The sequence below is a fragment of the Ammodytes marinus genome (genome assembly GCF_949987685.1).
Source record: "Ammodytes marinus genome assembly, chromosome: 20".
In the NCBI taxonomy this organism is placed as follows: Eukaryota; Metazoa; Chordata; class Actinopteri; order Uranoscopiformes; family Ammodytidae; genus Ammodytes; species Ammodytes marinus.
This window is the reverse complement of record NC_137224.1, coordinates 18794626-18938804: the sequence shown is the minus strand read 5'-3', so window position 1 is coordinate 18938804 and position 144179 is coordinate 18794626. Positions and strand designations below refer to the sequence as shown.

The window sequence follows — 144179 nt, the reverse complement described above, 5'->3', positions numbered from 1 at the left end:
CCGGTCCGGGGTCATGTGCTTGATGATGTCAGCCAGGATGGTGTTGACCTCACGTTTCTGGGAGCACCACACAGAGACGCATTAGTAACTTTGAATCCCTCAAGATAAACAGCTGGGCGACTTACCCCCATGCGTGCTCTACTTACCGCAAAGTGTCGACAGGTGAACTCCACCCAGATCTCAGCACAGTTGATGTAATCCTGAAAAAAGCAACAAAAAAATAAAAAACGTAATGTGGTGGTATATTCATGGGATCAATTTATGGAAGAGCAGCAGTTATTGTCACAGCACCTGGGGACTGCGCACTTTGGTGACCACCTTCCAGGCCTCGTTGAGGATGGTCAGCCTCTCAGACTCTGGAGGGTCGGCCAGGGCCAGACTGCGACCCAGAGAGCCAAACAACAGATGCTGGAGAGAGAGGTGGACAAGTCAAGATTACAGTAGAACAAACCTGAGAGTCACTGACTAAAATGGATCTGGTTATTTACTGGAGCGCAGTGTTACAACCGTTCCCGTCCTCTGACCTTTGGGAAGCCGGCCTCGTCGCAGTCTTTGATCATGCCGATGAAGTCCGTGGCTCTGGCAGCGACAAACTCCGGTCTGAACGCCCTCGTCACAGAATTCAGCAGCAAGGCACTGTGGGTAGACAGGACACACCTTTTACCTCTCTGTTAAATACTTTACTGGCAGTGGATTAACAAATGATAGATCCTCAATTTCAGAGAATTTACAGCAGCTACGGAGGCCTTCAAGGAGAAGAAGCTAGTTACTGATGGCATCATCCACCACTTGCCTCAAGTCTTTCCACGATATCAAGTGATGAGGTGAAGATGTATTTCGTTATTTATTCTATAGTACTTCTTCTTTGACTTCCAACAGGTGCATTTCCCCAGGACACACACTTAATATAAAAATGCATTAGCCTGTTAAGTTAGTCCGTTCTGTGCTATTGTAGAAACATGCCGGTGCGGTGCTACATGGTGGCGTGCCCTGCTCTTATGAAGATATAAAAAGATCATTCTAAGGTAAAACAGTTATTATTATTTTCAAGTGACGATACACTAATCTAATTAAAACATACTTATGAATATAATATTCAATTAAATTCCTGAAAAATGCCAATAAATTCTACACACTGAACCTTTAATAAAAGCGCTTCCCAAATCTTTCTGACTCATTTCCGCTTAAACAACGAAGCCATGTCTACAAATGATCTGAATCATAAGACAGAGACAGAGATCAAACGATCATTATATCAGCACTCACTTGTTTCCCAGCTTCTTACATCGCTCCATCATTTCCGTAAGCAGAGGCTGGAATGGAAACAAACAGCTGTTTAAGACCTGAGACGGGCTTTTGACAGCTCACCATACTTTCCCAAATTATTTTTAGCTTTCAACCTTAAAAAGGTTCAGCTACAAAAGTGGTGAGTAAAAGGTGTGTGTGTGTGTGTGTGTGTGTGTGTGTGTGTGTGTGTGTGTGTGTGTGTGTGTGTGTGTGAGCCTCTTGCCTCTGGAGCCCTGTAGGCGATGCACTGTAGGATCCAGTTGATGGCGGGTGAATAAAGGGTCAGGTACTCGGGCACCTCCACCCTCTGCTGCAGCAGCTGCTTCTGGACGCTCTCCCCGCTGATCTGCCTGAAGGCTCCCAGCAGGTCAAAGAAGTTACGGTTCAGACTGTCTTTAAGGTGCGGGGCCACTTCCATGCCCACCTGAGAGGGGGAGAGAGACTACAGTTACCTCTCTACCCCATTTCTTCCCATTAACTACATATAACAATGTGAAGAAGTGAAGGTTTCTATGGATGCATCCAACTGGTAAAAATAGAAATGTGACTTTAATAATATACTATGATATACTGTAAAAACAAATGAGTGTTCCCTAAGGTCCCAGGAAATGTTGTCTTTCTGGTTAACATTTTAGTGGCGAAACAAAAAAAAAGGTTTCACGTAATTCTTGTTGGAAATTGAGTGGTTTGAACAGCTTTAACAATGGGATGACACAATGCTGTTTTCATTTTGTTTCCTGGTCCATTGAAAAAAGGCTGAGAAAAGAAAAGAAGAAGAAGAAAAGTCATGCAGTGTGACTGTTAGAAGGTAGAGGAGCTTTACCCTGCAGAGGTAAGCCCTGGTGTAGGCTGCCACCAGAGGATCTCCTATCCCTCTGATCATGGCCGTCAGCCGAGGCAGCGTCTCTGGAATACCACTGTGGAGAGGGAGAGAGCCAGCTGTGTTAGTGTCTTAGTCCTCTTAGGCAGAAAGAAGTATGCGGCAGATTTGTTGTCTCAAATATATCACAGAGGCTTCAAATGAAACAATAAACCTCATTCTAACTTGGAATAGAAATCTACATGATATGGAACTAACAAAATCTTATATATCGCTCAACGCAAGGCATTGGAACAAGTTACAGAATAGCCTAAAAAAAAAATGGCTTTCAAACATTAAAAGCTATATTTATTATATGTAGACCTGAAAGGAAACAGACAGAATACATACGATTTGTTCAGGAAGCGGTTGCACTTGAGAATGGCGGCCTCCACGTATCTGTTCCCCAGAGGTTAAAGAGTCTTCACGTTTTCAGGTGAGGTCATGGAGATAAACGTAGATTATTACACATATTAGAAATAAGAGAGATAATAAAAAGACTGGGTAAAATGAAAGAGAAACGTTGCAGTGTCCTAATAGACCAGAGGTATAGGATACAGTCTGGGCAGCAACTCTCTGATGGAGGCGATCTTGAAGAACCAGTTGAGACATGTCTCTTTGGCCGTGTCGTTCACGTCTTCTGCAGTGAAAGAGTCTGAGAGAGGAGAGAGGAGAGCAGGCCACAGAGTCAAGGCAAGTTTATTTATACAGCACAATTCAGTCACAAGGCCATTCAAAGTGCTTTACAGGGGCAAGATTAAAATACACAATACACATTAGAAAAGCGAGTGAGTAAAACATTTAAAAGCGAATGAATAGAAATAGAACATTTAAATAAGATAAAAGTAACAGGTTAAAATGGAAACAGAAAAGTCTTCAGACATGATTTAAAAGAGCTGAGAGTTGCAGCAGACCTCAAGTTTTCTGGGAGTTTGAGAGTCATCACTGGCTCAAGTTAAATACAAAAACACACAAAGAAAAAACCATCCCAGCTGTACCTGGTAGGGGCCGTGGTTCTGAACACATGCTCCAGATTCTATCGTACACCAGCCGGCCTGCAAAAAAAACAAAAAACAATTCAACTACAATGAGGAAGTTTGCTACCAATATATATATATTTTTTTACTGAATTGAGAGCATAGAGGCTCTTTGACGAACCAAATGTGTCCAGGATGTCGGTGATGAGGACAAACTTGCTGGGGTAGAACTGGATGACCGAGGTGTCCGACAGGAGCTTGGAGCACTGGAACACAGATCACAGATCAGCGCTAATGTTCTCACACAGGAGACAAAAGGTTTATTTTATTTTGCTCTCAGCTGTTGCTTGATTACCTGGATGACTATCTTCAGGGCTTTGACCTTCTGGTCGGAGGCCCAAGCCTCCTTCAGGGACTGGTTCAGCTCCTCGATGCGGTTGGCATAGTCCTGCTGGGAGAGGTTCAGCAGCTCCTTCTGGGAACCCTGCACACACACACACACACACACACACACACACACACACACACACACACACACACACACACACACACACACACACACACACACACACACACACACACACACACACACACACACACACACACACACACACACACACACACACACACACACACACACACACACACACACACACACACACACACACACACACTTATTATAGCGACAGCTTTCCAATAAAGGCCGCTAAGAGGCTTAAGTGGGCTCCAGGCAGTTACGCGTCAATCAATTTCCAAGTCCGGTGATGAGTATAGTTTGAGAATTTAATAAATGAAGGCAGAATGACAACTGATGAATGAAAACATGACGAGGGTATTGAAAACAAATAAATAAAAGATAAACTGCTGTAATTGACGGTTTCTTGACGATTGCTTGACGGTAAACAGAAAATGTAATCAGGTGCGCCACTAACCCCCTTTGTCTTTTAACTCCCGCCCGCCACGAGTGCCCAGGTATATAGATTAAACCACACCCACACCCACATGTGTCAATCAAACGGAAGTGTGTGTAACTTTTCAAAATAAACAATAAACAAATAGACCAAATGTGCATTTTGGCCCCTACACTTATCTAATGTATACGTACAGTATGTGTAGGGAATACATAATAAACAATAGAGCATTTGATGAGCGCTCAAGTATAGACGCCTACAATGTCTACAGTGTTTCCATTTCTACCTAGAGACAGACACATACCTCTTCCAGATCATCCAGCTCCTCCAGACGAGTACGAACTTTCTCTGAAACAGCCGAGGATCCTGGGTTTGGAGCTTTTCCTACAGGGACGACGGGGAAAAACACAAAAGATTATTTAAAGTATTGTTAGGAGGCAGCACAACAAGCAGTAAACACAACAACAATACATTATATTATGACCTAAATGAAGTTCATATGACGTGTTGGCAAACTGTTACCCCTTTAATCCATATTCCATAGTCACTTGATCTCCTCGTAATATCAACTTTCCCCCAAAGATACAGATGAAGCACAATGTTTTGGATATTTTATAAAAAGATGTTTACATGTTTGTGCCGTTTGGTTTGTTGTTAGAATTAACTCAAACACAAGCAGGTCTTACCTTTATCGGAGCCCATACAAAGATTCTATGGAGACAAAGGAATTGGATTTAGGTTTGTGTCTTAACAAAGATGGACCCCAGTCTGAATGAATAGACTTTCTTTAATGATGGAGGGCCACTCACTATAGAGAGTTTCTCGGTGGTGGTGAACCGGGCCAGGATCTCTCCTCGCTTTGTGGACCAGGGCTCAAAGTCTTCTCCCACTGCCTCTTCCTCCTTCTCCTTCCTCTTCCTCCCCAAGTCCTGGACACACACACACACACACACACACACACACACACACACACACACACACACACACACACACACACACACACACACACACACACACACACACACACACACACACACACACACACACACACACACACACACACACACACACACACACACACACACACACACACACACACACTTGGGTGTTATGTTCTCTTCAAGATTTAAGATGGTGTATTTGTCATATGCACAACTTTCAAAAATGCAATAAAAATAGAAGAATATGTGTAAGAAAAACACAAGTGAAGAGAACAACCTGAGACCTGATTAACACAAAAGTAGCACAAGGACACGGTGTAGATAAAAATGTAAGATGTACCATATTATAAATATCAAGTACAATGCAAAATTTAATTAAACGTAAACAACATAGAATACTGTACATGATTAAAAAAAAAAAAAACGTATGGAAAAAAGAATACTGTTCATGGAATAGAATAATGCAAAATTATAAAAAAAAAAGATGTAGACTCAGTATGTAGTGTACACATTGTGAGTTCTGGACTGACCCCCGTGGAGGCGCTGTGTGACAGGGCGGGGGGCTCAGGGGCCGAGGCAGCGAACATGGAGAGAGGGTCGGTCCCGTCCATCATGGAGCTGAGCGGGTCAGCGGGGGCAGACGAGCAGGACGAGGAGGAGGATGAGGTGCTGCCTTTACGGGCCCCGCGACGGCTCTTTGTGTCTGTCACCTGGGTCACACATCAAAATGCTTTAAATGTACATCCAGTTGACTGCATATTGCACATATTGTAAATATTTTTCATCACATTGCAATTGAACTTACCTTATCTACTTTACTTTCTATTCTATTTTATACATACTGTTTTATATTGTACACAAATTCCTTTGCACTAGTTACTTTAGAATTGATCTGTTGTAAATATTGTTTATGTTATGTCTATCTTATTCTACTCTATATTATTTTTTTTATCATTCCTTTTGCACAGTGGGCCAGTGATACACGCCATTTAGATTCTGATGTATGTCTTACATACAGTCATATGAAAAAGTTTGGGAACCCCTCTCAGCCGGCATTATAATTGACTCTGCTTTCACAAAAAGAACATAAAAGTGATATGTCTTTAATTTACCAGGAACAGCTAAGTACTGGGATGTTTTCCAAACAAAGATTTTTTGAAAAGCAGTATTTGGTTGTATGAAATAAAATAAAATGTGAAAAACTGGCTGTGCAAAAATATGGGAACCCTTGTGGTTTTGTTGATTTTAATGCCTGTAACAGCATGTAAAACTGATGACTTTAAACACAAAGTTGGTTGGATTATGTTGTTAAGCCTTGAACCTCATAGAAATGTCTGTTTAATCACGAGAAAATGTATTTTAGGTGCCTAAATGCAAGTTGCACTTCTCTTTGACTCTCTGCTGAAGTGAGACAGAATGGGATCATCAAAACAGCTCCCAAAAGATCTGAAAAACAAAGATTGTTCATTGTCATGGTTTAGGGGAAGGCTACGAGAAGCTTTCCCAAAGGTTTCAATTGTCAATTTCGACTGTAGGGAACGTTGTCAGGAAATGGAAGGACACAGGCATAGTGGCAGTTAAACCCAGGCATGGAAGACCAAGAAAAAAACAGGAGCGGCATAGGTGGAGGATTGTGAGAATGGTTGCACACAACCCACAGATCACCTCCAAAGACCTGCAAGAACATCTGGCTGCAGATTGTGTATCTGTACATGGTTCAACAATTCAGCGCAATTTGCACCAAAACATCTGCTTTTTATAAAGACCAAATAACTTAATTTTTGTCTCATCAGTCCAAAGCATTTTCTTCCAATATGAATCTGGCTTGTCTAAATGAGCTTTTGCATACTCCATGCAACTGTATCTGTGGCGTGGGCGCAGAAAGGGCTTCCTTCTCATCACCCGGCCATACAGATGTTTTGGTGCAAATTGCACTGAATTGTAGAACCATGTACAGATACACAATCTGCAGCCAGATGTTCTTGCAGGTCTTTGGAGGTGATCTTTGGGTTGTGTGCAACCATTCTCACAATCCGCCACCTATGCCGCTCCTGTTTTTTTCTTGGTCTTCCATGCCTGGGTTTAACTGCCACTATGCCTGTGTCCTTCCATTTCCTGACAACGTTCCTTACAGTAGAAATTGACAATTGAAACCTTTGGGAAAGTTTCTCGTAGCCTTCCCCTAAACCATGACAATGAATAATCTTTGTTTTTCAGATCTTTTGGGAGCTGTTTTGATGATCGCATTCTGTCTCATTTCTGCAGAGAGTCAAAGAGAAGTGGAACTTGCATTTAGGCACCTAAAATACCTTTTATCATGATTAAACAGACCTTTATATGAGGTTCAAGGCTTAACAACATAATCCAACCAATTTTGTGTTTAAAGTCCTCAGTTTTACATGCTGTTACATGCATTAAAATCAGCAAGACCACAAGGGTTCCCATATTTTTGCACAGCCAGTTTTTCACATTTTATTTAATTTCATAAAACTAAATACTGCTTTTCAAAAAATCTTTGTTTAGAAAACATCCCAGTACTTAGCTGTTCCTGGTAAATGAAAGACATACCACTTTTATATTTTTTGTGTGAAAGCAGAGTCAATTATAATGCCGGCTGAGAGGGGTTCCCAAACTTTTTCATATGACTGTATATCAGAACTGACAATAACAACTTTTGACTTTGGGTGGAGGGGAGAGGGGAGAGGGGAGAGGGGAGAGGAGAGAGGACAGAGATGTTCATCAAGGGGACATCAAGTTCACCTTTGAAATGCAGGGAACAACTGAACTTTTTGCAACTTTTACAGTTAATTTTATTTTTTGTCAAATAAGAGGGACAGATGGCATTTAAAAGGTGGAGTCAGTGATTCTGGAGAATGCTTGTTGTCAGAATAACTTCTCGTCAAAATCAGTGAATATCTCCTCACGATCGAATACCTTTCCGAACTGTGTGTGTTCGCTGGAAATAATCCAGTGTTAATACACAGCCGAGGCTCTGTAAACGGGCCCCCTTTGTTAACATATCCTTTGCTTACATACCAGTTTACAGAGCCTATGCTTTGTATTAACACCAGATTGTTCCCCCCCAGTGCACACAGTATGGACATGTAGAAGATTGTGAGGAGATATTGACCGATATTGACAAAAAGTGATTTGACAACAAGCATTATCCAGAATCGCTGACTCCACCGTTAACCATGCTGATGGAGGAACTGGTGCAGAATGCTGTAACAACATCTTTTGTATGCATGTGTGCAGAGCTGATAGTAGAGCAGACAGTGAAAACAGCAAATGGTCTACCATGATAGGTTTGAGGGGGTGGTAGTCTCCAAACTCTATCGGAGCGGCCTCAAGGCGACATGTCTGCAGTTCCACTTCATAGTTGCGCACGCGGGAACGCCTTGTTACACAAAGGAGACAGACAGACAGACAGACAGACAGACAGACAGACAACATCAGACCAGGATTACTGACACACCTCCAGTCACCATGTGGACTCACACTGACAGTCCTCTATCTGTCTATTGACTTACAGCTATCACAGTCGATGCTAGCACTCTTAAAGTTAATTAGCTATTTAAAGCTCATGTGGATTTAAGATAAAGCATGGAAGACAACCAAAGACAGCTCTTTGAGGTGGTCAAAGAGCTGTCATCATGGAAGGCATGTGTCAGCTCATGACTGAACTAATATTAGGATACTCTTAAGGAATAAAGGACTACCAAATTATACAGTAGCCTATTGCTTTTTGTACCAAACAGCATGTGTAAGCTTGAAAAGGGTATGTCAGACAGAGCAACTGTTAAAAACAAAAGTAGGCTGCCTGAGTGTGAGAGTGCTACAAACCCCTTTAGCACTCTCACTAATAACTTTGCAAGAGTAGGACCAACTCATAGTCAGAGTCTATGACCTCTGTCTCGTATACATTCTCTGACTCAGAGAAGGTATTTGATTCAAGGCCATAGCCATAACGACACTTGGTAATGTTATGCTGAACCTGCAACAAAAAAGTAGACACCTTATTTAAGACGCTACATTATAATTAAACCGGCGATACACGCATTTGCATTGCAAACTCGCTCTCAGAAGTCACACGATATCATAGATACATCATTTAGCCAATTTGTGTACGAGAAACTTAGTGTTTTGAGAGAAGAAAATAGCATCTTACCACTGCACCGCTGCCATTTTCCTAGCATCATATGACACCTCGGTACTTCCTGGTCATGGCAAATTCGGGAAACGCGCTGTTTTTGTCTTCAAATAGGTGGTCAGTTAAATGTTAATATTGGTTAATGGCGAGAGCAGTTACTTTGGAAACGTAAAACGTTTTTACTCACTATTTATTACAACGACAGCGTGACTATAGAGAGGTTTTATTCAACCGTTACGGCGAAATAAAACTTCATCTCCCAGGATCCAATGCACGCTCTCAAACGAGCTGACACAAGAAGAGAAAGTAAAAGAAGAGGTACCACTTTGGATTGATTTCTCAGGCTCTTTTGGAAGAAGTTCCTGTGTTCTAATGTAACCTTGCCAAGGTAATGTGGAGCAAGTCAACACAACTGGTTTAGTAGAACAGTAGTTAACCCCCACTTCTTCATTTTATCAAGAAAAGCAACTTTCCTCAGCCGACTGGAAAACGGTTTTTTTGGTTGCTGTTGAGTTGTGTTTAATATACGATCTTTGTGAGCGCCACCGCTGTCGCTCTCCTGTGTGTGCTGAAGCAGCAGTCAGTGAGGACCTGAGGACATCAGCTAGCAGTATAGCCTGGCCATGACCTGACCGTGGTGCCGCAGGCTCGTCCCCCAAGTTCACCTGACCAGGTACGGAATGTCATTGTGCAGGCTGGTCCGAGTCGCTATGTTGTATATTTATTAATGATGACTTGAACAGCACGGGTGATGGATTGAAGGTGGCTGGAGACAGCTAGCAGCTAGCTAACGTTACAGCATGACACATTGTCTAATTGGAGGCAGCCTTTACATCTACTCGTTGACACGTTTAGATATTTAGTGGAATGTAGGATTTGGAGGATAGTTTATTTAGCGAGAACTCTGTTAATTTGGATATAGGTTTCTTTAGCCCTTATTTGAACAAAGGTGATATCGTGTGTGTGTGTGTGTGTTTCTTTCTCTCAGAGCTACATGTATGACAATAATAACAAACCCTACTGACAAAAGCATCATAGGCTACTACATTGAAATACGGTAGCTATGCCTACTATGTAGCCTACTCGAAACTATAGAGGAGAATGATGTCATCAGAAGGGAAATGTGTTTATTTATTTACTTAAATTTAGCTTTTTGGAATGGGGTAATAAATTATTTAGGATAGTTTTTATAAAATATCCAAATCATTATTTTCATTCATTAATTGTGTGCTGATTCTTTTTCTTTCTTCAACACTTAGTCATTTTAGTCAATACAATGTCAAAAAATAGTGAAAAATGTCAATATTGCATCCCCAAAGATCAAGGTAACATTCTCAGTTGTTTGTCATGTCTGAGCAATAGTCCAAACCCCAAAGCTAATGGCTTGACAACAATATTCAAACAGAGGAAAGCAGCAACTAACCACTTACTGGAGAGTGGCTGAAACCGGCTATTGTCTGCCATTTCTGCTTCACAAGTGTGAGTGAAATGATTACTTCCATTTGATTAATTAATTTCCTGTTGCAGGCTACAGTTAATCAATCTGGCTTCTCGTTTCAGTTCTAGACAATTTTCTAATGACCAAAAGCCCATAGTCACTATTTAGTGGCATGCGTTCCACTTATCTTACCATCAGCCTCATATCTCACATTTATATTATAGGCTATAAAATATAAAAGCATGTAGAACTCAGTTGTTTTAGACGTGATGTATGTAAAACTCAGCTCCTCACCAGCTGTATGAATGTTAGCACACTTCTACTGAAAGAAAATAAATCAACACATTGAACCAGATCTAAACAAAGCAGGAAAGTGAAAATGTCTTCCTCCTCTTCGACCCTTCCTGACACTGAGGCAGCCGGACCAAGCAAAGCTTATTACTTTGGCACTAACAGGAAACGATGTCCATTTCCTCTTAAGACCAGATTTAGGGCAAGATGGGTTGCCATGGAGACCACGGTGCCATGCTGTGTGCCACTCTCTCATGTCATTTCTGTCTTATAACATTTAAAAAAAAATTATGTTAAAAGGTCTCTTCTGTATGGAAGCCCATTTCTGCCAACAAAACGGAAAACAAATTATGAATTAATTTTGAATGACAAACATATAATTAATCAGAATGAGGAGAAACTAAGTCTAAATGATGAAAATTAAGTTGTTCTTATAAACATTCACTGCACCATCCAGTCCGACTCTGGTTCGTTTCCCACCTCAATACAATCAATTGTGACCTATCTCATACTCTCATCTTATTTTGTCTTGTTGACAGTGTTATTCATTTATTTGGGTTGTGGACTTTTAGTTATATAAAACTAATAATTTGTCATCTTGGACTAAGACATTATAAAGGGGACATTTAATACAATCTAATAATTACAGTAATTGATTAAGTAATTGATTGCAGCCCGGCCCCTTACCATAACTTTTTCTTAGTTTGGGTCATCATATCTTATACATTTTTCTTCTTCTTAAGAAAATGAACAGGACGTCCTATCTTTGGGATTACATTTATGATATAGAATGAATGTGGCCTTGATCTATTAATGTTGCACCTTTTTAATGAGCAGGTTTTGTGCACATCCTTAGAGTAAAAAAGAAGTGTGAATTTGAGGGCTTTTTCTTAAATACGACTTTGTCAGGTTTAAAAAAAAGTTAATGTTACTTTTAGGAAAACAATTTAACAAAACTACAAAGCCAACATAAGGAGGCCATTCAATCTTAATACTTTTTTTTAACTTTGCATGTCATTCTGGGACCTCCTATTTTTCATATCCTTGAACATTTTTAAATGCCAGTATGGATTTGAAATTCTTAAACTATATTAATAATGGTCTTATAAAGGTATTAAAAAGTCTAAAATTGAAATGGTTAAAACCTGAACAAGACCTATTGCACTTACAGACTTGTTTCAGTGTATGTGCATAACAATAACAGAGTGCTGTTTGCAGCCGGTAGTGAGGAAAGGAGGGATTGTGGTCAGGCCTTGTTACTGTCTACTAAAGATCCTGGATAAACATCACTGTCATTATTAATGCCGGTCTATTTTGGAGAACTTGGAACAAGCCTTATCTGTGTAACTAATACTCACTTTCATTAAAAGATGCCCAGGGATCAGGTAGCCAATTTATTTCCTTCTCACAACACTCACCCCCTTTGCATTTCCCTCTTATAGGGTTACCACTCCAGCTTCTTGGCCCGGAGCTCTGGATTGTGCTGTGAATTATTAACAGGAGAAGTTTATTTTGTAGGAGCTGAAGTGGCGTAGCTCATTACCTGATCCCTCCCGTCTGTTCTTATCACATTGATGGACATATTTCCCTCGGGACATACCAAATTCTAATGAGTAGTGCTCCCTAGCAAAGGGAGCCCTTTGTCGGGGTGGAGGTCTTGTGTATTTCTCTCAGTCTCCTCGTAGGTTGACATTTGGGAAGCTTTCCCCACTAGCGAGGATGGGAACCTCTCCTGTGAGCCATGAGGAGCTGCTGTTTTACACTGCCTGTGTGTGTAACTGCTGGTGTTTGTGTCTGTGTGTCTGTGTGTGTGTTGAGGGCAGAGTGTGTAGGAGAGGAGGAGGAGGTGGTGGTAGTGGCGGCATGCGTTTGGGCAGCGGCTGGAGGTGGCAGCTGTCCCGGACCATGCGTCTGGCTCTGCGTTGGTGCCGGCCGTGTCGCCCGTGGAGAGGGGCCCGAGGCGGGGGGAGCAAAGCCTGGCTGAGCGGCCGCTGTCTGGAGCTGTGGAGCTACAGCAAGCTGCTGCTCCGCTCACTGTACCACAACACCCTCAACAACTCAGACACTCTGCTGGACTGCGCCTTCGAACCCGTCTACTGGATCGTGGACAACGTGACCCGCTGGTTTGGAGTAGTAAGTCTTATTTCTTTTTTCGTTTAACGGTGCACTAAGTAGCTTTGGGTTTGTCAGAGAAGTGACAATATTCAAGGGTATTTTTCTCATAACTGAATAATTTGAACATTTTCCTCATTTGAAAATTGGATCCCTGGAACACTGTTTGAAGTTAGAGAGCTACTGTTACACTGTCGTTGTTTACAGCAGCAGGGCCTACAATATTCTTCACCAACATATTCTAGTCTAAAGTTTGGCTCCAGGTGCCTCAAAATATTTTAGTTTTTGTATTTGATGATACACTTTTGTACTATGTCTAACCACTACACCATGAGTGACCCCAATTAGTCTATTTCTGAATCCTATCTCTTCTCCACACACACACCCCAAACAATGTCCCTCACCATCTCTTGTGTCTCCCTCAGGTGTTCGTGTGTCTTGTGGTGATGCTGACCACCTCGGTTGTGGTGATCATCTACCTGTTTGTCCTCCCCGTGATCCTCAGCACCTACCCTGTGCACTGGATCGCCTGGCACCTCTGCTACGGCCACTGGCTCCTCGTCATGGTGCTCTTCCATTACTACAAGGCCACCACCACCGCCCCAGGACACCCGCCTAAGGTACCAAACTTCTTTACTATAGTGTGTGGGACTATCTCTCTCTACTTCTTCTACCTCCACAGGGTAAAAAAAAAAAACTTCTGTTGTTCCAATAACTCAATAAAATGTCCTCCTTCGTTTTTCTGTTTTATTATAGGATAAAACGAATATTCCCTCAGTGTCCATCTGTAAGAAATGCATCAGCCCCAAACCGCCCAGGACCCACCACTGTAGCATCTGCAACATGTAAGCTAATAAATGAATAATAATAATAATCCTCATGTTGGTTATATTTATCTCTTTCTCTTTATGGTAATTACATTTGAACTGTTTCTGTTGTTATTAAAAGGTGTGTGTTGAAGATGGACCACCACTGTCGTATCCTTTTTATCAAACAAAACATAAAGAAAAAAAAACGTGTCATTAATGTCCCAATTTGTTCACAACTGACCTGAACGTGTCTCCAGCCTGGCTGAACAACTGCGTGGGCCACTTCAACCACCGCTACTTCATCTCCTTCTGCCTTTTCATGACCCTGGGCTGCATCTACTGCAGCATTAGCACCAAGGAGTTGTTTCTGGAGGCCTACAATGCCATAGAGGTGAGGTCTCAAGACTACTGCCAACCCATAAACATCAGCTGTGTTATTGTCCGGTGTTAAAAAGTGGGTTTACATTGTTGAGGTGTTCTCTAATGCTTCGATTAGAGAGGCTGTCCATTTGGATGAAGAGATAGGGGGAGATCTTTCATTATGCAGCACCTGCCATGCGGTGCTCTCAGATGGCAAAGGGAAACGGGAGACATGAAAAAGGATCGTTTGCTTTCTGCTCCCCATACCGCTCGTCCCCTCATGGTCTTATCTCAAGGGTATTTGTCCAGCATCTGGTAAACAAACAACTCTAGGCTTCCAATATAACAATTACGTTGTATGTTCTCTCTGCAGCCTAAGATCACTTATAGGATCCAGCGTGTTTGACTCTTCTACTTGTTACCCAACGGTGTAAGCAAACATTTGACCCTGAGCCAAACTAAACTCACTAAAAGCAGCAAGCTCAAACCTCCTCCTCGGATCACATCTGAAAGTGAAATACCTCCACACCTTACACAACTAGTATGAATATGTAAACGGGAATGTTTTCCTGTCCCCCCCCCTTCAGTTATACTATCTGAGCCCTCCTCCAACCGAAGACTACAAAGAGACCACGGCCCACAAGTGTATCATCTTCCTCTGGGTGCTGACCAGGTAAGTAGCGCTTTATTTTGCCCTGTTTAAATAGTGGGATAAAGGTTGATGTCAGCTTGTATTGTGTTCTCCCTATCCAGCTCTGTGACTGTAGCTCTGGGAGGACTCAGTCTGTGGCATGTCATCCTCATCAGCAGAGGAGAGACCAGTGTGGAGCGCCACATCAACAACAAAGAGATCAGAAGACTCCAGGAGAAGGGCAAGGTACATACACGCATGTACAAAGTCAGTGCTGGGCCACGGTTGGCTTTGGAGTACAACAGTCAGAAACTGTTTATTGGACACATGCACTTGTCCATTTTAAGGCATAAAGCTTAAATATCATTGTTGACTGTGAAAGTTTTAAGTCTGTTAATGTTTCTTCTGTTTCAACCTAGGTGTTCAAAAATCCATACCATCATGGTCCCATGAACAACTGGAAGATAATGCTTGGTGTGGAAAAAAGGAGGTGAGTTCGGTTAACATCTTTCCCGGAATGGCCAATCGTTGTATGCATTAAGAATGTAAATTATAAAACAGGATTTTAAAAAATGATAAAGGTACTGTACATCAAATCAGAAGTCTGTATGTTATGCACCTATGAAAGTGACGTTGTCAATTAGTAAAGTCACATTTGAAAGTTAGTGAAACAGGAGTGAAGCAGGACATATTTCAGGTGTTGTGTTCTTCTGTCCCACAGTCACTGGCTCACGCGGGTTCTCATGCCCTCCAGCCATATTCCCAACCAGGACGGCATCATGTGGGACTGCTGCTTCACCAGAAGAGACCCCATGGCCATCTGACCCCCGCCTCCCCCCCAGGCCTTTTTACTCAAAGACCATTTCCAAAAGAAACTTGCACAAACTTTTACCCTGCATTTCAACGACATGCCACGTGATTCCCGTTTCATCCAGTATCCGTTATGACCAGCTTGGAACTGAAGAAGAAGAAGAGAAGCTCCTACTTCATGATGTTTCATCTGCTGCTACAATCCTTTAACCAGGAAACAGAAGCTTTGTAGTTTTTTTCAAATCAAGAGGTTTATTTTTTGCTGCGTTGGTATTTGTACTGTTGAAAGTAGTGCCCACATGGAAATATCCAACCACTGATTCCTCTTGTGTGGGTCAGTTATCATTTCCAGCTTGTCAACAGTCAACCTAGCACAGTAGGTCTTACCGTAAACCTTGCCACCAGACAACTTTAGCCTGCAACTAATTTCATAAAAAATTAAAAATAAATAAAGAATGCTGCTGGTCAGCATTGTTGTCAAAGCCTAAACCTCTTTCTTCCAACCATTTATAAAGACTCGACAAAGAATATTTGTGTGTTTATTATGGTGGGAAAATCTTTCCCAAGCACCAAAGCCTCATGGGAAGTGTAGTAAGATGGAGGGATGGACTGGAGCTAAGGCAGTGTGTGAGAACATCGTAGCGTTCAGTAGTATCTTAAAGGTGCTATGTGTTGCATCTTCAAAACATCAATTCTAATACTTTAGTATGATTGACAGACTCTGCTATCTTATTCACTGTGCATTTTTAATGCTTTCAAATGAACACTTCATTTCCCATAAACTCTGCTATATAAAAGTGATTTGTTTTCCATTTTGCTTTTACTACTTCAAACTCAAACTCAACTTTCTCCTTTTTAGCTCAATATCTGCTATAAGAGTAGCAAAACACATTTCCCTTTAAAGTAACTTCCTGGTATATAGCTTACCACACCAAATTTTTTTTTTCATTTGCAATGTTTTAATGTGCCAGCTTCATTGATGATCAAATGCGAAACATAGCACCATTAATAACAATGGAAGAGGTTTTTTAGTTTGTAATGTACTGTTTGTCTGTAGAAACTGTGTTTGTGTCTTGGTCTGAGGATGAATCCAAGTGTTTCTTAACGTGGGGGAGGGCATGTCATGAGATAAAAACCTATGTTCAATATTCTTTTTTCACTTTGTCCGATTTAAAGTCCTGTGATTATTGAAATGAATGATCAAATAATGTGTTTAAATGTTTACTATTCTGCATGTGTACACCTGCAGTGTGTTGAAGGGAGTCTGTGCTACTGACTGATGTTGAGCTAAAACCAAGAGCTTAATCCAACTCCATTTGGGACTTGAATTTAAGGTGAAGAAAAAAACAACCCTGCACAGCACTCGTGTAATCATTTCAAAAAAATCATTTTTTCCTTTGATAAAGAAATTGTCGCGTGCCTTGTTTGGTCTCCCTGCCTTTTAAAATGAGGCACTTTACATAAGTCAATCAGGCACTGTGACAACATGGAATTCCAGATTTTTTCACCCCAACATGTTCATATTAAGAATTTAATGACGGATGAGCTGGATCTGTAGTTGCCATAGAAACATGTACAGCTGTGATACCACTTGTAACCAATGGGAGCTGTGCTCCAGTTTGACTTAGTCTTTTTTTAATAAAACACCCATTTGATATTTGAAGTATTTCTCTTGTCAGGTTTATTATTCAACATTAAAAAACAAATGCTTTTTGTATAATTACAAAGAAAAGTTTTAATGACATGTTAAGTTAGACATTTTCAATATTGTCTATTTCCTTGGCATAGGTCGATGTTGTGAGGTCCAAAGTCAACGACTCAACAAGAACTAAATGACACCAGTATCTGTTCAAATATTTAGAGAATACAAGGAAGATGTTTGACATAATGTCCACATAACTTACAATCATAATTCATATACATTTACCTCAACATAGATACTTAATTATGTAAAATGAATCCTAAAATTGAGCTCATGTCACTGGAGGTGTGACACATTTAGAAGTGCTTGACTGATGTCACCCTATGAGCAAACAGGATATTTGGCACATCTACATTTTTACCAGGTCTCAACAACCCCACCCGGCTGGCATACCAGAGTGACACCAACCAAACACCCCAGCTGTTAAGACATTACTGCTCAGTTCCTCAGTGCCTGCTGGGTTCAGTGCTGCTCGCAAGTCCACGTTAATATGAACAAGACATGTTTGATGTCGAAGAAAGGAAATGTTGTGACCACAGTTCACTGCAATCTCTTTCCCTTTGCTTTCTATCATTGTATTAGGAGTTGACACATTCAAGTCACAAACTTAAACATCTTTCAACTTTCTTAATCCATCTACGCAAGTTTGATCATATTTTCAAAAATCTTTGAAAGTATCCATCTTTTGATTACTATACAATCAAAAGCACCGTCCTTCATTAATTATGATTATAAAATCAATCCTGGAGTTATTTTACTGCAGATCTGACGGAATAGCAAACCTAAAAGATAAAACTTTTGGTCGCCTATGACAGGCACCGGACTTGCTGATTTAAAATGCACAACCTTCAAAATACAAACGACCAAAATTCCCACATGGAATCTGATATGACATTTTCTCCAATACACAGCGCGAACGACGATGAGGCGTGTTATATAAGAAACAAACTTTTCAGTCCATAGTCTCTTATTTGTGCGTTAATGACGGTACAGGCATTTGAAAAAAAAAAAAGAGGAGAAGATGAAGGATGGAGGGAGTATTGTTGAAGACATGGGTGTAGTAGGGACAAGGGTATGCTGGGAAATCCAAAGTAATAAGAAGGGTGAGGAGCGGGCACTGCAGAGTTGAACCCAGGACAGAGAGCTGTTTGTTGGGACTGCTTTGATCCTTTGGTACCTGGTCCTGGAGGTTGACTCTCCCACATCTGTGTTCTTCCATGTTCAGGGAGACTTGTTGAGCAGACTCACCTTCCACCAGGACTTCCCAACAGGAACCTAGGAGGAGAGGACATGCCTTACTGTGAGGAAGCATCTAGAAGTACTGAGGGAGTTACATTCAAAAGAGCAAAACCAAACTGGATATTTTCTTGAGACAAAAGAGTACGGACCTTTGATAATAAAACCTGGTCAATTATTAATGTTTCTAGAGGATGAAAATAGTGTCCAATCGCTGAAATAAATAACAGATCAAATGTATCCAGACAAATGTGATACATTGTGGTTTCAGGTGGTTCACGATGGTTCAGAGGGCGCCTTGCATGGCAGCTACTGCCATCGGTGTATGAGTGTGTGTATGAATGGGTGAATGTGGTAAGAATTGTAAAGCACTTTGGGGCTGAGAAAATCATCTAAAAAAAAAGCGCTATATAAAGTCAAGTCCATATCTTTCAGTGTGTATATGGTTCTCTCACCACTCTCCTCGTGCCAGCACCGCCTCTCCCCTCACCAGCCTCTTCCTGTCGTCTAAAGGCCTGGCCAGAGCTCGCAGCACTCGGCTCCGGAACGGCAACACCTGCAAGAAGATTCAGAAATGTTAAAAGACCATTTTAGAATATTCTATGGCACAGGTAATAAATAGTCTGGGTCATTTCATCCACAGGCAGTGACATATGGAATCCACATTCATTAGCAGAAATTGGAAGGAAATGAATAGAGAGTACAACCCGACAAACAGCTCAATCATGGACAATTCTTAAGAGTTTTACCTCATGTGCGGGGAAGCGGGAAACGGCATGGACGCAGCGCAATGAGGAAATCCTCACCAGCTGCAAGAAACAAACAAAATATTGCTGAGAGGTCTGGATACTTAACATGTTCATACTGCGGAATGGAAATGAGCTGGTTAACGTTTTGAGGTACCTTTGATCAAGTACATTTTACAGGTTGGGCACATACATACAACATACATCATTTCAGTCAAAGCAACATATCTCACTCCATTCCGTCATGTTTATGCACCGTTTTGAATTTAATTTTACTGTTGTATTCAGTTCCCAAACACACACACGTCACATCACGACAGAGGGGAAAAAGCCGTCAGACTCACCATGTCTGAACTAGAGACAAGGGCCAGCAGCCTGTTGACCAGAGCCTCTAGCTGCTGGATGAGGGCTGGTGGAGGGTTGGCCAGGACGGGCTCCAGACAGGACAGAGTGGACAGCTGGACTGTACGGTCTGGGCATGACAAGGCCTCCAACAGCAGAGACAGGAGCTGGAGCACATGGAACAATACAACTAAACATTAATCTGACTGTTTGAGGATGAGCTGACAGCGCTAGCGTTTGTTAGCTCTATTACTCACCGCGGGGAGTTCAGTGACTTGGACCTGCTTGGGCAGTTTGTTGACTATGTTACACAGAGCCTTCAGGTAGTTGGCCTTCTTCTCTGTAGGAGAAAGACACAGAAAGTTCAATTCATCTGGGACCGAAAAGCTGCTTGTGGGAGAACTCCATTTGGAGGTTATTTGAGCTCTTTTGGATGTTTCAAATATACTGTAAATATTTCCATGTACTGCACTTGGTGGAAATTAAGACTGATTCGATCAAAAATTAAATACATTTCTCTACATGTCCACACTGCAAATGACAGTCAAATGGAGATGAAGCCTCTTATAAAAGGTTGCATTACCTTCTCTCGTTTTCCTTAACATATTCAAATATCACATCAAATTGCTAAACTTCAAACCACGTGGACTGGTGTGTAATGGATATCAGCGTGCATTTGTGTCAGACATTTTATACTTCTATACACACAGTGGCTTTAACAGGACTAAGTTATTGTTAAGTAGCCGGTTCACTCTGCAGTGCTGTTGCTGTTGTACCTTGCGGTGCAGCGTTGAAGCCCTGGACCAACTTGGCTGAGTTCTCGCTGAAGAAGCGCTGGCGGTACATGATGCGGACGTCTGCGTGGCAGGAGCGGTTCAACACGTCGGGAGAGTCACTCATCAGCATGGAGAAGGCTTCTGCTGCCAGCGGGCCCAGATCAGCATCATCCAGCAGAGAGAAGAGCTGGGAAAATACAGGGGGGAAGAGGAGAGAGATTTAGACCTCGAATTCATAGCCTAAATGTTAAGGCAAGGCACATCAGCTGTACTGACAGGTTCACTGTAAATGGAAAGAAACAATGTATCCAATTGAGTTTAATAAATAGGTGTAAATAAGACCGACAAATTATTGTGTGTGTGTGAGTGAGTGAGTGAGTGAGTGAGTGAGTGAGTGAGTGAGTGAGTGTGTGTGTGTGTGTTTTCACCTTATCAGTCAGCGTTGTGGACAGAGGGTGGTATCTGAGAAGCAGAGCCTTGGCAACCTGGGGACACAAGCTACTTTAATACACTTGATTTAACAGTGAACTGGACTTAATGATCGACAGCCAAACTTTTTTTTACCAATTATTAGACAAGGCCATTTGACAGGAGCCTATGCGAATGAAAGCTTACTATGCAAACAATCATCATCAGCAGAGGGGCTGAGAACAGTGCGACTCTTACCCAGATCATGAGAGTGAAGGCCTGAGTGCGGACAGGTGAAGACGGAGACTCCAGCTCGCTGCTCACTCTCTTCATGGTGCTCTGGATCAGGCTGTCCAGAGAATCACCTGAAGAAGAAACCAGACCAATCACAGAGGGTTATTAGTTGACAAAGTGAGCCCCCCCCCCTCCATTTTGAACATAAACAGGAGTGTAAAGACACAAACTGACCCTGAGGTCTCTTGTTAACCAGGCCGGCAAAGCACTTGGCAGCCGAGGTGTATGACAGCGTGTGGCTACAGCTGCAGCTCAACTCCTCCAGCTCAGACAGCAGCTCATCTATCCGAGGAACCTCCACCTGGACCACATACACAACAACCTCAATACAGCTAACAGACACAACTAGGTTTAAATACAATATAACATTTATGATTTTCAGTAAAAGCATAATTCGGAGTTCAAGTTGAGACTTACACTGCGTGGTAATGAGCACACACATCCCATGAGCAGACACACCATCTGAGACTGGCTCCACGAGTCCCCCTTCTGCTTCTGGGAAAACAAGAAAAAAGTGCTGCAAATACCAAGATAATCAAGCTCTCAAAATATAAATGATAAAGGTTAAATGGTATATAGATTATAATCAACTGTTATTTTTATGAAACCGTCTTCAATTGACTAATAGATATTTCTTTTGATGTAAATTATTAAAAGCAAATGGAGTCAATGATGAAGAATTGACAGTGTTTATATGTAGAGAGGATATTTGGATGAAAGGCCGTGAACAAACGAACCTTGAGCAGCTTGATGTGTGAAGGGAAGGAGTTGTCGGGCAGAAAGGAAACGTCACCGTCCAGGAAGAGAGACGCGGCTCTCGACGCCGTCTGTGCCGCCAACCTGATGACAGGAAACCACACAAACCTCATGAAAAAATGCTTCAAAAGTAGTTTGTAAGAACAAAACTGAAAGACTGCAGAAATAGCAATAGGTGAGAGACGGACAGGAAACCTGTGGCATGCTTAGATTTATTTAAAGATGTTTCAGAAGTGATTTAAAAATACAAAACTGTTACGAAAAGCGGATGCAGAAGGGGATCATCTATTACACCGGTTCTCTTAGCACGCCTTTATAAATAGATAAGTAAAGACTAGTACATACAGATAGTATCATCATAATGTAATGAGACTTTGTACTTACTTGGGCTGTAGCCTGGAGCAGGAAGTACTGATGACAGGGACCATGGCGGAAAGGACCGCCTCGTCCAGGAGAGGACTACAACGACCAGAAGAACCCTCACCTACCAACCAACACATTCAGCATAATGTCACCATTAAACTCACATCAGGAAGATTTCAAAGTCAGTCTATTTGAGTTGGACTGTGGTGGTTATCAGAGTTTGAATTGAGGGACGGCTCACCCTGCAGCGCTGCCTGAAGGGCCAGTGACAGCAGGCGCGGAATGATGACATCATGGAAGCATCGCCCCGTCTCCTCGGTGTCACTGACCCGCTCTGCTATTCTCTGGAGGCTGTGACACGCCAACACCAGCTCCTCCACCGAGAAGCCTACGCTGCCTGAGCAAACAACAACACATTGGCATTCATTACAAACGGGTCTTTTAAAGTTTTCAACCTGCCAAACAAACACACTTCAGTGCGTTCAACAACTGTTGCATGATGTCATCAGGAGAGCAGTGCAGATAGGAGATCTGAAGTGTCAGCTGGCAGTACTGGCACTAACATGTCAGCATTTGATGGCTAATGTTACTGTATCATACCTCGTTTCCAGTCAGCTTTTTGTATTAGGAGACAAACCTATACATAAATGATCTGGACCAGTTCTTATGTGGCCTGGGAGCTCAGAGAGAGTGAGCATCAGGTGTTGTATGTGACCATGTCTGCTTCTAAGATCTAAATAGATGAACAGCTGACTTTTTGACAATTAATGGAGACTTCTGACTCGTGGCCAATCAGCTAAGAAATAATCATCCTTTCCACACAGTTTACCTTTGTGTGCGGAGCGGAGGACCTCCAAGAGGACCGGCGTGCTCTCCTGGACCACACTGGGCTGTGTGGACACCGCGGCCAGAGCAGACAAACACCGCTGCCGCACTGCATGATGGGACTGCTGCTCTGAAGACACTCTGTTGTCGTCTTGATCCATGGGCTCTGAGCAGAGGAGAGAGGGTAAATTGTTGTTAATTAGTGGCAGAAAATACTGAATGAATTCACCGTGGGTCAACAAGGTAAGGAAATAAAACAATAGATGCTTTATATGATAAAATTATAAGTATATGTACAGTGTGTTCACTTATCCTCTTATACTGTAGGTAATATTCTCAGTAGTATGCTTTTCACTCACCGGGAAACATCTCCATCTTTAGTCTTGGGATGAGTTTATTGATAAAGGGCACCGGGTGCAACGCTGCTAAGGCTCCGACACACTCCACCACAGCAAGACTGAAGGCAGGAACAGGAGAACAACACAAAGAGATATGAATTAGACAGAAAGCTCATATACCAATGCATTGTTTATTCATATGAGTGTCAAGGTAAAGGCAATTTTACAAGAATGAATAGATGGAGAGAGAGAGACAGTGTGTTTAACATGAGCTCACACCTGACTGCATTGTCGTCCTCCGTCAGCACCAGTCTGGTCAGGTGATCTACAGCCAGCTCAATATCAGAGTCCAACAGCAGACCTGAGAGACACGGGAGATGTGAACGATTTGATACTTTGCTGCTGACTTTGTCTGTCAAAATGGCGTCTCTGCTGCCAGCTGTGAGCGTGTTTAGCGTCTGACCTGTTTGTTGAGCCAGTGAGGTGAGCACAGAGGTGGCAGTGATCTGCAGACTGGAGTTATTCTCCGCCAGGGCTGAGAACACCATGCCGCACAGGGACGGGCGGAAGGCTACGAACACACTCTCTTCTACTGTGGAGGGAGGAAGACAAAGACACAGGCCAGTTCAAACTACCAAAATAAGGATGTTGAAAAACCACATTACAGTACAGCTATCTGTTTGTTCCTGGCATTGAAGGGGAGAATTTAGCATTCATAAGTTCTAACACAATCACTTTACAGTCTCTCACAGTGACATGAAACAGGTAAGCTATAAAACCCATTGGGTTTAAATATCCTGATTTTACCCAAGTACATACTGCAGCAGTGCAGTACTTTAGCATTTAGTCTTTCCATACGATGGAAATATGTGGAAATAGTCACGTAAGAAAAGGACAAACTGAAACTAATGTATTATTTGTAGTATCAATTATATCAGGTGTAGGTGTTAAAGTGAAACAAGACTATGTAGCAAAAAGAATATCACACAAAGCTGGAGTGAACATGTCATACAGTATGTCAGCATTAATAAACAGAACTTGCCATTCTCTATAGACTTGCTGGTTTGTACCGACTGGATAAACTTCTGCACCACCTCCAGTAATGTTCTTCTGTGGGAACACTGCACAAAGAGAAAAGCTCACATTTTCCAGAATATTTAAAAGTTACTGATATCATCACACACAATACAATACAGACATATTTCATGAAATTGTGGCTGTAACAAAGAGAGAATAACTTCAAAATGTTACACAGCACTTTTCCCATGGTCAGGTAGCGATCAAGCTTCATGTTAAACTAAACAAACATCCAGGTGTGTGTTTTCCTGGCGTACCTGTGCTCTGTTGTTGTACTGCTCAATGAGCAAGGGCATGACGATGGCTGTGATGATGTGGCTGGCCCTGTTGGAGGCACTGCAGGCCGCCTGCAGCAGCTTGGCACTGGGCCACACCAGCTTCAGGTCCGGCTCACACAGGTGATGTTTGCAGTCTGGACACACAGTCAGTCGCACACGTTAACACAGGGTTACACCGATATGTTAGGCTGTTCCTGTGTGAATCCTCATGAGTTTTGAATGTGAAAGATCAAATTCTTCACCAAGCTATAGCAGTCTAAGATATTGATACTGGTATCAATCAACCAATATTAGTCAAACCCTGGTGTCCATATGTTAATTAGTCAATAATGCCTTCTGCAGAATTATATATTTAATATTGAGGCTCATAGAACCATGCACTGTATATATATAGATGACATTATAGAAACCTCTCTTTTGGTTGTTACTGCTCTGATGCAGAAAACTAGCCATGATCTTGGTGGAAACCTGCACACTGTTAAATGTACAGGCCGTGGGTTTAAATTAAACAAGTGAACAGTCACTGTGGTTTCATTTCCTGCCCATCTACTGGAGCAGTGCTACACTGCAGTTAACCCTCCCATTACCACAGCTCTGACACATCTAGTTTAACATCTACACACCCTCCCCTACCGCCTTACTGTCACACTGTCTGCATCAAGGCAATTCACTTCCTTTCAAAACTATTTTCTTATTTTGTTGTTTTTGCATCATCCAAACTGAGTTTTAATAAACACCCAACCTGTATTGAGACCCTTTCTTTCAACATGTTGTATACACTCTTTTAACTTATTCATCCTGCAAATAAAAAGTGCATTCATTTTTCCTGTGCAAGTACAGCTGGAATTTCATAACATGTCACCTTTGAGAAGGAGCTCGAGGAAGCTGCAGAGGGAGTCTTCAGAGTCGGAGTGGAGGACTGAGCGAGACAGACAGGAAGTGATTGCGGTGAGAGCGGCGAGGCCCGCGGTCTCAATCTTCTCACTCGCCGTCTGAAACACCTGCAATCAAACAGCAGGAGGGGGAATGGCTTTTTATTAGGCTGTTGTTCAAATTCTACTAAGGAGGCAATAACACTGACTGTTTACCCTGGTCTAAAATGGGAATGGAAAGGTTTTTATTTTTCTGTAATTGATTCTTAGATTTCAAGATGTGATTCTCAGTGCCTGGAGCATGAGGACTTAGTCATTTCTCTCGCTAAGAACACAATAAAAAATGCTGATGAATATTCGCCACGGTCCAAACTTCAGTTTGTTTTTCTTGGCTCTCCAAACATGGGAACTGCTTTTGTTTCTTTCTTCCCACATAACATGTTTTGGGTCATGTCCTTAAGATGCACTCAATTACATTCTCACTTCTGATGAAACAATGGTTATATTCTTAGAAAAGTGTTACTCAGTTTTACATTATATCTAGAGCAAGAATCTGACATTCAAATGCCATTGCTTGTAACATGACAAACAGCTTAATAGAGCTTTAATAGTATATATTCATTCATTAAAACCAGAAGTACTGTTAATGTATTTCATATACATTCATCTCAAACAAACCTCTCTGCGCAGTGACGTCCACAGTCCCTCCAGGAATTCTGCCAGGTCCTTATGTTCATATTGTCCCACACAAGCCGTCTGAAAAAGATGTGTTGTGGTGAGATAAGAAACCTTGCAACTAGCTTTCCCAGCTACACCCTGCATGCAATCACCTTCACAAGTTATACATCAATCCTGCACTCTGGGCCTAACGAGCTCAACTGTTGCCGTAATGACGGCTGTATCTCCTTTACATTTACAGACGTCTTATAGAAGGACTATGTCACATCTGCGTTCAAATGCCAAAATACCTAATTCAACAGACTACTGATATAGCTCAGACGGACATTTTGGAAAAAAAACAGCAGAGCTTTCTCACCAGAGTCTGCAGCGAGTCCAGCTTGGCACTGAGAACGTCTGAGTCCAGTTTCTCGATGAGGAGGGGTAACATAAACTGGAACAGTGAAGTGACAAAAACGGAACAGAAAACACTCTTTAGGCGCCCATAGAAAAGACATATCATCCAAATACTCACAGATCAACAAACCTCAAATACAAAGGAATGTATTTGTATGTTGACAGTCTTACCTCAGCAAACTGTGCTGTCCCAGTGAGGACGTCCCTCAGCTCCTGGATGAGTTCCTCTTTGGTGATGCCGTGTGGGTCAGTGGGAGGCTGGGGGTCAAGAAGAGAGAGAGACAGGCTTTTTTAAATAAAACACACTGATATCACACCTGCACCAACACATCTTGCAAACACATGCTATTATTATCCTCTGCGGTTATTAAAAGGTTGTTAATGATAAGACAGTGGCTGTGATAGTCTAGGTCCGATTCAAAGACAATGTTAACAATTAGCTGTTACAAAAGACCAATTAGGCACACTTTTGAGCATTTTTACTACGGTAGTACATTGTTTGCATCTTTTTGGTTCGAACATACGAAATTTCAGAACATACAGACATGATAATACCTCATTATACTGTGACAGATCTGCAATATATCACACTTTAGCTACATACTGGAAATGTTTTTTTTTTTGGTCCACATAAGATCACATTTCCTCTGTGACGAACACATGGTAAATGTGTGCTAGCGGATGAAGAGGCAGACAGGTTTTTATTATTGTCTTCGCCACAGTTCCCCCGAGGTCACAGGAAGTCGCTGATGACATTTCTGTCTGCTGCTTTATTTTGCTTTCGTCAGCTCCGGGGGGGCAAAAAAGCAGCTGAGTAAACAGGGACTTACTGGGGAGAAGTCGATGGGGAAATAGCAGGACGTCACTTCGAACAGCTCCTCTGTGAATTTACCTGAGACAGCAAGCAGACAGGGGAATGAATGGGACGCTTAATAAAGAGTTATGGCTGAAGTGGCCCATGGACAGTCACAAAGTTCACAAGAGGTCAGAAACAGACATATGTATGTAGAGATAACAACAATGTCCACTCACCTAGATCATAACCTCGGCGCACGATGTTCTTGGCGATGGTGAAGGCTAGCAGGAGGTTGCGAGGATCCCTCTCTCCGTCCATTGATTGGACAAAACCAAACACAAAGTCTGGCCCCAAACTCTTCAGTTCTGTGGAATCAAACCACTTTTGTTCAAGGTCTATTGAAGAATATGCTCCTCAAATAATGTTTGGACTAGGGAAATAAAGTCCTATGGAGGGGCAAAGCACCATGTTGGAGAAATTACACCACGGCACCTCTACTTCCCGCGGCTGACCTTGTTACCTCTACCTGAAAATCTGAGGTAGTTGTTAGGACGTAGGGTGGACGGAGGCTACAGCCAAGTTTCACATTACTTCATCAAACTGAACCGTTACCACAAAGGATTCATTTTATCAATCAAATTGAGAAAACAAACTAGTAAATCTATGACCAGTAACGAGATTTTCAGTTGCAAAGAACCTCCATTTTTTGACGAAATTGAAACAATAATTTTTCCTTTTATTTCATTTATATACTTAATACATCATTACATAGGTGCTATTATCATGCTTACATCTACTATTGTGTCAAACAGGGTGCCAGAGGTGAGGTCTGCGTAATCCTACATGTTGGGTGTATTCATCAAAACTACTGGCAGCCACAAACAAAACACTTTTGTCAGCATGTTATTGCATCTGATACAGTATGTCTGATGTTATTCAAACCCGTCTGCCTCACTTTCAGAACTCACTCTCAGCTGTTTTGAATCAGTGTTGTTTTGTCTTTCCAGCCGCACTCTGAGTCATTGTGGGGGGGGGGGAACTGTTAAGTGCTTTACTCTAATAAATGAGCTACTGTGAGACAAACCTCACATCTACTGTATCTCTTACCGGCCTCTCTGCTCTCCATGAGGTTGATGAGCATGTTGTAGACGCAGGCTCTCTCTGCCAGCATCAAAGACTAGAGAAAAACACAAACAGACACCATTGGATTTCAACCCACAACGCCCACAATCTGAAGAACCATTTAGATCAGTCGAGGGTGACAACAAAGCTAGTTAATAAAAGAGGATCACACACACACACACGGAGGGAAACAAGATCAACATTGTAACAAACTAAATGAAGTGCGGTCAAGTAATGCATGGGTGAGTGTTTCAATAATATCAGGATTCCATTCACAGCTAGTTAATGATACACTGCAGTTTCATCATCAGGTCTAATGCAGCAAATGATTAATATTGTTGTAGGCTAACTCATTTAGGTATTTTTTTCTGTTCATCAGTTGTCTTTGTTGCTCACAGACAAACTCAACTAAAATATAATTTAGTGCACTGAACTACCCTTGGTAAAACATAAAGCGCTCAGGGTCCTCTTACAATAGAAAACACTTCCTGTAGTGTATGTTAAGATTGCTACTACAACATTAACATCCTAATACTAACAATGTGTGGACTCACCTGAACGTGAACATCCTGGAACAAAGACCTCAGCATGGACACAGCTGAGCCAGGAGGCAACTCTGCACATTTTGTCTGGAAAAAGGAAAAAAAGGCACAAATGCACACAATGTCAGGAAGTAAGTAAGAACATTTTAATGTGCATGTTGGTCGCCGGCAGCCATTGCATTTGCTCTGGAACATCTCCAAGGGATTCTCAAACCTGCCGAGCATCAAACTAACTTGCAAATCCAGCTCCTATTCACTCACCAGCGCTCCGAGCCCCTTTAAAACAGGTGGCGTGATGACGTAATGGTCCTTTAGACGGTTTTCGAAAAAAGCAAGGAGCACCTCCACTGTAGAGAACACAAACAGCAGGCACGTCAATTAAGTACCACTCTCTCTACGCACATATGCTGCATTTGTTACAGCAGATATCTGGAAATGTTATTGTTATTGATGTAATATTCAGGAAAATTGTTGAAAATAGAGGTTTTGCACCAAATACATAATTGTTTATTGATGGTATTGAGAAATGCTCCATTACTAGAACACGTATAAAAGAAGATTGTGTACCTTCTTTTTCTGTAAGACCTCCATAGCACTCCTGTAACACCTCAGAAAGAAGCTGGACTCCTCTGGCTCGAGTGTGAGGCTGAGAGCTGGTCAGACTCAGTCTACAACAGGGAAGGGAATGAGCATGTCAAATTAATATTATTAAAAATGAATATAAGAGTGAACTTTTATAATATATATATATTAAGTTATTAAGCATTCATGAGAAAGACCTCTTAATCATTTAGAAAAGTGACCCTGCTTCTGTGAACACAACTTCCATCAACCCCCTTGTCTACTAAGAACAAATTAATAAGACCACATAAAACATTCAGTTATAGTATGGTGATGCTTTTGTTTTGCTCATGTTATTGATGTAACATTAGAAATAAAAAATGTGACATCTCACCCGAGTGCTTCCACCAGCTGCAGTATTGTAAACTGTCCATCTTTGACACCTGAACACAGAGGCAAGTTTAGTGAATGTTGGTTAGCTAAATGAGTTCAACAAAAAAACACACAGAAAACTAGGCATTTAACAACACACGTGCTAGTCAGTTATCTCCACTGGTACACTACACATGAACTAGCAGCTAGGGTCGTGGTTCAAAGGTCCACAGTTCATTGACAGGATGCTTTTCTTAGGACACAAGTTTTCACAGCAGCTAGCAGGCTGCACGCGGTGATGAAACAACACCGGGCTAGCACCGACATTCACATTACAAGTCAAGTGACAGCACAGTGAAACGCCTTACAAGCTTTCAGAGTGTGCTGGTATTGTGAAAAAATTAGCAGCCCCACAACGTGTGTGTTTCTGTATGAGCTTGTAACACCGCACAGGATGTTGTGGTGCTAAGTTAGCTAGTTCACCATCATGCTGTGTTGCGCATCCTTTAGTTCAGCAGCCTCCACGGAGTTTTCTGTTGCAACAAGCTAATACGGAAAGGTGTTAATAAATACACGATGAAGGCTTATTTACCTGTTGCTGTATCTTTGGCCTTGCTGTCCTGTAGCCCCGAGACATATTCCTCCACCAGAGACAGCAGCAAGGTACTGTCCGCAGCCATGGTGCCCATGTAACTCAACTGAGACCACGCATGCGCGAAAAGTTAGAGTGAAACGTGAAAGTGACAAATTTTACACAAAGTTTTCATAATATGCCCGTTGACGAACAATGCAATGTGGAATTCTGTAAATGTAGGTATCATGCACGTTGTATGAAACTGACGTTTTCTAAATGTTGAAATTAAAACTACAACGTTTAGTTTTTGGTGCTGCCTTCAGGTGCTGTCCGAATTCCAAAACACTGCAAGGAGTGCAACCTAGGAAAGGTGGAATTTTCTTTGACGCACACTTTCACTGAGGCACGGTTTCATTTTTGCACAGTTAAGACATTCCATCACTTACTACCAGTATCATTTAAAAAAACATGCCCCAAACATTTACATTGTAGCTGTACACAATAATTCAATACCCCCGTCGGTCTCGTCTATTCTTAATTGCTTTTCGTCCTGACGTAAGAGAACCCAACACCTGCCTGTGTGCTCACGCGCAGGCGTAAAAAAAAGTTCAGTGGCGCTAGCTGCGCCGCTAGTCACCTTTTACCAGCAGAGAGGGAAGTAACGATTGGGACATTTAAAGAGAGAAAAAAATTGGAGACGCCGTTGAAGAATTGATGTGGTTGACCGAGCGCTTTGGGAAGCTCTAACTATCCATTACATATGGAATAAAACTCGACGTGCAGGGAAATGATCACGAGTGCGCGGAAGTTTGTGTTTACTGATGTTGTGGTAGCTAGCTGGTTGGCCCTGTTAGCCTGTTAGCGAAGAAGGTGCGTGCTGTCTGGACTGCTGGAAGTCCACATTTTACAGCCAGGCCAACTTAACAGGCAAGTCGGACAACTGACGTGTGTCTGTTTGTATCATAACATTTCAAAAACACTTTGGCATGTGTGTCGGCGGCTTGCTGCTTTGGCTATCAAACTCTTGGAACGTTAGTGTGGGCCACGAGCTTTGGATCCGGTGGGGTCTCGTCAAACACCAACAGAGCTGATACACAAAGAGAGAAAGCGCATATTGAGCCGCGATCTTCCAGGTATATATCACCAAACGCCCAGACGTGACTGTCTTTGGCCACCCATCGGGTCTACCAGGCGTGCAGCGTTGGACCTGAAACCCTTGCTTCTCATTGGACACATTTCATCCACGTCTTCGTCCGTGATGGGCCCCCTCCTGATCAGCTAGTAGGACGCGTGGAGACAATCAGCAGCCCTCTAACCATGGGAGGATGTGTGGGGAGATACTGGGAAGGCTGGGAGGACACACAGAGCCGAGGCTCGTCCAGGAACGGTGGACGAGGAGGTATGAATACTGTGTGTGTGTTGTGTGTGTCTGTATATTACTTGTACAATACGCGGCTGTACTTTGTAACCTGTGAGGCATTTACTAGTTCACAACCTGCTGTGATGTAGAATGACATCTGACAACTGCCCACTTCTGCTTAATTACTTGCATATTAAAGGTGGAGTCGGCAATTATGGAGAATGCTTGTTGTCAAAATCAGGGGATATATCCTCAAGTCTGCTACCTGTCTTTAGGCTACTGCAGTATGTGTGGACTGAAAAATAATCTAGTGTTACAAAGCCTAGTCTCTGTTGTTAATGTAATTATGCACTGCAATGTAAAAATGCACAGGTGTTGAGTGGACTCCAGGAGGAATAGCTGTGGCTATGGCCTGGGATCCCAAAAAATAGATTAGAACGGGTATGTAAACAAAGCCGTAAAGGGAGACCTCCAAAGCTAGCAATGTGCCAGTTTACAGAGCCTAGGCTGTAGTGTGTATTGTCACTGGATTTTTCTCTGTGCACACACTGTATGTGTGTCTACACTTAAAGGTGGAGTCAGCCATTGTGGAGCATGTTTGTTGTCAACATCAGTGATTATCTCAGTGAATATCTCCTCATGATGTGCAACCTGCACATCATGAGGAGATATTCACTGATGTTGACAACAAACATGCTCCACAATGGCTGACTCCACCTTTAAGTATAGAAACAGGCACTGCATGTACATTAAAGGTTGAGACAAACTGTATCCAGGTGTATTTCACTGCTCCTGCTACAGAAGGTGCATCTCAAGTGACCATGTCGTTGTGATCGAGTTTCATCTCCCTGCTCACCCTTTTTTTTTCATTGTGGAAGGGGACAGCTTCTGACCAGAGTGTCACAGGACTGTACATCACTAAGTGATTCATATGCACTCACAACTCCCACTACATATCTTCTACACATCTTAACTGTTTATCAACGCGCTTGGACCAATGTTTACACAACGGTTTGGCTCATGTGGGTCAAATTAGATAGCCATCACATTGTACAGATACACATGCTAAAAGAAATGACCCAGAAGCAAATGCAGGCGAAGGACATGGACAGGTACCAGTTTGCAATTTGGTGATTTTGGATAGATGGCCCATGGGATTGCTGGACACTTGCTTAATTGTGACTGTTAATGCAATGTAGTTACAGGACTTGATTGAGCTGACTGTGTGTGTGTGTATGTCCTAGGTGGTCTGCATTTTATTTCTGCTTGGAGAGCGCAAGAGAGAGAGAGATTGTCTTTCTTTAGATTGCCAGGGCAAAGCATGTGGTGAAAGTCCCTTGTGCTGTTTTAGTTGAGCAGCTAGCTAGGCAAACTCTGCCATCCCAGATCCACTCTCACACACCGATTACTGCCAAATCTACCCGCGCTACACCTACGAATGTCTAAAATCCAACCTAATAATAACAAGGCAATTTTTCTCACCCAGCCATTTCAAGCCTTGCACTTAACTCGACAATGGTGAGCTCGTTGGGCAAACTGTCGTCTTAGAACTGGTGCTAAGCGACCCCTGTAAAACATCATATATCACACTGCAGTTCTACTGTGTAGTTGGTGAGTAAGCGGGAGGCTGCAGTTACTGTAAATGGAGGAGGAGTATTCCATTGATTTACAAATGTTGCTGATTTATGCCGATTGTTGACATCAGGGACTGGAGTTGACATCCAGTACATTCTTACCTTCCCGGAAGATAAGATTCCTCTAAAGATAAACACAGGCGGACTGCCACGTTTTTGTCCTTTGACACTTGTCTTTGATAGTGACAGATACCATTTGGAAAGCTGCTTCAGTGCTCAGTGAGAGGAAATGTTGTATTTACAGCCAGACTCAACAGAATGGTGTGCAGGCGCTGCACAGCTGATTTGGCACTTGTGTTGAATTTCTCCATAGTTTCAACCCCAGACAACTATGTCAACAAGACAAAGCACACGCTTTTTCAAATGAATGGTGCGACACATGAAAATGCTTTGTAGACCTGCAGATTTTTTATTTTTTTTTGTATAAACTTACATGGGATGGGGAAATGCTCTTTAGGGCCATTCTTCTTAGTTTTTCCAAGGTTGGTTAGAATTGGTTAATTGTACCGGAAACAGCAGTTTAACAAATCCAGTTCAGCTTGTCGCATTGCCTTCACATGCAGCATAATCTGGAGCAATGACGTTTCCCTTTATAGTAACTCTTAAGGAATTTGAGAGTCTGTTTTTCATTTGGATGCAGGTTCTGTCCCGTTCGTTTCCTCCAGCGGTACCGATGCAAAGTTTTTTCCGTCTTTTTCCAAGAAGGAATTGTCTCCAGTTTACATCAGAGAGACGGACCCTTCTTTTAAAGATTGACTCCAGCTTTGTGCATTTATTATCAGGGGTGTTTTAAAGTAGATGTTTTTGCCCCCCCCGCCCCGCCCCCTGGCCACATGGATGGCTCTGAACCAAAATGAACATCTGATCCAGTTTTGAGAGTATAATATGACCTTCAAAGTCATTTGTCTTTCTTTGATACCTGGCAAAGTGGCTGAAGGACAAACAATTTAAAGTAAAAGCCCTTGCAAGCTGAGATTCGATGGATTTTGGCTGCGGCTCATGGTAGTTTCCCCATCGTGATTGCTATCAACAGACACTCCCTTCCAGGCCAGGCTTTCCATCATAAAAGAACAAGTCCCATCATGTCCACCGCGTCAATGACTGGCTCCTCTAACGGGGACTGAGTCTAACTCTGTGTGACACTCCCTCATAAAGGCAGACAGTCATACTGTCAATGAACAAGTTGGCACCTCATTAAAATACAGAAGTCAGTGTAGTAGTAACAATGTTTTTGTTTCCATTGAGTAAGATAGAGAGGAGGTGAGTTTGTGTGTTCACACTTGGCTCAATAGGGAAATTAGAGGTCTACAGGTGTGTATGTCTGTGTCTGTGTGTATGTGTGTGTCTGTCTGTGTGTATGTGTGTGTCTGTCCAAAGAAATGTACTGCAGTCTTGTCATAAATCAGCCACAGTTTATAAATTCCATTTGCTCCTGGTCTGGCCCTGGGAATCTTTTCAAAAGTACGAGGATGCTACACAGAACTAGAACTTGACTTGTGTGTTTTGTCTGTGTGTCTGTCTGTGTGTGTGTGTCTTTGTGTCCTGAGGAAATCCAGGCGTACTTCGGTTAGGTTTGTGTGTGTGTCTGTCTGGCTTTAAGAATGCACTTCCCGTCCGTCCATTCACTGTTGATCATCAGCTGCGTTGCATGATGTTGTTCGGCGAGGTCTGTTTTGTGAAAAGAGGAACACAGAAAACACCCCACTTTTATTATCGGCCCTCATGACCGGGGAATGTGGGAGGCATTTTGGATGTGTTCACGGAGCCAAGGAGACGTTATGTGTTCCAGTTTGAACTTTTCCTATCCCAGGAGGAGTGGGTCATCCTATAACAGTCCACCTATGTCCCTAAACACAGCACCTTAGAACCCCCCCCCCCCCCCTCCATCAACACTCACATGAATTGGACAGACACACTTGTTTTTTTTCAGGATAACCTCATCACGTGGCGCCTGCCTTTACAAGCCCACAGCTGGATGGAAACACCCTTGTATTACTTCACGTCTTTTTTCTATTTCGTTCGTCTCTGTTAAGGTTTGATACGACAGCAGGGCCTTTTTTTTTAAGTTGAATCACTTCCTCCTCCTGCTGCTGCCTGCTTTCCATGCACACAATCCACCATGACCATTTTTTCCCATAAAATGTCCATAGATATTGCTTGTTTTTTTGTTTTAAACATGGTTTTTGGCAGGTCATTTTTAGTCCGTGTTTTCTTGTGGATTTAGCCCCATCTCTTAGGAACGGGAGTCAATAAAACACTATGGAGCATTTCTTGAGCTGACTTTGGTCAAAAAATGGGACCCGTAAATATGAAGTTCCAACCAGCAGCAAGTTAGCTTAGCTTAGCACAAAGACTGGAAGCAGAGGGAAAGGGCTAGCCTCGCTCTGTGATAACAAAATTCACCTGCTAGCTCCTGTAAATCTCACCGATCAACATGTTCTATCTTGTCACATTAGGCTAAATACTGCCCTTTAAACCCCATGTCTCTTTAAGTTTTCCCCTTATGTACACAGACTCACTTCGAAGCCCATTTGCTTCATTCAAGGATTCACTCCCCTCTAAAGGCTAATCCTGCACCACCCAATATCCTCCAGATTACTCCTCCTAAATTGCCTGCACTATAAATAATTAGGTTGAAAGAAATGCAACCTCTTGGATGTCTGATGTGAAACCCACCTTCATACTCTCTTCATTTTCCCTCCCTCCGCTCATCAGTGATTGACATTTTGAAGAGTAAGGTGCCTTCTATGGGCGGCATAAACAGAAGAGGATGGTAGTTGGCAGCTATTTAGAACAACATCTACCTTTTTGTGGCAAAGATCTTGGTATGGTTAAATGTGTAGTGCATGGAAGGTAACCGTAACCAAGATTTGTTTTAACTGCTATATTGTGGTCAGAAAAAGTTAGTTCCTCATCCTGATACTGGCTTATTGCCTATGTGACCTCTGCGCCTCCACTAATAGAAGTGCTCTCCTGGCCTAGTTGTGCTTTGTGTGTTAATATTGAATGGTGGTAAAGTTACAAGACAGATATAGGCCTATGCAATACGCATGCTTAGTTCATGCATATTGCAAACCCTGAATGACCTGCTAATTTTAGATTCGGGTGACACAGTGGGTTGGGCCGGGATGTTCTAAAGTCTCTGGTGACGGCTGGCATTTCTCTCTCCTCTGCCAGCTCTGTTTATGAGTTCTGAAGAGATGAAAGCTCAGGATATGAATTATATTAATCGATCAATCAACATAACAGACAGTCAAGTCAGAAAAGTGTACATAAAAGCAAGTGGAAAATGTCACAGTGCTACTGTGTATTTAAAGCCGGTCTAAATAATCGGTTTTTGAGTTGAGATTTGAAACCTGATATGAAATTCAGTTTGTGGTCACAACAACTCACTATCTCTCATTATGCAATATAATTTTTTTGTATTCAAACAACTATTTCCATTCATTCTAGCTTACTGTGTTTCCTTCCCATGCGTCCTGGTCCTGGCATGCAAATCGTCATTTTGGATTTTGCTTAGCTCTGCACAGTGTCTCTGTGTGCATCACCACATAGTAAAGAAGCTCATACTTATACAGTTGATGTGTTTTTGTTTATTCAAACTGAATGAGTTCTTAGTAACTTTTAAACACAGTTTTGTGCCTCTAATCACTTAATACTGGAGCGTTTAGGATCACAAAATATTCTTCAAAGTAACACTATACAGTCATATGAAAAAGTTTGGGAACCCCTCTCAGCCGGCATTATAATTGACTCTGCTTTCACAAAAAAAAGATAAAAGTGGTGTGTCTTTAATTTACCAGGAACAGCTAAGTACTGGGATGTTTTCCAAACAAAGATTTTTTGAAAAGCGGTATTTGGTTGTATGAAATAAAATAAAATGTGAAAAACTGGCTGTGCAAAAATATGGGTACCCTTGTGGTTTTGTTGATTTTAATGCCTGTAACAGCATGTAAAACTGATGACTTTAAACACACAGTTGGTTGGATTATGTTGTTAAGCCTTGAACCTCATTTAATTGTCTGTTTAATCATGAGAAAATGTATTTTAGGTGCCTAAATGCAAGTTGCACTTCTCTTTGACTCTCTGCTGAAGTGAAACAGAATGGGATCATCAAAACTGCTCCAAAAAGATCTGAAAAACAAAGATTGTTCATTGTCATGGTTTAGGGGAAGGCTACAAGAAGCTTTCCCAAAGGTTTCAATTGTCAATTTCGACTGTAGGGAACGTTGTCAGGAAATGGAAGGACACAGGCATAGTGGCAGTTAAACCCAGGCATGGCAGACCAAGAAAAAAACAGGAGCGGCATAGGTGGAGGATTGTGAGAATGGTTGCACACAACCCACAGATCACCTCCAAAGACCTGCAAGAACATCTGGCTGCAGATTGTGTATCTGTACATCGTTCAACAATTCAGCGCAATTTGCACCAAAACATCTGCTTTTTATAAAGACCTAATAACTTAATTTTTGTCTCATCAGTCCAAAGCATTTTCTTCCAATATGAAGCTGGCTTGTCTAAATGAGCTTTTGCATACTCCATGCAACTGTATCTGTGGCGTGGGCGCAGAAAGGGCTTCCTTCTCATCACCCGGCCATACAGATGTTTTGGTGCAAATTGCACTGAATTGTAGAACCATGTACAGATACACAATCTGCAGCCAGATGTTCTTGCAGGTCTTTGGAGGTGATCTGTGGGTTGTCTGCACCCATTCTCACAATCCGCCGCATATGCCGCTCTTGTACTTTTCTTGGTCTGCTAGACCTGGGTTTAACTGCAACTGTGCCTGTGTCCTTCCATTCCCTGACAACGTTCCTTACAGTAGAAATTGACAATTGAAACCTTTGGGAAAGCTTCTTGTAGCCTTCCCCTAAACCATGACAATGAATAATCTTTGTTTTTAAGATCTTTTGGGAGCTGTTTTGATGATCCCATTCTGTCTCACTTCAGCAGAGAGTCAAAGAGAAGTGCAACTTGCATTTAGGCACCTAAAATACATTTTCTCATGATTAAACAGACAATTCTATGAGGTTCAAGGCTTAACAACATAATCCAACCAATTTTGCGTTTAAAGTCATCAGTTTTACATGCTGTTACAGGCATTAAAATCAACAAAACCACAAGGGTACCCATATTTTTGCACAGCCAGTTTTTCACATTTTATTTTATTTCATACAACCAAATACTGCTTTTCAAAAAATCTTTGTTTGGAAAACATCCCAGTACTTAGCTGTTCCTGGTAAATTAAAGACATACCACTTTTATCTTTTTTTTGTGAAAGCAGAGTCAATTATAATGCCGGCTGAGAGGGGTTCCCAAACTTTTTCATATGATTGTAATAACTTTAGAAGCAAAACAAAACATAAACTTACTTAATATAACTTTGCCACGCTTGTTGTTGTAGCCTGTTCCAAAATCAAACTGAAATCCCAGGACCTTCATGACATCATTTTGACTTTTTATCTTTTTTGCTTAACATTTACCTTTTTTAATTTAAACAATGTCTTAGAAAACCTTTTAAGTAGAGTACGGCGTACGCCATGTTGGTTGTTTGTTTTTGTTTTGTCTTTTTGTTTGTGTGTTCGCTTTTTCAGTTGTGTGTTTGTGTTCTTAAAAAAAAAAGAGAATCCAAAAATAAAATGTTTTGAAAAAAAATTAAAAAAAAAAAAAAAATCCCAGACCTTTCCACTACCTATCTGAAGACTTTTCTGTTTCCCTTGTAACCTGTAATTATTCTTTTATTTAAATATTTAATTTCTTTAATTTAAATGTTTTATTTCTCATTTGCTTTTCTAATGTGTATTCTATACATGCCCCTGTAAAGCACTTTGAATGGCCTTGTGTCTGAATTGTGCTATATACAGTAAATACATTTGCCGTGCCTACCTGTACTAGATCTCTGTCTATTTGCTGTCACAGGACGTAACGAGCCTCTGAAGAAGGAGCGTCCCAAGTGGAAGAGTGACTACCCCATGACGGAGGGCCAGCTGCGGAGCAAGAGGGACGAGTTCTGGGACACGGCGCCCGCCTTCGAGGGCCGCAAGGAGATCTGGGACGCCCTGAAGGCTGCTGCAGTCGCCCTGGAGACCAACGACCACGAGCTGGCCCAGGCCATAGTGGACGGAGCCAGTATCACACTGCCACACGGTCAGCACGCAAAAAAAAACATAACAGTTCTTACTTAAATGTGCTGTTAGCGGAATGGTTATTTTAGCTAACTTCCTGTCAGTTACTGCAGTTAGCAGTCCCCTCGCTCGTCCCTACGTCACCACATTAATGCGCTGCGGTCTTCAAGCAGCGAGTTATCTAGCACCATCTCAGATCCATAAGTGTGATAAAACATGATAAAAACCATCAAAAGATTTTTACCTGCTCCGCCATTGTAGGCACATTTACATTCACCCATCTGTTGCTCTGGCGTGCACCGGCAGTGAGACCATGAGTGAGACGGGTGTCGGTTTGTAGCGTTCTCTCTTATGATTGGATATAAATTTCGGGATCCTCCAATAAGTTTGTTTGCCGATTACATGCAGAGTAGCTGACTGAGAGATCGGCTTTATGAAACGCACACATTATGTAAGTGATCACTGTATGAATAAAGAGCGATTTTACACTTATATTAACATAAATAAACCGCTTACTTCTCCTTTTTAAGGAATAGTTCAAATTATTATTATTTTTAGCTTTTTGCCTCACTCTCTGGCTGTAGAAAAGGTGACAGAAACCGTTCATGCATTTTTCTTCAAATTTGGAAATAGGCAAAGGTCGCCCATCCGGGTTAGCTTAGCTCAAACACTGGTAGTCAAGGGGAGCAGTTCAAAAGATAAACTTTACAACATCACTAAACACTCCTCTGTGCTTCTTGGGACTTGTTTATTAACCACATTAGGTTGCTTTCTGTATTTGTACATGTTACGTCATTTAAAAAGAAAATACACACTGGAAGGGAACCAGGAAGTGCCTGTGATGGTCACATATGTATTTGATTCTAAAATGACATAACATGGTAAATAAACCGCATCCCAACAAGCACACAGAAAGCATTTAGTGATGTTTCAAAGTTTATCGTATGACCTGCTCCCTTTGTCCACCAGGGTTTGAGCTAAGCTAACCTGGATGAGCGACCTTTGACCATTATCAAAAATGCACACACAGTTACGACAAACGTTTCTTGAACCAGAGTGTGAGGTAAAAGCTAAAAAATAAAAAATGTTGGACTATTCCTTTACATCTAAAATTACCTAAAGTAACATTAAACAAAAAAAAAAGTGTATTTTTTTCAGAGTAAATTTAAATTGTCCTGTTTTTCTTCTCCACACCTGTTCAGGTACCCTCGCTGAGTGTTACGATGAACTGGGTAACCGCTACCAGCTGCCCGTCTACTGTCTGGCCCCACCAGTCAACCTCATCTCAGAGCGCAGCGACGACGACCCCAGCGACAGCCCCGAACCCCCGACAGCACCCAAGAAGGAGTTCCAGCTCAAGGTACTGTGAGAGGCGTAGCTCCTATTAGACTTTAACTGGCAGTTTGGTGTCTCGCATTAGTAATAATCAAGATACAACGCATAAATGCTTTCCCACAAATGGTTCATTAAAGGTGGAGCCAGCGATACTGAAGAAAGCTTTTGGTCAAAATTACTTTTTGGCAAATTCAGTGAATATCTCTTTGCGATCAGTTAGCTGTCTGTACTGTTTGTGTGCTTAAAAAAATCCAGTGTTAATACACAGCCAAGGTTCTGTAAACGGGCATGTTGCAAGCTACGGCGGGCTCCTTTTGTTTCCATGCTCCGTTTACAGAGCCTTGGCTGTTTATTAAACACAGTACGTACAGGTAGCAGATCGTGAGGGGATATTCACTGATTTTGACAAAGTGATTTGGACAACAAGCATCGTCCAGAATCGCTGACTCCATCTTTAACGGTAACTCGCTAACTATTCTCTGTTTTGCTGTCCCTTTGCTGATTTTCAATCATGCTCGCAGCGTGGCTCTAGAGATAGTGTGTCTGTGAATTCTAATAAGTGACACTCATGTCAAAAGTCTCTGTATCATGTCGGAATGTTACTAGCCAGTATGACACGTTATTGTCTCAGTGTTTTTTTCTTTTTGCATGTGTCTGCATTTGTCACTGTTGTTGGCTGGTGTTATTTCTCACTCTCCCATTCTCCCTCCTGTAGGTTCGTCTGTCCACGGGGAAGGACCTGCGTCTCAGTGCCAGCATGTCCGACACCATCGGTCAGCTGAAGAAGCAGCTGCAGGCCCAGGACGACATCGACGCTACCCACCAGCGCTGGTTCTTCTCCGGGAAGCTGCTCACGGACAAGACGCGGCTGCAGGACACCAAGATCCAGAAGGACTTTGTCATCCAGGTCATCGTCAACCCACAGGCCCTCCTCCAAGCCCCCAAGCCGTCACCCACCATCCCCACCACAACCACAACCCTCCCCACCACCACCACCACCACCGCCTCCTCGCCTGCACCCGAATAAGTGAGGACACGAGAGGGGTAGATGAAAGGGTGGGAGACACTAGAGGACCAGAGCTGCCTCCTATCGCTGGATAACCTTTTTTTTTTTTTAAACAGCTACTGTTACTGAAAAATGAAATCAAAACCGCGGAAGTTCGAAACTACTTTTTAGAGCAAAAACATGAGGGAGAAACTCCGAAGTGCTGCTTTCGTTCATCTACAATGTGTCATTTGTTTTTTTGGGTCCGCCGGGTTCTTTACAGTAAATCCAGTCACCACACTAACTCTGGAGATCCTTGTCCCCCCCCCATTGTAAAAGTAGAATTTATCATGCAAATGTGCAGTCTTTCAACCACACAGGAAACATGCACATCATGCAGACTCTGCCTCTGCCCCGTGTGTCTGCACTCATGCTAATAACTAAGTGCCAATGGAAGACATGCAGAGGTGTTGGTTTCTCAAGCACATTTCTTATATGACGACAACCCGTGGACTCAATCCACACTGCAATCTATTCCTCCTCCCAACGGAACGGGGGGGGGGGGGGGGGAGGGCAGAGAGTGAGATACTAAACAGTTTAAATCTCTATTTTATTTCCTTCTTTCTTTTCAGTGAGGAAATAATGTAAACTGAGCTTTTTTGCACATTTGAAGATTATTACTATTATACTTTTGTGGTAGTTTTGTGTGCCTTCTACAAGATGAAACAAACAAAAAAGAAAAAGGGTTACTGTCCTCAAAGACGCTAGTTTCACCGCTAGGCTAAGAATTCTGTTCTTAGATCAATCCAAGCTATAACTGCTGCCTTTAAAAAAAAAAAAAATTATTTCATGAATCTTGACGTGTGGGTGCTGGCGGTTGTGCGTGTGTGTGTGTGTGTGCGTGTGTGTGTGTGTGTTTGGGCTAAAAGGAATACGTATTTAGCCCGTATGATACATTTCAGTTTCACGTAGCTCACAGAGGCAAGACTGTTTCTCTGGTGTATAAGTCATAGCCGTTGCAGTCAATCAATATCTCAACGTCTTGGGAAGGTCAAATTCCCATAACTTAAACAACGGTCCTATAAAATGCATTATTGACCACTTAATGACCCCCGGATCACAAAGGGGGCAGCAACACAGTCCGTTTTGGTTTGTAGGGGGTTGTCAGTTGTCATTTTCACACCACCTGATGAATGTAAATCCAGTATTCACTTTCTTTTTTGTGCTTGATGTGGTCCAGTAACCTAGAAGCAAAAAATCTGTCACATTTTTCCGCTTAATGTTTGACTTTCTATCACCAGCATACAGACGGATTGGTGAGAGCCATTAGGAGTCATTATGGAGCGGTGAACCGAAACAATGCGCCCAGGGGCCCCTAGCAGGAAATGTTGCTTAACTAAAGGCACACTCCACCAATTTTAAGATACGAATATCAGTTCAGTTCACACAATTTTTATGAGATCCTAGCCAGCTGAAAAAAACTGTCTAAATACCAATTCCATTGTAACATACTTTGAGCACCTTACCACTGCTTAAGACAGCACACTTCACCTTTGTTATGTCTGCAGGGCAAAGGGAGTGACACTGTTTTGTAACCACTCTCTCAGAAACAGTTTGTGACTGTCCACGTTTTTTTTCTTGTTTTGAGCGCAAACCTGTAAATGAACAACTTTTATCATTTTCAAATTGCCTCAAGGTTAATTCCTCAGGCAGGAAAGTTGTTCAACACGTGACATTGTCTAAATGAAATGCAAAATAAGATACACTTAAACGTCCTCAGAAGTTAGGACCACTCATTCAATCCTTTGCACAAGCCATTTTAACCCCTTTTTCCTCATTGTGCCACTGAGCAGAAGCAGCCTTTTGCCTCCCTGTATTTAGAAGTAGAGCTCTGGTGACTGATCATTGTTGTGAGGCAAAGATAATTGTTTTGAATGGGAAAAGAGCCCCCAGCTTTGTCATCATCACCAACAACACTGGCTGCCAGAGGAGGACTGAAGTTGGCCACGGCTGAAGTTCCCACGGCTGAATGTTAGAAGGCCATTCAAACACTGGCTACATTCACACTGCAGCTCAAATTGCAACATTTAAATATGCCCCCCCCCATTTTTGAGTGTTTATCAGTGACTGAGTACCTTTTTTTTTTTTATCGAGTAAATTAACCACTGCTGATGGCTTTGGTTAGATACCACTGAATGTATAGTTTCCTTAACTGAATTATTAATATTTGAATTTCCCCGTTTTCAAATTTTGAAATTTCAAGGAAGGTACATTTTTCAGGGGTTCACATCTATCCCTATAGGAGATTCAAGGGTCCAGTGTGTTTCCAGCTGTAAATGAGAATTCTCTTTCTCTGATCACATGACTGACTAATCCTAATGTTTTACTATATTGGACACTTAGTGAACCTGTAAAAGTGTACACCTTTTTAGTGACTTACTTGACATTTCAAAAGAGGGGATTCAAACAACACATTCTATCTCAAAGAAGTGAAACAAAAGCACAACAATCTCTGCTCTTCTACATTGCATATAGCTGTCACTTCCAGGTCAATGTTGGTGTCAGACCTGGGTTATCTATCCCACAATAGATATCCACGTTCAGTTGATAATCAAGACCTGATTTGTGAATGTTCTCTGATAAGTGCTAGTTATGAAATCATATCTCAAAGTTTAGTATGTTCGCCCCGCCCCCCCCCCCCCCCCCACACACACACACACACTATATAGCATAGCCTGATGTGCATTGTTTCCATTCACCGCTCCTGTCACACAATTCTGAAACTGAACCGTCGGTGTGAAACCTAACTGAGCCATGGCTCACCACATCAAGAAATGTCTCATTCTTCTGTCCCTTTTCTATCCAGCTAATCGCAATCACCCTTTGTGGTTACTTCCTGCTTTCCTGTTACCGATGGTGGTTCTGGGAAAATATATCTTAATCATTGTATGCAAACTTGAATAAGCGTTTATTTTTTTCCTCTGTATGTGCAATACAATAGACATAGACCTCATATCATTGTTTTGTTTTTTGATCTCCTGACTCTACAGATTTTTATAGAACACCAGCTATGAGTATGGTTAACGAAATGTCAAACTACGGAGACAAGCTCTTGTCTCCAATCTGATGCCTGTGTCAGATAATCAACTGTTTAAAAAAAAGAAATTCTCATGATCGTCACTTTTGAAATGTATTCCAAGCCGGTCATCTTGACCGCTCACACATGGGCTCTCAGCTTTCACAGAGTAATTATCTAAACATTAAAACAAATATTGCCTACACAACGTTTCTCTCCCAGTGTCCAGTTGGGTGAAGGTCAGGGTGTGTGGGGAAAAAAGCTTCCGTTGACAACTTTATCGATAGTGTCTCCAGTTACAGCGTCACTGCTGGCCTGAGACGTGGGTGTCTCATATTTCCCATGTGCTTGTCCCTGAGACCAACAGTAGCCATTATTCCATGTCAAAAGATACATAATATCAGGACAGCAGTGTTAAAGGGCTTCAGGGACTTTGTTGGCCTCCCTCAAGTTGCAACTTTCAGAGAACTCTAGAAGGAACCTCCTCATTTTCTTCAGCTGTGGTCTTAATCTCGCCTATTAATGTGTCATCCTTGTAAGCTAAGGATACATTGTAGCACAGACATTGAGCTTGCTTAAAGCTGTGAACTTGTATGTTTCGAGCAACTCCCCCCCTCAGTCATTTCTTATTTTTGAAGTTAAGCCCACTGACATCGTATTAGCCAGCCTGCAAGTTCCAACTCTCTTGTTTTGGCAAAGACTAAAAGAAAAATTAATATTCCCAAGGACACCAAAAATTTTCAGGAAGAGTTGCTAGAAGTCGACTTTATTCAAGTTTCAAGTGTTTGGAGGAGACATTTATGTATGAAATAGGAGGCCACGATGAGATTTTGACAAAAAAGAAGAACTAGAGGTCCACTCCCAAGCTTTTTGCAGAGCACATCTTCCTCCATTTAGATGACAGTAAACGTGTATCAAGTCACCTTCATGTCCTCTCACAAGTGTTTTTTTGCAGATGAATTGCATTCAGGTTATGGGTTATGAAGCCGGTTCTAAAAGCCATACGAATGTGACAACTGATACCACTGCGTTACATCACTTCTCTCTTAAGAAATCAAACTAAAGCTCTATAAACTATAAAGCTCTCTAAAGAATAGGAATCTAAAATATGTCTAAAAATTCTCCCTTAAGAATGTGCCCGTATGTTAAGTATATAAAAATGATCGATGATTTAATGACACCCACAATTTATTTTACACTTGGTGTGTGTCATTTATATAGTGATTTCATTTTCAATCATGTTTTTAATCTGTTGAATAAAAATAAGTGTGAACAAAAGTTTTTGTATTTATTTGTCGTCCTCTTTAAAACAAGCCTGTAAGTAACACACATCTGATTCAATAGTTTGAACGTATTCTACAGCAAGAAAAAATATATATATTTAAGTTTACCACAAGATGGTGCTCTGCTCTCATGCATCATTGAACTAGAGGAGCTGGGGAGGAAGGCAGGGAGATGGAAACAACACAGCTTTGTTGTTTTTAGCCTATAACATATTCAGGCATTAATTATATGATTTTTATCATTTATGTTCCTTGATAGCAACGTTGGCCTGAGCGGGGACAAGATATGAACCATGGAAAAACTGGTTTGTCGCTAAGACAAGATTTTTGCATCTTCCACACAGTGTTAACAAGGATATCAATATTTCTTGGATATGTCTATGTGTTATCTTTCATGCTGATGGCTCACGTCACTGCAATGTATAGAGCACTGCATTTCCCATAAAGCACTTGTCAATCTAACAGCATGGATAGGAAGGTAAAGGGACTGCTTTTGTACATTTTGGTCTTGATGAAGTTGGATTTTCTTTATCTGTAGGTGGCACTCTTTCCATCCATAGAACTACAACTTATGTTGAGCTGTGGTGAGCATCAGTGGGTTGTGTTAATTATCATAGTTTGCTTCTGTTTATGACAAACACACCAGAACTTTGAAATCCACCATTTCCTGTCTGGGAGGATGGAACACATCAGACAGCTAAGTGAAGTAAATAGGCAATAATAAGAGGCATTTCCTTACAGTTACTCAAACGTCTGCCCATTGTTGTCTTGTTGCATCTTCTCAGTACACGGAGAGTGAACTTTTGAAGCAATGCAACTCTGTCTCTCTCTCAAGGTCTCTACAAATACAGTCAACACAGGGTCTCAGGAAGGTTTGTGGTGCACCGGCCCTGGAAAAATCCCCTATTGACGGTGGAATTTCACAGGCAGCGCTGTGTTTGTGGTCTCCCGCCAAGTCAGCCTTATACTAAACCCTGCTACCCCCTCTGACAGACCCTGGATGACCCTCCACAGCAGAGAGAGAGAGAGAGAGAGAGCTCAGAGGGGGGTCGGACACAACATGGTTCCATGCTTGGTTGGTTGTTCATTTGACTTTGGATCTCAGTTCATATGTTTCAAGAAACTGAAAAAAGTATTACGTTTTTTCTTTCTCTGCTTTTCTTTTAGACCCAGCAAAAAAAGAAAAAAGTTTAGTCTTAGTCTTAGTCTCAGATGCAAACTGGCACAATAAGGCTATATTCACCCTCCCCCTTTTAATATAGAAATGTAAAGTAGGCCTACATCTAGCCTATAGCCTAATTTCCCTTTGTTGGCTTCTTTTGTGGCTTCAACTGCTTGTTCAAGTTTTGAGACTCAACGTCGATTCAACAGAGGTTGGCTCCCTTTTTGTGAACACGTGGGATGAAAAGCTGTAAAAATAAATAAATAGGCCTTACGTATTTTGTAAGAAGATATAAAAACAAACCGTGCTTATCACGCTGAATCACAAAGCAAAGCCCAAAACCACGCTGTACATTTGCCTGCATGCAGTTCTGTTGTCAGTAGGCTATGTGGTTAGTTTGCCCAACAGGAAGTGGTGAAACAAAAATGACAAAATCATCCAGAAAAAGCTGGAGTCAGTAAATATCCTGGCACTGTGTTCCTTTTAACGGCTCCTTCTGACCGTTAGCTTAAAGTGCAAAAGCAGATGCTATGGCTAATTGTCAGTAGGCCTGTTTGCTAGTTAGCACAAACAGTTTGTAAATGGTTTTCAGTTTATATTTCTCCATTTCGGTCAAGGCGAGAAAATAACATTTGTAACGTTCAAAGCAACACAGAGAATCATGCTGAATAGGGACTTTATCTCTTTAAAATATTGTTGTAACCGTTAGCATTTAACATGATGCTAGCATGAAACATTAGTCAACCAATTTCGTCATTGGTTTATTAACTTCAGGTTTACGCATATATTGTGTTGTAAGTGAAGTAACAGTTTTCTACCATTACCTTCTCAACCTAGGCCGGAAGGAAATTTAAAACAGTAAAAGGAAAGTCATTTTATAAATTTGAATGCAAACATTTTGAAGGCATTATTTGTTCAGGTTTTTAATCATTTAAAAACAAATCTATTTCAGTTACTTTCTCGACGACAAAATATGTTCGAATAGAATATGCGACAAATGGGTCTAAATAATGTTAGCCTCTCTAACAGTCTCACATGACCTGCACTTGACCCAAACAGTTAAGACATATTTTAATTGAGCTATTAGTAGTTGGCCTATTTAGCAAAGGCTGCTTACAGAGCTGTTATGAAGCACTCTTGCTGCTATCGTGTAGCAATACCCTGTTTGCGATGATGCGTTCAAATACTAATTTACTCACTTTCCACCCGTTTCCATCACCAATGATTTTCCATCTTTTATCACTTCAAGGGCTATTTTCTGTTTCCTCTCTTAAGAGTTTTTCTTCAAAGTAAACTCTTGCAACTCTGGTCTAAATCTACATTTCATTTGATAAGGTTGTGTCTGACAGAAGAAGAAGAAGAAATTAGCCGTGGATGACTGTGTTTGGTGGAACTTCAGTTTCCAAATATGCGTTGTTTCATGGCAGCAGTAAACAGATCAGAAGTGGAATATTTTCCTACAAATCTTGGTAATGTTTTCACCTGGAACACACATTTGCCACATTTATTCTGCACTCTGCAGTTCTTGGAACAGTTGTCATTCTGCCTGGCTGCTTATTATTATTTTTTATTATTTTACAGAATCCCACTTTACTTCTGCTGATCCATTTTGATGTACAGTGTGAACTTGATGTTAATGAACCTAAAGTAATGTCCTGCGCTGATTTTATTTTCAGGAACTGGAGGTCAATCATGAGTCATCAGGATGTTTATGAGAGGAGCGCGTGTGCTGTCTGCGTTATAAATAAGGGGGATTGTTACGCAAAGCTGACTTTTGTCCTGAATACAGAATCATTTGACCAAAAATAGATGGAGAAGTACAATCCTCTCAGCACAGGGATGTGTGTGTGTGTGTGTGTGTGTGTGTGTTTTATATGTTTTTGTGGTTGCTTGTACGTGTGTGTTTGCATGTATACGTGTGACCATAGGGTTAGTTATGGGTGGCTTAACAGCTAATCCCTGAAGTCTTGTTCTCACCAGACTCATCCACTTACCTAACTCTCACACGGCGGTGCCCACCTAAACCTCAACTAACATGGTGTGTTTGTGTGTGTGTGTGTGTGTGTGTGTGTGTGTGTGTGTGTGTGTGTGTGTGTGTTTGTGTGTGTGTGTGTGTGTGTGATGTAATATAGCTCTCCACCATTAACACCATGTGTAAACCTGGTCACCTCATGGCCTGACAGACCACGTGACAGTGCCCAGTGGGAGCAGAGCCAATTTAAAGGGTTACAAGATGCATTTCGGGAAGGTGTCTGTAGGGGGACTTTGACAGGATAGAGGTTTGAGGGTTAATTAATGTGAGTCAAGCTGATTATGTTGACAACGAACTGAAAACTCATTGTCTATAACCTGTCAGAAAGTATATATTACTGTACTTGACGTTTAAAACAATGCCAGCTCCATAACACTATCAACTTTGACATCATATTATTGTAATGCAAGTTTGTAATTTATTCATGTTGTTGTCATTTTTTCCTTAGAACTGAACAGTTTCTAGCTTTTATAGGGAGAATCATTGGCTGTGACCCAACTCACAATAAGACAACTGTGGCAAGAAAATCCATTTATACGACAAAATAATTTGTGTTATTTCACCTTTTAACGCTTTACAAAGGCTGTTAATTCCTTCAATATGTCTTAGCCTGATTTTTAAAAATGCAGGGGTGTTCTACATTTCAGGACTGACAAGGCATGTCCCATCGCATAGACACATTTCTCGTTTGGCTTTTTTTGCACAGAATCTCAAATTTACAGTCGACAGTCCTCAAGCAGGTGATTGGGTATAACAAGGGTGGCCATTTTTATTAACAGTGAGACGGAAACCCATTTAACTGTACTGTGTCTTGGATCAACACAGATGGCCTCTTCATTTGACAGAGACAAGACACAGGGTTCAAGTCTGAGCCATATACCTTGGCCATGAACCGAACACACACACACACACACACACACACACACACACACACACACACACACACACACACACACACACACACACACACACACACACACACACACACACACACACACACAGGTAGATGAGGTAGATGAGACACACTGATTAAATCCCCCAGGGACAAAAACAACTATCTCCTCATTTCCAATCCCTGCCCTACAGCCAATCAGGAGGCTCCTATCAGCTCAATTCTGATCAGCAGACTTTACTGTACCAGACTGTAGCTCAGGAGAATCTCCCAATGTTTTACACAGTATTAGACACTGATATGAGTTCAATCAAAGGCAGATTTGCAGAGTAAAAAAGAAATCCTTCTTCCCGATACACTGCATATGACCTGTATTCATTCAATAACTTGAGGTGACATTTAAAAAAAAAAATATACACTAATACACTTAGTTGTTTTGCAACTGCAGCTTTAGTTCCTACGGTACAACCGTTAGGTTTTGTTGGCTAACGTTAGCTAAAGTATATCTGTTTACCTGACATTACAGTTTTGTTAAAATGTCATTCCACTTACTCCTTATGCAACTAATGGTCTTCTGGTGAGGTGTGCTGTGTCCATTATCTTTTATTTTTGGGATTAAACCATTGACATGTCTATTATTGAAGCATAAGCGAGTAAACACATGACACTCCATTACAGGCCGATATCTATTTAAAGTTAGCTGGTATAAGCTGACATACTGTAAGTCAACATAAGCCTCTTGTCATAATGCCAGGTTCAGACTGTTCAATATAAGCCTGATAATAGCCTGACGCCATTGTTGGGTTTACATTCTTGTTCTGGAAGTCGGTCTTTGGCAACTCCTTCCCAATGACTTCATGGAGGTCATGACAGATACCAAGATGATCAGTCAGGCAAAATATGTTTTTTTTAACAGGCACAAATAGTGCGTAGCCTGAATTTGGCATAAGTCCCTCGCATTTTCTAAAATATAGCCTAGCAATAGTTTTGACATATATTTGACTCCCTATTCACAATTTCCAGGAAGCCACTTTTTTTCGGTGTGGTCTAAATACACCATGCAGAGAACAAAAAAAATGCACACAAAAAGCAATCAATCACATTTACCATTGGGTCCGGTTTGTGAAAATATTACATTATAATTGAACAGTAATACAGATGCAAGTATGGAAAGAATTCCATTATGGTTCATTATTGTGTGCTTGAGGGGGTTGAAGCTGTAACTTAGACAGAGGCTTGAGCCATCCGCCAAACAGCAATCATTTTTAATGAAAACATTTCCAAAAATGATGACTTTAATTTTTTGTTGTGTGGGTTGGATATTTCTTCATATCTTCTTTCTTCTTTGTATGCAACAGAATTTGCTGCATTTTTTTGTTTTGGTTTCTGCTTTAAAACTCAATACCGTGAAATAATAAAATTACTTTGACAAATGTAAAACCAAAACATCATTTAGATCCCAATGGGCTCTCAGTCAGACAGAACATAAACACTCCACCAGTAAAACAGCAAAAGAACAAAAAAAAAACAAGTGATTTATGTGTTTACTTTTTCCTCACAAGTGTATTTTGTGCTGTGCTCTTTTATTATCATAAGGAGGCCCTTTGTAATCTTGGCTTGTAAAAATGCCTTATAAAAAGGGTTTATTATTGTGGTGTTACGACCTAAGAGTGATACTCAAGCTATCCTTGCCTCCCCTGTCAGTTAACCAGATAGACTGCAGTTATTTTTCTTCTTCATATAAATCAGTTGGTTGTGACAGAAGGGCGGAAATTACATTCTGGATTGACGCACACATACACACACTCTTAATATAGCATAATTACTGCTGGCCTATACACAATGCTCTAACCAAACAAACCGCATGGCTTGGCAGGATAGTGGAAAAATGACAATTTATGTCACTAGGTTTTGTCCTATCAGTTTGCCTTGCTGTTTGTTTTCTCCCTGTGACTGGAGGAGAAACTCAAGCTCATCAAGTTTGAATTATCTTGTTTTTCAAATCATGCCATGTTGTGATGGCTGCACCAAAAGACTTAGCCGTATCAGTAAAAGGGAGGTTTAATGAGACTAAGGGTTAAGGTCACCCACTGAGTTACTTGTAATTGCTTTTTTGCTCAAATGGACTTATATAGAAACTGTACACGCTTAACCTGTGCATCAGTTTCTTTTATAAACCCTCTGCCAACAAATGTGACTGTTTTACAGCGAATTAGACCCGGCTCCGGTTGCTGACGTGGTGCAGACACAGCAAAGACACACAGCAAGACACAGCAGGTTTAAGTGCATGACTGAGCACCAGCTGTGTACTGACTGCAACAATAAAGGCATAGTTCGAAATTTGGGGAAATATACTTTCTGTCAAGAGTAAGCTGAGTTTGTTTGGTTAATATAAGCTTAAATGGTTCTAAATTAATTTTCTGCTATTGTGAGGTATGTAATGCAGGACTATACAGGTAGTCACTGCAACCAAACAAAGGACTAGTCCAGCACACAACTCCCCATAAAACTAAACGTCACATGTTCACACTTTGATATTTATGCTCATTAAACAGACTAGACATAACAAATTAATATGGAGTTTCTGGTGGTCTTGTGATTGTGTTGCTAGCAGCTGTTTTACCTTGTTTCCAGTACTTATGCTAAGCTAAGCTAACAGGCTGCCACTTGGAGCTTTGTGTTAAACATACAAACAGTACAGGTGTATCAATCTTCTCATCTTACTTTTAGCAAGAAAGCAAAATATCAAATTCTTTATTTAATGATGTGGCAAAAGGCCTGATTGGACAGCCGGGCCTGTATTTATTTCTTAAGAAGGTAGATTTATAAACCACTCGTTGAACATTAGCAGATGATATTTCACCTAACAGCACCAACACTGTCAGATTCAGGTGACTCCACCCAAAAATAATAAGGTATTCATTTAGGCCTAAGTGTTTGACTGCTTAGAGTATTTAGCTTGGTGTGTGTGTTAACGTTTATTTTTGATTTAGCATTACAATGATTGGACATAATTTGCCCCGGGTTATGCTTCAATGTATTTCCCAAGCATTCATACCACATTAACCACACAACCACATGCTGTTCAAGCATATAACTTTGCTGGAAACTTATGTCATTGTCCGAATGTGTATAACCGTTGTTTAAACACGTAAATAAAATGTCTTCTGAACCGCCCAAGAGGTGGTTGCAACCATAATACGGTTACGCTGTTGAAACAATCGTATAAACCTGAGGCTCTTCATCTCATCCACGCTGGATTACAGCAGTTAAACGCCGTATGAAATTTCCTCAGGCGAGGGGTTCTCCTCCATTTACTTTCAATGAGAAATAAATAGGCATGATGATAATGGGATATGGGGATTCACTCAAGCTTCTCCTTCAATATACATGAAGAAAAAAGTTGCACATAAGGACATTTGAGGGATGAGGATCAATCCCAGTGGAGTAAAACCTAGTGCAGACTGTGGGTGTCCTGGCTGCTAGGTTGCCTAATGTGCCCACCATGTGAATGTGAGACTTGTATCCGTTGTGTCCCATGAGTTTGGTCACGTCATGCCCTTCCTGTCTCTGGTTGTGTCTCCGGTGTCTTTATACTTTCAGGCGTCTGCAGTTCTTTCCAAAACCCTTAAAAAGCTTTAAAAAAAAAACCCCACTATGAACATTATGAAATAGTGTTGTTCCCTGTAAGAGTCTGAGAAAAGTCTTAGGGACTGTACGGAAGTTATTAGGGGTCAAAATGTATGTGTGTTTTTTGCTTGGGTAAGAGTTTTGTCAGGTTATGTTTTTCTTTGTGGGTGGTGTGGGGGTCAGGGGAGGGTATTTTGAGATCCATTATAAAAACACTACAACCAACAAAACCATAAGAAAACAAGTTTATTATTGTAATTTGTAAAATGTATGCCATCATTTTAGCAATAACTTATCCTATTGTGCAAGTTGCTGGCCATGTGGAAATGACTGTCGCAATAAATATTCTTGTTGTGCTTTTGGATACAACAGAGGAAAGGCCTTGCTTTTTTTGTAAATATAAAATTGACTATATGTTTCAGCCCCCCTCCCCAGTCTCTGCCGAATCATTTTCAAATTGTCCTCTAACTACTACAATTATTTCAGATTATTGTCCACTTCTGCATCCTATATAATCGCCACAATTCTGAATATGATATATTCTCTATATGTGTGTTATGGTTAGGTCTATGATTGAACGAGTCAAATAAAAAAACAAAACAGAAGAGACCAAGATGAAATAAATCTTACACACTGTGAAATACTCACAAGAAAACGACTTGTGACAGAACAATGTGACTTTGTTTTTTTAATGCTTTGAATGTTCCTTCAGCTTTAACTGCGTGTACTGCTTGTTTTCTAAATCCTCCATTTAAACCAGTCCAGCCATATTTCTCTTGATCCCTGCGAACCAGCTGTGTGTGTGTGTGTGGGAGGCTCAGAACAAACTGTGATGTCTTGTTTATCTTTTCTTGTTCTTCCCACTTCCTGGTCAGGAGGATTACACGGTAATAAAACGTTTTTTAAGGTACAATGATGCTCACTGGAGACAGTCTGGGTCCAAGTAAACTTAAAACCTGGATGGCATTCAGTGTTTCATCACAAAAGAGTTCCGTTGCTAATCATTTTGTAGCACAGATGGTACAAGAAAATTATATTTTAACCAGTTTGGTGCTAAAGAACCAATTCAAAAAGGTCCACAGCATCGGTACTATATGAAGATGATGTGAGCTTTTCTGGCACTAATAGATTGGCCTAAGTAAGATAAGGAGGTATAGGTAAGGAGCTGATTATGTAAGACTCTGGCTTTAGGAGAAGTGAGGGGAGGAGAAGGAGGAGAAGGAGAAGAAGAAGTGGAGGTGGGGAGGGGATTCTGTGCCACACAAGTTGCCCCTAGGGCCTGAGCGGTCGCGTTGGCTTTGGCAGGAAGAGGCAGGAAGCAGAGAGGAGGGGGATGTGTGTGTGTGTGTGTGTGTGTGTGTGTGTGTGTGTGTGAGTGTGTGTGGATGGGGAGGGGGGGGGGGGCTGTTGAGGGGCAGCTCTTGGTGCCACGTTTGCATCACAGAACTGTAATTCCTTTCAGTGCTGAGCAAAGCAGAGCTGGCACTGTGGCTGTCTCTCTTTTTTCAGAAACCTTTTGGACGTTTTCTCCTACATTGAGATAACAGCTGTGTGTGTGTGTGTGTGTGTGTGTGTGTGTGTGTGTGTGTGTGTGTGTGTGTGTGTGTGTGTGTGTGTGTGTGTGTGTGTTGTATTTATTCAGTTTTGTTACTTTTTTCTCTTTTTTCAACAATTAGGCTACATATCCTTTTGTTTGGATGTGATGTACAACGAATGTACCTTTGCTAGGCCCCGCCCTGTTTAGTTACTGTTGCTATGCAGGTATATTCTCCCTACACACATGCAGTTTCATCTTTTCTCAGTGAACAAGTCCATCAGGAATCTTTTATTTTTCAAGTCAAGTCAATGAATGAGGCTAATGTTACTACTAGCCCCACATAACAACCAGGTTAGCCAGCAGTTGTACTACGCTGCTTGGCTTGGGAAGTAACGCTATAATAGTTTACAACTAATAAATATGTCAATAAATAAAAAACATTCAAAACAAAGCAACCGAAGTTGCTGTCTACATCTCTTCCTGGTAAACACACTGTTAGTGCATCCTGGTAAGATTAGGAAATTGCATGTCATCAAGTGTAATTTGATTCATGCAGACACGCTGGACAGTCTGTCTGGGATTGTCACATCTGTGTTGCTAGTTTGAATGTTTCTTTTATATCTTTGTTTTTGTCACACACACACACACACACACACACACACACACACACACACACACACACACACACACACACACACACCCACACACACACACACACACACACACACACACACACACACACACACACACACACACACACACACACACACACACACACACACTCAAACACACAGCACTGTGACTCAGTAATAGTGTTTGAAGATTCGGCCCCTCTGGTGATAAGTGTTGCACAATTACAGAAGAGCAGCAAATGTTTTGGTTCCTGGTTGACAGTCTGTATAAATGATGTGGAAAGAGCCTGTTTGTGCCAACCAGCACTCCTACGTTACCAGTAAGACAAATAATTTGAAATCAGTGACACCCAGATTCGATAACGTCAACATCTCTGTTGCCTAAATGTCAAAATGATCTAAATAAATCACACCCAGCTAGTAAAAGCAACATTTAACTTTAAGCAGAAAGAAGGCCAGCTGCAGTTTGAAGAGTTCTTTTCAATGCTTGAGCCATTTTGGAAAAAGAGCAACACAGAAAAAAGGCATCCTAATCACTTCTTCTTTTACAGCTTTGTCTCTGTTCACCTGATAAATGTAAGTCTAGTATTCACTCTCCTTTTAGCTCTGTTTCTGGCCTCCACCAACTTCTGTAGGAAATATTTGGCTATTTAGTGGCAAAATGCATCACTATGTGCACTAGGTAGCAGCCAACTTTGTCGGTGGTTTGGTGCTGGGCAGGAAGTGCACAGTGGGTTTACTACTTGTGCTGAAAACAGCAGTCTACCTTAACTGCTTTTAGCGATCTTTTACATTACATTAAACATTGCTGGTATAAAAATATTGATTTTTGCAGCTTTAAAATTAAGGAAAGAGATAAAAAGAAACACATTTTGATTCTAGGAATAGATCAGGATGTCGTCTTTAATGTTAAAATTCCATTGAGAGTTGTAAGATAAGACAAACTGCAGGAAAATGAGTCGGTTGCACAATCAACCTTTTATATGTAGGTCAGGTGCGAGATGACAGATTATGCAAAAGAATGTATTTACGCATTGGAGTAAAGCCCCCCCCAATGCAAATAGGCTAACAGGGAGTATTTGGACCCACTTGACCCAGGATTTGCCGTGCAGGCAATCAGGCAAACAACCAACAATGCACCGATTATACAGTTAAATGGATGATTGAAATGGCTTCATAGGACGCAAGTGGCACCTTTACAAGCAGTGTCAAATTAACCCGTAGCTTGGCTTTATTGGATCAAAAAAATCAAAAAATCTCGAGAGCCAGTTGTATAAGCAGAGCCAAGACGGCATTACATACACGTTTTCCCATGTGTAGCAGTGCACAGAGGATCAGAATCTGGCTTATAAACTAAGCTTTAACTGCGAAAAAAAGAAACCCACCTCTGTGCTTACAGGACAGCTTTCCATCTTTCCAGCCTGCTGTTTGCTCTCACACCAGTTACCCTGGATACTAGGGGCACAAAATACAGGCACAATGACAAATACCATCATCTGTGTGTGTGTGTGTGTGTGTGGTGTGTGTGTGTGTGTGTGTGTGTGTGTGTGTGTGTGTGTGTGTTGGGTCAGTGAGGTTCAGTCTGGGCGGTAATGTGAGACCAAGATGAAACACTCAGCCATCAGCACATTCCTATGGGCCTCGGTTTTTCTTCAGCTCGGAATGAGAGAAAAGAAAGAAGGAAAAAATAGAAAGAGAGAAAGAAAGAACGAAAATGGACAGTTCACAATAGAAAGGAAGAGAAGAAGAAGAAGAAGAAGAAGAAGGGATTTTAGAAAGCACAAAGACGAGAATATTACAGAGGTAACAATCATAATCATACAGCGGTAACTCCTCCACCTCTCATCAGAAGTGTGTGGATAAGTTTGTTTATTTTCGCAGTCTTTATATAATGATATGCTTTAAGGAGGCTTTGCACAAACTCTGCCTGCAGCCGCGCCTGCTACATGATGGCGGTTGACGGAGGAATTCACTTGCCACAAATATTGTCTGAATATCTGTGAAGCAGACAAGAAACACAGAGCTGGCTTGTCATGAATGTTGTGATGTGGCTGCAGAAACTTTTAATAACCACTTGTAATCCTGTGTACCCAGACTTTTGTTTGTTAAAATAAACTTGGCCACAGACGACTTTAAAAATACATAGCCTGCCATTCAAGTCGGCTGTCAGCTTGGAAAGACCAGTAAGTCATCTACAGTATACTCAGTTCTTCTGCCCATGTTACCGTATTAACACAGTCATGCATGATGTGCAATCTCCACCCTTTCATACCGAATGTGTCAGATGAAGTTGATATGTTAGCAGTTGAGTGTGTGACACAGCATCCGTCTTTACTGCGCCCAAACCCAGTGTGAGAAGCTCACTTGCCAACATTTTGAAAAAAAGGGATTTTGACAACAAGCATTCTCTCGAATCGCTAACTGCCCCTTTAACAAAAGCTAGGCCAGAGGCACTGCAGTGGCAAATTGATGTCACAAGTGATGTTTGTTGAAAGAATTACCGCACACAATGCCTTTCAACACATTTCCAAAAGCCCCCAGCAACAATGCAATGGGCATCAACGGACTAAAAGTTCTTCAATCTGTGGCCTAAATATACTGGCACTTAGAATTTCTACATTTGGCAAAATAAATGTTATCCAACGACAATGGATGTCATTGTGATGCTGTCTTTCCATGGGTTTTTACCAGTGCAGGATATTTCACTGTGCGTTTTTAATACGTCCTGAAAGTATTTGGAAGTTTTGACCACAAAACTCAAGCTTTTAATCTTTTTGTACCACAACTTGTGACTTAGCGAATCTTAAGCCTATGCCTTTCTAAATAGTGCTTGTTGCATTACCAATGGTAACCATGAAAAATACCCTGACAGACATTCATCTGCTTCATTGCAGGTTTTTATCGGGTCACGGTCAAAGAAGTGCAGTCTCGAACAAACAGGATGTGTGCTTTTATACCACAGTACATAACAGCGTTTGCATGAAAATATTTTGTATGTTACACAGACGTGTTCATCAGGAACAAAACTGCAGCAGGGTAAGAAAATGGGGTAGGAGGAGGTCATGGGAGAGTCCCAGCTGCTGTTATTCTGGCTTTCTTGTGTTGTTGAGCTCTGTTTTGAGGACTGACTGCCCTTCTGCCTCATTTTCTCCATTCTTTCCTCCATTTCTCTGATTCGGCCCAACCTCTTTCAACATCCCACATCCTTCTCTCCTTTGCATGCATAGGGGAAAAAACGCCAGACTCCACAGTAATTATCCAGCTGGTAATGCTCACGGGGGCTATTCTGGCTGTAAGAAATTCATTACAGACCAGAGAAACCGATTTGAATACACCAGGCCATTAATATGACACCGTGAGTGAGTGGCATCCTTGGAGCTGGAAGGAGATGCTCAGATACACTTCAGCACACTTGAATCAAGGCCCAACAGTGACATTTTGACTTTTGACATTTGACATTTCCCCCCCTCCGTGCTGTCTCTTGGCAGTTTGGGAGGTACAGGGGTTGAAAAGGTTATAGCGTTAAGCTTTTGACCGGAAGGATGCCAGTGGCAAACCCCGGCGGTGGAAAGAGATATTTGGGGATATTCACTGGAAAGCACCTCTCCCTCCCTCAGCAGAGAACTTCAGAGGGATTAAAGGAAGAGGAAAAATCTTCTAAAGTGACACCACTTTTCTGTTTCCATGCGAGCTGGGATTACGTGAATGGAACTCATTACAAGTAGATATTTATGTCTCTAGCTAAATTTACATAACTTTTCCCAACTTGGTTATGCAACTTAACTTGATGTTATGGCCACTTGGGAGCAGCAGGAACAAGTTGTGAACCCAAAACAGCATATACTTAGCTTTAAGGTTTAATAATTGTTAGCAAAACAGTTGATAATTTGCACATTAATTATATATACAGTGGGGCAAAAAAGTATTTAGTCAGCAACCAATTGTCCAAGTTCTCCCACTTAAAAAGATGAGAGAGGCCTGTTATTTTCATCATAGGTACACTTCGACTTTGAGAGACAGAATGGGGGAAAGAATCCAGGAAATCACATTGTAGGATTTTTTTATTAATTAATTGGTAAATTCCTCTGTATAATAAGTATTTGGTCACCTACAAACAAGCAAGATTTCTGGCTTTCACAGACCTGTAACTTTTTATTTAAAGAGGACCTATGATGCTTTTTGACTTTTATGACCTATAAACGTTGTTATGATGATTCATAGTCATGCTTAACCATACTAAATTATCAAATAATGACTTACATGCATTTCGACGTATTCCCTGCTGACCGTCTGCACTGTTAGCCCTTGCTGTAAACGCTACAGTTAATTACCAGAAAATGCCCAGTAAAATACTTTTAAAACATTTTACAGTATGAAACTGTAACATGCAATGCACCATGGGAAATGTATAATAAACTACAGTTATTTACTGTATAATTTAAAAATGTGGTAGGATACTGTTTTCCTGCAATGCACCATGGGAAATTTCTAATAAACTACAGTTATTTACTGTATAATTAAAAAATGTGGTAGGATACTGTTTTCCTGTAATGCATTATGGGTACACACATACAGTACAGTAATTTACAACACTATTTACAGTAAGCAACCAATGTATGCATGTTCTAGAACTTTCTTCTACAGATGCTGCATTCAGAAAAAACGGTCAAGTGGAATTGTATTACTTCCCAGTAAAGCAAAAACATTATCTATTATTATATTAGCTGTAGTGTTCTTTTGTAACACACATTCAAACCAGCGTGGTGATGTTAAGAATTAAAAAAAAAGAAGAACAAGAAGGTGTTTGGCTTTAAAACAGCCTTTTGGGCTTCCTTTTGTAGCCTACATAACCCACATTGAGATCAATTTGGATACGTGCTGATTTAAAATGAAAATTAAGTTATCAGTGGTAAAATAGGCTCTTTGGCACTGACATTGTAGCCTACTGGCGGACATTCATTACAAACCATTACAAACACTTGATGTCTCTGTAATGGAAAGAAAGTGTCTCACATTCCCTGTGTCCCTGAACGCAGCATAACCGTTGCGCGAAATAACTAGATGGAGAAGGAGACGAAGAACTTGATCCTCAAAAGCCTCTCAAATGTCTCCAGTGAGATGGCTGGAAGCATACAACAAAACCCACAGTAAGTTTTGAATATTTTATCGGCTGACGAGATTATTCGTATAATTAACGCTCTGTTAATTAACGCTCGGCGCAATGCGCAAATAGGGATTTCAGTGATTGTTTTCCATTGCTAAAGTCACATGTTGCGCTAGCATTAGCAAGGTAACAGTTGGTGTTAGCCAGGTTAACATTGTACTGCTGTTTAAAATGGTTTGTCGATGATAAATTGTGTTAACCATTTTAACTCGCATGTTAACCGCATGCAGTGTTGGAGTTGGGTGCAAACATAGTTAGTAGGCTTTTTAAACTATTATTTCACTGGGGAATTTGAATGAGAAGTAGCATAGCAGGGTTGCTCTCTTTCTATATAGCCTAGCTAACTTTAAATTTGGGAGGGAAAAAGCTAACTTGTACACTCTTATTTCACACTACATTTGTTAAGCTTGTTTGGGTGATTTATGTGACACACTATGTTGAACTTATTGATGAAGCCATTCATTTGATTTCACATTCTTTTTTTCTTCCTTTTTTTGCAGACAATGCCAACCAAACCACAGTTAATGTCAAGAAGAGACTCATTATACTTGGTAAGATAAAAATAGTTGTTGTGTTAGGTTTGTTAGTTAGGTAACCAGTATCGTATGGCATCGTGCAAAGCTATGCAACGTAGCAAAGTCACACTGTGTTTTTATTAAGGTTAAGCAAGTTTTTAAATTAAAATGTAATGTACCTATTTTCCATTTTTCCTCAAAAAACAAGAATATATGTGCCCTTCTCTGGGGAATAGGGACCTTTAGAAATGTGCCCCCTGCTAGTCAGCCAAGCATTGTACTTAGCTGAATAGTACTCCAAAACGCCCCATTTACATATTGTGACTTCCACATACCCTACATTAGGAAAATAATTTTAAATTATTAGATCATTTTTGAGATTATTATTTCATAGTGGGGTAAATGTGCCAGTCATCATGAGTGTGTTTTGGGGTTCTAGGAATGTTAAAATGATGGCTTTTGACGGAGGTAGGCTGTGTATACTAGAGACTACCTTTTATTGTGCTAAGCTTACTGGATGTGTGTTCCTAGATTTCTGCTGAACAGAAATATAAGGGCATCTCTCTTCTCGTCCTACTATTGAAAGGATGTCAAATAGGCGATATTTTCCAAAATATGGCATCTTCCTTAAGATTTTGTATTCCTGTACATAGTAGAGCTGGACTGGCGTTCTACCTTGGTTTACAAGTAAAGGGTACACTTTTGTTTTTACTTAAATTTTTTATGAGTTTAAGTACAACATCTCAGGCCTTTTCTATGCATTCAAAGGGATTATTTCTCTCATTCTGTTACCAAATTATATTGAAAATATGCCACCCTAAAATGATCTTATGCAAAGATAGCAAATCCATGTAGCATGCTGACCACAGGTATGTACACCAGAGAGAGCGCTCCGTCTCGAGAGAAATAAGCCTTTTGTGTTAACAGAAAGTTTTTATTAATTTGTGTTTTATCTTAACTCTTAATGGGAGCAAAGACAAATAAAAAGGGTTGCATTTACATTTTTGTTGAATACATTTATTATAATTTGTGTTTGTTTATTTCAGGTGAAAAGCTCCTGTCCGCTGACCAGTGGATGGTCAGCATCAAGGGAAAGGTGGCATATCAAATCAGTCAGCAACACAACTTTGCTGCTGCCTTGGCTTCCTATGTCGATTGCTTCTATCTCTACAGCAAGGGGGTCGATCTGCACAACATAATTGATACAGAGGTGAGCACCGAAACCTTTTTATTAATACAGAAACTCCTGCCATACTATTTTGTCTAAGTGGCTCAAATGTATGAATTAGGGATGTTAAACGAGTCATTGTTTGCGTGTCGACGTGTCGGAGGCATGAATCGACAAATCGATCGATTCACTGTGCCATTTAAAAAAAATAAATAAAAAAAGGCAGTGTTCCTTTTTTTTGCGGCAGCATCACGTAGTTGTGGTGCTGATAAACTGCGCTTTCCTTTAAAAACACTGCTGCCGCCCGCTGTGTGTGTTCAGACTTCATCTGCATCAAAGCTTTTTGATAATAAAGAGAGGCTTTAATTTTAAAAACGCTGTCCATGCGTCGGAGGTGAATGTAACTTACTCGGCTGAAAACAGAAAGTGCAACATATAAAGCATAACCTTTTAATATTCGTCTACGACCGTGATGTTAATTTAACTTTATGCTGCATATGTTGCACTGCACTGTTGACACACACCGGACCTGCAGCGCACTCGCGACCACACATGAACTCGCATGACGGATGTCTCCCATGTCCCCAAAACATCTAATAAAGTAAAACACCCGATTTATCGATTTCTATTTTTCGAGTCGTCTTAAGCACGTGTCGAAAATCGAGCCGAGAATCGACACATTGTTCACATCCCTAGTATGAATACATTCTTTGTGAACTTGTTTGCTTGCATTTTTCCTTTGTGGAGTACTATGATGCATGTCATGTACTGTATCAGTTCAGAAAAAAGCAAAACCATGAAGTGGGTCAAGAAAATATTTAGATAACTAATTTATTGCTTTTGTGTGTTAAAAATGATTTCTCAGGATAAACCCAGTAGAGGGAACTAAGTGCGCCGCCAAAGTCGGAACCATCAGAAAGACGGCCGCCTGGTTAACAAAAAGCTGTATTCCCAAAACCCTTGGATGACGACTTTCCTCACCAATTGACTAAGTTTCAATGGAAGACCTCAAAGTAGGTAAGTACACACACACACACTGAATGGATGTTGTAAATTGAAAATGTGAATGTACGCCTTTTTAGTTTATTTATTTGATTTTGTTTACTGACATTCTCTTAATTTTACTCTCCCCTCCATGTGCATCAGAAAGACACCCCACGCTGGACAAATCCTTCTTCCATCAGCTACTTCCATTCTTCTTATTGAACCCCACCAAATGCAACTATCAGGGTTCGTACAGATGCTTGTGCTTGGATTTTCTCTGCAGTGTTGTAATTTAACTATTGTTTTTATTTTTTATTCTGTAAATTTAAAAAAAAATCAGAAGTCATGCCAAGGTTAATCAGTTGAGAATTTTTTTTCCGTTTAAACTTATCGGACAATGTCACTCTGACTGTTCATTCATGTTCTCCTTTGTAAATTACACCAAATCCCGAGTTTGTGTTTGTTATTGACTTGTAGATACAAAGAAATAGCATGCTAAATTGACGCTCAACACCGTTAGCAATTAGCTGACCAGCTACTTCTCAATAATTTATTGCTCCAAATTCATGTTGTTAGCTAGTAGTTGAGGTCAAATAGTATATAAATAGTATTTATCTTAATATGAAGATGAATCTGGTAAAAAAGTATGAGGATATCTAAAAAGGAAAAAAAAGTCCCATTCACCACGTAGTGTGATACTAGTGTAACCTGTTGTGGTCATTTTCAGGACTTTCGTCCCCGGTAGAGATTTTGTCACACATCCCATGTTGTTCACTGGGGTCATATTAGTCTATAACAGTTGAGATATTCTCCGCTAAATGAAGCGCATACAAATCTTACCCAGGACCTAGACTATAGATAACGTAAGCTCGGGGGTTACTTCATTGTAACGTGATGTTACACTCAGCTGGGTTAGCTCGATGCAGCTCCATTAAAAAAATGTATAACCTAATCCATTAATCACTGGTAACATTAGTTACAGAACCAAGATCCAAAATTTTAATTTTGTGAAGCTGTCAGAGTCGTTGCGGTGTGCTGCCAAAAAGTTATTTCAGTCCACGGTCCCAGCATGTTAACGCTATGTCGGCACATTTGTACTGATGCTTTATTGGACCAGAGCCCTCTTAGTCCCGTTTACGTTCTGAAATCATGGACGTATATTGGCTTAAATACCTTTTTTATTTGACTGTAAGACCTTTTTGGGAGGATCACTTTTTGGCAACACACCAAGATACACAAACTGTAATCTGGCAACCTAGCAATATTGAAAGTGTCTGGTCATACACAAGCTCAAGAATGTATTTAAATATACAATATCTAGGCATACATTTATACATATTTTTAAAATTCAGCCCGGGAAAAAAAGGAGTGCAAAGGCTGTATTTGCCCTTTGTTATTCTTTAATTTTTCTTACATGTGTGTGTGTGAGAGTGAAATACGTTTCTAATTAGTAACCATTTCCTACATCTAGACCTATTGATTATCGCTATGGCATTTTCGACAGAAGCACTGCAGCGCTGATATAGTGACATTTGTCCCTCTCATGTGATATTGCTTAAGTTTTTTTTTTTTTTTTTTAACCTTTATATATACAGGTATATCCCATTGAGACCGAATACTCTTTTGCAAGGGAGACCTGAAAAGTATAGTCATGTTGTTATTAACCTGATAAATGGTCATTTTGGGCATATGAACTAAACTGATAAAGGTCTCCTTAGGGCCATACTCTCCAATTTGGTGATTGTCCATATACATTATATTATGAACACCCTCCCATTTTACAGATAAGGCAATGTTGTAACGTGACTAAATGTCGAACATTTCAAGGGGTATGAATACTCACACGTACATTTATTTTATTGGGATTTTATGTGATAGACCAACACAAAGTGGCACATAATTGTGAAGTGGAATGAAAATGAAACGTGGTTTTAAAAAAAAATTATAAATAAAAAACTGAAAAACGTGGCGTGCAAAAATATTCAGCCCCCTGAGTCAATGCGTTGTAGAACCACCTATTGCTGCAAATACAGCTGCAAATCTATTTGGGGTATGTCTCTACCAGCTTTGCCCATCTACAGACTGACATGTTTGCCCATTCTTCTTTAAAAAATAGCTTGAGCTTCAGATTCAGCATCAGATTGGATGGAGAGCGTCTGTGAACAGCAATTTTCAAGTCTTTCCAGAGATTCTCAATTGTATTGAGGTCTGGACTTTGACTGGACCATTCTAACACATATGCTTTGATTTAAACCATTCCATAGTAGATCTGGCTGTATTTTTAGGCTTGCTGTCCCTCTGGAAGGTGAACCTCCAACCCAGTCTCAAGTCTTTTGCAGACTCTAACAGGTTTTCTGTCCTGTATTTGGCTCCATCCATCTTCCCATCAACTCTGACCAGCTTCCTTGTCCATGCTGAAGAACAGGACCCCCAAAGCATGATGCTGCCACCACCATGTATCACGGTGAGGATGGTGTGTATAGGGTGATGTGCAGTGTTAGTTTCCGCCACACATTGCATTTTGCATTCAGGCCAAAAACTTCAAGTTTGGTCTCATCTGAATATGCTGTGTCCCCCGCATGGCTTGTGGCAAGTATTGGAGGAAGGTGCTCTGGTCAGATGAGACCAAAAAGGAAATGTTTGGCCTTAACGCAAAGTGCAATGTGTGGTGGAAAACTAACACTGCACATCACCCTATACACACCATCCCCACTGTGAAACAGGGTGGGGGCAGCATCATGCGTTGGGGATTCTTTTCTTCAGCAGGGACAGGGAAGCTGGTCAGAGTTGATGGGAAGCTGGATGGAGCCAAATACAGGGCAGAAAAACCTGTCTGCAAAAGACTTGAGACTGGGTGGAGGTTCACCTTCCAGAAGGTTAAATACCCTAAACATACAGCCAGATCTACTATGGAATGGTTCAAATCAAAGCATAGTCATGTGTTAGAATGGCCCAGTCAAAGTCCAGACCTCAATACAATTGAGAATATCTCGAAAGACTTGAAAATTGCTGTTGACAGATGCTCTCCATCCAATCTGATGCTGAATCTGAAGCTTGAGCTATTTTGCCAAAAAAATGGGCAAAAATATCAGTCTCTAGATGGGCAAAGCTGGCGGAGACATATCCCAATAGACTTGCAGCTGTTATTGCAGCGATAGGTGGTTCTACAACGTATTGACTCAGGGGGGCTGAATACTTATGTACGCCACGCTTTTCAGTTTTTTATTTCTAAAAAATAAATAAAACCATATTTTATTTGCATTCCACTTCACAATGATGCACCACTGTGTGTTGGTCTATCACATGAAATCCCAGTAAAATAAATGTACGTGTGTGGTTTTAATGTGATAAAATGTGAAAAATTCCAAGGGGTATGAATACTTTTGCAAGCCACTGTATATACTGTATATATTTAAAGCGTTGGCTTCCTTGAAAAAGTTGACATTTTATCTTGAAAGTGCTGGAAAAGTTATTGCATTTTACTCTTAAAAAGCTGTCCGAACCCTGAACTATGTTCCTGGTATTGGTGGTAATTTTAAATCTATCTTGTCCAATCTTCTTAAGATGTGTGAGTATTTGTATTGTGACTTGGTGAATTAATTAATAAAAGAAAATGTATTTACTGCATATCATTGTAGATGTTTTTTCTTCTTCTACAGTTTTCTACAAGCCACTGCACTACAGTTTTGCACAACAATCATTTCAGTAACCTTTTCCTATTGTTAAACAGTAAGGGCACTGTTAAGACTTTGTTATATGGTAAGATACTAGCAGCACGGTTGCCTGCAAAATACTGTAAAGGTTAATTGACAGAATGTTACTGTAAAATGAATGTACACTACTGTAAATTATTTACAGTAAATAACTAGAGCTTTACAATAAGATACTGGCAGCACAGTTGCCAGCATATTACTGTAATATGTTTTTACAATAAGATACTGGCAGCACGGTTGCCAGCTTATTACTGTAATATGTTTCTACAGTAATAAGCTGGCAGCACGGTTGCCAGCTTATTACTGTAATATGTTTTTACAGTAATAAGCTGGCAGCACGGTTGCCAGCTTATTACTGTAATATGTTTTTACAGTAATAAGCTGGCAGCACGGTTGCCAGCTTAATACTGTAATATGTTTCTACAGTAATAAGCTGGCAGCACGGTTGCCAGCTTAATACTGTAATATGTTTTACAGTATTAAGCTGGCAACCGTGCTGCCAGCTTATTACTGTAAAATAGCAAGGAAAAGTCTAACAGTGTGGGGTGTCTGTGCCGAGCACTAAACACTATTCTAGCCAGTCGAGAAGTCACGTGTTCAAAGCGGTCTACCCTTTGTAACTTTGTGACGTCGCATGTAACTTTGTGAAGTCACCACGCAGATGTTTCCATGTATGGTAATGCTGTCACTTCCCTGTTCGCGTCTGCCTCGCGTCTGCCTCGCGCCCTTATAGGTCCATGCTCGCGCTTCCCGCCACTGAAAGTGTTCCGGAAGGAAGGTAACCAATCACAACGGAGTGGGGTTTGCAGGAGGGGGGGGAGGGTAGCGGAGATGGCCGATGCACAGGCGGAGGGAGCGGAGATTGCCGAAGCACACACACTCAAGTGTTGACAGGACGTGCTGGATCGCCAAAATAAGAGAAAGAGCTTCCCGAAAATCTACATAGTTTTTTGTGATGTGATTCGTGTCAGGTTGCTCTATAGCAGTGTAAAACAAGAAATTAAGACCAGAAAAGTAGTATAATAGGATCTCTTTAAGAGGCTCCTCTGTCCTCCACTTGTTACCTGTATTAATGGCACCTGTTTGGACCTGTTATCAGTATAAAAGACACCTGTCCACAACTTCAAACAGTCACACTCCAAACTCCACTATGGCCAAGACCAAAGAGCTGTCAAAGGACACCAGAAACAAAATTGTAGACCTGCACCAGGCTGGGAAGACTGAATCTGTAATAGGTAAGCAGCTTGTTTTGAATAAATCAACTGTGGGAGCAATTATTAGAAAATGGAAGACATACAAGACCACTGATAATCTCCCTCGATCTGGGGATCCACGCAAGATCTCACCCCATGGGGTCAACATTAACACAAGAACGGTGAGCAAACATCCCAGAACCACACGGGGGACCTAGTGAATGACCTGCAGAGAGCTGGGACCAAAGTAACAAAGGCTACCATCAGTAACACACTACACCGCCAGGGACTCAAATCCTGCAGTGCCAGACGTGTCCCCCTGCTTAAGCCAGTACATGTCCAGGTCTGAAGTTTGCTAGAGAGCATTTGGATGATCCAGAAGAGGATTGGGAGAATGTCATATGGTTAGATGAAACCAAAATAGAACTTTTTGTTAAAAACTCAACTTGTCGTGTTTGGAGGAGAAATAAAGCTGCGTTGCATCCTAAGAACACCATACCTACTGTGAAGCATGGGGGTGGAAACATCAGGCTTTGGGGCTGTTTTTCTGCAAAGGAACCAGGACGACTGATCCGTGTAAAGGAAAGAATGAATGGGGCCATGTATCGTGAGATTTTGAGTGAAAACCTCCTTCCATCAGCAAGAGCATTGAAGATGCGTGGCTAGGTCTTCCAGCATGACAATGATCCCAAACACACCGCCGGGCAATGAAGGAGTGGCTTCGTAAGACGCATTTCAAGGTCCTGGAGTGGCCTAGCCAGTCTCCAGATCTCAACCCCATAGAAAATCTTTGGAGGGAGTTGAAAGTCCGTGTTGCCCAACGACAGCCCCAAAACATCACTGCTCTAGAGGAGATGGAGGAATGGGCCAAAATACCAGCAACAGTGTGTGAAAACCTTGTGAAGACTTACAGAAAACGTTTGACCTATGTCATTGCAAACAAAGGGTGTATAACAAAGTATTGAGATGAACTTCTGTTATTGACCAAATACTAATTTTCCACCATAATTTGCAAAGAAATCTTTAAAAATCAGACAATGTGATTTTCTGGATTTTTTTTCTCATTTTGTCTCTCATAGTTGAGGTATACCTATGATGAAAATAACAGGCCTCTCTCACCTTTTTAAGTGGGAGAACTTGCACAATTGGTGGCTGACTAAATACTTTTTTGCCCCACTGTATATATTAAGCGACATTAGCATTAATTTGGATTGGTGTTGGAGAATGTAAGTACAACATTCCCTCTTCTTCTTTTAGTTTTGTTTTCAACTATCTCCTGAGGGAATTATCTTGTTCTTTAGATGCCAAATGCTACGTCACAAGTTCGCTGCTTACTTTGTCTGTCTGGCCTTTGCTGCTGGATGCTGCTAATGTACAGTGTTTTTTTTTAGAGATTTTGTTTGCTGCGTCTAAAAATGGCACTGACGAGAATGGTGAGAGTGAACCAAAACAGTATAAGTTGTGGGCCAACGACCAAAACAAAGTTAACTACTCTATAAAGAGTAGTTAACCTTTTAAAAAGAGTAACTACTCTTTTTTGGAAGGGTAACTACTCTTTTTAAAAGGTTAACTACTCTTTTTAAAAGGTTAACTACTCTTTTTAAAAGGTTAACTACTCTTTTTAAAAGGTTAACTACTCTTTTTAAAAGGTTAACTACTCTTTTTAAAAGGGTAACTACTCTTTTTAAAAGGTTAACTACTCTTTTTAAAAGGGTAACTACTCTTTTTAAAAGCGTAACTAATCTTTTTTAAAGAGTAATACTCTTTTTAAAAGAGTAACTACTCTTTTTAAAAGGGTAACTAATCTTTTTAAAAGCGTAACTAATCTTTTTTAAAGAGTAACTACTCTTTTTAAAAGGTTAACTACTCTTTTTAAAAGAGTAATACTCTTTTTAAAAGAGTAACTACTCTTTTTTGGAAGAGTAACTACTCTTTTTTGTGTATCTTATTGTAAAGTGTTACCCATTTACATTTTGGATTGACCGAGAGCACTGTAGTTGTTCAATAATAAAATAAATCCTCAAAAATACAACTTGCCTAATAATTGTGCAGACAGTGTATAACAGTAAGCGGCATGTCCTTGTGCCATCATGAACAGTACAAGGACCGTGACACTGAAGCAGCTAATTGGAATCCAGCCTGAAACAACTCCCAATATAATGTCTTCTGTAAAAAGAAGACTTCATTGACATCATTTCTAAGATTTGCACCATGTGTGGGTTTTATACAGGGCTTACTTAACTTAACGGTTCAGTTATCTAATGTCTATATTTGCTAAAACCTTCAAGTCTTGAGCTGCAGAAGGGAAATAAGACAGACCAGGCAGAGATCACACACAGAAACTATCTGGTAGAAGCTTGGAAGTCAACCTTTATTGATACTGGTCAAAAAAAAAGAAAAAAAAAGTCATGTCAACCAACAAGAGAAAATCATATACGTCTTTCATATTTGCTTCAGTACTGCTGTTTATACGGGTAAGAAACACTGATTAACATAATGTATCTCATCTGGATTAGGAGTGAGATTGAGCTCTGACTGTAGCAACTGACTTGTCATCAAAATTAGTTCAAACTCATCTGAACTATATTGGGATTTCTAAGTCAAATAAAGGCATTTCCAGTTAAAAGAAATGGTTGGACACAACGTAAGGCACATTACTTTTAGCTCAGCTTTAAGGCACTGAGGCCATTTATGAATGCATGTAGTAAAACACAACGGTACACGACATAACTGAATGACGTACAACAAAATGAAAGTATAAAAAAATCAAACATGAAGAAAATTCCAGAAGACACTGGATATAGAAGGAATACCAGCACTTGTCAACCTCTTTTCTACACCCTGAAGGCAAAATCTCACAGCTGTTGTTCATTCCGTTTTTTTTAACATGGGAGGTGTTTTCATTTCCATCCCTAATTTAGCATGTTATCACTGCTAACATATAAATGTCGCTAGTGGTATCGTTTCAACTGCTAGCGAGATGCAATGGAGTCCAAAATTCACACCAAGATTAGTTTTAGATTTAATGAGCATAAAATGTAGTCCAGTGTAGCTGAGGGGTAGAGAAACGCTGGTAAGCCTAATATGACTTTGAACTGGCTAGCTGTTGTGTTTCTAAATTCTGCGCACAGTGTCCGTCTTGGCGGTTGGACACCTTGTCGATATTCAAGTACTCTCCTTTATTTCTTTAGGGGAGTCAAAATAAATTAGATGCTCTTTGAACTGCCCTGCAGTTGCAATGTGACCTGTGATGATAAAAGTGAAGACATTAAGACACACATGTTGGTATAAAAGAAACCGTCTCAGGATTGTGTATAAAAAATGTGAGAAGAGACGTTAACCTGATTCCTGGTTTGCTTGATTTCACGAGTGTCAATGTCCAAATGCTAACAAAAACACATACATACTGTACTTGCCCAGCAGTCTTTGTGCGCCGATATCAAGAAAAAACAAAACATATATGTTGCTATATTCTAAATTCAACTGCATGAAAGGGTAGTTAAGGGCAAAATCCAAAGCCTCAAAGATATCAACCAATGTAACATTCAAAAACGCATCTCAGACACATATTGTAAAAACATACCTTCCACATAACATCTGTATACTTCCCTGTCAATGAATGACACACAAACTGGATGACAAAATCCTGTAAGTGTCTCATCTCTATTAAAGGGCTGGGATCTGTTGGATTAGCATGTTGTTGGATAAAAAAAATCACAAAATTACTTTGGCACAGAGAAAAAGTAACAAAGTCCAAAATGAAATTTTTTAGCAAATCAGATCCATTTTTTTTTATAGCAGTTACTAAATGCCATTGACAACATGACCAATTGAAATGGCTTTGGAATCTAAATGATCAAAACCTCTGACTCACCATCACCAACAACAACAGAGAAATGAGCCAATGTGTTCTGTCGCAATTTTCAACTCAGATTTTCATTAACAACTTACTTTTCATCTAACCTCTCTCCAACAATGGCCTAACTCAGTAGTTGATAAAGACAACAAAGAAATTTCATCCATTGCAGTATACTCCTGAGGACTTCCTGTCCGTACATGCTTTGCTGTCCAGCAACAATCCTCCCTGATCTCACAAACGCCGTTTCTAATAAAATGTTTCCCTCTGTATGGGAAGTCAAGTCAAACTGCTTTGTCAAAATCATTTTTCTTTCTTATAAGTCAATACCCTTTAGAAATGGCCCTTTTCCAATATGCCCTGAAGTCAGTTAAATTTCAGTTTTCATAATGAGCCTCCCTTGTATTCCTACAGTTACCCCCACCCTCCAATATTTATCATGCCATGTGGTGGCATGTTTGAAACAACTTAGAATGCCGACTTACAGTTTGACTTGACTCTTCCCCATTGGAGAAAATGAACGCAAAGCGACTGGGTTTTAAAAATGCTGCTGATTGTTGGATTAGAGCAGGAGTATCTTTGGCAGCAAGGACCACAACCTTCAAACTGAAGGAACTGGTCAACAGAGCGGGTAAGTCTGTGTTATGAAAGCGGGTGGGTTTGGGGGCTGGGAGGGGCTTTCTGTGTTTGCTTCAGGGTCGAAGGGTTGGCGGGGGACGTGATGGAGGAGCACAGGGAGGCCCCGGGGGTGTGCGGGCTGGTGGTGGTCCTGGGGGTGCTTGGCCTGAAGGGGGGGATCTGGCAGGAGGGCTGCTGCTGGTGGGAGAAGAGGATGGGCTACGGCTCACGGGGTTGTAGTCCGGTGGCGGGGGCATGGGTGTGTGGATTGGGGTGCGTGGTTGGGCCTTAGCAGCCGCCGCCGCAGCCGCTGACTCATCTTTCACTCTGGTGAAGTTAATGCATCGACCCTAAAGAGAAGGAAAGAGCGACGTCTAATTAGAAACAAGTTCAAATCTGACATTGATATTAGGATTTAGGTCAAACCGACAGACTCACAGATGCTAGCATGTCCGTAGTGGTTAAGAGTGGTAGTGTTTCATGATATGATAATATGGAAAAAAGCATGAAAATGTTGGACTCAGTGAAGGACAAAAAAAAGGAAAGGGCAAAAGGAGAATAGATAGTATATCATTATTATCACTGTGTGAATGCACTACAGGTATAAAAGCTGGGTTTGATTTACGTAACGCATTTGTGCTTAGAAAGTCGTGACATCAGTCAAGAAAAGGGTAATTGTTCAGTGTCTGCTCATTGTATTTTTTTGTTTCTGTATTTTTTTGTGTATGACTGCGTCACAGTGTGTGTGTGTGTGTGTGTGTGTGTGTGTGTGTGTGTATGTACATGTGTATGTGTATGTGTGTGGACAGCTGGTGCTCCAGATTACTCTTAAATCCCAGATTTGACGCCCCCACTCCAAATAATCCCGTTTTGTCCAATGTCCTGTGCCAAGAACTGTGACTCACTGACCAAAGTCTCCTCATACTCATGATTAGATTAATACAGAGAAAAGAAAGGGATGGGGATGGATTGTGGTTAGAGGCTGGGGCCAATGTGAGAGTGTGTGGGTGGGTAGGGTGGATGATGTGTGTGTGGGGGGGATTGTTAAAAGTTGAGTAGGGACATTTTAACCATGTAGAGTTGATTTATCAGACTGTAAAATAAACCAAATTGTTCTGGCAGAAATCGCATTTCACCCCTGAGCTTCCCCTAATATATTAAAACTATCTACAAGCTTCACCCCAAGGTCACATGGGTCGCTGTTACCATAGTAACTCTAACCGCTCCATAGTTGCATGTGTCTGGCAGCCAGAGGGGGGTGAAGTAATGTTAATCTGCTAAAAACCAGGATCAGTCATTGGACCCGCAGGACCATGGTTTCACTTAGTGGAAAATTAGGGAACGGGGATTTATGCCACACACAATGCTGTGTGGAGTAGAAAGTGTGTCATACATGTGCCTTAAAAAGTTCTTAATTAGTTTATATGGAGAAAATCCCACTGATTTAGGAGAAAGGGACATTTTAGACACCTTCTGTTGATGTAGAGTTACCTTGCCGCGGATTAAGCACAACAGAATAAATCAAAAGTGAAGGAAAGTAAGACAGACGGAGAAAAGACATTTGGAGATAAAGAAAGAAAACTAATAGGCCAGAAAGAAGTACATCATAATAATGGAATAGGGACAATTTTCCACTATCCCACACTAAACTTTTGCCCTCTAGTCAGGCAAACCCCCCTTGTGCTCTTACATTAAGCTGAACATCTCTATATCTAACGCAGAGGCCCCTATGAACACATTCATATTGTCACATAGAGGCAAAATATGGCACCAATTCAATCACTCATTCCATAAATTAGCTGCTGTGAGCAAAAACTTAAGCATTGAATAAACAGAGCAGAGAATACAAAGAATGTAGCAGCGACCACCAGTTTCAGGTCTGTCACCGCTTATCCGGTCTGGCATTCCCTAGATGTTGATTAATCAAATGAAGAAGAAAAAAAGCCTGAATGAGGATTTTGACGCTTTCCTTGCCTCATGGAAATACCCACAAAGAGGAGATCTGTAGATTTCTGTCTTAGGCAACTTGTGCCAATTCTCTCGCACGTAATTGCACTAATGCCCCTTTGCTCCGCCCCCAAATAGGATTTATAATTGCTAAATATGTTAAGTTAAGTTGGATAAGCACAAAGACTATAAACAAAGGGAAACAGCTAGCCTGCCAGTCAGGACCTCTCAAGCTCACTGATGAACTGTTATAGTGTGTTTGTTTAATTAGGTTTTGTAATTTCAAAATGTACTCATCTGGAACTAAACCGACCTTAAAGGTTAGCTGTTTCCAGTCCCTGTGGTAAACTAAGCTAAAAGGCTGTGTGTGGTTTAGCATACATTAGAGCCGTATCTAATCAAACTCTTAGAACAATTTAATTGAGTTTACCTTAAAGTTTGTTAGCTACATTTCTTGCAGTGTGTATATTAGCTCTTTGACATTGAGAAGGTGTAATGTGACTCTTAGTTCATAGCAGCAACAACAATTATATACAGAGAGGAAGACAGAAAATGTTTTTAAGTTAAGAAGTAATGAATTTTATATGGAGCGTTAGTTTCTTTTTTAACAAAACTTCACTTCATGTACATCGCTCTGTTAGCGCCCTGCTGTGAATCTATGAAACTTTATCCGGATTAAGGAAAAACCACACTCGCTAGCTATTTCTCCCTGACCTCCTCCACTGTCTACAGTCTTACCAAGGTTATTAAATTGTCTTGGCCTGGCCCAATGTGTGTGTGTGTGTGTGTGTGTGTGTGTGTGTGTGTGTGTGTGTGTGTGTGTGTGTGTGTGTGTGTGTGTGTGTGTGAGTGTGTGTGTGTGTGTGTGTGTGTGTGTGTGTGTGTGTGTGTGTGTGTGTGTGTGTGTGTGTGTGTGTGTGAGTGTAAGTGAGACATGATGGGTCAGTAGGTGGAGACAGCCCTGGCAGTCGTCTGCCTTAGGAATTACCTCATGTCCTTTAGCCAGCTGAATGCTCCCCTGGGGAGGCTTGTGTTAATGTGAATGAGAGAGAGAGAGAGAGAGAGAGAGAGAGAGAGAGAGAGAGAGAGAGAGAGAGAGAGAGAGTGTTAAGCATGGACCAGCTCTGCCTCACAGTGTACACTCTGACGTCAGTGTTATGGATGTGGTTTGATGACACACACACACACACACACACACACACACACACACACACACACACACACACACACACACACACACACACACACACACACACACACACACTCATAATGGCTAACTCCTGTCTCAAATGTTAGATAACTTCATCCCAGTGAGCCAAACTGCGGTTTATCACTGCTGAATTATGTGGTTATGAATGTACTTATACACAGCAACACACACACACACACACACACACACACACACACACACACACACACACACACACACACACACACACACACACACACACACACACACACACACACACACACACACACACACACACACACACACACACACACACACACACACACAAACGCTGCTCTACATCAGACTGTACAGAGCCTATGCTACACAAACATGCCAAGGAGGGTTACTGGGTTCAATGAAGGCAGAGAGGAAAAGTCTAGGATAAATGTACTTTCCCTATAAGATTTCTCTTTACACCGAGGCTCATGACTACACTTTACAGGACCAGTTCATAGCCAAGCCGGTCTCTAGAGGGACATTTGGTTCAGCGCAGTGATGAAAAAAGCGCCATGGTAACAGAATGACCAATGGAGAATCCAGGAGTCGATCATGTAAAGAGCAAGGGTTCTTATAACAGTCATTTGAAAGTCTGCCAGCTCCAGAGAGAAAGACTTTGCTCTTTTTTATCTATCATGGCTGTTTCTGCTGCAGCAAATGTAACACCAAATAGCTTTTAAAGTAACACTTAAAGCAAGAAAAGAGGTGTCCCGCACTTGTTTCCACTCTTTTTTCTCTCAGAAATAGAACATTACACTACCTGGAAATGAGCCTGCCCGCCAGCCTGGGAGATGCATATTGCCGCTTCGTTACAAACCACAAATGGCTTGAGGAGGCGACATCATTTGAGTGGAAAGATAGACAGGATTTCGTCTAGAAATTGAAGCTTTGCGTCATGCAGAGCTTACATAAGAAGCCCTCACTTAAAGCGTCTCTGAGTAGGAAAAATCGGCTGATTAAGTAAATCAAATCCAAAATCTTTTCTTTTATCTGACTGCGAGGTTGCTCTGGTGAAGATGTCATCGTAAGCTGATGGTCATTTTTACTTTGTTGTTGTCTTATTTCGCTAAAAGCAAATCCGGTCTCTGTGTAATGTTTGTGGAGCCAATAAAACACTCTTAAATGTGGAATTCCCGTTAAAAAAAGGATTTTTAATTAGAGCTCGGGACTGGGCCTGATCGGTGGGAGAGTGAGCTGTGGAGAGTAGGAAGAATAAAGGGGAGGAATCAACTGATAATAAAAGAAAGGGTGGAGAGAAAATGGAGGCAGGGCAGGAGAAAATGAATAACGGGGTGATGATTAGGAAGAAGAAAAAGACCAAGGTTACAGTTGTATTTGATAGTCATGTTGTTGACTGTAGACTACAGTATTGAGCGTTACTAAGCCACTGAAGCATTTGCTAATGAATATAACAACACACCGCTTAAATAGCTAAAATTACTTTGGAAGTGCCCTTTAACAAGTTGGAAAAAGTATCACCAACACATTCTAACATCAAAACTGACTTTTCTCAATGTGTCAGGGGGATTGGAAAAACATCCCTAGAGAGCTTTCCGTACTCAGTGAACTCACATTTTCTCTCCACATTCAAACCAAATTCTTAACTGGGGCTTTCTGATACAAAGGCTCTGGGCATTAAAACTAAACCATGTGGCTGGTCTGAGATGAAGAGAGGATTTTTACACACACGAACAACTCCTCTCGAAGCTACATGGATGTGTCCGGGAGCGAGCTGCGGTTCTGCTTTCTATCCCATTTATTGCGTCTAATGTGAAGCAGGTGTGAGTGCGAGGCTATGGCTTAACGGGAGACGGGCCAACGGAGGTGTTAGCCAGCGCAGCAACACCAGGACTGAATAAGATAGAGAGACAGGGATGGAGGTGGGGAAATGGGGATGACTAATGGGTACAGATGACTAAGCATTTTCAAAAGACTTTTAAAATCCGGCCAGTTTGTCATTTCACTGAAAAATCTGCAGCCGTCACCTAAAAATGATGAGCCTTCTTCGGTCTTTGGCCTCTGCCTAAGTCCTTGATAAAAAAAATTACTACAGTCATAGATCTGTCGGCAATTATTAGTGAACCCTCTTGGAAAGCTACTTTACGTTACGTCTAGGCCTAATCCAAATTGCCTGCTGAACTCAACACAATCTCAAAAAGACAGAAAGCTAATTCAAAAAATATGGGAAAACCATGACGGACTAATGAGGATGGAGGGGAAGGGTGAAAGGAGAAAGGAAAAAAGGAGTGGGTGATGCGGCTATGGGTCACCACAGGTATAAAACACTGCAGGAGGGACGGACTGGTGCCAGAAGATGTAGTGCAGGGGAAGTGAGTGCGAGTGGGTGTGGGTGAAACTTTTGATGAAAGGCAATATTTCAATGGTGCACCGCTGAGGTACTCACATGATCCCCGGGTTGGGGTCGCATCAGGGAGACCTGGTCATACCCGCGGCGAAACAGAGCCAAGATCGCATCCAGTTTACCCTGAGCAGGAGAGGAGAGAGGGAGAGTTTTAACAGCTGGACACATCTGGACACCGGACCATTTCAAACTGCAATTCACAATCTAATAAAATCCTATTAATACTGATTCTACTGTATCAGTGAACCCTTCTGGGTCTGTGGTCCTCAGCCATGTTCCTCAAAAGCTCCCAAAAGTGTGGTTATGTGGTTATGAATGAATTTGCGTTTCAACTACAAACTGTTTTCAAAGTATGAATGTTTTCTCATATTTGGAGAGTTTCTAGTCACACCGGGGACCCATATTAATGTTGGAAAAACATGAAAAAATGCACAGTGGGTGACCTTTAGGTAAAAAGAAGGAAATTATCCTTCCTGACATACGTTGTAAGATGATGCTGTCTAAAAATGTGCAGTGTCCTGAGCCTCGATGGCTCGTACTCAAGAGGAAGGAAGTCGATATCTTAAAGTAACCACAACCAATTATAGGATCTTCAGGTGTAGAAGTACAGAACTGCATGTGTACAATTTCACTCTGAATCACTGCAGTGCTGTTTTTAGACCTGAGTCATTTAGAAAATACAGCTTTTAAGGCAATAAGGTAGCAGTGTACACAGTGTCTACAGATAACAGTTAGTACTGCTACTGTATGAAAGGCCAGTGTTGCTGCACAGAGCGGTATTGTAGTGAGTGATTAAAGCAAAAACAGCACCGACGCCAAGTCTCATAATGTCTCTCTGTCTGGAGAATATCTTACTTAGGCCTTGTGGGCACATTGGAAGTTGGGGGATTTTAAAGCCTTTGCATCTAATGATACATACGTTTGGCCAGAACAGGCTTATTTTTCCCTTCTGTCTCGTTAAAAATTCTCTGCTTCAGTCATAGTGTTAATGACTGCTCTCTAAACAAGGCAGGTATTTCACGTTCCTGGACAGCAAGATGCACACGTCTGCGTTTTGTTGCTTCTCTGCATAATATAAGTCTACTTGATGCTGACATCGTTGAGCCACATTTGCTCGGTGGTCCTGAGGGAAACTGAGTCAGTGTTTACCTGGATGGGCGTGTACCACTTCCGGTCCTGGGGCGCCTTCTTGTTGTTGGCTTTCTTAGGTTTGGGCTCGAAGGGTTCGTACTCCTGCTCCGGCATTTTCACCACGGCGTTCTTCGGCTTCTCCAGCTTGGCCCCCTCCTCGGTCGAGCCCTTGCCTCCCCAACGCACCTACAGACATTACACAGTACATGAATACAACACGGTAGAAATCGTCTAAAGCTGTATTTATTCCATCCTGGTATAGCATTATGGATGTTTTTTTTCCCCTCGTCTAGTCACCTCCATCCGCTTGATCCCTCCGATGCCTCTGCCTCCGTAATATGAGGCATCCACAGTGGGCCACTTCTTCTTGGGCAGGCCGTCTTCGTCATCCGACTCCTGAAACACAAATCATTACAGATAGCTGAATTTCATCTTATATACAGTACACTTTCTAAGCCACAGAAACAGAAGCTGTTGGCATGAACTTTGAGATACTGACTACAAGTGCTAGGTTTCAGTAGATACTATCAACTAAGCTGTGATCTGTACATAAGGGACGAGTACATTAGTGTAATGGAAACAGATTTGGCGAATATACTGTATCATGATGGACATGGAGCAAAACTTAAACAACAGACCATTTCAGTTAAAATTGGCACTACATGATAATGGAAATCCGGCCTATCATGCAAATCAATCAACTATTCTATATTTGTATTATTCACTGAGATTGTTGTGTGTTTAGCTCATTGTGACTGTTCTATGAGTATCAGACACACATTCTCCAACAGACTTGGTTTGTACTGTGTGTGTGTGTGTGTGTGTGTGTGTGTGTGTGTGTGTGTGTGTGTGTGTGTGTGTGTGTGTGTGTGTGTGTGTGTGTGTGTGTGTGTTGACTCACAGGCTCAGGGGGAGGTGGTGGAAGTGGCTCTTTGATCACCTGTCGGAAGAATACGAGAGTTTTACAAAAACACACTAATCCCATCAGTCTCAGAGGACCCCTTAATCTTTCTTTTACGGGTCTTTTTCGGCAGGACCCCTTAGGGTGCTTATTGTGCCCTTTGGAGTTCAGACCAAAACCCCCCTTGAAGCTCTGGATAATTGTTGCTTTTTAAAAAGGCCCACTTCCTGAATGTAGTGTGAGTTTCTTACCACAGTGCAGCAGAGAGGCCAGAACCACCACATGAAGAGCATGGCAAACAAGAGGAACAACACCAGCAGGGTGATCAGGAGAATGGTGCCGTCAAACTGGGGAGCAGACGCACACAAGACCAGCACATTACTACCACATGGAACTGTGACTGTACAAGCACTCACTTCCTCCCAAATGTATACCCGTCTGGATGGAGATGTAATTCATAACAATAGCAGAAATAATGGCGGTGAAGCATAGGCATGCTTCTATGATGGATTCCTAAAGAAGCCTTCACACTTGTTTTCTTTCTGTGTCATCTCTGCCACTGTAAATATTCATGTTTTTGTTTTTCTGGATGACAGTGGTTGGTTAGGGTAATGCGTAACGTGTGATCCCTGACTGTTGCTTTGCTCACTTTGAGCCAGGCAGGCGTCGGTGAGCCAAACATGGTTCCAATTACAGACCGCAGATGAGGATCACATGTGGCCAGACTTTCCTCTATCTATCTTGGGGCAAAGACGTATGGTGGGGGGGGGGGGGGGGCGGGGGGGGGGTTAACTGAACTCAGCAGTGGGGTCCCTCTGAGAGAGAACATCACTGGAACCTAATGGCTATTTCTTAGAACTCGCCTGATCCGACGGTTTTCTATAATTTTGAACAGCTGACAAGCAGCATTTGTGAAGTAATGGTTCATATTTCCAGTGACCACATCTGCATCTTGTCACTCTTGCGCATGCAATGCGTGTGTTTTCCCCGTGCCGAATGGGCATATTTTGTGGAGTGACTACAAAGGCTGCTCAATGTGGCACTTTGGGAGGATTTGAGGAGGGGTTTGCAGGGGTTTGTTTGGAGTTTGTTTTTGTTCTTGATCTATCCACAGACTTAAGCTTGCATGTTGTTTACTGCGCCAGGCCTTTACCCATCTCAAGTTAGCCACTTGCCGTGCCTCCTTAAGCCTGGTGTGACTTCATCCTATATGGTTTAGTTTAGTGGCGAGAAGCGGCTAATTGCAATGGTATGTCTAATTGAGCTCTGTATATCATGAGCCACGACACAGCCGTTTACAGTATTTTCATGAATTTTATGATGTCACATGGACCGAGGGAGAACAGCTTTAAAGAGAATGGTGGTTTTTGGCTGGGGGGAGTCTGCTGTGGCTTCGGTCCATATGATCCAACATACGTCTTCCATTTTGTTCAATTGCTTTAAATGGTCTTAAATTGCATCTTGTTTAATCTGGGATTGAAGGGAATGAGGCTCCATTCTGTGTCACACTGACACAGCCATATGCTTTCCCACACCTGGGAGCCACGGCAGCCTCCAAATAGCTCCAACCGTGGAGTAAACGCTCTTGACTGTCACACGATGCTTCTCTTTCACATTCAGATTGAACCAGTCACGAACTCTCTTCCCTTAACCTTTTGTCTCCTGTTCGGAGGGAGATTTTTTTGGGGGTGGGGGTGGACTGCTACTACAAACCCCTGTGGTTTGGCTCCCCGAAAAAAGCAGGGGGAATAACAAAATTGCAGAAGGGAAGATGAAAGACATAAAAGAGGTAGGGAAACTCACTGGAGAGAAGTAAACATTAGACTTTTAGGAAGATAGATGGTGTTGGAGAGGACAGAAGAAGAAGGAAGGAAGGATAGTGGAAACCCAAATGCAATAGAGGAAGAAAAGGGAAACCTAATTTATTATAACACATACAAAATCTTAATCGTCATTACATTTTTTAAGTCGAGAGGCTCCAAAATATTAAATTGAAATGAAAACAGTTGTCATAGTCAGTTTAAAAGGGGAAGAGCACTGGTATAAACTGTACAGACTGTTGGAGACAAATTATACAATAACAAGAGTTTTTGATTGATACTTTGATAGGATTGTACAATGAATAAAGTGCAGTAGCCTACTAGTTTTTAGAGGATTCATGAGCATTGAGAGGAGCTGCCACTTACACACTCTGTGGTGGTGATGTGCACGTTGCTGCTGATGAAGGATAGACCGTCGTTCATGCTCACTTGGAGATAAATTACTCTGAAAAACAAACAGACACACACACACACACACACAAACACACACACACACACACACACACACACACACACACACACACACACACACACACACACACACACACACACGGGACAAGTTAGTTCGTTAGTTATATACTGTAATGTGTTGCTTCTTCAGATCCCCGAACTGACAGGAAGCCACAAAGAGACATGACTTCGAGAGGATTTTCAAGCTAAGAACAAAGGAATGTGTCTAGGCTAATGCTGACATTCAGCCTTCCCCTCTTAGGTTACATAAACTGGGATCAGATGAGTTATTACACCCAAATCTCTTAACTTGGCAAGCAACACTATGTCCAATAAAGCAGCTTGGTGAGTGCGTTCTGTTTACGAGGCCTGTTTTTACTTGTAATTGAGCAATTTAAACCTGAATGAAGCAAAAACAAGTTTTTCCATCGTGGTTAAAACTGGTTAGAAACAACACAAACTCTAGGTGTGATCATGTGACCCACAGAGCCACACAGCAGGCCCTGAGGCTGAGGGCTGTTGGATAGATGAATATTTAAAAAAGAAAAGAAAAAAAAAAAAAAAAAAAAAAAAAGACAACCTGCGAGCTGAGATTTTGTTTTTATGGTTCTGGGCAAGTTGCGTGTTTTTCCACAAGACATGACACCACACTAATGGCACTCTCAGGAATGAGAACAATCTCTGCCACATGTCTTTATATAAATATAGTCTGTGATCTCAACACTCTCAAGCTAGACAAAATCTTCTCCTTTATTGAGGGTCAAATGCAGCAATGTAAAATGTCTTTGTTGAATTCAACAATGGACACACTCTTTGTCAAAACACACTTCTGCCTATCCTCTGGCCCAAAACCTGTAAGATTCATGGAACTGCAAGAGTCTCTCCTTATGATTTGAATCCCTTTCCTCTTCTTCAGTGAGGAAAACAATTCCGAGAATTTCATGTGACCCCCATTGGCCTCTTTTGGAGTCTGTTGTCGTTCAAAACATGTGGATGAAAGGCGTGCATTTTAAACCCCCACCCGCCCACCCCTCCAGTTCTTATTCCATACAGGCTCAGGTGGATGTGTATAGGGTCTGGCAGCTGGAAAGCAGACAATTTGACCGATAAACCTATCTCTACTCTTGACTCACAGATCTGTCCGTCTGAGTTTAAAGAGAGAGGAGGGTGGAGGGAGTGAAGAGTTGTGTTGGGGGGTGGGGGTTCATGATCAACAGCATATGTACCTTGCTGACATACAGCTGGACTAAGGGACTCAAACTTCAAAATGGTGTTAAAAGGGGCAGTTTGTGTACATGTTTTTGATGTGAGTAGTTACATCCAGTGTGGACAACAACTACAATGTATATACTGAGATTAGGCCACTATGAACAGAGTTTGGTATGAATGGCATGAATAAAATAGGAGTGAAAAAAAAACATTGCGAAGAATTTTGCGATGGATTTGAGGTAATTTGATACCAATGCAGGCCCAGCATTAAATGAATACCACAGTGGACCAAAAATATTGTTGCAATATAAAGTGATCGGGTCATGGCCGCGATTTGAAGCCAAAACCAACAATGTGTTTTTCTGAACTTCCTTCCCCCGTCTGTGTCACTCAGCTTCATGAACACTCTCTCCCTACTGAAGACATGAATATTTCAAATCCACAAATGTTTACTTTTGTTTTTAGTGATTTCCTTCGACAGCTGCATACAGTAGTTTCAAGCAGACTCTATCCAAAAAGAAGTAAGTACATTTGTTGGGGACTATTTTCAGTGGTGGAATGATATATTTTGTTCTGTAGTGAGTATTTATGGTATGTGAATGGGAGATTAATATATAAACTACAGTGCCCAGGTCCTATGTAATTTTTTACTGAATATTTCAGTCAGAAAAAAGCCCCAGATCCTGGTAAATCTCTGTTAACATACTTAAACTGGTGGCCTGGAAAATTGATTTTTCTCTTCAACTGTATAACCAATCATAGACCACACGATGTCATGTTCGGATATGCAGAGAGACAATTCTACAGCTGAACTATCAGACAATAGACCAACCAACATGCAATGCAACAATGACGTGTTTTTGGAGTAATTTCAGTAATTGAGTAAAAGTAAGTCCACTGATAAGTTAGTTGGGGCATTAATGGAGGGGTCTGTACGATCCCTTCTGAAGGCTTGTTCCACCCTGCCGAGAAGAAGGCTGCACATAAACACACATGGCCTCACACTTGAAAGACCAGGCTAGCTGCTACATGGCTTTGATCAAGCAACAACTGGACAAGGAGACTGTTGACAGATAGTGGAAGACTGACACGACATGGAGGAGGGAGTTTCCTGTGTGTCAGAGACAAATAAAAGACAGATACGGAGAGAGAAATGGACCAATGGGCAGACAGAGGAGATGTGTGGGGGGGGGGGGCCTGCTGTAAGCCACTGATGAAAAGAGGCCACCATGGCACTGCAAGCAGAGGCAGAGGTGGAGAGAATATGGAGGGGGGAGGGGGAGAAAGATAAGTTTGGGTATAGGAAAGTCAGGAGGTTAAGTGTAGCAGGGGCATGGAAAGTTTAGAAGCGAACTCGCTCGGGGCAAGACCAGAACAAATATACAAAGGAACTTTAAGGGAAGCAACGGCACACAAATTACCCTCACTTTTACGACCCTTTGGCCAAATGAATCGATTGAAGCTTCATCAGTCATCAGTCCAGTTAAAGTAAATCTTTCCCCATAGCTGCAGCACTTTAAGTCAAGCTCTCTCTCTCTCTCTCGTTCCACCTCACTGCCAGTCCAAATACTAACTGTAAATTGGCCTCTATGGGAGAATAACATGAAGGAATTTGAATCATAAGCGTTGAAGTATGCTTTCACCAACACAGCACTTATCCACAATTATCATCTAAGGTCACAAAAGAAGTGTGAAAAGAGTCAAAAGTTGGTGGACAGGCCTCGTCTCTTTGTTTCTCCATAAAATGTAATGTTTAAACTAGCTCTTCCATGGCCTGTTGGGATTTGCTTCCCGCAAAGACTTAGCTTAGAGAGAGGTTTGTGGATTGTTGATTTTGGAATATGGCTGGGCTCTAAAAAGAGAATACTATGTGGCCAGCTGATACAGTGGGTCTCTCTCTCTGTGGCTATAGTGTTACACCAGAAAATGGTGTGACTGTCGTGTGGTGAACGAAAAAAAAAACCCTCAGTTGTCTTACTTTTCACATTCCGCCTCCCTGAGCCTGAGAACACTGAAGTGATTGAGACAGGCTGTATTTCTAATGCGTGTGTCAATAGACCTGACCCTGAACTAACAAAGACAAAGCACTATAGTCAGATCTTGTCCCACCTATCTCTAGTCTGAAGCCAGCGGTGTAGTTTAACTGCAGAAAACTGCTAAATTGGTAAAATGACAGGCTGTCAAACAAAGAAACTTTATCTATCTATCTATCTATCTATCTATCTATCTATCTATCTATCTATCTATCTATCTATCTATCTATCTATCTATCTATCTATCTATCTATCTATCTATCTATCTATCTATCTATCTATCTATCTATCTATCTATCTATCTATCTATCTATCTATCTATCTGTCTATCTGTCTATCTGTCTATCTGTCTGTCTGTCTGTCTGTCTGTCTGTCTGTCTGTCTGTCTGTCTGTCTGTCTGTCTGTCTGTCTGTCTGTCTGTCTGTCTGTCTGTCTATCTATCTATCTATCTAGTAAGTCCAGTTTCTTGTCTCGACTCATAAGTGTCTATGTCAGTCAAAACCCAATTTTCTCCGGTTGTGTTCACTGCTCTGTTCTAATTCAGGACAGAAGTAGGACAAATGCATGAAGGCTTTACCACTGCATGTGCTGGCACAGCTACAGAGCCCCGAGCCCCCCTATATTTTTTCTGAGCTGCAGTGGGATCTCAGAAAAAAGAGGAATGCGGCCACGGATAGGGATCGTAAAAAAGAGCTAATGTATGGCAGGCTTTTTATGGTCTGACCCGTACACACGCATATATAAATACATACGTGTGTGTCTCACTGGGTTTGAAGGCAAAGAACGAGATTTGAGATGCATATGGATTCACTAAGTTTGAAATAAAGGCCGAGTAACTTTCCTTTGAGAGAATTGAAAGAACTAAAAAAAAATCATCAAAAAGAGGAACTTACTTCCCAACCTCATCGATGACAGGAGCTGGACACAGTAAGAATGTATCTTCTACACCGGCCGGCTTTTCATCTTGGAGGAAAAATGAACATATTTTGATAAATATACGTTTATGTGTATTACTGTAAACTATAGACACTGAACAGACAGGGCACTTGTTAAGGTGAAACAGCTTATACGTTTGACCTAATATGATTAAGAAAACAAATTCTATACTGATTTGTACATTTGAATTTAGCCATGCCATAAAAGCATACAGTATATACAATAGGATTTCTTCTCGTGAGGAAGTGTGTATGGCTTAAAGACTGAAAATGAGCCTAACAGAGGAGCCCGATATAAAGCTTGTTCTGCAGACATAGTGTAGGTGTACTCACTGACTGTGACCGTATCGTTGATCTTGAAGCTGCAGAGCACCTGGTCGATGTTCCTGGCGTGCAGGAAACCGTTTCCTCTCACCACCACTTGGAAAGAATCTAGTTACACAGCACACACATTGATATTTTTACTCTTTGCCAAGCAAAATGACATTTTACACTGTATGTATTTCCCATTTCCATGTTCAAGCCTACGCAGTTATATTGCCCACCCCATGTGGTAAGAAGGGCAGCATTTGAACTCTCAGTGGCTTCCTCCAGCAGTAATTCAGTTTATTTGCCCGTGTGAGAACAATGACATTCGAACTGTGTACCCCCACATCTGGAAATATGGGGCTAAGTCCTCAACTCTTAAGAAGTGCAGCCTGGTTCTATGTGTATTAGCTAAAGAAAAATGCACATTACTACATTCATTGATTATGTTTTCATATTTAAATACCTATGTATACATTATATGGGTATCTATGTACATCATATAATTGAATACATCTGAATATGTATTTATTTATATTCTTATTTCCCTATTTTCCTATAATTTACTCTAGGTTTTGTTTGTCATCAAAGTTATTGTCACTGATAAATGATCGTTTTTAAAAAGTGACGTTATACCCGTATGCTGAGTGAGTTACAGTTAAAGAGAAACACATTCGTTTTGTCCCAAATCTCCACTCTGGAAGATTGAAAGGTTGTCGAAATGTTGTCCACTAAACAGGCAATCTAGTTGTCTCTAATAAGCCACGTGACTTGAATTTACGAGCCCTAATTTACTGCTTATTTGGCACGGGGAATCTGAATAAACAAAATACAACAGAGTCAGCCTTTTTTCACGCCACATTTAAGCCCCTCAGCACATGACTGAGTTATAATTGTTGGCCATTAACTTCAATGGTTGCAATGTTGCCTTTAGTCGAAGGAAAATAGGCAGTTATAACTGTATGAAGATGAGGCTGAACCTGCAGGGCTTAACTGAATACTACTATAGCACTGACTGCGGCATCAGACCAGCGGATACTATTCGGTTTCATGTGGAATATTTTTTTTCTCTTGAAGGGTGAAAGTATTTTACTGCTTAATAAAAAGACGAGCGCAGATGTGAAGAATGGTAAAACGTCTCTCTGCTTTTGCCAAAAGTGTTTAATCAACCCTCGCTCTTTGCCTTTTGATGTCCATTTAAATCCAGCTTTTACTTTCATAATCTCTCTGTTGGCAGGATGCTAGATGCTGTTGTCTTCTTTACATTTCAGCTGTAGCCCATTTCACCACTGCAGCTCTGTCACACTCAATCCTTTTAATGAGACCATATGATATTATTCACGTCACCGCCAGATCCCAGTGGATTTCCTGGTGACCTGTTATGCCCATATTCGGTCGCGTTTCAGTCTGGGATTGTCATTACTGAGGTGAGAGGAGGGGAGAGGGCGCACCCAAAAATACAATTAACACTGTTGAAGTCGCGATGGGAGGCTGCCACCCGTGTGACTCAGGAGACAACCACCACAGTTTGTGAGAGTGTCAGTGTGTGCGAGTGTGTGTTCTTAGCTCCCTACCTCCTGCGCAAACACTGGACGGCTCCGCTGCCAAAATCTCAATGCAAGATTTCTTGATGATCTGGAGGAGAAACGAGGAGAAAAAAGACTGCTATTTAGTTCCACACTTATACTGATGCTGGCCTGTTTGTTACAGGCAGCTCTGTCTAATGTTACTGTTATAAAAATACTGGAGTCAAGAGCTTAATAAAAAATGCACTTCAGCTTTCTAAGAACTTAGTCGTTGTCTAAATCATACTGGATCATTATATGTCTCACTTTCCACTTCTTGCCAATGCATACTTGGAACACGATGGTCAATGTGCTGCTATACTTTACTCACATCTTTTCCATGTAGGGGAGCAGTTTCAGTAATTTTCCGAAAGCCGATAATCCCATTTCACACAGTGATTTACCAGGGATGTGAGAAGGGAGCCGGGGTTTGAATTTCTCTCCCAAGCTGCACAACTATTTCCGTTGCATTCTGTACAACACTGAACATCTTTCAGGACAAGCTATCTGACAATGTGTGGGGTTATATGTAATTTGGGAAGCTTGATAGGCAGAGAAAGAATATCTAGGCGGACGGGGATTGGCAAACGGAAATTATATATATATATTATACACGTACTGTATAAAATAATATAAACCCTTCACGATACCAATAGACGTATACGCTTCTCTCATGAGAAACACAAGTTGAAGTGGGCTTACCTTGTCCGTACTGCACTCTCTTAATATGTGATTGTGTACATAAAGACTTACAGTCAGGGCTATAAATCAGTGTTACTTCTCAACCCCTTGCATTTTGAAAACCAATATAGGGACTTCATTTACTGTAAAGGCTAATGAGGAAGAAACCTTCTAAATATACTCCTGTCACTGCAATAGGTTTAGTTTCCTGTGTTTTCTAAAGTCAGTCCTGCCTCCTCCTAAGGGAGCAATACATGCTCACTGTCCTAATGGAAGACAGACTGAAGATAAATAGATGAATGTGGACGTTGTGAGCCTGAGCTCAAGGAGTGCTTCCCTCGGCGGAGACAAGTTTATTTACCGAATCAATGACTCCCCGGAGGGCGTGGAAGCCGCCCAACACAGGAAACACATGCTCAATGGTGTCTGCAATGGTGGCCAGCTATAAGGGGAGAGGGGTAGACATACAAGGTGGGGATTGAAGCAAAAATAGGAGAACAATTAGATTACTATATCAAATTAGACTTACTTTCCAAAAAGGACATTCAGAGGTGGATGATATTTGATATTTCACAACAAGCCCAAATTGGCCTCAAATGTACTAGTGTAAGCCAATTCCAGAAACTGTGGACAGGAAAGATCCTTGCAGTGAGAGTTTGAACTTTACGATTTGGACTCAACATACTGTGAAACCAGGGAATCCTGTTCACAGCAATGATCGCAATGTTTCCACGATCAGGTATTGGGTCCATTTATAATAAACCAAATGGAGCTTGAACTAAACTAACCCGTGAGTGAGTTACTGAAACCTTTAGCTCTCACATGTCCATCATATTAAATACAGGAACAAGATTCATCCTCTTCATCATAATGTTGAAGCTAATTGTCGAGTGTCGTTCCAGTTTCCGACGTTTTCTCCAGTCCAGCGTCCTGTGTTGGCATCCGTATAGGCCTGAGAGGCAGCTCGGGGGAGGGTTAAAAATCATCCACTTTAGAGTTCAGGAAAATTTTAAATTATGGGTTAGCCAAATTGCACAGGGGCCACTGGATGCAAACTATGCAACATGGAGGTAAAAGCATTTTGGATGTGTCCACAACTCTGGATTCCTGAGCACATGTGGTATACAGTTCCTGCATGGTAAACTGCTACCAGATTTGAAAGATAAGTCACAATGAATTAAAAACTGGCCAAAATATAACCTAGAGTTATTGCATGGTCGAGGGCATTACCTGTGTCTCGTTGAAGTCTTTGACACCAACACAGTACACCATGGCTCCCAGAGACCTGGATCTCTCTGCCTGTTGGAAGGAAGAGGAAATAAATGAATCGCTTACATGAAAAAAAAAATGGTTGTCAAGTTATAGGAGAATCGGCCTCGGTGCAAAATGGCTACCTCTTGCTGGGCTGAGTCGAGCTGCTGTTCCTGCAGCTCTCCGTCCGTCAGCGCAATAATCACGCTGGCTGTGCCTGGAAGGAACACACACAAGACACATAGCTATAACCTCTACATAATCCATAACTTAGCTCCAGGTACGTTTTTCATGCAGGATGAGTTTTTTGACACTTACCGAGGTTCTCATGGTATATCTGCTCGTTGGCCTTCAAAGGAGAGGACATTTTCAAGGTCAGATTGTCAGTGTTTTGCATTTAAACTATTATTTACATACTGTACATTACAAGAAAAATGATTACCAATAGGGCTTACCCTTTGCAATCCAAGGTGCATGAATGTGTCTCCACCAGGAATCTCCCTTTTAAGAGCATTCAGCCCCTTTTTGATGTCCACCCTGCAAAGATGAAAGAATCAAGATAGTGGTTGTTCTTAATGAGGATACATTTAAACATCTCAGCCGCTGTGGGAATGAATCCATCTCGCTAAATTGCTTATGTTTTGCCTTTGTGTTATTTCTCTCTTCACTTAAACTGATTCTGTCATTTTTAATTCGCATGAGAACGAAGACTTAACCGGAGACACCTCCATTAGGAATCATAATAGCGGGTTTCATCACCCATGTACAACACTCTCTCACACGATAGGAACGAATTGAGTTTTGGTGAAACAACAGAGAGCATCTGCTTTCACTCTGGTTCAACAGTTTGAGTTTATTCTACGGCTGATTGTTTCTCTTGTGCAAGAAGAGCATTCCACGCTCCAATAACATTCATCATTTCAAATCCAATTTCAGCTTAGATTAGTCAATTGCAGTTGATTCATTTAATTGAAACACTGTGTTGATCAACAGACGTTAACTGAATTTTACCTGTTTTCCGTCAGCTTCATGATGACGGATGCTCTGGAGGAGAACGTAATGAAGGACATCCTCAGCATGGGACTGGAAAAGAAAGATTTTTTTTTTTTAGTAACATCACTCAGCAGCCCACACTGTTGGCCACCTTGGTTTGTGCAGCGCCAAACTCCCCACGGATAAACCAATTTACTGATGGTTACTGCCAAAGACATCATCTGAATACTCATCAACGTCATCTGAGATTCATCAGAAAAAAATAATCACAATAATGAGTTCAAGAAGCCATTGCGACATGTTGTTTACATATTGTTTCCCCAAGAAAAACCCCATCAAGAGCTTTAACTTTCCAGGAGATAAAAACTGAAAAAAAATAAAATAAGAATCTCATTGTGGATACATTGCGGATGACTCACTTCTTTTGACGTTCCTCCAACTGGGTGTGTATGAATTGCTTCTTCAATGAAGCCACCAGGGGACCCTAAGCACGAGTTTGTGCCCTGTGAGCAGGATTTGAACCCCTATGTGCGTGACAATGACTAAAATGTTGATACTCAAAACTATTTGAGCTGAATCTTCAGATGTGGGAACGTTTTCGTTTTATGTTTATTGGGCGAAAAAATTATCATATTTAGAAAGGATTTACATGCATGCAAACATACACACATGCGCAGCTGTCTTAAGTGAAAAAATGTGTTTTGTTGCTAGAGAGAAACTAAGTCCAGAAACATTTCTCGTGTTTGTTTGAAACAGATACTCCTTGGAGGGTCGGTTCTTTTGTCATGGCAGAACCAATACTGCTTCAGGTGTTGGTGTGGCTTCCAATCAGAGAGGACTAAACAAAACCACCCCAAAGGTTGGAGTACATTTGTCGTAATATCGCATGTTAATTCTGCTTTTCTTACTGCTTTCTAGATGATAAATGCAGGATGACTCTAAATAAACGTATAGGCTATCTAGTGTGTCTTTGTCTCTTTTAAATATGTCTGTATATAATGTGACATATGTGGAGAATGATTTTTTTTGTTGCTATGTATGTTGAGCGTGTATTTTGGAGATGACAATAAACTGATTCTCATTCTAAATGACCACTACTGATCATCATCTACAAATGACTAAAAGTGATCATGTATACAAAATATGATAATATTCAGGGTTTGGCCCATTGTCAAATATGGAAATCTATTACCAGTCTCTGTGTGGCTCTGGTGCGGAAATATACTTACAGCTTAAACAGTAGCATGGGTTTACCAGCAGATGTTTCACTTAAACATGCACAGTTTGACCGTAGATTAATGCTCACTGAAAAAGATCTTTTTGCGTGTTTGACCCAAGTGGAAACCACTAACAAGGATGCAAATGATTGATTATCACATGGACCTTCACGAGCCAATTCCTTGTTATCCATTGGTTACACTTGACAAATACCCTTTACAGTCTGGGAGTTTAAAAAAAGAATTGATGAGTACTGCAAGATTTTCATTCAAGAGCACTACTATTTTAGTATTAGTATAGTTTTTTTTAATCATTTATCCTACCCTGTGTATCGTGTTATTATAATGGCCATATTTTACTTATACATATTGTTTCACTTTATTAAACAAGATGCACACATGGTTCATGGCCCACACTAATTTTGATGCGCTTTTTGTCAGCCTTGTCCATTAAAAGTATCCAACACTATTGCCCTCCTCTTCCTCTAAAGAGGCTGTAAAACCCAGGCTGATCATATGAATGCAATAGAGACCTCCCAGTCTCCAGTGACTGACACCAGACATAAGCTCAGCCACTCCAGAGACAGAGTGAAACCTTCAGCCTGGATGCTGAGTGACTGAGCACATGGCCAGTTTCAGCGGTATGTATAGGGATAGATTTTTATTGTAACTACCTGGCCAACTGCTATGTAAAGTGTGGGTTTCTCCTCAGTGATATACATCTCCAGGAAGTTGAGTGTACTAGAGGCATCAAGACTGTTTAGGGTCCACAGTGTGCCCCCTTTACAGTCCACCAAAGTATTGCCACTTTTATTAAACATATTGGATGGGCTAATTGTGTAAACATGTATGTTATGACATATGTGTCTTTTACCTTTTGAATTTCTCTGCTAAATTCTCCACAAAGTAGTAGATTTCCTCCCAGTGATTCTTCACACTGCCAGACCTAAGAAAAGAAAAAAGGGAAACGCTTTTTTGAATAAAACACAATTATATGTCTAAAACGAAATTCATCTTTATCATTGTGATAGATACTACAATATCCTAGAAACTATTTCAATCACATTATGAGTTGTAAACAATAGACATGAATACACACACATTGGCTGAAAACATTGGGAATAAAGGAAGCAAGAAATATCTCCAATTAGCTCAGTGCTTTTTATTATACCGTTAGCCTTACCTTCACCGTTAGCATACAAGCAGCCTGGTTAGAAGATGACACAGATTGAAAAATATAATGTCTCTATCTCTGTGACTTACAAAATATTTCTAGAGCAAGAACTCAAACAAAATACCAAGACTTAAGTTATCTATCAGACCCACACTGTCCTCCATATGGTAAAGCAGTTGAACTAGAGAAATACTGCTTTGTTAGCCAAAAAAAGACAGGGGGTAAAATCATTAGCTCTGCAACATTAAGAACAAGCTGTATGTAGTATGGGCAAAACACAACCGTTTTACATGTTTCAGTCACTCTGCCATATGTTTTTGTACAGAAAGTATAGTTCTTTTGTTTATTTATTACAAGTAGAAAGAATATTGCTTGTATTCTGTAGCTACTATTGATAGCTTTCAGGCTATTTATCCTGTTTATCTATCACAAACACAAATTGTAGAATAATTTTAAACAATTAACCTGCACTATAAATAATATACCAGTAAGCCTACTGGTGAGATAAAAGAGGATTTTGGCATGGTGTGGTGTGTAATTTAGCACCCCCCACTGTATCCCCTGAATGTGCCCCTGGGGGCTGAGGAAATAGGTCCTGGTCTCCCCAGGGGAACATCCATAAAACTGGACTATTATTAAGAAAGGAAAAAAAAAAACTCCCTTCGGGTCTACCTTAATTTAATCTGGGCAGACTCTGTGTGTGTGTGTGTGTGTGTGTGTGTGTGTGTGTGTGTGTGTGTGTGTGTGTGTGTGTGTGTGTGTGTGTGTGTGTGTGTGTGTGTGTGTGTGTGTGTTTGTGGCAATATTGTCAAAGTGTGAGCATTGAGGAAGAGGTGCTTCCGGCATGATGTGACCAGTCAGCAGGTCATCCATTCGCTGATGAGTTGGCCAGAGAGATGACACATGGGAAATGAGCTAATTGACTGTGGTAAAACTGAAGCTTCCCTAATATAAAGTGTGAGGCTGACTATATGTTATTCTAGGTGCTTCATACCGGATACAACGGCATTAGACACACTGGACCTGGTCAGCAGTCATGGGTTGTTATTACTCTGTGTGCAGCAAAAGGTCAACACCGATTTCTATCCATGGGGATTAGGTGGATTTCAATTTATTTAACAGTTTCCATTTAATATGCAGTCCACTGGGAGGTCTTTATTTTTTGTTAAGTCCTTATGAATGTGTTTTTATGTGACCAATACCTTAATTTTAACGCTTAGATTGCATACTGTCTATACTCAGAATGTAAGAAAGGAGTTCAACTCAACTGATGCAGGTCTCAACAACAAGTCTTGAAATTGTCAGTCTGAAACAGCGTGTAGGCCTACGGAAGTGAATGGGAACCAGACTAAACACTGATTCTGTTATCCTGCTTTACCTTTGAGTTGCACACTCATGAAGCTGTTTGAGTCATGTGTAGTCATAATAAACTGAAGGGACTTTTTCTTTGCCTATACTATAGGCTTTTCAGAACTTGGGTTGATCGTTGATGGATAATATTTGTTCAGCAAATTAGATTACTATCAACAAAGTGGATTTTCTATACACTGTATTTAGACTCTTTGGATATTGGATGATACAGGAAACAACACAGCCTTTACTGTAATGGGTTGCTTTGGAAAACGGCACCAGTTGCACAGTGACTCATGTTATTTGCCTGTAAAATTGAGTTTCACTGAGGCTATACCCTATGGTGTTTTTATGCAATTGCCTGGCAGCGGAGGGGTGATTATTTGGCCAGGCTGAGGGGGGTGGTTAGTATAGACACGGCCAAGAAATACCAGGGACTTTCCCATCATGCCTCAGTCATTTAAGGCTCTTTACCATGCCAAACAGGACTCTAATGTTTCTGTTTGGTATAGACTTGACAATGTAAGAACAATACTTTGTATTTTTATTCTATTAATCCCCAATTTTCCACATTAAAGAGGGATCAGTAAATATTTTTACTGTTGCATAGCTCATATAATAACTGCATGAGGTGGACAGAGTTGTTGACCAGCGATTACTTTTGCGGATGCAGACCTTTTTGGCATTTAGATCTCATTACAACCAGAGAACTCGGCAGCTTCAATGGGTATGACAGCATACTGAAAACAAACCTTGATTGCTCAAAAGAAGGCAAGTTGCCAAAGAGGAAAGCAACTTTTGGTGTATATACACCAAGGACCTTGAAGAGTTAGTATAGAGCATTGCACCTCTGCCAAAGGTAGAGGTTACGGGTTGGATTCCCTTGGGCCACCCATGCTGGTAAGACCCTGACTCCAAAGACAATAGAAGCATCCACACAAGCATATACAGTACATGTTACATAAGTTTCGGTGTTTTCCCTGGTCTAGTCTGAACAGATACAACCGCTGGTCAACTAAACATCCTACCTAAGCGTTTTCACAGTGTTGATGTTGATTTGATGGTGACATCACTTCTTCCCCCCCACATCAAGGCCTTTACATTCCTGTGAAGCTGACTGAGCAAAGGAAGAGGACAAGACCTTACAAGCTAAACAAAATCTTCCCCCCAAAATATAAAAAGCCTGAGGTTGAGGAGGAGAGGTGTTTAGCTTGGATGTTCAAAAAAAAATTGCAGCGCAAACAGAAATAGTCACAGGCACAAGGACGGCCTCCGACCTGGAAGAATGGCAAGAGCCAAGTTCTTTTGTAAATTGTTCCATTACAGCAACAAATGGGGGGAGAAGGAATCTGGTGAAACATTCGTGCAGCTAATAAGTCCAGTAGAGGTGTGGGAATCTTTTCAGAGTATTTATTTAACATCAGGGTGAATCTAAGGACTCCCACATTTGGTTTCTCAGCTACTTTATCTTTATTTCTGAGCCACAATTGCTCATGTTTGCCTTGGAACGGTTGAATTGTCTGAGGTGGCTACGGTCGTGGGACTGTGGCCTAGCTTGCAGTTTCACTCACCTGTCCAAACAGCATTGGGAAAGGAAGTGGGCCATTTCATTCTGTGAATCTTGATGAATGCATTTTATTCCCATCCTTTGATCTAATATTAATGCTATGAGTTGAGCTCTGAAGTTCAGCGGTTTGGGGTTTGGATACAGAATATATAGAGTATTCCCAAAGGGTGAGGGGCGTCACAATTTGCCGACAAAGTGATCAAGCAGCTGTTTGAAGTCATGTCATAGCAAACGGTCAGAGCCGAGCGACAGTGTTCTCACAATTGGACAGATTCTCTGAGCTAGATGAAAAGCACATGTCTGGCCGGCTGCCACTCCAGGGCTGATAGAAAAAGAAACAAAAGAAAATTAAAGGAAGGAAAGAGGGAAAGATGAAGAGCCTTATCGGTGGGAATATAATACGTACAGCTGACTGGGAATGAGATAATGTGAAGAATCTGTTGGCTCTAGCGCAAGCTTATCTACCAGAGGAAACACGCAGGGTGATGCGGCGATGAATATTTCACCTGTAAGGCCTGCTGCGTGGTGCTTCAGCCACACAAACACAACAACTGCCATCAGAAAACCAAAACAAAGAATAAACAATAGACAAAATCACTGGGTTTACAGTGATCCACACCGCTAATGCTTCAGTTTTTGTTTTAGTTTTTTGTCCAGTTTTGAATAAACCAATGAAAATAAGATTACAAGCTATTTAAAATCAGGCAAAAACCAAGCAGACGAAACATAAACATACAAGTATATAAGCAAAGGACTAAAAACCAAAAGTACATGAGGGCATGAGTATTATGGAGTTCAGAGAACAACATGAAGAGTATAGTGGAGTTCACAACAATGGAGTAGGGTAATGTTTGTGATATTAAAAGGACAAAAGTTGTTTAATAATCTGATGAACATATATATATATATATAAATCAGGAATATGACAGAAACAAGCACAATATCATCAATTTCAAATTTTGAAGTTCTCAATCAGGGAGTTTCCACATCATTAATATGTGTATTTATGCTAATCAAGTATCATGGGACTTAATAATAATATTTCAGCTAAAAAGTCTCAGTGCTCATGGAATATGTTGCAATGATGGTAGCTTTTAGGTTTGTTGTCCGGATCATGCACGCTTGTTTATCAGTGGAATGGCAAAATGCCAGATTAATTCAAAGGACAGGAAATAAACAAGGTAGGGATAAACAATTACGGAATTAATGTAAAATCTATACACAAGATGTCTGCAGGATGTCTTCTACAGCCGGCATCCACTGACTCTTAAGAAGAAAACAACAAACCTTTTAGATACTCACATTGGTTAATATGTAAATACCTGGGGTGACCTGGTGGTCATACTAGGTTATGTTCACCTCTAAATCTAGTTGCTCCTAATGTTTACAAAGTTAGGATACAACATTTCCTCTCCTGCTGCACCAGTACATAGATGTACCTTCCGGGCTTCCAAATAACTGTGGGCACAAAGAGAGGTAGTACGCATCAGTGCTGTTCAGTGATGCTAAACAGAGCGTGTTAAGAGGAGACAGGAGTTCTCTACATGACCCCTGTGGTTCCAAGAAGACCTGAAGAACGAAAACAATCTTAAATCATTTTTAATATTGCCCTTGTCTGCTGGCTGGGTGAGATTGCAATGGCTCGGTCAGCAGTAAATAAGTCAGACTGTAAGTTCAGCCGGAGAAGGGGAAGGGGTAAGACAGAAAAAGAGCAGACAGACAGAGCAAGATAAAAATAAGAGGACATAGCAAAGAAGCAAGTACACTAAAGGGGTTTACCGGCCGCAGTATGGAAATGCATATAGCAGTGAAGCAGAACAGTCTTTCTGAAGGAATCAATGTTTTCTTAACTACAAGTGATCTGTACTTTACATTAATGCTGACCATTTTAAAAATACATGCTGTACAGTTTTAGAGTTGCAGATGTTATTTTCCCAGCTCTCCACTTGTTCACTGGTTTGTATTTATTTCCATAAATCAATTAGTTATAGTCTGAATTAAAGTTTGACGCTTGGTTTAAAAGTATCATTGCATTACCACATAATGGTACATACTTGCATAATATAATTGTTAAGAAAGCTTGATGAATTACAAAACTCAGGTAAGTTTTAAGCTATAGTGGCACTGGGATACAGTACTTGGGCAGAGAGGTGTTTGAGAATGTAAAGTGCTAACTCTGGCTATATAGTACTTGAACAAAGTAAAGCTCAGTTGTTGCGATATAGTTGAGATATGTGGACCAACCCGGTGTATGGACTGTCTGATAGGCCGGCTATAATTTCCATAACCATAACCTTGTTGCTAGCTTGGGTTTAAAATCAGTGGAAAGCAATGAGCTGAAAGATACTCCCACACATTTCCAAAACACCGCAGAAAGCATAACAAACTGGTTGGTTATAAAGTCATTTCCAGATAATTGTCTTTTAAACACTTGCAATTGTAGTTGCTTTGGTCAATATTTTTCATATTAACAAAGTCTTTCGGCCCATTGTTTTAGTTTTACTGCCCACAACTTTATTTTTTTTAAAAACCTAACTTTAAATTACCTGGCCAGTACCAAAAGGCAGAACAGTTGGCACAGAGTATGGTGAACATGATACATTTCGAGGAATTGGTGCAATTCTTAGCCAAACAAAGAGATAAAATACTAGACTGCCACCAAATGGATTACTTGTCCTAACTAACTCTGGTAAAGGATGTTACTGCCTTTTCACATGATACTGTAAGACAAGCAGTTTTTCCTCCTGCATTGTCTCAACCAAGTCCACTCTAAACTACCCAGAAGGCACTTCTGTCCCAGATGGCGACGGAATGACGGCATGTGGGAAAAAGCTCCATCCGTCTGAAGGCTTAGCGGCTCTCCGCTTCGTTCTCACGGCTCAAAGTGTCGAAGAAGGAAAAGTTAAAAAAGAAAAAAGAAAAACCCCAACTCTGCTAAGGAGGCTGTCTGCCGTTCCATCTGGGCCTACCCACACCACCCCAGCCTGCAGCCAATGACGACGCTCCAATTTTAACTGACTGGGCACAAGGATTTGTTTGTTTAAAACCACTGACATACTTTTACAGCCATTGCAGAAGTCAAAGTCTTTACTGCGTGATTGCTGAGCTAATGCTGCACGTCTTGTCCAAAACCGGCAGGAATTGTTTGGAAGAGAAAAAAAAGCAATTGGAATACCAGCTGGTCGAGGGGCAATGGAGATGTGTGAAAAGATACTGATATGTCTTTTTCTCACTTTGTTTGACCATCTTAAGTGTACTTCTTTGATGCACCTCTGTAGACTGGCTGAGACCTGTATCAAATACTACCAGGAGGTTTGGATTTAGAGTGGCATTCATCCACTTAAAAAATCCTCGTCTTGTTTTTATCCCTGAGGTACTGAAGACAGCTTGTTATCATTTAACAACACATCTCCTCCTGCTCAAATCATGCTGCAATGGCCAAATGATAAAACACAGAGCAAGGGTCATTCCAAAGCTACAACGTATTCCACAGCTAGACAAATCTAAAATAGTTATGGTCTGCAGCTGCAGTTTTTTTTTTTTCCCCCGCTGACTTGCCAAGATTCAGGCAGAATGACCCAACGGCCAACCAGTGCGCCAATTTTAAGACTATACCCCAACAACAACAAAAACACATTTTCTAGCGGGAATAACTGTTCTCCGAAGTAAAGACAAGACAGAAATGACTTGGGCAATGATTAGTGTGGAATGAAGAGGTAATGGAAGTCTGGTGGAAACAAGGGAGGCAGAAATAAATGGAAAGAGCATGTGGAAATCAAACAGACGTTGATACAAAGTGAACAAGCGGAAAACAGCTGGTTAGCCTACATGGGTCTGTTTGCATGCTTGTTCGTCCCTCGATGACACTACAACTAAACTACTACTAAAGGGTTAATTGTTTGACGTTCACCTTCCTTAGCTCATCCGTGACTTCAACAGCCGGAAATAGTGTGGAATTACCACGTGCAAGGATGTCTTCTAATTTGTCCCGACTGACATAAACAAGATGTTCAAATGCAGTCTTGCATCAAATGGTGAACATTAGCATTTAGCCTATAGGTGAAATCCTTTGTCTCCCAAATGAACACACACGGTCAAAGTCTTTCAGCAAGCTGCTTAAAGGTATCCAACAAATTATCTCAATGACAATTATTTTAACTGTGGGAATGTAAGCATAAGCCTTCACCTTGATTACAGTAAGCAAGGGTGGAAGATTCAAGCAAATGTAGGTTCTGCAGTGGTGGAGAAAAAAGTGAATTGCTGCAGTACGTCTTCTCCAGAACATAGTACCATGCCACACCACAAAACGAGGATATGATGTCACATAGTTAACTGTGGGGTGGCGCGGCGTTGCTATGGCCCATGTGGTCTCTCGTTTTATGTAATCAAAACATTGTTTTATATATTTTATTGGCCAGGGGTTAGGAGTTGTTCATGTTTTTTCAATCAACACCCTGGTTTCATTGGGTTCCATTTGGAAACCTTTGATTTTGTACATTGTTTTTTTTTGTTGCTAGTACCTGACCAGGATTTGTGTGAGCAGTCTCCAATTTACATCAGCATCTGTACTCTATTAGTAATTAGTACCTCTGTATTAAAGTCGCACTTCTGTAGCGGCCCTCGCCCCTTTGACACCTATGGGTACTGTAACATAGGTTGTAACAACCCTCATTTCCTTTGTGATGTCACATATGGTTCTGCAGGGCACTTTGTAGATGAGGAAAAATATGTCTTGCAACAGCCCAAATTTTCCAAAGCCTGTCCCAGATTGAAACTGGCAACCTTTCAGCCATTAACCACCTTCTCTACCCTTCAGACTGCAGCCAGCCAGATATATTTCTTAGAGAGCGATGTCCCACATGTTGGAGCCATGACGTGACATCATTTGCCTCGAGCCTGCAATAAATGCCTTCAGAGTCGATTTTAATGGGCCAACACAGCCGTTATCTTTGCTCATTAATGTGGAACTCACAATCCTCTTCTCCAACTAGAACACAGTGCCCAAAGTGTGTTTCTCATTCTTAATGAAAACAAACGACCCCATCACCTAAACCACGCTAAACACTTCCAACACAACCCTATCTGCTGACAGGATGTTGATATCAGACAAAGGACAACCGCTCTACAATGTACAATGTACAACTTTCAATGACAATGTTTTCAGCCATGCAAGAAGCATAAAGACATTCCCATTGGCCTTAAGCTATACTTTGTGTTAAAGGTGGAGTCAGTGCTCCTTTAGGATGCATGTTGTCAAAATCAGTTTTAGTCAAAATCAGTGAATATCTTGTGAAGTTCAGTTTAATGTCCAACCTGTGTGTGCGCGCTGAAAAAGAATCCAATGTTAATTCACAGCCTAGGCTCTGTAAACGGGCATGTTGCTAACTACAATGGGTCCGTTTGTTTACATGCCAGTATACAAAGCCAAAAGTGATTTTGACAACAAGCGTTCTCCAGAAATGGTAAATGGACTTGTATAGCGCTATATCTCCGTTTATCACAGACTCAAAGCGCTTTACATTGTTTTTTGTACACATTCACCCAGTCACACACACATTCATACACCGATAGCAGCAGCTACCACGCAGGGTAGGTTTAGCACTAGGGTGCTAAGCTAACTAAGCTAACTATCGGGAGCAATTTGGGGTTCAGTGTCTTGCCCAGGGACACTTCGACATGTGGCGGGGAGACGGGGGATCGAACCTCCGACCCTGCACACCAGAGGCGAACGCCCTACCCACTTCGCCACTGCCGCCCCAGAATCACTGAGTCCACCTTTAAATGCTAATCTCAGCCTTGTTTTCCCACACTGCTCCACCACAATGCTCAATCAAGTCTGTTGTGCCACTCACATGCATGAACTTCTTGCCTGTCTTCTTTTCATTTTCTTTACATTGAGGAAGGAAGTTGTACTACTCTGGTGTTCCACATACCGAAACCCCTTAATTTAAATACATTATGCCTTGCATGCGGATCATTCAGGGCAGAGAGACTGTAAAACCAATTCAGTCCCAAGGGATGGGGTTGAGGGCTGGCTGAGGCAGGACTCTAACAAGCTTCCTCCTGTTTTAAGTCTGCAACCCCATGTGCAAAACCTTGTTAGTCACCCCCAGAGTGGGGGACCAAAGCACGCAGACGAGCTAAGAATAGCATCTGACATGGGACAAAAGAAGAAAAAGAAGACTTATTTGCAGCGTGTGTCACCGTTTACAGCACAGCGCAAAGCCAAATGCAGGCCTCCACATCTGGAGAGAAGTTCCATTGGGAATCAACAGCCAATTAAAAATGTCAAATGTGCAGTTAAGTTCATCGGGTACAGCACAGCACTTATGAAGTCACTATAGGCACTGATTCCCACTGGGGGCCGTCAGTGTTAAAATAACGTCAGCCCTTTGGATGAAGCAATCCACCCATATGGCAGATGAGATGTCATAACCAGTGCTGCCAATATGCACCAAACCTCCTTTCTCTCTGTTGTGGAAACTGAAATATCAGTTTGTCTAGTGCAGATGAGAGTTGGCAATCAAATACCAATTGACACAATGTTCTAATTACAAATACACACGATTATAATATTAATTTCCATAACATCTCTCTCTCTCTCTCTCTCCTCTCTCTCTCTCTCTCAATGCCCCAAAGGACAAAACACCCAAAAAATGAGGCCTTTAAAGGTGCTGCGTGCAACAGTTTCTCTTCCAAATTAAGACCACATTTTCCATAAATGTTGTTGCTTCCTGTCCGTTCTTGTTTACTCCTCCCCAATCCTGGCATGGCTCCATTCATGCAAGATGAAGGATAAAAAAAAGCTGATACAGCGATATCGATATGCTTTTAAATTCAGATTGGTTAATCTATATACAAAACTAGACACATAGATGAGAAGCGTTCATATGATAAAAGTTCCTGTTTCCCTGTAAGAAGATTCTTCTTATGTCTCTAAAATGAATGCAACGGCGAAGTAGCACTGGTTGATCATTGTGTTCACTTGAATGAATGCATACTGTAGAAGTATAGAGTCCTATACAGTTTCTCCTTCTCTTCTCTCTGACATTTTATTTTCTCCCTATGCAGAAGTCCAGCACTAAGATGTCACAGAACCACAAACATTTTTCCTATGTGGGCGTACTGAGAGTGGGAATGAAAGAGCAAACAGTTAGCAGTCACTGAGCAAGGAGCAAAAAAGGAAAAAAAAGAAAGAAAAAAAGGCCCTTTGCCTTTATGGGTTTTATGACTTTTATTTGTTATTTTTATATTTTTTATGTATGTGTTTCCTTTCCAGGAGAATGACAACATGTTGAGGAGAAAGACTCAAGAGATGGTGGGTTCTAACTCACAAACAGAGAAAGAGAGAGAAATGGGGGAGATATTACTGTAGCAATCCAAATAGTCACCCCCCCCCCCCTTCTTTTTGCTTATTCAGCAAACTGTACTCTGCGAGTCAACCTCATCTCCAACGTCATCACCCGCGCACGCACACGCGCACAAACGGATGCAGCGGTGCTAAATCAGATTATGTAAAAGTTGACAGCCTAAAAAAATGTTTTTCTAAAATAATAACGAAGATGGAAAGACTTTGGTATCATTCAACTCATATTTGGAAAATAATCTGTAACTTATTTTTTTTACATAGCAGGCAGAAAGACAGTAGCCTCTAACGCACAAAGTAAATGCAGATGTTGCCTTTGTTTTGGTGTTTCAGTAACTGTTTTGCACCGGAGAAACTGCCAGAGGCTAGCATCCAATGATATGACTACGATGTCTTTATGGAGACAAAACAAGACTGCGCTGTTTCCACTTACTTATCAAGCACAAAGTACAGGTCGAAAGCGCCCTGACAGGAACTCTCCACCTCCTCCTCGTCCGGCTGCTCCGGCTCTGGCTCCGGCTCGGCTCTTCCAGATGGAGAAGACAGCAAAAATAATCCAAATAAAACCAGAACAAGGCGCATGCTCAACAAAGATCTCGCCATAATTGTTCCTTCGGAGGGGGATAAAAAAGTTAATTCCTTTGTGGATGAAAAGAAAAAAACTTAATGCCTAAATGTCCCCTTACATCCCAGAGACAGTTATGCAATGGATGAGGCAGAGATGCAACAGAGACAAAAGAAAGGATGCAGGCGATGCTTCCTCGTCTCTCTGCGTTGGAGGTCAGTTTACAAGCATGGCAACGCGCATCCTCGTCAAAAAATCCAGCTGGAGATATGCTTTCTGCCAAAGGGAATGATTGAAAAACAAAAGTTTCGGATAGTTCACATCCACATGCATTTAGCAGAGGGGGAACAAAGTTTTGAGAAGAACCCTTGCAAAAACCATTTCAACCCCGCGTTAATGGGAGCAATGGATAAAATGATAGAATGGGTGGTTCATAATAACGATCAAAAAATTTATCAAAGTTTCCTGTCAAAGTGTCAAACCCGGTTTAGGTCTGAGGAAGCCAAATGAAGCTGGGAAATGCAGAGCGGCGTTGGCGCTGGAGGAACTGGGAGCCCGGGGGACAGACTTGGCTGAAATGGACCAGGTTTCATATTTCAAACTGAGGAGAAGAGAGGAGGAAAATGGGTCGAGATCCCATTTTGCGCCTCCCTCACGTGGCAGACTGGCGCACTTCGCGGCGCTGGGTAGGATGAGATGATAACTATATGAACTGTCACTATTGAGCACTTTAAACCCACATGTTTACATGTATGTAGTGTCTGAGCATTTTGTCCTCAGTAATCACGACAAGTTTGTCTGTTTTTTTGTCTGTGCTGTCGCAGCCAGTTAATGACAGCAGCAGGAGCCATGGACATCAGCATCCTCTGTCATTACAGCATCATAAAGCAGAGTCTGTAATGAGAGTGTGGTAAATAAATGCTGATTGGCACATTTACAGAATACAGCAAACGTAGTACACTTACACACTTTTGTTGTTTATCATACACACTGAGGTGATCCACACACAGGTGATGAATTATGAGGAATAATATGGCTTGAATATGCCTTTCATATTTATTTTATACCTCCCATAAGTTTGTTTTCTATCAGTACATTGCAGGACAGTGCATTTATATACACGTATATAAGTTATATAAAATTACAGATGCAGATCATTATTAGAAGTAGTAGGGGAGAACGGGGTAATCTGAGCCACTTTTTACATTTGCTCCCCTCTAAGCGAGCTAAAATTATGTATCACTCAAATTTACACATTTTCCATTAATTCAGGATGTTTCCTAGAAATGGGCATTAGCAGAATTTTTTCTAGACAAAGGGCAGTGAAAATATGATTGTTTAAAAAAAAGTTGTCATGTGGCTCACTTTACCCCAGCTGTGGGGTAAACTGAGACAGACCAGAAAAATCAAGGGGGTAAAGTGAACCAGCTGGGGGTAAACTGATCCACTTACTTTTTCCACTCTGAAACTACCATAACAACACATATTGTAACAGTTAGAATCCTGAAAGCTAGCCACACATTCCAGAACTAATGTCGGACTAGTAAAAGAATGATGGGGTTTGGTCAATTAAGCAGAGCAAATTTTCTAAACACTTGAAAGTAACTCTGAACAAAATCAAATACAACATATTATAATTCAAAAGGTTTTAATAAGATTCAAATGACAGATAGAACCAGTTAGATTAGAACACAGTCTGGGGGTCAGAACACAGGACCCTTGGAGCCAGCTTGTGTCTGGGGGTCAAAGCATAGGAAAATCAGAACCAGCGAGAACAGCCTGGGACTCAGAACACAGGAGAAGACTCAACTGGATTATAACATCAGCCTGTCATACTCTACAATAGGCCTACTCTACATTCCAGCCCTGAAGGTTACAGGGAAAGATGAGAAGGTGCTCTTTCCGTGTGGTTGCCCCAGGTCGTCTTCCAAGTGTATTTCCTTGGCATGATGGCTTTTCTACAATGTGTATGATATTAAAATAAAACATATGTTATGTAATATTACATTAAAATATGTTTAAGACTAAACTTAACTTGTGCCTCATGGTGGGGGAAAATGAGATAGTGTCTCACTTTCCCCCACAGCATTTGGCTCACTTTCCCCCACCACCACAATTTGAGAAAAAACTACCCCTCTCAGCATTTCAGGCTAATCTTTAGCTAATATCATCACATGGTTTCGTATGTTGGTAGTTCATCAACACGTATGATATAAGTTTTTCAACGTGAATACATTTGCTTTGGCACACCAGTTGATTAAGTTGACAGCAAGAACATTTACTTTTACATGCAAAATACCTGTTTTGGTGAAAAAAACATGCTTACCACAGCACCATGAGGTCCTCTCTTTCAGGGCCATGGGGAAATGAGAGGGGCTTGAAAACATATATCTCACATGACCAAAAATGTTTTCCGTTGCCTAGATACAGGGGGTGGCTCACATTACCCGATGCCTCAGATTCCCCCGTTCTCCCCTATGTTTAATATTTTAGACTAAAAGTTTTTTGCGTTATTTATTTAGCCTTTTTTTCTCTGAAATAGTGAGACTTATATAGCTTTAAAGCTATAGTGCATAACTTTTCATATGAATGAATGTCGGTTACATTCAAGACATTGTGAAACACAAAGTTGATTAAGCCTGCTCCACAAAACCCTCTCTGTATTTCTCAGTATGGCAACAACAGATACAACTTTTTACACATGGCTAGTCCCTAAAACATGTGCCCAAAATATTTCAAGATTTTTGTTCTAATCAACATAGAGTCATAACTGAAAACCAAATCTGTCACCGACCAACATGTTCCTGTCCTTGACATAATTGGCCTTAAACACAGTGCAATCTTCACAATTGTACTGCCAATGACAAAATCCATTATCTTTAGCAGACTGTGCTTGTGGTACTAGTCACTTTCAATTAAAAAAAAAAATCTTGTGTTGCTTTCGGGTTGCATGATTTATTTTAGACATTGTCTTTGTTGTATTTTTTTATTCCATTGGTGGGGAACTAATGTAACAATTTAGCAGCATCATGAAAATAAATGTTTTGTACATTTTCCAACTGCTGATTAATGGTGTTTTAAGAAGACATTTTTATCTTATGATAAACATCTGTTTCTACTGTATATTATATAAAAAGATATTACCTGCAATTATAAACTTGATCATTTCATATAAACAATTATGTAGGCCCTAATGGTAAAACTAGACTTTTTTTTGTGGGCATTATGCCTCCTCAATAAAAAAAATACCAACACATTTTTTTTTTAATTTAATTTTTATTATGTCTCACCACTGGATTTGATATGACCCAAGTTGTCCATATGGCAAAATGGACATACAGTATTTACCATACACAGTGAGTACGTCACATGATGTTTTAAAGACCAGAGCAACAACGGGAAGAAAATTCACAGAGAACCAAATTTAAAATATCCAACATGATAAATGAAAAGCATATTCCATTTGAAAGCATTTGTGTTTGATTACTAAATTTGTAGTGTGTCGCTTTTCAAAAATGTATTTTTTATAAAGTTGTTTTGATATTACAATTAATATTTGACACAGACTTATTCATACCCACTTCATTACATAATCATCAGCATCTCAGCACCATTCATTCTCAAAACCCTTAACAGCCACAGCAACATTCCGAAGAAAACAAGCACACAACTGTATCCTACTGTTGTACCTTTGCTCTACATTATCAACAGGCTAAAAAGGCTTAGGCCTAGGTTTTGAGATGATGAAAACCGATTACACTTTGTACTTTGTACTCAATCTACATTCTTCACTTCTTAAACAAGTCTTGATTCTAAATCTTGTAACCATTTGGCTGCCAAAGCAAAAGTGGCCCTGGCTTCGTTTATGATGTGCTTTACTTCTGGCCTGCAATGTGCTTGTTGAAGATAGCCTTGGCTGTCCCGAGGGCAGCTTCAGCTGAGACAGGTATGTGAGGTGTGACGCCAACTCTCTCCCAGGCTGGCCCGGTAGAGGTGTCGGAGTGGACGGTGGGGATGTCAAGGAAGATGTCGGTCTCACCAACACTGAAGGTCTGTGGTGGGTGGGAGGCCCCAGCGGTGGTCTCTCCGACAATCATAGCGCGGCCAATCTTCTTCATGATATAAACAAACTCCTCTGCAGCACCAGAAGTCGCTCCACTGGTCAGGATGATCAGGCTCTTCTTGGAGCCATACCTTTCGCCTGAGGAAAAGGATAAAAATGAGGGAGAATGAGGCCTAATTGGACAGTCTGTCCTAAAATGCACAGATGCTTCTATTTTCTAGTCTTATTGAACCTGTTTGTAATTAATTTTGGCCATTTGTGGGCAGTAAAAACATAATACCGGAAACCTGGCAAATGTAAGTCAAGCATAATTTCCATTTAGCTCTGTTGTTGGTCTCTACCAACTCCTGAGGAAAAATATCTAGCTCTTTAGCTGCTCAATGCTCCACTATTTCCACCAGCTAGCCTTGCATTTGTTGCCAACGAGAATGCTACACACTATAAGTTTGTTTTGAATTACCAGTGAGTTCAGGCAGGGTCTTGAGCTCTGAGGTGGTGCCAGATGGTCTGTCGTACAGCTTGTCGAGCACAATCTCCTTGTCAGCATCAAAGAAGTAAGAGCAGAAGCCGGAGATGGCTGTCGTTGGGCCACCAACATTGTTCCTGCAAAAACATATGCAGAACAATCGTATATAGGCTAGATTCATGATGAAACCGAAGGATCCTTTGAGAACCTTTCATTAATGCAGGCACATCTCATTTGAGCTGATTAACTGACACATGAGTTCAGATTCCCCTAGATTCAGTTAATTCTCTAGATCTGTTGGTGGGCCATATTTGAAAATAAATACTTAAGAATTTCCTCCACCAGCAGGAATACCCACCTGAGGTCAACGATCATGGCATCTGTGTTGGCAACTTTGCTCCAGACGTGCTCAACAATAATCTGGGCAATGGCCTTAACCTCCTCAAAATCTCCAAACATGTCAAAACGCAGGTAACCAATGTTGTTCTCAAATATGTCAGTGTGAAAGGAGACTTTGATCAGCTCAATGTACATCTCTGGAGAATAATCCTATGGGAAAAAACAAACAAGAAATAAGTTGGCATTTGTCATATAAGCATGGTCTTTGGAAAAGTTATGAGCAGCAGAGCATTTTCAGCTCTGTAAGTGATGTGCAGGTGAAAAATTCTGACTTTTGTCAGTGAATAAGAGCTCTACTATTAATAAACAGAAACAAAAAGTGGCTGTGTTTAAACATAAGATACAACCAAAAAACAATAAACTTATGTACAAGGTCTTACCATGGGTGGCAGGGCAGGGGTGTTGTGGGTAGTCTTCAGGCTCTTGTCCCCAGAAAGGGTCTTCAGATCAGCAGACAGCTTCGCCTCCAGACTGGCCTTGGAGACAACCATGCTGTACTCGCCATTTGCCAGGAGCCCTTTCAATTTTTCTGCAACGTCAGCCCCAATATCTTCAAAGGCATAATTGTCCGCAATAAGGGTCGCCGATCCCTCGATAATGGCTGGAATTTGGGCACGGAGGTTGAGGATCTTGATGGCGGTGGCGAGGGCGTCCTCAGCATTGACCTCCACATCAGGGGTCACACCTGTAACCTCCCAGGTGGAGCCGGTAATGGGGTTGATTGACTTTGCACTAGGCACGGTAACATAGAAGTCGGTGTCAGCAACTTTGATTTTGTCGATTTTCACAGAGCCCCCGGCCGTCTTCTCTCCCACAATGGTTGCCCTCTTCAGGTTCTGGAGGCAATAGGCCACATCTTCGGCAATGCCATTTGTGTTTTTGCTGGTAAGGATAACAAGGGGTTTGGTAATGCCGTATCTTTCCCCCAGGAGTGTGGTCATAGAAAAGAGCTTAGTGGTGGTGTTTGAGGGACGGTCGTATACGCTATCTATGTGAATTGCAGGCTCAGCTTGGGTAAAGTATGACACAATGTAGGGGATTCCTGAGATGTCCCCACTGCTTGTGTAGCGCATGTCAAAGATGAGAGCTGAGGTTGGTAGGATTTTATTCCAGACCAGGTCTAGGAGCATATGGCCTATCTTGTCAGCGATCTCCTCCCCAAGGATGTGATCGATCCTCAGGTATCCGATGTTGCCGTCCAGGATGTCCAGCTTGATCGAGGTCTGGAGGATGGCGACGAGCTGCTCAGGGGGCAATGGTGGCATTTGTGGGGCAACCACAGGGACATAGTTTGGCTCATAGGTAACCTTCAAGCGAAGGTCACTGACTGTGGTCTGCACTCCAGCACTGAGGACATTCGCCAAGGATTCTCCGTCCGGGATGTTGAGAACCTCTGTGTTGCTGCCAGCTGCATCGATCGCCTCCTTCATTCCCGCCAGCTTCTCTGGTGAGCAGTAATTGTTCATGACGACTGTTGCCATATCTACGATGAGACTGGGGGGAAACGCGGCATGGATGAAGAAGACATTTCCCAGAACTAGCAGTGTTGCTACAAGAAAGAGAGCCTTTGCCATGTTTGTCTGTTTAGTCAGACCAAACCTCAGTGGATGGGAAGTGGAGCTGAACCACCTTCTCTAAGGAGGTTCTTCGTCAAATGGCACTGTTTTGGCTGCAAGCTTTTTGTTAACACACACATATAAGAGGATTGGCCAACAATAAACCTCTAATCGTATTATCCTGAGTGTTTCTGTAAGGCAACAACAACCTAGTCAAGTAGATCTAGTAACAAGGGGGTGTTTGTGGTATTTGTACAGCTATTTAAAGCTACCTGTGTCACATAGGGATAGCTTTAAAACTGACAAATGTCTAGAAGGGATCAAGGATGGTGAAAATACTGCCAGTGTAAGTCACTTTTAATTTATGAAGCCAAATGGAGTCTTCATAAGTGGAAGTCATTGATGTATGCCATTTGAAAGAAGAAAAATACAATAAAATGCTGAAATAAAGCATGTGAAAACACATGATTGCCATATAATTTAATTTAAAAAAAGAATAATCAAAGCTGATCCATGTCCTGCTAATATTTTTCTAATAGGAGCTAGACTAGAGAAATTGTACTGTCAGTAACTGGAAAGTAAATTCAGAGCCACCAAGTTATTTTATTGTTTCATAAATGGTACACAATTAATAGTAATTGTTCTTTTGGTGAGGTTGTCTCCCTTCTGAAAAGGTGTTGAAGTGAGATTTAGTTTAGGTTTGTATGGTACTTGCCCCCTCTGCTGGTAGTTTTGTGGTAAAGGAAAAGAAAAGCTGAAAAATCATCACAACATACTGAAGAAAAAAAACACAATCTAACAAGCAATACATTTGGCAAAGAAAGTAAAACAAATTTAATATTAAAATACATCAACATATATTGAATTTAAGTTAAAATCATTTTCCATGTATTAATATGGTTCAACAGAATATGTACCTAATAACACCCAGCATGTTAAATGCAATCAAAGAGAATAACAGAAGCACAATAATATGGAAGGAAAAAAAGGCAACTTCACATGCTATAAATGAAAAATGACAAGTGGGGTAGAAAGGTACAAGGTAATCATATACATAACAATAGTGCAATGTAATTCAATTCAAGAAAAATGGGCCATTGTTAATAATTGGAAGTTGCTTTATTCTCACTGTTCACACTAGAACTAGATTAATTTCAATGGGTTATCGGACTCTTTTACTCTATCTACAGCTCATAAATTCTCTCTTGTAATAAAATAGATTAAATTACTCACTTAGTACTATCCTCTCTGTAGAAGGCATCAGCTGAATACTTCTAATGCAAAAGTACATAAAAGAGATAAAGGTTGTACACACCAAAATGTTCTACCAAAGATACACATGTCATTATTATAATTTATGTTGTTGTTCCTGTTTCTCTCACACTTATTTACTTGTGTAAAGGCGTCTGAGACCATACAGAGAAATTTCAACTCTAAATCTCTAAATCGGAAACAGAAAAATGTAATTGTTCTTGTGATGTCAGCTTTGTAATACAAAGTGACCTCCTATCCAGTTAAATTGTAGGACAAGCTCTCTGATACTTTACTGCATTAAACAAAGGATTAATGACCTACTGTAGCTGAATGATTCATAGGCGACATTGACTAGAAAACAACGCATACAAATTGGACTTCGACCTTAAAGTGGTGGTTACACATAAGAAAAATTCCCTAATAGCTAATTTCCTTGCTCTCGTTTTAGCTTTCTTGCTGCTATGATTCTCTTTGCTACAGTAAGAGAGTCACTTGCTTGGGCAATAACATTAGGCTCAACCCCTGAAATGCTCCACAATTTCCCGGTGATTGCACTTAACACAACTTGGTTAGGGATGGAAGCGTACAGGATGCTGTCCCCGATATGATAGGTTCCGCTTGACAGAGACCCTCCAATGGTTGGCTCCCCAATGACTGTGGCCCTATTCAGGTCCTTCAATGTCCGGGTGAACACTTCTGCTGCTGAACCTGTCATATGACTGGTGAGGATGTAGACATCCTTGGAGGACTCGTACCTTTGACCCGTGATTTGAGACAATGTCATGACCTCTGTCATTGTGGCTGTGGTGCGGTCAAATACAGTGTAAAGATGCTGCAAAGGTTCATCATAAAAAAAATAGGTGCACAAAAGGGGAATAGCTGTTGAATATCCACCGGTGTTGTACCGCATATCAATTATAAGGGTATCTGTGGTTACTATCCTGCTCCACACTGATGTTATCAGCTGAGGCCCAATGGCTTTCACCACCTCTACATCTGCCATCATGTCAAACCTTAGATAGCCAACATTACCTGGGAGAATGTCGATTTTAAACAAAGCTTCGATCATGTATCCCACTTCTTCAGTGGTAGGAATCTTTATGATGTCATGAAGCGACTCAGGCTCAACATCGCAGGGAAAAACATGAAGACGGTGATCGCCTGAACTCTCTTGGAGGTCTGCCGTCAACTGAGATGCCAAAGATTCAAAGTCAACTACTGACCGGTACATTCCCTCAGCCCATTTTCTCAACAGTACCTTGCTGACCTCTAGTGCGACCTCATTAATTGCATAGTATTTCTCTAGCAGTTCCCCTGCATCCTTTATGAGGGACCCGAGCCCTTGATAAAAGTTTGCAATCTCATGAGCTTGCTCCACAGCTTCCTCAGCTAGCACAATGGCATCGGGAACCACACCACCCCCCAGCCAGCATTCACCATTGTTGTCTAAAAAGTTTATAAATGGGACAGTGATGGCAATGTTTGTCCCGTCTATTTGAAACGTCTTTGAGTGCATCAGGTTACCAGATGTTATTTCCCCAATCACTGTGCCAAAATGTATGGACTGTATCAGGTAAGCAAACTCTTCTCCGACACTTGCTGTGTAGTAACTAGTCAACACGTAAACCCCACGTTTAGAGCCGTAGGTCGGGCCTGTGATACTAGACAGAGAGTCATATTCGGTTGTTGTGTTCTGAATTCGGTCATATATTGTGAAGAAGTTGTGTTTTTGGGAAGCATCCTGCAGATAGGACAGTATAAGAGCTAGAGAGGTAAAGGATCCACCAGTGTTATAGCGTAGATCAATAATCAGGTTATTAGTATCTTTGAGGGGTTCCCATACCTTTTTAGCCATGAGTTCTTCTAGTTTAGCCACTGCAGATGACTTGACAAACGTGTCAAAGCGGAGATAACCAGTATTGTGTGGGAGAATTTCCACTTTGAACATTGTATCAACCAGCACTTTTAATGATTCCATGTCATCTGGAACATTGTAAAGTTCAGAGTCCTCCTCTACTCTTGCAGCATCGTCTTCTGTGTATTTGATGGTCAGTCGAGGATCTTCAGATACAGTCTGGAGGTCCTGGTTGAGTCTTACTGCTAGGTCCTCCTCGGATACAACAGAGATTAAGTCTGTAGATTGCAGATGTTGAAGAAGTGCTGGAACTCTGTCAGTGAAAGCATAGAATCTCTCAATAATGTTGGAGATACTTTGCACAACTTTTGGAATGGTACTCCTTACAGCAAGAAGGGACTTGGCTTTAGCAACAGCTTCCTTGGCGTTGACGTTGACCATTGGGGATACACCACTAACTTCCCAACTCTGCCCTGTGATTGGATTGACTGATCTTGCCACAGGAACTGTTATGTAAAACTCTGACTGAGCGATTCTCATCTTTTGGACTTTCACCGACCCACCAGCAGACCTTTCCCCAACTGTGATGGCCCTCTTCAGACTTTTTAATGTATATGCCACTGCCTCAGCAGCCCCCACAGTGCGCTTACTGGTCAAAATAATTACATCTTTCTTCTTACCATACCTTTCCCCATTTAATATTGGCGAAGTCCATAGTTCTCTGGTTGTATTTGAGGGCCTGTCATACACAGTGTCAATTTGAATGATATGCTCAGGATCTGAGAAATAGGATATTATAAAGGGAACACCAGACAATTCTCCAGCTGTGCTATACCTTAGGTCAAAGATAAGTGAATTTGTCTGAGCAACTTTGTCCCAGATGTTATCCCTAAGCAAAGAGCCAAGCTTTGCCGCAGTCTCCACCCCAATGATCCGATCCATCCGCAAATATCCAATGTTGTTGTCCAAGACATCCAGCTTGACAGAGTTTCTCACAAGCCAGACCAGCTGCTCAATGGGGAGAGATGGTAGCATCTTTGGCATCACAGGGACGAAATTGGGCTCATATGACACGGTCAATCGCGGATCGTTCAGTGCCCCTTGTACTCCGGCGGTCAGCACACTTGCCAGTGTCTTCCTGTCTGAAATCTGCAGGATTTCACCGCTGTTGATGGCTTGTTGGATAGCGTCTTGCATCCCGACCAGGTTCTCAGGAAAGCAGTAGTTTTCCAAAAGAATATTGGCCATTTCTAAAACCAGGGCCGGCTGGAATGATGAGTTGACAGATAAAGTACATAGGAGAAGCATCAATAGCAGAGGTGGAGTGTGTTGCGCCATCGCCACAACTCTGTCTTCTCTTTTACTAGGCTGTGTTAGTTTATTCCTATGTGTTGAGAGGGTGGTTCTGGTGGGAACATTGTCAATATTGAGTTTTTTTTTGGACAGCAGCATCATCATAAGAGGCTTTCATCCTCAATAAACCTTTAATCGCATTATCTGTGGTGCTTCGGCGAGCAGTAAGTAACAGACAAAAAAGGGAGCATGTTTGGGGTCTTATTTTTATTCAGCTCTGCACTTGCTTCATCTTTGTTCAAGGGGCTTCATTTATTATTACTTACAATTACACTTAAGTCTTATACAGACTTGAATTGTAATTATAATCGTAATTTTTAGAATTCACGATTTGTTATCATATCTATACTGAAACCAGCACAACGTTTCATGTAATCACAAAACTGTTTTTAGGAACAAGTGAAACATGTTCAGGTTGGACTGACTGATGCAGGAGGCGGATCAGAAACTCTAAAGCTCCTTCTCCCTCTCCTTTGCTTTCACATGTCTGTTATGAGGCTTATGGTGGTGCATTTGGTAGCTTTTGGTAGCTTTAGGGATCAAGTCTGGGTTGCTCCACTGCTGACATGATTACACAGTTTGCGTACACGTGGCAAAGCCTTCTTAAAACACATGCAGGATCAGAATCCGGGGAAAAACACACACATACACATACACACGCATCCACACAACACACTTCCTATAGGAATAACACGTTGGAAGGTCTTTATCTGGATTGAATGATGAATTATTTGCTTGTTCTCCTTGCTGTGTACCGCTCCGGAGATTGAAATCCCTAAACTACTAACTTCTCTGAAATAATGAACAATCAAAGCAACCAAACATTTTAAGTGTGGAATTTAAGTTCTACAAATTACTTTATAAGCAAGGTTGATCTGTAGGCTGATATTGTTTTGGACACAGTAGGGGAGAACGGGGGAATCTGAGGCATCAGGTAATGTGAGCCACCCCCTGTATTTAGGCAACGGAAAAAACATTTGTGGTCATGTGAGATATATGTTTTCAAGCCCCTCTCATTTCCCCATGGCCCTGAAAGAGAGGACCTCATGGTGCTGTGGTAAGCATGTTTTTTTCACCAAAATAGGTATTTTGCATGTAAAAGTACATTTTCTTGCTGTCAACTTAATCAACTGTTGTGCCAAAGCAAATGTATTCACGTAGAAAAACTTCTATCATACGTGTTGATGAACTACCAACATATGAAACCATGTGATGCTGATAACTGAAGATTAGCCTGAAATGCTAAGAGAGGTAGTTTTTTCTCAAATTGTGGTGATGGGGGAAAGTGAGCCAAATGCTGTGGGGGATAGTGAGCCACTGTTAAGTTTAGTCTTAAACATATTTTAATGTAATATTACATAACATATGTTTATTTTAATGTCATACACATTGTAGAAAAGCCATCATGCCAAGGAAATACACCAGGAAGACGACCTGGGGCAACCACACGGAAAGAGCACCGGAGAGAGTAGAGTAGGCCTAGTTGTAGAGTATGACAGGCTGATGTTATAATCCAGTTGGGTCTTCTCCTGTGTTCTGAGTCCCAGGCTGTTCTCGCTGGTTCTGATTTTCCTATGCTTTGACCCCCAGACACAAGCTGGCTCTAAGGGTCCTGTGTTCTGACCCCCAGACTGTGTTCTAATCTAACTGGTTCTATCTTTAATTTGAATCTTATTAAAACCTTTTGAATTATAATATGTTGTATTTGATTTTGTTCAGAGTTACTTTCAAGTGTTTAGAAAATTTTCTTTGCTTAATTGACCAAACCCCATCATTATTTTACTAGTTCGACATTAGTTCTGGAATGTGTGGCTAGCTTTCAGGATTCTTACTGTTACAATATGTGTTGTTATGGTAGTTTCAGAGTGGAAAAAGTAAGTGGATCAGTTTACCCCACAGCTGGGGTAAAGTGAGCCACATGACAACTTTTTTTAAAACAATCATATTTTCACTGCCCTTTGTCTTGAAAAAATTCTGCTAATGCCCATTTCTAGGAAACACCCTGTATTAATGGGAAATGTGTAAATTTGATTGATAAATCATTTTAGCTCCCTTAGAGGGGAGCAAATGTAAAAAGTGGCTCAGATTACCCCGTTCTCCCCTACTACACAACATGGAAAGACATTGATCATGTTCATCAAAGCTGCTACAAGTTTACCAAAGTCTACAAGTTTACCAAACCCGAGCGGCAAACAAGCAAAATGCGATTGAGACGTCAGAACTTTTATAGTTTTTCTGAAATTAGGATTAATATTGCTAATACTTCTACTGTTAGTGTTATGGTTCTTTAACAACAGACACTCCAGACACTTTAAACTAGCTTTGTTCAGTCACATGTTGTTGATGTCTGGGTAAACATTTTGTAAGGCAAAAGCAAATGAGCCAATTATTTTCTTCAGTCATCTTGTCATTGGTGCTATTTTGAGACCAGAGCCATTTCGGGTTACCCAGGAAGGACGTGAACTTGCCCCCTTATTGGTTTTGTTGCAGAGGCGTGTTACTGACTTCAATATTTGATATTCAGAGCAGACACTTTGCATTAGGACAAAGGTTTGTCTGGAATTAGTTTGTTTTACATGTACAGTACATGTTCTATTTTGCCTTCATGTGATATTCGTCTTGGCCTCTGGGTGTCCTACAGCTGGTACAATGTTGCCTGTTTCTCTCACGTGAAGAAATTTACAGACAAGCAAAATTAAGGTAGTGAAGGATTTGCCGTGTAATATCATACTGTACATGCAGACTTACTTTTCATTAATTACACATTAAATTAACAAAAAATATATTTACCCTGCAGGAATCGATATTGCATGATGTAAAAACAAATCAACTTTCATTTAATAGTCAAACTTCAACAGACTTTTAACCCTTTCTTGACAGTCTGGTCAAGTGCTTATGGGATATTATGACGCACAGCTGTCTTCACTATCATCTAACGAGCAGTGGGCTCAGGCTGCCACTGACATTTATTGCAGAGATTCAATAATTCCAACTGCTGCTGGCTGTATTTTTAAGTGTAAAACATCCAAGATAATTTAATATATGAAATATAATGCATGAGAAAAATCATCTTTATATAAATGGATACTAAACATATAGATACAATTTGAAACAGTTTCAATGACTGAAACATGCAAATATATTTTAATGTTGGAACAATGACATAATTTCTTTTGCGTATGGTGGCGCCTTGCCAAACTTTATTCTAGTGACCATCAACCAACCACTGCAAAGGGATAGCATAGTCAAAATTAAGTCAAAAGTAAGGGCAGCTGCATTCTCATCCCCAATTAATTTTATGATTTAAACAGACAAACATATTTACACCCAAGAACCAGAGAAAACAATAAGAAACAGCAACCTAATCCCTGTGATATAGGATATGGTTCCAAAAGACAAGCAGAATTCAAAGAGAGTTGAATGTGAATGACAAATATAAATACAAATTTACTGGTAATCTCAGCCAACTGCAAATATTGTCAGAATGAAACTTTAAACTGAAATTTGTCATGGTGACTGCTGTACAATTTACAGCATTTGAGCTTTAGTTTACACAGAAGTGTGCAAGGTTTTAGTTGGACAACCTAGGCTGAACATAGAATACCCCAGTTGTACACACACATAGATCGAAATAATAAATTTGGCCTTTCTGTGACCATTCAGGGTGACTTTCAAGTGAGACACATGATTGAAAGGTTGACAGGAAAATGTCTAATAAGTTCTGGAACTTAGAACTCAGATCTATTTGCTGAATTATGTTGTTGTGTTGCTTGTTAGTTTGAAGCTGCAGTTAGAAGGTCGTCTTTGGTGGTTTTATGAGTTTTATGCCTCTTGGTACACTGTAGTAACAGCCTGAAGTCAAATAAGTAGGAATTGTACAGAAAAATACATGAATTCATGCCAAAAAGTTACTAAATAAAGAATACGCTGATTGGATGAAATAAGTAACTACAACTGTATTTGATTTTGAAGATTCTTTATTAATTTCAGGATAATCAAGCCTCAGAAAAAAAATGTAGACATCATGAGACAGTAGAATAAAAACTCTCCACTGGAAGCTAAACTGTTTTTTTTGTTAGCAGCTTAATTATAGATTTGGTTTAAATGTTATTTCCATTAAATCCTGGACAATTTTAATAAACAAATAACAGCCTTACATTATTTGTCATAGCCGCCTTGCACCTTAGACAGGTTCTCTTGTATGCAACGTCAACAAAACAGCATGCATGTATAAGCTGAACACTCTGTACAAGTCTGTATAACCACTTCTAAACATATATCATTATAAACATATTACAACTACAACAATAGTAATGTACAGATTTACATACAAACTAGCCCAGGATGAAGGACAGCTGTGATTTACCCTGTTAATCTTTCATAAAAAATAAGACGTTGTAGTCCACAAGTTAACAACATGTATGGACTTAGAATTAGATCTTTAATTTATTCGAACATACTTTTTGTTGTGTTTTACATTTTTTATTACACAAAAATACACTTTTATAATGTTTTGTTTATCTAGTTTTGTTGAAACCCAGCGAAAGGGCAAGCTTTTTATGTACATATAACTATTATTAAATTTACTATGTAAGGATATCTGTTTATTTAATTTTTATGCTTGTTGGTGTTAACATGTTAACATGTGAAAAGACATCATTTAAGCGAAGGCCTCATTGAAATAATCTCAGCACAGGCATGTAAAGCAGAAATGACAAAGAGGTGTAAGGGATTCACTTGAAAAAATAACATAAACAGTAAATTAAATACTTCATACTGTATAATTATTTCATGGTTTACAGTATTAAAATAGACACACAGTATATTTAATTTCAGGAATGCATGAATTGCATTTATTATATTCTTACACTTGCCCATGGTCCCCACAGGAGGAATCCTACTAACTTTGGCTTGTCTCAAACTTTTTAGTAGCCTCCACCATGGGTAAAACATGTTTACATCTCGACAGCTGGGGTATTGATATCAGTGAAATTTGATTCACACATTCATGATCCCCAACTTTTCATCATCGCGCCATCATTGTTTCAAAACTTATAGGTTCATGGGTAATTACCTGCTAAACTAATGCATTTTGCATTGACCTCATCTGTGCTAACTTAAAAAAATATATATTTTCTTGCCAACACCCTAAAATAAGATCATGAACATGGTAAACAATAAAACAGTAGCCTAAAATATCAGCATGTTAGCATGGTCATTAGCTCAATGCTAACATCAGCATGCCATGATAACATTCTGATGTTAGCGTTTAGCTCTAGTTGTGCCTTTGTACTGACTTACAGAACCACTAGCATGACTGTAGACTTCAGTAGGCTATTTGGAATCTTAACCTACAAGAAGGCATCCATATTTCCCCTAAGACCTGTGCTATGCTCCTTCTACTGGACCAATGGAGGGTATAAATATCAGACTGACTTAAATGAAATGCAGCAATAGATCCAATATATTCACCTGTGCTAACACCAGAGCAAACCTACTCTCTCTAACTACCTGCAGCCACACTCTGCCACCTTCATCTCCTCATAAAGGTATCTTATAGTGAGCCGTCCGTTCTCCTGATACATGACTGTGATGGGGTCCAGTTTGATGGGGACGCAGCACGCCATGTTGGCCTTCTTGGGGTCCCTGATGTTCAACAGCGTCTGGATGAGGGCGTGTTTCGACGGGGTGGATTCGTCCGTCAGTGGGTGGTAACAAAGGCCTCGACATTCGAATGCATCATATTCTGGAGGTGCCACGATCCAGCTGTCCCAGCCGATGTCTTTAAAACTGACCTTCAGAGAGGTCCGCCGGCAGTACTCCCTCTCTGCCTTTCTTTTCTTTCTCCGTGGATGCTGAGTCTCCTGCATCTCAGTTGAAAGCTGATCCCCTGCAGCGGCAGAGAGTAGGATGGTTTCTTCTTCATGGAAGATCATCTCCTCTAATTCCTTCTTTGTCTCCCTCCTCCTGCTACCCAGGTCATCTGAGAAGACTATTAAAGCTGCTGAATAGTTATCTCCCACAGACACGCTCATATTCAAACAGCCTGCCCCTTCTTCTACACTTTTAGAAGGCCAACAGTCCTTCCTGTCGACCACAACATCAAAAACTGTTGCTCCATGGCCCAACTTGATCCATCTCTGAATAGCCTTGGTCACTTCAAATGTCTCCCATGTGCCCTGCGAGCCTTTCACATCTTTGCCAACAAGAAGTTGGGTTGTCGATGTGAAATTGTTGCAATCCACTTCATAGACTTTGACAGTTGCCTTGAAACTGTGAGAGCTGACCCCTGACCTTGGATCTGGGAAGAAGAAGAGCTGTAGTTCAGCATTAGTTATCTTCTCATGGCTGGGGATGCTGACGTTAAAGTGCAGCCTTTCCTTTGACTTTGTGCCATTTGTCACAGAGAGAGGGATATCTGTTGAGATATGAAGAGGTCAGAGGTTTTATTTGAAACATCAGCTGATATTTGTCAAACAGAGATTACATATTCCTAAGAAATCAGTACATGTATCCATGGTGTATACCGTAGCCTATATTATTTTGACTTGCACACATATTTGGTTAAGTGTAGGCTAATTACCAAAAAATGGGAAAATAAAATTGATCCCTTCATAGTGGTCTTCAGAGAATGTGAATACTTGGTTCCAACTGAATAATTTTAGTTCTAGGTTAATTAGCTTACACCATCTGCATGAATGCTAATTAGACTAGCTTGCTAGTTTACATTTTTTCTGTGAAATACAAACCTAATCGCACAATGGATTCTGCCAAATGTTGGCTTGTTGCAAAGAGGACTGCCTTTATTGACCTTTGGTTTAGAGCTATGGTGTGCAGTCGGAGCACAAGTGCACTACTGAAACACAGTGTTTTTGAAAAAATGGAAATTATGCAATTTGCTATAGGGGCATTTAAATTGATAATTTCTTACATAAAAAAAACTTCAATATGTTTCTCATTGGCCATATCTAGGGAAAAAAAGAAGCTTTGGAAGCATTAATAATTAGGCTTTCTTGGTTTGATAAATTATTATTGCAATCATCAAAGCCAAATATGCTCAGTTTTTTTTGAAGCAATCAATCAAGGGTTTGGGGTCCCCAGAAGGAGTCGTTCGATTAATCTGAGGGTCCATTTACCTTTTTCAATAAATGAATGGCCTTAAATTGGCCTTTAAGTTTACTGTAATGAGAGGTTGCAAGTAGACATTGATCCACTTTTAAGGGGTCAAAAGTGAAACATGTTGGGAACCACTGATATAGAGATTTATATAACGTAAAATTAAAAGCTAAACTGAACAATATAACTATTAAAGAAATGTGCCAGGAGAATGCTCACTAACTGGCCTGTTTTTCTGTAGCTGTGAAAAATCTCTGTTATATTAAGAGTGAATTACATTGACCAGCTTATATAAAGAAGATAGCCTAAACTATATACATTTGGCAGGTAGGGATTTCCTAATATTTGTATTCAGTCTTTGAGTAAGGAGGTTACCAAATGAAAGACAAATCCTTTCTCTGTAATCAAATAGTGTCTCCCTCCCATAAGCTAGACAGAAGTTAACTTCACATTGCATTACACTTATTCCAAAGTTATACCCTGTTCATGTACCTTGCACAGTGAAGCTTCGTATGACATCAGACTGAGGGATTGTTGAGCAGTCCGAGGCGTACTTGTTGTAGAGCTCCACCATGAACTGAGGAGGGTAGATCTTGCCTTGCTCCTGAGGGACATCGGACAAGTTGAGTTGTCTCAGAAAGCCCTCCTTCATGGTTCCCAGGAGGTTCTCCATCCTGGAGTCGTTGTCTTCCTCCTCTAGAAGGTCCTCCTCTGACAGGCGAGAGTAGAGTGGCTCATAGTCCTCAGTCTGGATATCATTATTGAGAGGTTTACAGGTGCAGATGCCAAAAGAAACCACCAGACTCAAAAACACCTGGAACAGGAACGATCTGGTGCTCTGCATTTTGAAATTAAATTTCTTTTGAGCCACTGAGCTGGCAAAAACTTCCCGGCTTGAAAACAGACTTTGCAATGGCAAGGTTTGAAAATGGAGATCCCCAATGAAGGGACCACAGTCCTGAGGTCCGCTCCCATGCTCCCAGAGTAAACAGGGGGACTTGTTTCGACCAAAATAGTAGCTTGGCCATGCTTATCACTGCCATTGATGCCTTCTTTTAAGCCTGTTATCATTAGAGGGCTGGCTGCTAATGAAGACACTGTAAACACTTGATGGCGATAATGAGAGAGGCACTGGAAACTGTGAGGTTACTGACAAGCAGACATTTCCATAAAATGCCCTTTCGCTTGAGGGTGAAACTGTTGAGGCCAGTGGAAACTAAACATTTAAAGGAAACAAAGCGGTAAATTTTGAATTCTTAACCGCCATCATTGCGACATATTTCCAACAGCTAAGTGTTTTTTTTAACTTGTATCCAACCAGAGACATACAAATGTTCCAGATACCAAAATGTGATGAAGGTTGATGACGATGACTTTGATCCCTTTGAATGAACTGATAAGGAATATAATATATTTGCCAGACACAGATAGTTATAGGAATGTGCAATTTTTTAAGAGAAACATTCTTGTAAACCAGCCAGAGAAATAGAGAAGTCACAAGTGCATCAAGAAGCACTGTGCATCAAGGGTTTTAAATTGTACTTCATTTACAGCAGGCTGCCAATTCTCTAGACTAAAGCACATTATTGCAAAAGAAACACATTTTATGCACGCCTCCTTCATGCCTGTAGAATAATTTGTACAATAACATGTTCACAGCGATAATGCTATGTTAAGCATGGGCGTAAGGTATAAAACAAAACACAAAAAACTACAAAACAAAATTGTGATCCCTTAAAACGTTCAGTATTCAAAACTATACATTATAAGCAAAGACAGTTAAAAAGAAATTGCACAGATTTACAGTAGCTCTGTTCTGACTTACTCCAATACTTTTCCAAAATAGAAAAGAAACAAAGATGTAGGTTACTTGTGGGGGAAAACATGTCAACTGTGTTCCACAAATAATAGGATTGAATTTTCACCATCGTTTTTCTCTACTGTATTTCCAAGAGACCACCCTGTTGAACAAGCAGTGTGGGTGGTACATTAGGATCGGATGTCTGTCCAAGGATTTTCTGTAGCTGAAGTCTATGTAGTTTAGTTCATCCATGATGGCTATCACTAAAAGTTCTGTTTATTCCAAGTAAACAAGACACATAGAATACATCACTTCCTTCGCTCTCCAGGATTATTTTAAGCTAAGAGCAAAGAGTCAAAGAGTGCTTTAATCAGCACATTGAAACATTTTTATGAACTGATACAGGTTCATAAAGTAAATATATAAAATATAATGATGCATTAGAGCAGAGATAATTTAACATCACTAGCAAATAACTAAGACATGATGCTGATGGCTTTCACCACTACATCCTATGTATGTCTGAGATGGATGATGGGATCTGCCCTTTGCTGCCCTAACCACAAGCCACTGTGTCTGGGGACATTGGCCTCAGTGTGGCCTATCTTGGAATTCCTTTCTTTCACCCATGCAGTCACTCAGTGCTTGGTTCATGCGGGGTTTCATAAAAATCCTTTTATTCAAGCATCTCAGAGTAACTCTCTACGGAGTCAATCAGTGATGGAAGGCGACGGCAAAAGCTACTGGCATGGATACAACAAATCATTTAGGCATGCAGGAGGAAAACAAAACACAGCAGGGAAAACCGGACAGAGGAAGATCTTTGGTCATATTACTTTAGGCCAAAATACTGGGTTGAAACACATGCTATAAAAAACATTTAAGTTTCATTAGAGTTTGGCCAATAGTCTATGGCAGATATTAATATTATACTGAGGCATGCAAGGGCCAATGTTTGATCCCAATACTCAACACAAAATTTAAACCATCATGTAATGTTTAATCTCTCCCGCTACCTATCAAAGTTTAAAGCTCTTTAAAGCAGCATTTATATTTTGGCTACTTTGGGGCGGAAGACAAAAGTATTCACACAACATTATAACCTTGTTACATTGATATAGCAAAATTTTAGGTCAAAATCGAATTTAGTCCAAATTTCACTACAGTTTTTTTCAGACTTCTTAACCATACCGTTATATGGTACTTAAAACATGATATAAAAGAATATGCAATCTAATGTATATAAGATGGATGTTAATGTTATTTATGGTTAGGTTGATGTCAAATGTACTCAAAGTCTATGCTTTATATACTTCTCTTGAATCTAAGAAAGTCAATGAGTACCTCTGACAGTATGTATGTACAAATTAGTTTATTTCCATTATGTATATGATTTGTTAAAACACACATCACATAACTATTCAAATACACTTTTAGCCATACAATTATAAGGTTGAATACATTTATCCCTTTTTCTTTTTTTACTAACTATGGAAATTTACTATTTTATTACAAACTTTACACATCATCTTTGATAAAAACTGTATTGATGTATTCAATTGAAATACTGAATAGCCACAGAAACACTTGAACTTTCTCCTTTAAAATTTTTCGGTCCATTACATTTTCCCAAAATGCCCAACAGGTGGCAGCAATGCACCATTTCTCCTCTGTGCTGCTACATAGCAGAAACAAGCTACACAATGCTTGCAGTTCATTAAATCTGAGAAGCTGTCAAAATACACTCATTATATACAACATATAAACACATGAATATTGTATAGTTCTATGAAGATATTACCTCTCATGCATGAAAAACAGTTCTGGCTAATATATGGGAGGTGTTTAATGACAACAATTTGTCACTCTATCTGACACATCACACAAGAATAAGCCATACCATTTAGTCTGCATTAGTAACTACACTATTAAAATGAAAAGGGTTGATTAAATTGGTAGGATCTATACGTGCTGCCATGCAGCCTCTGTATCCTTCCTGAGTCTGTCAGTTAGTGCGCAGTTCATCGGTTTGTCCAGAAATCTTAAAGACGGGCCAGCAGCAGATACTGATGAAACTGTTGAAATCCACAGTCCAGAAAATCAAGTCTTATATTGTCTTGTATAAAAAAAGGCAAACATCACTTTATAAAAGTGAAAATGTGCTGAAAAAGTAGGGAAAAAGTTCATGAAGATCTACCTGCAGATTTTAGTGCCTAACTCCAATGTCCAATCGGTCAATACATATACAATTTAAGACCATCACATACATGTGTTTGTAGGAAGTGCACTTCTTAAAACTGCTTTTCGATATGACTAGTCCAAGATTCAGAAAAGGTTCACAGTCTCAAGACCTAGAGCCCTGCCAGTCGTATCAATTAATCCTCAGCTGCACTGCCGTACTCTTCGATGTGGATCTGCCTACATGCAAGTCTTCATTAACTTTCATCTTTGTTGAGCGGATGTCCGGCCCTATCGACAGGCACAAGTATCCACAGACATGCCCGGGTAAACCTTCAGCACTATGTTCCTGTTTGGGTCGAGGAAAAGAACGCTGAGGGAACTCATCTTCTCCGGAACACAGCACGGTTCGGGGACACCGGGGATGATTCCTACAGCTCTGACGATGCTTTGGATGGTGGCATGATTGGAAGGACGCACCACCTATAGTGAAATTAAAGGTAGTAAGAGGGATTTTTACCAATACAACTATTTCAATATACAATGACATATCCAAAAAAGGCATCACATACTGTCCTACAAAACATGCAACCTAAGTCCTAATTTGGGAGACTTAAAGGTGGAGACAGTAATTCTGTAGAATGACTTAGAGGTGGGGACAGTGATTCTGGAGAATGACTTAGAGGTGGGGACAGTGATTCTGGAGAATGCTTGTTGTCAAAATCACTTTTGTAGCAACATGCCTCTTTACAGAGCCTGTAGTTGTAAACAGGCATGTTGCTACAGTGGGCCCCTTTGTGTAAATACGCCTTGTTTACATTCCTGCTTACAGAGCCTAGGCTGTGTATTAACGCCCAACTTATTTTAAAGTTCACACACACAACAGCCAGGTAGCCAGATCATGCGGACATATTCCCTGATTTGACTTTGACAACGGGCACTCCAGAATCACTGACTCCAACTTTAATCACACCAGTGCAGCATTAGTTGGGTTTGTGTCTGTGGTTTTCTGTTATCCAAATTCAAAACTCAAATGAATCCAGTTTCTCAGACTCACTTTGGGGATGGGGAATCCACAGGTCCCGGCGCAGTAGAAGGCATCAAAAGACTTTGGCGCCAAAACCCACTCGCTCCAGCCGATGTCAGCAAAGTCCACCCTGAGGTAGCGCCTGGAGCAGACCCTGGGCTCGCTCCACTGTCTCCTCCTGGCCTTTTTCATTGTCCTCTCATCGAAACTCAGCACCTGGGGCTTACTCAGGCCATTGCTGCTGCCTTGACCCTGCTTCCTTCCCGGTTTGACTGACGCTTTGGCTTTTGCTGGGAAGTACGTGTTCTGCCACAGTTCGTGATTCTTCAAGGAGTTAAACTGGACCTCTGGGATGTCGTTGGTTTGACTCTGGAGATTGAGCTCCCTACGCATCCTTGAGGCAGAGGCGGAAGCTGAGGGGGGCGCATCCTCGCCTATAGGGAAGGAGCCGTACCGCTGGAGTGAAATAGCCACACTGTTCGGCTCGTCTATGGCTTGATCATCGGCGTATACCAAGATGTATGGAATGTTGGCTGGAGAGAGCTGCTCTTGGGTGGAACTAGGGAACTTATTGGTCCCGATACCCATTTCAAACTCCACCGTGACTGCAAGCTCTTTGACATCCCTGGCGTGTTTCACCACCGCTGTTACGTCCCTGGTTTGCCAAGAGCCTTTCTTGAACGGAGCCAAAGTGACGTTTCCCAGCTGTGTTGCAAAGGCTGAGTTTGAGGACAATCCATGGAAGAGAATCTGCGGGGATGGAGAATGGGGATGCTGGAAGCCGGAGGACGGGTGGCGAGGCCTTCGGAAACGCCACGGTCGCTGGTGGTGGCGGGGCCGCTTGTAGAGGAAATGAAAAGAGGCAGTGAGGATGCGCTCTGATTCTTGGATGGAAGACAGGTTGAACTGGAACACTTCCTTGCCGTTCAAGACTCCTGGGGGATTTGAAAATAAAAGAGAAGAAGAATGAAACGATTCACTAGAAAAAACACATTTGTCAATTTAATAACCCTCGGAGTAAAACAAGCTTGATTTCCTTCTGTCTTGCATTTGTCTATTGGCTTTTAAAAAGCATTTATAAACAGTGATGTGATTGCTGGTTCAACCACACGTTTTGTCAAATAGATGCAAAAGCCTTGAAGGAGGAATCTCTCTCTGAAATGAACGATAAACAAGACAAAAGCAATTAGAGTTGCTGCCTTGAAGCTTTCCCTCTCTCCTCTTTTTCCTCCTCTGTTATCTCATTCTGTCAATGTGCAGGAAGTTGTATACTATACAGGAGAAAATATACTTGAAGACAATTCAGAATGCCTGAGAACCTTAGTGCAATACAGTATATGCCATTATATTTGTGTCACTGGGTACCTCATTGTTGTCTTCTCCTTTACATAAAATAGACATCTCCGCAATAAATTGATGCAGAAAAGGCGTATAAAAATGCACCAAAATGCAGGAAATTTAGTGTTTGAAGCTCAAAATTTAAATTCAGACAAGCCCCAGACACCCCCCACTCAATTTCCCTCCCCCATTGTTGAAACGAAACCTACGCCCATGCTGTCAAGATTGACTGACAGGAAAAGTAGCATTGAAAATATCTTCTGTTTCTCGACACATCTGACTGACATAAGCAGCAGCATGGAAAATATTAAGCGTGTCACGTTTAAGTGCCTGCCTCACGCATGACCAAAAGCCTCATCCTAGATCGCTATACACTTGAAGTTCAATCCCTCCACCACAGCCTGCAAGACAAACATTGGACCGGTCCAGTGGGTCTGTTGTGGGCATATGGAAATGCTTATAGCAGAAAGAGCTCCTCTGAGGCTTTTCGCTGTGCAGCCTGTGTCTGGGTGTGATAATAGGCCCTTGTCTAACACCTAAGCAGTTGCAGCTACCGGGTACCTAACAATGCTCAATGCTTAAAAGTCCCACATTTTACTAACTCATAGCCCTGACTGATGTTCAGTCCAAAGGGGAACAGAAGTTACTGTGTGCTTGCTTCAAAACACTTATGTTGAGGATGTTGCACTGATGAAATAATCATTAAAAAAATATACGTTTTCAAGGTAATATTTTATGCACAATATTTTACTTTCCCAGGTTTCATGTAATAACTGTCTGCATTTATCTGTATTTTCAGTTTGCTAAAGGTTGACCTGTAATGAAATATGCAACAAAAATAAGTAAAACAAAAGTGGGAAAACACATATGAGATTGGGAACACTTAAAATTTCATACAGTAACTTTTGAATAAAAAAAAGACGTGATTTATTTCATACTGTAAAAAGAATTTTTTTTTTTTTTTTTGTGCTGATTTACCTTTTACTGTTTTATTTTAATTTATCTTGGAAATAAGCATTGTGTCTATTTTCTACAAGCTGTGATATATTATAATGACCAACAATAATGAATAATTATGACATAGATCACAGGAAAGCATGCTTGAAAAATACAAATCCAACAACATTTTTGTGAAAGCTGACAAATTGTGATCTTGTTTCTCTTTTACACTTTTTGGATGAATTCACAAACAATAGGCTATTTGTAAGTCATAACAATGCCAATAACCTGAAGACACATAATTTATTGTAAAGAATTAACCTATTCTATTTATTGTTTTACACAATATGAAAACATCCCTACGTACACTCAAATCAGTAACTATTGTTTCAGGAGACAACAGCTCTCTCCAGCAAAGCAATTTTGTTCTTAGGAATAAACGCGTGTGGTCACTCACTCGGGACACCTTTCAAGCTTCTCACGGTGTTCCCGTCCCTCTGGCTCTGCGGCTCTTTGCTGTACTTCTCGTAAACTTTGAACATGTTGATGGAGACCATGTCCCGAGTTGCGCTCTCGCGCGCAAAGACGCGCTGCTCCACAGCCGGTCGGACATCGGCACCTTGACGCGCGGCTTCACCGAGCTCCTCAGACACGAGTTTACCCCAGCTCCACTCCAGGATCAGTAATAAATACAGAGCGTGAAAAATCCAGCTCGCCATGGATGATTTTCTAGGTAATGATTCCATTAAAAAGAAACGTGGAAGAAATTATTTTTTTGAAAGGAATCAAATAAATGCTGCACTCCCGTTTTCTCGCTGGTGGTTGCCCACCCAGACCTTCAAGCCGTTATCCAGGTAATCCGTGTCAGACCCGCACTCCACGGTTCACGGTCTACAGCTGTTTCTACAATGGGAGGAGATGGGGGGTGGACGCATGCATGAAGCTCTGCTGCTGGATGACAGATGGTGACGCCTCGGAGCGCGCAGCCAACGAGAGACTTGCACTACGTGAACTGCTCAGAGTTTTGATTAGCAGCAAAGTCAAGATCAGATCAGTTCTTTTATTTGAATTTTGAGATAAAGATGATCATTAGATGGGCTTTATGATAAATATATAGATGCAAACAGACAAGGTATTGTAAAATAAACACCTAAATGAACATATGGATATACTGTTGTTATGGAAGCAAAATAGACCAAACCCTCAATATTGACTAGTGCATAATAAAGCAATGTTTTTGCTTGCAATGTCTCACCTTAAGAGAATCTGGATGGCTATAGATATCCACAGCTGTAAATAAAGAAAGTGTTTATTTTGTGATTTAAAGGTGCTCCGAGGAACTTTCAGTTTGTGTTCATTCTTGCATCCCCTTTGGACAAAAGCGGTAGTTTTCTTTCTAGCACACCCATGACAAAGGCATTAAGAAAAGCTATGTTATGTAATAGCATTCTTAACACTGATGGTCTCGTTTGCTGTTACATGCAATTAAAGACCATCAGAGGAACATTTGACTGTTTCAGAAATATTTAAAAGTTCCTCGTAGCACCTTTAAGTGACCCGTCAGGAAAGCAGCTCGTCGAGATGACTGACACGTTTTTGAGCAGTAGTTTGATTGACCGCTGGGCTGGCTTAACTACCTGCCTCAACGTGAAAATATGTCATTTTGTTGCTTGACATCTTCATTTAGAGGAAAGGACCCGCCCTGACTTCTGTTCAGGCGTCTCCTCTTCTTGCTGTGTTTCTGTTGCTGCACAATAGTTTCCCTGTGAGGGGGAGATGGCAGTGGGACTAAAGACACCACAGGTCAGACAGCTATTAAAATACCTCCTACTGGTCCTGAGGGGGATTCACAAGGGGCTCTTTGACACAGACGTGTCAGATAAAGGATTCTGTTGGGACTGGGGTCCCCTTCAGTAAAACACTGGTCTGTGTAAAGGTCGGGCTGCCTCAATGAAAGAACCAGATAGCATCTGTCTCCTGCCAGGGAGCTATCAAACTATGTTATCACTCAGCAGGGTTGTCTAATTGGTTCTAATGGGGTTAGAAAAACTAATGTTGCTCTTGTGAGTTTTTCCTTTTGATGGTGTAAAGTTTTTTTGAGTGCAGCTTCAAAATAAATCCGCGTGGATTTGGGGAGTAGGAGTTCTGTTACACTGACATGCCTGTCGAACCCCCTTTTTCAGACTGACTTCAGTAGTAAAACAAAAGCATTAATCACCCTAAAACAACCAATGCTTATGCTTTCCTGACAAGCAGCGTCTCCTGGTCGCGCGAATAATGACTCCTCTCTCTGCATGAGCTGGATTTACAGCCGCCCTCTTGGGAACTGGGGCCAAGGAAGTAGCTCTATGTTGTTATGGTGCCCAACAACCTCTTCAGAAGGAGGTCAGGGAAGATGGTTTGGGGGCACAAGGGGCAAGACTTTGATATTGGAGCCAATGTTCACCTCCAACCTGCTACCAACGGCAAAATGAGTTAACCATGACCACAATTTTTTCCTGACCATGGTTGTTTTTGTCACCTTGACTTTACTTTACCTGGCGACAGCTCAGGAAATAATGTTTTTTTGACGGTAAAGAAAAAACTACCTATTTTGCTGGAGGACATTTAACCTCCTACAAGCCACTTTTAAATGTTTGTGACGGTCAAATGTTTCCTCTGATCATAATTGATAACCTGTAACAGCAAACAAAGCCATAAGTGAAAAAAGCTAGTTATCATACATTTCTTTCCTCGGGTCTGAATCCCCACCATCCCAGACAAAACGATTTACGACAGACATTAACATCCTGCGTTTCCCGAACTCTACTAAATCAGAGTCCACTTTCCTTCACCATTGTGATATTAACATATGGAAATGTAATTGTCTGTGTAAACCCCGGTTACTAATACCCTTAATACGTGACATGAAGTGAATATGAAAACTAATATTGTTATAGAGTGATTGCCAAACCCTGTTAAAATTAGAGGGCCGTAATAACTAGCCTTTAACCTGATGACAATTATTTAAAATAGCCAAGGCCTACTTTGAACATAAATTCTATTTACAAAATATAAATATATAAATATGTAGGCCTAGGCTATTTGAAACTTTGAGAAGGTGACAATGTGTTTAACTATGACGGAGTATTAGGGCCACGTTGAAAAAAAAAAAGATTTTCAAGAATAAAAGTCTTTATTAGGGGGCGCCCTTAGCTCAGTTGGTAGGGTGTCCCCCCCATGGGCCTCGGCCAGCAGCGTACCCGGGTTCGATTCCAGCCCGCGGTCGTTCTCTGCATGTCAATCCCCTCTCTGCCCCATTTCAACTCAGTCTCTACACTATCAATAAAGCATAACAATGTATGAGGATACAAGTTGTTATTTTATGAGAATAAAATATGTTATTTTGCGAAAATAATAGTAGTAATCTTATGAGAATAAAGTCATAATTTTACAGGGGGAAAACAATGCAGTAAAACAACCCTCTTCCTCCACAAAACAGAACATTTCCTCAAAGTCCATGTGATTCTTATTTCTGAACAAACACAGTTTTTTGCATATTCTTTTTTAAAGTCCTGATACGTAGGCCTTTATAAAGTAGTGCATATGGGCCAATTTGCATATGGGCATATTTCGTTATCTGTGAACCTATATCAAGTAGCCTTCAACTTCACAATATGTTCCACGTTCCTCATTTTAATGCAGGGGAAAAGATTTCTGATATTTCTTCTTCTCTCAACGCACAGCCTGAAACTACCACTTTATTATCATAAAATACAACTTTAAATCTTGTAAAATAACTAGGCTACTTTTAATCTCGTAAATCCCCTTTAATTTATTTTTCTCAACGTGGCCCTTATAGCCTTCTCTGTCGTAGTTTGGAAACTTGACTTTATAAATATTTTATTTCAAACTTTATTGACATGACCCACGTTTATCAAGCACTTGAACTCGCCCAGACTGAGACAGATGTTTGTCTGGACCAGACCCATGGTCAATAAAAGCAGCAGCTAGGCCTATGTGCTTGTGCTATTGAAAGCCAGATTCACCTACCCATTACTCTCACACCAAATACCTGTGGTGGTTACAATTCTGCTGCCGTTAATCAAAGGAAAATATTGGTGAGTTAGTGTGATGATTTCGGTTTGTGTATCTAAGAATAATGTTTAGCAAAGCTGCTTTCTTGCTAGCTTAGCGACGTTAGCATTAGCGCCGCGACTAGCGCGCTAGCTATATTAGCACGGTTAGCATGAGCCATGTTAGCGCTGGCTTGCTTCATAAGTAGCTTTACGATGCAATGGTAGCAAGGAGTAAAGATAGTGTTAAACATTAAGTGAATTAATGTAAGCATATTCCATAAAAGTGCCTGTTGCTATTTCAGGCTAAAATAAGCTAATGCTGAGTCTATGCAATGTGTTCAAAGGACATAGAAATTACATGGACTTTGATTGAAAAAAACAATGCCAACTTGTTAAAGCTTCAATGAGAATTTTATTTGATTAAGGTTATAGATATTTCAGTAAAGCAATCCAAGGCAGGAATATGCTGGATGAAAGAAAAACAATGCATTAGAATTATTTCGTGATTATTCTCCTGTCTTTGTGGGCCAGGTCTTTTGTTTCCTGTGTCCATCAACTGGGTGATTATGCAAGATTCCTGGATTCATCAGCCCTACTGCTTCCATTGGAGAGGAATACAGTTGGTCTCGGAGTGACGAGTGATGATTCAATGTGCAAGTTCAACTAACGGTGCTAGGACAATCATGTTTAATTGCCGAACGTCGGAACATGAGGATTTCAACACAGAGGTAGGACAAACCTGTTCAATTGTCCCACACGACAGAACACAAGGATATACTATCCTTGGTGATACAGTACTATTGCATTAAACAGTCAATTTTTTTTGTAAATAGCTGAGCCTCCTTAGCTGAAGTGGTGCGTCGATGCTGATGCACAAAATGAACTAATGTTAACTTCAGTAGCCCCAACTCATTGAACTGGGTAATTTGATCCAAAAGCTTTATTGATACAATACAATTGATTAATTACAATGTTTACTTGAAGGGTAAGTTTGCACTTGATTGTTAAGGTCAAATTCAGTAGATTGCTCATTCTGCCTTAAGATATTTTCCTAAATTTACTGGGTGGGACTTGTTATCCTCTTCTTTAGGACATAAAGGTTATTATAGCTTTTGGCAAATTTCCACATTCATATTAGTTTTTAAAAATTCAAGTTAATGCAGTTAGAGCAATATTTGATACATTCTGAAAACCCCATGTGCTTTAAAGTTGGGGTTTGAGTTCCATAAGTGAACTGGTTGGTACAAGAATTTGAAATTATTTTATAATATTAAAACAAAAAAGCTCTTAGCGGCACCATAAAATAGGAGCTATAAAATGGTCCTAACAAACAAAATAGTTTGAAATTAGTGAATGGTGACTGAATAAAATCATAGTTAACTAAACTAACATTTAAAATAATTTAAAGGAAAAAAGTACAAAATAAAATAAAGTATTTTTCACACACAGGCTCTACTTGGGTGGCCCGCCACACAAAGGTAAAGACCTGCTCAGGTAGAAAAACCCGTATTCCCTTATTTCCCTCCCACAAATAAAAATCAACAATCAACAATGTCATTTTATAGCGCACACAGACCAGCCGTCACCCCACCCAGCCCCACCCCCGTGTCAAGGCACGTGCGTGACACACCGTCAGCGATTAACTTCAGACTGAGACGTAAGCTATATCCCATTCCAGAGACACGCGGTCTATGAAGGCTATAGCCTGTGAAGGTCGATTCGAAGGCCGAACAAGCGTTGTTAAACGAGACGGTCTCCGCAGTTCTCCGTTTACGAGCATTTCCGGTTTGCGCAACAAGCCGTTACCTTGCGTGACGACTCGCCGCTCCTGTGCTGCCTAGCAACCCTGATAGCTACCAACGGAAACAGCCTTGTCAACGGAGGAAAAAAGAAAAAGAAGTGGCCTACCAGACGAAAACAAAAAAAAGTTCAAGAAGAAATAAAAGAAAAGACAAGAAAAAAAGAAGATAAAGTTAAGAAGACAGAGCAACACGTTGCTGTTTTGTTATTTTATTTTATGCCATCTCTGAAAAAAACGCAATGAATCTTGGGATATGTTGGGCCGCGAAGGATACATCTGTTGGACTCTTCAAAACCGTGAAACGAAGGGTGCATTTCTCGGCCGCATAGGAAGGAGCCTTCCAAATGGAACAAGCCTTTGCGCGCCGCTATGACGCAATCGGTCTTCAAATGCAGCCTTCAGGCCGCGACCCCTGAATTGAGATTCACCGATTGTTTACTGTTTCTGAAGTAAGTAAAACATTGTTCATAAATTGAAAGCACTTAACTTAGCAGTTTTCTTGTATTTGATGCCAAAAAATAATGCCTTGTTGTGTTAAATGTGTTATCCTTAAAGTAGGCTACAATGGAATGTTAGTTAGACTGACTATCTAACCTATATGTATTGATTATTTCATTGTATCGGGCAAAACATTTAAAGCCGACTGCTTTCTAACAGTTTCGCTTCCAAAACGCCCCAAGTCCGCTGAATAGTTCTGAAGAAACTATTTTTTTTACATACGTGATATTGCTTTCCTCTATCTTTTCACTGGTCCTGTTGTTTTGAAATAAGACATAAGACGTCCATGGTCCAAAATGAACAGGTGCGCAAAATGTGAGGGGCAGTCATGTTTCCCAGCCTCATCATTACAAGTTTCTTCATATTTACACCTGTGAACCGTCATGAAACCTGTGTTTTCAGGCATACGTACGGTAAGGGTGTGCAATATTAGAAAAAATATCTCGATATATTGTGGAATTTTGCGGAATAATTGACGCCTGCTTTGAGTGAAATTCATATTTCTGTCACCATGAATAGAGAAAGCTGCACTCAGCATCTGGCATTAACGTTTGGATAGAAGAATCAGTTCCATCCCCAAGTCTGGCACCAAATCTAGTTGCACTTTTTCTGACGCTATTGATGTTCCAACTTTGTGCACAAGATTGTCATTGTCTTCCACTTCCTATCGATTGCCGAACCTTTGCTCTTTGGTTTTGGGTACAGAGACAAAACCAGACTTTTCCCCACGGATTTGAGTAGATGCAACCGCTGAGACAAAACGGCCTCACCACTGTGATTAGCCGCCACTTCAAAGGTAATTTAAACCCTCATGAGTACTTGTCACACTCATAGCAAACTTCACGAGACCCCTCACTTAACGGCTTTCCTGCAACAGGAGAAGCAGAGAAAATGTCAGGGCGGACATTTAGACAGACATGGCTCATAATTTGTCGAATTGAAAACCGTTATATCCAATGATCATAAATTCTCAATGATCATAAAGTCACCTCATTATGGTGGTTTGTAGCGGGATCAAAGCCAGGCTCTGTGTCCCAAACACGTCAGCCTGGGAACCAAGGTAGCTGCTAAACAAGTTAGAGAGCAAGAGAAATTGAGCATAGAAAAATAGTCATAGTTAGGTGTTAGCACTAATACTAAAAGCAACTTAAGACTTAAATGGACCATGAGGACATTTGCCGCCTAACCTCTCTTCTTCTTCATGACTCTATTATAAGTGTCAGTTAAATGAGAAGTTTGAGATTTCGACAGCTAAATTGAGAGGCCTTTTAAAGTGTAACTAAACCCCAAAACTTTTTTCAGCTTACAACCAATTTAGTGTTGTTTGTTTGTCCCAGGTAAAATTCTCCCCCTTTAGTACAAAGTATCACTGCATTTTAATAGTAGTTCCACTTCCCCTTGTTCACTTCCCCCTCAGCCCTTGGTATAATTTTGAGCGCGGAGGGAAAGTGGGCGGGGGAGGACCGGGTCATTTAAATGGAACACACTTGCCCTTGTAATCACAATGGACTGTCAGTTATGGGTAGTTCTGATGCAAATAGAGAATTATAACATTCTACTGAAGTATAGACGGATTTCTGCGCAACGTCATCGCATGTATGCGTGCATATCACAGGGTCAGAAAGCCGAATCTTCTCGACCGCTTTACAGCAGAGGCAAGCCGAAAAATCTAAATGACAAGGAGTTATTGTGCTACAAACTGCACAAACCACCACAAAGCTGTCTGGAAAATGTTCAATATCCCACGGATAAAGCAAATTCCATAGCATGACAAACTTTTAATTTCTACATGATTACTCAGATTATCAAGATATTTTTTACAACACAGCCTATCTATCAACTCAGAAAGGCAGAGAAAAGTCTGATGAATGCATGAGAGTGATGGGCCTGGCAAGTTTCAGTAAGTTTCCGAGTGCCACACTGTTACTGTCTTTGAAATGCATTTAGTAATTTTAAGGGGAAAAAACATTGTATTATTTCAACTATTGAGTTATTTGTAAAACAGCATGCTAGTGTAGGCCAACAAGATTTATTTTCTGAATTTTCAATACTGCTTTATTTTTATGTTTTAACTTGGGAAATTCATGTTCCAAAACGACCAATAACCTCTGTATTTAAAAAGAAATCAAGCAAGTAGGCTAATAATAACCATAAATGAATTATAGGCTATTGCATCACAGTAGGCCTATTGTCCGCGATAATTGCACAACAGCCCCCCATCCAAAAAGGAACTTTAAAAAGTTGAATTTGCACTTTGATGTGCAAACACACACACGTTAAGTGTATGGTCCATTATTTGTATTTAGTCTGTCTGCATGGTATTGCACCAAAACAGTAGAATTTTTCTTTAATTGTATTTTGTACTGTCTGCATGTTTGCAAAAAATTTGTACCTACACATAGCAAAAGAAATTGCACAACTGTAAGGTCAGTGTCTGTTGTATTTTTGTATTAAACAGTTGTCTATTTATTTAGTGTGCTTTGGCATATTTGAGCAAAATACCCCAAAAATGTTCGCCGCGGCGCCTGTTGTCCTGGTCAGTGACCACCTTGACAAAGACATTTCCTGGAGGAAACACTGCTCAGTGTTGCCAACTTCGCGATTTTGTTGCTATCTTTAGCGACTTTTCAGACCCATCTAGTGACTCTTTTTATAAAAGCTACTGGCGACAAATCTAGCAACTTTTTCTGGTGTTGTTGGAGACTTTTGGAGTCTCTGTCGCTAAAGCACACGTGTATCGCTCTTAACTCTTCTCAACGAGCAGCGGGTGCCTCTATCCCAAAGCACTCACAGGCGGCCGAGAACTTGCGCATGAGTCCCTCCCAGCTTCAGTCAGAGCAGGTGATGTGCATCCCTCGGTAGTGTTTCGTTAGCATCCCTATTTGCAGTTCTAGTAGCATTGATTGATTTTTGCAAGAGAAGAGTAAAGGGAAGAGGAGCTGCGCAGCGCTCAAAGCACTTCTGTCTGCGTGCAGTGACGTAACTCATCCCATGTCAGTTGCACGATTGGATCATCTGTCTGCGATTTTTAGTAAACATAATTAGACGATCTGAAAGTAAAACCGATTGCCCAACCCTAGTTGAGGTTACAGAGACTTAACAAGATACATAGTGTTGGTTTTTAGCTTCGGAAGGGCTTAGGTTTTATAATTTTTGCTGGGCTAGCTGTTTTTCTAATTTCTGCTAGTGGCATCAGTCTTCTAATCTAACTCTCGCCAAAAGCAAGATCGCCAAAAGCTAATTTCTTTAAGTGTCAAAGTGTTCCGACTTTATCTTGGGGGTCACTGAAGCTATAAAGGTTGAGAAGCTGGTGCTGTCATAAACTAATAGAAGTACCAGACCAAGATGCAGGCCAAAATTCAATTCCTGTTACACACTAAGGTTCTTTTAAAAATGTTCATCTCATATGACATCATGAGTGAGTCACCTCTCATCCACCTCCCTCTCCCTCTTCTCACAGGCTGAAATGGGAAGTGTAGCCCCCCAAAATATGCTCTCATTCACAGAATATTTGCCTGGGGTGCTGATCAGGACAGGGAGGAGGACGGACGAGCCCACAGTGTTTCTTTTGGCCCTGGACCTCATCCTTCATCCTTCCCCCTCTTTCCTCCTCCTCTTCCTCCCTTTGACTTGTTTTCATACTGCTGGCTGGCGCTGAAAGGCCATTCATACTCGCTGCCGTTGGATATGGGTGTGTGTGTGTGAGTGTGAGAGAGTGGACAGGGCATGCCATCCCCTCGTCTGATGTCTGCCAAGCCATCCACACACACACACACACACACACACACACACACACACACACACACACACACACACACACACACACACACACACACACACACACACACACACACACACACACACACACACCATGCCAACTCCAGTCTGGATTCTGTGCCATACCTCCCTCATAGAGAGCCACAGTCGTGCCACTTCAGCTCACATCAATATCACTCAGTCATGAGTGACAGGTCCAAACGCACGCGCACACAAATACAGCCTCTGGGAGATATCCGGTTGTCTCACGCATTAGTGTTGCAAATAGCCGCAGCTCTGCCAGCTGAAGGAGGAATGTCTGCTGGAGCCAGAGAGGAAACTTGTGCATGACAAATTTATGACTGCAAATCACCGCAATTTGCCAGACTTTAAGGCGAAAAAACAACATCTGACATCCGAGGAGAATTAAACCACATTTACTCATTCGTGCAGCACCTGGGCAACCCGCTGTCATCGCAGTCGTGTGTGTGTGACAGGTAGACAGGGAGTGTGTCATGTGTCTGGTGATGTATGTCAGTTCCTAAAGCAGAAAAAGAGTTTCCCATTCCGCAGATGTTGCCAATCTTCCATGTGAAGCTCCTTAAGGCCTAATTCCACCGGCTGCCTGTCCGGTCCGTCTTCGCTCCAGCACGGCAGCGGAGCTGTCAGGTTTTTACTTTAGTCAGTGCATGAGTGTCCACTGGTCTCTCTGCTCCGCTGCTGCTCCGCTGCTGCTCCAGCTGTCCGGTGAAATACGCACTGCTTCTATTTTTGCTGGATGCCGGAGCTCGCCGCATCAATTTAGCACAGAACACATCGAGATAGACAGGAACACAGACACCGACAAAACAATGAAACCTCCGGTTAATTTTCAAAATAAGACACTCGGTGTTCACTGCAGGTAACAATCTCAAAACAGAGACACACACAAGCATGTCCACTGTTCTTTTACTCGTTCGGATGGGAACAATAACCTTCCGTGCGTTCGTTGTTGTGTAAATACCATATAGGAGAATCATATTATCAAGAGCGATCGCCCGTCACTTTTATTACCACGGGAACTCCTGGGTCTCACGACTCCAGCTGTTCAGCGGAGCTTGCCGTGCCTGCTTTGAAAACTGAGCCAGTGGGTGTTGACGGACATGGGCGCACGGAGCAAAACCGTTGGACAATGCACGCGCAGCCAGTGGAATTCCGGGTATCAAGTACATCTGCTCCAGAATTAGCTGCAACGGACTGGGCAAGCTGATTTAGACAAATCTTATCTTTACTCTGTCAGCCTGAGTTGCAGCCTGGCGACTGTCTGCTAAGTTATTCTGAACTAATTGTTTTGGCTTTGTGAGCACAGCTGGCGACCAAAGTGCAGGCACTGTAAATAAGTGGATGTTAGTTTAATTTAATTCATGTCAGTGCATTTAAAACAAGACAGTGATGGCTAGCTTTTCAGATACTAAGCTAGTGATTCATTTTTTACCAGTTTTCACTGAAAAAAAAAACTATTCTTGAAAAGTTGGGGTTGGTCGGTTTTCAATATTTCCTTTAAGTAGCTTATTGTACAGCTCAAAATACGTCTTCAGTAACTGAAATTCAACAAGAACTGGAGAAAAAAGAGTGATTGGCAACAATACATGTTTAAACTGCATAATATTTGCACTGCAAAATGTATTTATATAATATGCGTTTTTCACCCAAATTTTACATGCTTTTAAGGAAAACTAAAGTTTATCACAGCTCTCGCTCTGGCAAAAGGCTTTCAAGGTTACGATGACGTCATACTCCATAATTATTGCTGAGTTGTGAAAACACAGCATAATTGCTAGAAAAAAAGGTAAGGATGGGGTAGCAAGGTCAGACCGGTTGTAAGCATTCGTAAACCAAAAGTGAGCCCACCCGTAATTTTGCTAATGATTCCAAATAGCACGGCATGTATAGAAAACAAGCAGGTCGAAGTTGAACCAGGAAGCTGTCCAGAGTTTACAGTCCGGGTAATAGGTAATAACTAGGGCTGTCAAGCGATTAAAAAATTCATCTAATTAATTACAGGCTCTGTGATTAATTAATCTAAATTAATTGCATACTTTTATGACACTTTTATACCTGTTTATAAACAGCTGTATAGCCTGCTAGTACAGTTTGTTTATCTCTCTCTCTCTCTCTCTCTCTCTCGCTCTCCGTCTCTCGTAACTTCTGTCTCCACAACAGACAGCGCTGCACTGCCACAGATGCCTATGCCGATTCATTCACTATCGTCGTACTCATAGGCAAAAATATTGACATACACACACACACACACACACACACACACACACACACACACACACACACACAGGGCGGGTGTCCGTTTACGCGGGAGAAGAGACAGCTAGCAAACAAAATTGAGACACACGGAGGAAGATTGAGAGATGCCTTTGAACCTACATTGTTGCACCCACTAAATCAATAATGCACAGACACTGCGGAGAATAAAGTAAGATGTCTTCCTACCTTCATGCTTATTTGCCCGAAGCATCCCATAAACCGTCCATAGAGCCCTCGGCCCCGCCCTTTCCCCTGCTTCTCTCTTTACTTTTCTCCCTTTCACCCGTGCGGGCTGTGTATGCAAGCTACAGGTGCAGCTCGGTGCAGCTGCGCACCACTTTTGCACCGGGTCAAAGGGCATTATAGAAGTGCGATTAATCTGCGTTAATTTTTCTGTGATTAATTAATCTAAATTAACGCGTTAATTTGACAGCCCTAGTAATAACGTTTGGGTAGTTTGTAGTAAAGCAAAGGCCATCTTCTTTGCAATTTGCATTTAAATTCCTTTTCTAAAAAATAGGTTTCGCCATGTTTGTTTACAACCTCTATGATAATTTGATCATTATGATCGCTATCTACATTTAATAATACAAATAAAGATAATGGCAACATGATTTTATAGCCATTATTTAATCACATGTGGGAGATGCTATACTGTGTTGTTAACGTTGTGACTCCAACTTTAGGGAAAGATTACTCTCTGCTGAAAGGAAATTAAAGGGACTGAGTTTTTTTCTTCAACCCACTAGAATTGGTAAAAGTGCTGTTTGCCAGCCGGTCTCGTTTGTTTGTGCTGGAGTTCCCTATCAATCATGTTAGTCTCAGGCTGATGAGAGTACAAGCTCTT

General features: G+C 41.0%; 8 protein-coding genes across 8 annotated transcripts in view; 2 read left to right on the top strand and 6 right to left on the bottom strand.

The window, feature by feature from the left end:
- vps35l (VPS35 endosomal protein sorting factor like) overlaps positions 1-9159 on the bottom strand; it is a 14736-nt gene extending 5577 nt beyond the window's left edge. The window contains exons 1-18 of the mRNA XM_080049685.1: positions 9144-9159; positions 8273-8372; positions 5506-5685; positions 4844-4963; positions 4721-4745; positions 4339-4418; positions 3479-3607; positions 3305-3389; positions 3145-3201; positions 2705-2801; positions 2498-2545; positions 2111-2204; positions 1511-1711; positions 1267-1313; positions 525-636; positions 292-408; positions 147-200; positions 1-57 (exon numbers count right to left, since the gene is read on the bottom strand). The exon at positions 1-57 is cut by the window's left edge and continues 24 nt beyond it. Of these exons, the coding sequence (XP_079905811.1) occupies positions 1-57; positions 147-200; positions 292-408; positions 525-636; positions 1267-1313; positions 1511-1711; positions 2111-2204; positions 2498-2545; positions 2705-2801; positions 3145-3201; positions 3305-3389; positions 3479-3607; positions 4339-4418; positions 4721-4745; positions 4844-4963; positions 5506-5685; positions 8273-8275 (1506 nt within the window). The 5' untranslated portion in view covers positions 8276-8372; positions 9144-9159. The remainder of the gene's footprint in view (positions 58-146; positions 201-291; positions 409-524; positions 637-1266; positions 1314-1510; positions 1712-2110; positions 2205-2497; positions 2546-2704; positions 2802-3144; positions 3202-3304; positions 3390-3478; positions 3608-4338; positions 4419-4720; positions 4746-4843; positions 4964-5505; positions 5686-8272; positions 8373-9143) is intronic.
- Positions 9160-9697: 538 nt separating this feature from the next.
- Positions 9698-17233, top strand: zdhhc16b (zDHHC palmitoyltransferase 16b). The gene is made up of 10 exons (XM_080048625.1): positions 9698-9798; positions 12678-12987; positions 13392-13586; positions 13723-13811; positions 13915-13943; positions 14033-14166; positions 14723-14808; positions 14889-15012; positions 15186-15256; positions 15488-17233. Exons 2-10 carry the CDS (start codon positions 12718-12720, stop codon positions 15588-15590), a joined length of 1101 nt encoding a protein of 366 aa, XP_079904751.1. The 5' UTR covers positions 9698-9798; positions 12678-12717; the 3' UTR covers positions 15591-17233.
- On the bottom strand, positions 17234-30737 carry mms19 (MMS19 homolog, cytosolic iron-sulfur assembly component). The gene is made up of 31 exons (XM_080048624.1): positions 30649-30737; positions 30079-30127; positions 29691-29791; positions 29385-29470; positions 29136-29210; positions 28567-28636; positions 27696-27824; positions 27494-27555; positions 26835-26921; positions 26626-26700; positions 26268-26345; positions 25580-25718; positions 24697-24851; positions 24405-24483; positions 23826-23954; positions 23642-23723; positions 23384-23481; positions 23029-23190; positions 22441-22596; positions 22221-22320; positions 21818-21920; positions 21498-21575; positions 21255-21381; positions 21045-21151; positions 20807-20863; positions 20379-20565; positions 19860-19942; positions 19605-19769; positions 19264-19323; positions 18970-19070; positions 17234-18553 (listed from the first exon to the last, which is right to left on the bottom strand). Exons 1-31 carry the CDS (start codon positions 30734-30736, stop codon positions 18523-18525), a joined length of 3099 nt encoding a protein of 1032 aa, XP_079904750.1. The 5' UTR covers position 30737; the 3' UTR covers positions 17234-18522.
- A 545-nt stretch (positions 30738-31282) lies between these two features.
- On the top strand, positions 31283-46415 carry ubtd1b (ubiquitin domain containing 1b). Its single transcript, XM_080049204.1, has 4 exons — positions 31283-32029; positions 39544-39771; positions 40952-41109; positions 41800-46415. The coding sequence occupies exons 1-4, from the start codon at positions 31948-31950 to the stop codon at positions 42109-42111; spliced, it is 780 nt and encodes a 259-aa protein (XP_079905330.1). The 5' UTR covers positions 31283-31947; the 3' UTR covers positions 42112-46415.
- Positions 46416-71397: 24982 nt separating this feature from the next.
- Positions 71398-106077, bottom strand: antxr1c (ANTXR cell adhesion molecule 1c). Its single transcript, XM_080048638.1, has 18 exons — positions 105445-106077; positions 94429-94500; positions 92356-92427; positions 91800-91881; positions 91663-91693; positions 91488-91561; positions 91324-91392; positions 90455-90535; positions 89422-89482; positions 87875-87973; positions 87500-87569; positions 83280-83358; positions 81345-81440; positions 81094-81132; positions 80490-80588; positions 80211-80378; positions 79104-79184; positions 71398-73874 (listed from the first exon to the last, which is right to left on the bottom strand). The coding sequence occupies exons 1-18, from the start codon at positions 105612-105614 to the stop codon at positions 73599-73601; spliced, it is 1719 nt and encodes a 572-aa protein (XP_079904764.1). The 5' UTR covers positions 105615-106077; the 3' UTR covers positions 71398-73598.
- Positions 106078-108867: 2790 nt separating this feature from the next.
- irbpl (interphotoreceptor retinoid-binding protein like) lies at positions 108868-116507 on the bottom strand (the record flags this gene model as incomplete). The annotated part of the gene is made up of 5 exons (XM_080048647.1): positions 108868-109777; positions 110100-110242; positions 110464-110654; positions 110885-111998; positions 113752-116507. The coding sequence occupies 5 exons, from the start codon at positions 116505-116507 to the stop codon at positions 109452-109454; spliced, it is 4530 nt and encodes a 1509-aa protein (XP_079904773.1). The 3' UTR covers positions 108868-109451.
- Positions 116508-122029: 5522 nt separating this feature from the next.
- gdf2 (growth differentiation factor 2) lies at positions 122030-124482 on the bottom strand (the record flags this gene model as incomplete). Its single annotated transcript, XM_080049463.1, has 2 exons — positions 122030-122940; positions 124131-124482. The coding sequence occupies 2 exons, from the start codon at positions 124480-124482 to the stop codon at positions 122030-122032; spliced, it is 1263 nt and encodes a 420-aa protein (XP_079905589.1).
- Positions 124483-126796: 2314 nt separating this feature from the next.
- Positions 126797-131815, bottom strand: gdf10b (growth differentiation factor 10b). The gene is made up of 3 exons (XM_080049271.1): positions 131379-131815; positions 128675-129579; positions 126797-128100 (listed from the first exon to the last, which is right to left on the bottom strand). Exons 1-3 carry the CDS (start codon positions 131665-131667, stop codon positions 127909-127911), a joined length of 1386 nt encoding a protein of 461 aa, XP_079905397.1. The 5' UTR covers positions 131668-131815; the 3' UTR covers positions 126797-127908.
- Between the last annotated feature and the right edge of the window lie 12364 nt (positions 131816-144179).

Excerpts from the sequence above, each read along its gene's own strand:
- zdhhc16b (XM_080048625.1), top strand. The coding sequence starts at position 12,718 with ATGCGTTTGGGCAGCGGCTGGAGGTGGCAGCTGTCCCGGACCATGCGT. Across the intron at positions 12,988-13,391 it reads TGACCCGCTGGTTTGGAGTA|GTGTTCGTGTGTCTTGTGGT; the intron begins GTAAGTCTTATT and ends TGTCTCCCTCAG. Across the intron at positions 15,257-15,487 it reads CTTGGTGTGGAAAAAAGGAG|TCACTGGCTCACGCGGGTTC; the intron begins GTGAGTTCGGTT and ends TCTGTCCCACAG.
- mms19 (XM_080048624.1), bottom strand. The coding sequence starts at position 30,736 with ATGGCTGCGGACAGTACCTTGCTGCTGTCTCTGGTGGAGGAATATGTC. Across the intron at positions 29,471-29,690 it reads AGGTCTTACAGAAAAAGAAG|TGGAGGTGCTCCTTGCTTTT; the intron begins GTACACAATCTT and ends TGTTCTCTACAG. Across the intron at positions 26,346-26,625 it reads TGGACTCGCTGCAGACTCTG|ACGGCTTGTGTGGGACAATA; the intron begins GTGAGAAAGCTC and ends CATCTTTTTCAG.
- ubtd1b (XM_080049204.1), top strand. The coding sequence starts at position 31,948 with ATGGGAGGATGTGTGGGGAGATACTGGGAAGGCTGGGAGGACACACAG. Across the intron at positions 32,030-39,543 it reads CAGGAACGGTGGACGAGGAG|GACGTAACGAGCCTCTGAAG; the intron begins GTATGAATACTG and ends TTGCTGTCACAG. Across the intron at positions 39,772-40,951 it reads CAGTATCACACTGCCACACG|GTACCCTCGCTGAGTGTTAC; the intron begins GTCAGCACGCAA and ends ACACCTGTTCAG.
- antxr1c (XM_080048638.1), bottom strand. The coding sequence starts at position 105,614 with ATGGCGAGATCTTTGTTGAGCATGCGCCTTGTTCTGGTTTTATTTGGA. Across the intron at positions 92,428-94,428 it reads TTAGCAGAGAAATTCAAAAG|TCCCATGCTGAGGATGTCCT; the intron begins GTAAAAGACACA and ends TTTCTTTTCCAG. Across the intron at positions 87,570-87,874 it reads CAACGATACGGTCACAGTCA|ATGAAAAGCCGGCCGGTGTA; the intron begins GTGAGTACACCT and ends TTTTCCTCCAAG.
- gdf10b (XM_080049271.1), bottom strand. The coding sequence starts at position 131,667 with ATGGAATCATTACCTAGAAAATCATCCATGGCGAGCTGGATTTTTCAC. Across the intron at positions 129,580-131,378 it reads AAGCTTGAAAGGTGTCCCGA|GAGTCTTGAACGGCAAGGAA; the intron begins GTGAGTGACCAC and ends CAAATCCCCCAG. Across the intron at positions 128,101-128,674 it reads GTGGATTCCCCATCCCCAAA|GTGGTGCGTCCTTCCAATCA; the intron begins GTGAGTCTGAGA and ends ATTTCACTATAG.